The sequence below is a fragment of the Glycine max genome, chromosome 19 (genome assembly GCF_000004515.6).
Source record: "Glycine max cultivar Williams 82 chromosome 19, Glycine_max_v4.0, whole genome shotgun sequence".
In the NCBI taxonomy this organism is placed as follows: Eukaryota; Viridiplantae; Streptophyta; class Magnoliopsida; order Fabales; family Fabaceae; genus Glycine; species Glycine max.
Genome location: NC_038255.2, coordinates 41,251,309 through 41,356,142, shown reverse-complemented (window position 1 = coordinate 41,356,142; position 104,834 = coordinate 41,251,309). Strand labels below are relative to the sequence as shown.

Below are 104,834 nucleotides of genomic sequence, written 5' to 3'. Positions count from 1 at the left end.
TCTGTATTTGCTGAAAGGAATTGTGTTTTCTTGAAAGGATGTTTTTGAAAAAAGAAACAAAATTTAAATCACACATGGAGGTATAAATAGAAAATTTGGGGTTGATAATAACAACTACCTTAAGTCAATTTAGAATTTTGATTGCCCAGCCTTATTATTAATTTTTTTAATAAAATAATCAATTTTTTGTTTTTTTAATATGTTTGTCTAACTGGTTAATGCTTAAAAAGCATAATTATACTTTTTTCAGAAGCTAATCATATTTTTTTAGAGGCATGCATAATTCTACACTTTGTTTATAATTGTTTTTTTTATGTTTAAACTTCAAACAAAGAGACCCATATCGCACGGTAAAACAAGTGAATAAGAGTCATATCCATTGACACTATGCTATTTGAAATATTATTACGACGAGGAAGCTCTCACAATAATTTTCTTCTCTAAAATTTGAATTTGGATATTTCTTTCCCAATAAGGCAATAATGTTTTAACCTCAACAAGAGACGTGATTAATTAATTAACAAATTGGGTTTAAAGTGAATGTATTTTACATGTATTTCAAAAATCACTAGAAAAACTTTATAGTAAGGGGTAAAATAGAGAGTCAGAGAGTATGTATAAAGTTGTGGATGGGCGGGGAGTTAAAATATTTGTGATCGAATGAAAGTAATTATATATTAAAAAAGTGAGAAAATAATAATGTGAATTAAGATCCTGCTTTGTTATAATTATTAAAATATTGAGATTGTTATTTAATTGGTGTAAAAATATTAAGATAGTATTCAATTGCTTTATTTTATTCTTTTTTTAATGTAATGAATTGAGGGTCCATGTAAAAAAAGAAAAAGAATTGAGGGTGATTGACTAAGTGATATTCGTTGAGTGGATCTTCAAGGTGAGTTGGTCTTCGTGTATTCATGGTTTTTCCACACGCCATGTTCATAAGAGGTTGCATATCTGTAACGGGTTAACGTCTAAGTTAGACTTTAGCTGAGTAAGAACACTTATAGTTAGAAAATGTATCTTGTTGTAAATAGGATCTTACAACAACAAGAATCCATTTAGTGCGTGTTTAGATCTTTGTAAATGATAACTTCAACGAGTAAGAACACTTAGAGTTGCAACATAAAGTATAGGATAACTTCAACGTAGAAGCAACGAAGATGATACTTCTTGAAAACAGAAGTTGGATGCAAAGGGAAGATGAAATCGGCAATCCAAACACACTTATATATGATTGACAATAACTTTTATGTCGAGAATGGTGGGACGGTTGTTGGATTATGTGTCAAAATTGAGCTTGAGCTAGGTGTTCAGCTTTGTAATTTGTCTAGAACACATTTAATTTTCTATTTTTTTTAGTTTTTTTGTAATTTTTTATACAATTTAAATTTGAAATTAATTTTCGTTCCTAATACGAAACATAATACTCTACGGAAATACTTAATACGGATTTAAACATTTTATTAATGAACTTACTCAAATATACCAATAACTTAAATGATCCCAAAAAGAATATATTCTAAACTAGTACAAAAATGAAAATCTTTCTTTCAGCTTATTTTAAAAATAAAAAAAAATCACTTTTTTTTTATAAACTTTAGAATAACACTTTGAAAAAAGGAACTATTTTTCAGAAAATAATCTATACTCCGATATATCCTATATGAATTTTGGGGAGTGTTTTTAGTTCTCATGGTATATATGAAAGAGTGCTCGGTATTTGCTCTGGTACAAAAAGATTCTAAATCTGATCTTATATATATTTGCACCTTAAGCCAAATAAACACAAACATATTCATCATTATTTCACAAAATTTTCTGTAACCAAGAATTTTTCTCGCAAATAAACACTTCAATAATATTATAGTTTATGGCAACCGGTGATTGCTAGAACTAGAACGGTGGATATGAGTAAGGAAGAAGAGATAGAAAATTAGAAATAAAAAATCACATGACATTCGCAAAGGTGGAAGAAGGTTAATGTTACGGTTAAGGAGGGTCGGGGTCGCGGGCCCCACAGTTTCCCATCTTAAAAGTATAAACGATAATGCCACCACCCACTCCCTTCTCTTATCAATTTTCTCTCCCCTTTTTTCCTTTTTCTAAAATAAAAAATAAATTAATTAGTGTAATTTTGTAATGTAACGTTTTCTTCCACCCTCGTCGTACTCTGTCCCTTTCCCTTACTTTCTCTTCCACGGGCTACCGACCCGTCAGGTGCCCATCCTCACACGTGCCTCCTCCTCCCAAAACTCAATCGCACGTGCCGTCCCTCACCCATACAACTCCCTTTCTGTGGTGCAACAAATAAAAGTTAGAGAGAGAATAATAACTCATGGAAGCAATATATATGGAGCGCTATAGAGATAGAGATATATATAGAGAGAGTGTATGTATGCGTTTGTGTGTGTGAGATAGAAAGAGAGAGAGAGAGAGAGAGAGAAAGAGTTGTTGACAAAAGCATAATTTTTTTTTCTTGGTCTTTGGAGGGTCATGTAGATGTAGCAGCTCCAATAGATTGGTTTATTTGATACCCTTTCTTCTTCTCTATCTTATTTTTGTTTTGAAATCTGAAACCTTCAAAATCGGTTTTGGGTGTGAGTGAATCTCGTGAGTTGAGATTTTTTTTTTCTTTCTTTCTATCTTTGCACCGATGAGGATCCGGAAAAGGCCGGTGCTTTTCCCTTCTTGGCTCTCGCCGTTGCGTCTCTCAGATCCCCACCTGATCAACCGGTCACCGGTGGTGGTGCAACTAAGCGACGCTACTTCCACCGCACCGAAACTTTCTTCTTCTTCTGCTGCTGCAGTGTTCCCTCACCATGCTGCTTCCGCGCCTTCGTCGAGCTTGGATCGTTGCCAGCCGTCTGATCAGCCTCTCCCTTCGATCGGGAAACGAAGCAACGGCTCTGATGATCCCTCCGGCATCGGTGAAAGTGGGGCACACGGACAGCACAACAAGCAAGACCCTTTGGTAAGTAAAAACACACACAAACACTAATTGTTTAATTTTTATTTCCTCATCTTTCTTTCTTGTTTTTTTTTATAAAAAATCTTTGGTTTCACTATTTCCGTTTTTGTTTTTTCGAAATTTCATGATGTGGGCTTTTACAAGTGCACTTTTGTCCAATCTCTGGCGAGTGGTTGTTGCCCGTTGGTGTAAAATTCCTTGTTTATTCATTTTTTTAAAAAAGAATTTTTTTTTCGCACACCCAGAAAGGGGCACGCTTGGGACAAGAACAAGATGCTATGTATATTTTGGTGTGGTTGATTTTGCAGGACGAGGTTGTTAGAAGGGAAGGTGAGAGTGGAGAAGACTCGGGAGAGAAGGGTAATCATAGCAGGTAAGAACGAAAAAGAGAAATTTTTAAGTTTTTTCCTTCATGAGATCTCGTAGTAAAAAAGGTGAAAAACACGGAGACCCATATCTTGATTTTAAGTTTTTAACAAAAAAGAAAATAATATTATCATTATCATTATTTATATATAAAAAAAAGAATCAATAATATTAGTGGAAAATACTGTTGAAGTTGTTTTAAATAAGAGGTTTTTGTAGCCACCATACTCTCCCACATCTAACAAAAGTTCTTGTTTCTTTTATCAAAATTGGACAACAACGGTTTGCACTAGAGGTGCACAAGTAGCCAGCACTCAAATGCTGGTCCCCAACTACACTGTGTTTTGTTCTTTCGAAAAATTACACTCCTACTTTCACTTCAATTCGCATCCTTTGGCCGTAAATTTCATGTATTCACGTAAATGTATGTGCAAATGTATGTTATGGTTGTGGGTCTTTCTGGGTCTTGTTTGTTTGTAGAAAAGGACGCTCTTTTGGTTCGGAAAAAACACAAGCTGAGTTGTTGCCACCGTTAAGCCCTTCTTCTACTCAAGGTAATGGCAAAAGATTCAATGCATGTAACAAAGTCTTGCTAGCTGGTGCTTTTTTATAACTGTGTTGGTGTTGCATACGTTGTAGATGGGAGATGGTACGAGGGAGAGAAGGCGATTCCGCTGAAGAAAAGGAGAGGGAACTTCGAGGAGAATAATAACAATAATGCTGCTACTCATAGCAAGAAGATGAAGGCAAAGATGAAGACGAAGATGAACAAGAAATGTTCGACGCGCAACAAGGAGGATAGCATGGGAGAGGAATTAGACGAGGAAGATGAAGAAGAGAAGAAGGTAGAAGAAACAAAAGCGGAAGTGAATATTGTGAGTAAAAAGAGAGCAAGGGGTAGTGCACTCATGGAAGGTTCTAGGTGCAGTCGTGTGAATGGGAGAGGGTGGAGGTGCTGCCAACAAACGCTGGTTGGTTACTCGCTGTGTGAGCATCACTTGGGGAAGGGAAGGCTCAGAAGCATGACAAGTGTTAGAAGCCGTTCCATTGCTTCAACTGCACCAAAGGAGGTGCACGTGCACCACTTGCCTGACCCATCTTCTTCTTCTTCTTCTCCTCCTCCTTCTTTTTGTTCTCTTGATCATGAGAATCAAATTGAGTGTGTTGATAATGCTGAGCCCTTTGGGGATGAGGAGAAGAAGCCAGAGATAATAATGACGAAGAAGAGGATGAAGCTTGGCATGGTGAAAGCCCGTTCCATAAGCAGCTTGCTGGGGCAAACAAACACCCAGATTGCTGCTGTAGCTCATGAGAATAGCAAGTAAGGCCATAATAAGTACAAGTGCAGAAAACGGTTATTATTTCATGTACTAGAGGGTTGAAACTTGAAAGATATTTTTAATACTATAGTTTAATTGTCTTAATACTTGGTGCCACTGCATCTTGTTCAACTTGGTGGTGCTTTATCTTATATCGTAATTGTGTTTATATATTTTGCTACGTATTAATTTTGCAATGCTTTCGTTATGGTTTGTGGGATTATTTTTGAGCCATTGCACTGAAATGATCATATGTTATCCAACGGATATTTTGGCCTAGCAGTGGATTCGATCATGATATCTGTGTGTCCTTTGACCAAGGAAACAACTTGGACTCTATCGTACATACGAAAATTTGTTATTAACAGAAAAGGAATTTAACCGGATAATAGATTAAGATGCATGTAATTAAAGATTAATATGCTATTGGTGGTGATATTACCCCTGCATGCATGGTGCGTGTCAACAATTGCACCCTTTAGTTAACATGGAGAATTTCCGTACATCGATGTTAAGTAAAGCAAATTGTTCGCCTTTATATTGTGGAGGTTGTAACTTGTAAGACACTATTTTGCAGTTTCAGTGAGTACTTTGTTTGTGTTAATCCGCAGTTATGGGAAATCATTTGCGGCTGAGGTTGATATAATTAATCGCAGCCGAACACATATATACGTGGGCGATAGCATATTTTTAATAAAATAAATTGAAAGCAAATGGCATGATTTTGTCCATAAAGAGATTGAGGTAGAAAGAGTTTTGGTTGCTTCGCTTTCTGCAATCAAATTGCAACAGAAAATTTGAGAAAGTTGTATACATCGGAAACAATTTTGCAAAGAGTTTAATCATTTGCAATATTCTCATCAATGAATCTGGCTGGTCTTTTTGTTTCTGTACCTTGTGATATTATAATTTGTTTTCATTGGCTATGACGAGCATTTTATTTTGGGTTTGAGAGCTACATATAGGAAACAGCAACTTTTGATTCAGATGAATGGACCCTCAATTCTCTTTTTCTTCGAAGACATGGCCTACATATGGCAGGTCAAGTACCCGAAAAATTATTTGCTTGAAGATTATAAAAGGGAATTCCTCGCAGACCAAAAGAAAATAAAAAACATCAGAACCGTGCCTCAAATCATCTCCAATATGTTCTGAAAACCCGACTAAGTTAAAACTTATAATAAACACGGGCAAAAATAATGTTGCAGTCAACAGAAAAGAACAAAATACCATGCATATCTCATAATTATTATATTTATTTTTCTTGTCGGACTATATGTTATATAATTTATATTTGCCTCATGATTTCGGGCAATTCTACACAACCATTTGATGTTGTTTTGTCTAGTTTGCGTCGAAAACGAAAAATGTGGGATTTGTCGCATAAAACTATTACTTTCTTATTTATAGAAAAATATTTTAGAGATGAAAACAATTGACAATAGAACGTACAAGGAAGGAGATTCAGTCTATAAAGGTAAAGTTTTCCTTGCCTTAAGCTATTACTGAAAAGCATGAGAATGTAGACCCCGTGATATATGTGTATATATAGACGATGTCACATAACATGCCCAGTCACATATAACTACAATGAGGATAAGTTAGTTCATGAGTATGTACTTTTTATTACGAATTACTCAGTATTATGCGTTTTTTACTGTAATTTCTAAGAAAAAATGGCTTAATGGTTTGACATGTATATGAGTATTCCTGCATAATAACTTTTTGTATGCATGGTCAATGCTTTTTATGTCCTAATTGTAGTAGTATGGTAGTGTCCACTTTGTTAATATTATAATATATTTTTCATTCTAAGGCAGTGCTTTCTTTTTTCCTTTATCTTCTATTTAATTTCCGTGCCAATTCCTTGGAAAAGTTTATATCACAACCACGTCTAACTTATGTCTCGAGAAAAGTCTATGATTTTGCATAATAGTAGAGACGTGAAGGGGTGGGATTTTAGACGACAGCTACTGAAAAATTTGCTACCTTTTCGAGTGGCTATAGGTTAGCATATATGTGTACTCATGTATTTCGTTGACTTGTTGCACCAAGGTAGGGCTAAAAAGGCGTAATTATATATACTTGGTTTATTTTGGTTTCGTTTATAGGCCAACTAGCATAGTTAAGCTGTTCTTACTTCGGTTTTATTTATAAGATCAACTAATTTTAAGCTGTTCGATTAAGAAGCTCCTATTCTGTGTGTGTTATCTGTGTTTCAGAGCAAGAGAAGTACGCGTACGTGCATTGCATGTTGTATTGTTTTTTACTGTCCTTGCTAAAGGAAACTCGTATATATTATTATGTGCATGGAAAAACTTTGTAACAAGAAGCTTAATTTGAGGGAAAGGAAGGGTTATAGATGAACATATATATAGGAATAGATACAGACATGAGAAATGCACCCTATGGAAATGAGCGTGACACAGTTTTTATGCATTTTGTGTGTCTTGAAGTGTTGCATCGCATTAGATACACTCCTTTAAAGCCAAGTCATATATGTAGGATACCAACATATGTATTACTCCTTACTTAATTTGACGATAAATGGCTTGATAGTATTTCATATTTCTGTTGACTAAAATGACTTACACGCCTCCACTGTGCTTCTCAATTACTCATTTTTTTACTCTAACTGGCCATTTTTTTATGTTTAGTTTTATTAACACGCATTTAATGTCACACACATTTAAAATAAAATAAAATAAAAATATTACACTTTTATGTTTCTAATAAAATAAGATATATTTTTGAATTAAAACCTTTTATTTTTAATAACTTAAGTTGGAGTGATGTTAACAAAACTGTTTTTAATTTTATAAAAAGATGAGAGTATATTCTTTGCAGAAATTAAACATTAGGTAAATTACCACCCAATTGTTTTTTGTTTTCTGTGAGAAAAGTACAATATCAATATTTGTTTTCGTTTCTGTGCCTTAGCCAATAAATATGACAGAGAGATTCTTTTTGATGGAGACGGTTGAGATGGAGACCCTATACCAGCACTTCTCCACAAAACCACAAGAGTCATGCCCTCCACCCAATTGCCCGGGGAGTCTTAGCTAGAATAAACTATGAAATCATGAGGAAAACTTAAGAGCAATTAATATACAAGGTTCTGTTCTGGTTGCTGGTGTCACAGTTCCTAGACAAACTAATTGAGTCATGTTCCTCAACAAAAGTCCTTAAAGTTCTCGACTAATATACATGCATTAACAATGTAATTAGAGACATGTACGATATGAGTAAGGTTGGTACTAGTATATATATCATGAACTAGAGTGTTTAATTTAGAAAGTAAAAAAAGAGTTACCATTGAGTGTGTATGCATTTGTTACATGGAAAATAAAGCGAGAGAGAAAAACAAAGGATTGGCGCTATAATAATTTGTAAGACTTCCAATTTGTTAAAAATATGGCTTCTTGGGATATCATGTATATTGCGTGTTGCTTTAGGTCTTAAATTATGGCATTGATGGATCATCGCAATTCACATGCATTAACATGTTTGTTATTGGTCGAAATGGTTAAAGGTAAGTGGATCCTTTTGGGTATATATATGTGGATGCCACTTGTCAATAGAGAAAGGGGCAAATATGCCCTTAAGCTTGGTGAGATGAGATGAGAGGAGGGGGGCCCAAACAGCAAAGCAAATCTTGCAATAGGTAATAGCATCCTTTCACTTACCCCAGTGGGATAATGTATTCAACGGCATGTGGCTAGAAGGCCCACCAATGCCACACCAAACCAAACTACGGAGTTAAGGTAAATTAATTAACCAGATAATTAGATTTTTTGTTATCGACAAAGGTTCTTATCTAAAATTTATTTTCATGTTTAATGAAAGACAAAAAGATCCAACTTTTTAAATAAAATTTTGAACAAATTAATACTTGATATTTATGTCCAGTGATGGATCTATAGGAGGCTAGCGTAAGTTTCGGTGGTTTTGGTCTTTCTTTCTTTAATTCTGAAAATTAGGTGTAAGTTCCAATTTATATATAAAATTAAATTTTCAAGTCTTGTAGTTTTTAGTATAATTACGTATGTTTAAATTTATTTGCTACTCAGAAAAAAAGTCTAAATTTATTTGCTAGCTTTTGACTTGCTCCTTAAATTAATATTTTTCGGATCTATTTCTTTATTATGTTTCTTAAATTTATTTTCTCAATTAATGTCTTACATATTATTATTTTTCTCTAAAGTTGAGATTTTAAAGTTGAGATTTTTTAATTAGTTATCACATGCAAGATAAAATAGAAATCCTTTTACGACATTTTATTCCGTTGGATGTACGTTGACAGCTGGCAAGGTGAATTTGGGATGTTTTATGCTAAAGCATAAGCATCTTTAGTTCCTCACATTCGTCATATATATGGTATAAAAAAATCATGTCATTCCATTAAAGGAAAAGACAATCGACCACCACAAGCAGTTACAACTTACAAATAAATACTTTATTTGTCTCATATTATTTCTTTTAAAGTAAAATATAAATCAAAAATATTAATTACACAAATTAATTATAATAATATATATGATTTTTTAACAAAAATATCTTTGTGAAAAAATTTAAAATATTATTGTCAAATATCAAGGATATTAAAAGAAAAAATATATATTTTTAATCTTTACGTATATTTTTAGTCAAACATGATTAAGGTCTGTGAAGGTACTCTTGTATAAAAAGAATAATAATAAATGCACATCCCATTTGGGGTGGATTAGTGTGGATGAAAAAGAAAAAAAAAAGAAAAAGGAAATAGAAAATAATAAATATGATATGTGATGAAAAAGATAAATAATGAGAAAAATAAAATGAAAATATGTTATAAAAAGGTGAGTAAAATGAACATCGTCATTACTCCTTTATAAACATATAAATTTAATTCTTAATTGATTGTTTATATAAAAAATAAAACATAATAGAGATTAAATCTACATGTCTTTTTTTAAGTTTGAAAACTAATTAAATTCTTTGATATGAAAGTATAAGGATCTTAATTATGTTTAACCAAACGTATAAAGATTAAAAACACAATTTTCTCTATTAAAAGAATAATAAATATTTTGAGAACAAATAAAACACTGAAATAAATATGCTGTGTTTACCCTAATAGAGAATATTTGTTTACCAGCACCTCGTGACTAAGCTAGTAGGTGTAGCAGAAAGACAAAGTCAATAGGGTGAGCATTGAATTCTAGCAAGTTAATGATGGAAATCACAATCATTTGATAATTGATTCAACCGTAGCCACGGTTCAGTCCCTTAAAAGGGTTGTACTACATAGAAGAATTAATCGATGGATCCCTTTACGATTTCAATTTTTCTTTAAGCAGTGAGATCTGGTTGTCCGAGCACTTTGTGCTTCAAATGGGGGAATGTGAATTCAGAATTAACAGTGGGACTAGTTCTCCCCTAGCTAGGGCTGGCATGGGTATCTCTCTGATTCTGCAATGATGGCATATGTAATCTAATACTTGTGATCATCATCGTATCACATATACTACTAGCTTAGGTAGCAGAAAGTACGCTAGTTTCTTGTGATTACTGTTTCTTTCTAGTTTCTTGTGTACTTAACAAAACATATTGCGAAGATCAGAATAATCAGATCACTATGGTATATGGTATGATACCATCCATCGTCCCTGCATTGTGGTGGTGGTGAAAAAATTCGTTACTGGATTATTCTAATTTCTATTAATGTCATATTGTGTGTTAAATTTTGTCTCTATAAAAATGGCATGATAATTAATGAATAATAGTAATCATAATTTTTGGAATATAAATGTGCATGAGATAAGATTTCATGTCGGATAAAAATAAAAAAATTAAATAATATATAAATGAAAGAAAGACTCAAAATTAAATTAATTTTTTTTTTTGTTAAAATGTAATGTTAATAAGTGAAGGAGATATTGTTAAATCAATGATCAATAACTAACTAACACAAAAGCGGATCTGTCCATTTTGTTACTACGTAAATAACACAAAGTCATCTATAGTTCTTATATTAATTTGTTTGCCGAAGTAAACATGACGTGAAGTTGTAAGACTTGTGTGTCTAGCCATATTTATAGCTTTCTGTTCTCGTGAAATTTGCAGACCAACTTATTCACAGATTTCATATTCTGTGCTCCAAAAATCGTGTGTCTTCCACGTGCTTGTGCTAATTAAAGGCAGCAAGTTAGGAACTTCCTCCAACAAGAACAGCTGTATCTTTCCTGAAAGGATGATTAAAATATAGCATTGTTATGTATAAAATTAATTATAATTATTTAGTGTCATGATAATGAAAATGACCCCTTAGCTTGCTGTTTTCACCTGTCGGAAGGCAGATAAATTAAGACTAAGGAGACAGCATTTGTTAATCGATATTCTGAAACATTGGTTAATTAAAAACTTAAACTAAAAAGTTTTTATAAAAGATGTTGTTAATACATTTTTATCATGTATTGATAGTATATTATTTAACATATTATTTTTTATTATCTACTATTTGTTAAAAATTACAAAATTTTACAGTCTCATTAATTCCTTATTTATAACGAACATCAGTCATAATTTATAATTTTTTTAATAAATTTAACAAAAAAAAAAAAGAGTCCATCTTACCTTCATATATACCTTAGTTCTATGATTATTTATAAACCTTAAATATATACTAAAAAAAAAGACAAGTCTGTTAAAAAGTGTATTATTAGTACTCTCAAAGTAATTTTTTTTTTATCAACTTTTCTATTATGTTTCTTTCTCTTCACTTTTTTTTTTAAAACAAAAAATGAAGAGAGAAGTAAACTTATACACCCACCCTTCTTTGTCTTCTTTTTTAATCATGATCCAAATTTGTTTTTTCTTCTTATTTTTAACACTAATAATCTATTTCTTCCTATATATTTCTTTTTTAATTACTAAATTCAAATAATTTTCATTTCTCTCGTTTCTTATCTTTCTATTTACTTTACATTCTTTTTTTATAATCATTGTTTTCATATAATTATTTCATTATAATTTTATAATTTTTCATATTTGTTTTTTTTCTATTATTTTTAAATTCCTATTTTTTTACTTTACAAATTCTAAAAAGAGAGTAGGAAATATATTGATAAAATACCAAGTTAATTTTAATTTATGTCTTTATTTTTTTAAAAAAAATCGTTATATATATATATATATATATATATATATATATATATATATATATATATATATATATATATATATATATATATATATATATATAAAAGAAAAATTGATACATAAAAAGGATAGATTATTATATATGGATTGAATATGTGGAATGATTTTTGTCTTTTAGCTGAACAAATAAAAAAAAATAGAATGAAGCGATTCTAGCCAGATCTACCCAAAAGCTTGGCTGAAGAAAATAAAAGGCACTAGTTTAATTGAACTTACTGACTCTGATTTGGCAATTGTTTGATCTTGATCAACAGACCTTTTGGCAATGTTTTGGTTAGGATTTTTCTTGACGATTCTCTGGCTTGAAGTTGATTTCCCAAAATCAGTAGTTGGTCCTTCTTTGATGTAAAACGCTGCGTTGTTCACCTTATTCTGTTGCCCCACATGGTATGAATCGTTGAATGGCCAATAAACTAGACCGAATGGTTCTTCACGTTGTCCAGAATTGCTTACAATTACTCTCTCTGGCATAGTAACAGCTCGAATTATCTGGTCACTACCAACTTCTCTTGGTACCTGACTTCTACGTCCATGATGGGTTGAATATGACTTTGCCAAATCTATTGAAAAATATGAGTCACTATATTGGTTACTAAACGGTGTTTCCGAATGATCAGAAAGTGGAGTCAATTTATCCCGAAGTGGTGTTCTTTCTTCTAACTTCAATAAAAGTTCAGCAGGACTTAGTTCTTTTTCTTGTAATTCAAGTTCACTAATAATCTTCATCTTCCCACTCCCAGTTTTGTTATGCTTTTTCCTTGGACTACTGTATAATCTCTTGTCCCATCCAACGACTGCACCATCAGAATTTTCTCTGATTCCCCCACCAATTTGTTGTGCCACCAAACTCATGATCTCATACTCATACCCTTTGCAACTATCACCAACACTTGCACTAACCCTTTTGTGTTCCACTTGGTAACTCGTGAGTTGCCTTAACAAAGGGCTTGATTGAGGGAAAGACGGGTTTTGAAACAAGTGGGGCTCCAAGTTTTCAAAGGCACAAACTATATGAGTATCGAATTCACACATGTTGCACCTATATAGCCACCCATTATTGTAACTGGGTTTGTTGCACAAGTCACAGAAGAAATCATACGGTGGTGAAAACTCAAGCTTGATTTTGTGGGGGTGGAAGGTGATTTCGAGGGACAGGGGAAGTGCAAGACACAACGAGTGAAAGAAGATGCTGCATTCGGCACAGTGGTAGCAAAAGCCCGTGACATGGTTCCCACATGCCACGCAGTTGAGGGTGGCTTTGGTGTAAGGTGATGATGATGATAAAGGTATAGCAAGAAGGACTAGGTCGTGGCTTGGATGTGAAGGGTGGTTTGTGATCAAGGGCATCTTGTAGCACACATGGTGAAGAGAAAAAGCACATGTTTTGCACTGGTAATAGTCCTCACCATGCTTAACTTTTAGCTTGCATCCAAAGCAGCTTACAATATTATTGTTTTCTGTGGAGGGTGGGGTGGTACAGTCCAAAGGATGTGGATGGCTAAAGTGGAAAACATTTGGGTCCTTGTGCAATGATCCCATTTCTCTTTTTTGTGAAAGTACTTGAACAATTGAACTTGTCCATCTATATATTACTGAGTTGTGAGGTGTTTTTTTTCCTTATCTACTGTTTTCTTTCTTTGGTGGAATAATTGAAAGCTAGCTGTTACTGTTCTTGTTGTCTCTAGATGCTATGCTATTCGGAGTTATAGAAAATTCTAACGTGTGTTGGTTGGGGGCACGTGGCTGATTCTTGGTTGGGATTTCCGTAGTTTTGATGTTTTGGATTGTTCATCTGTCAAACCGAGGTAAAAAAAGGTTTCGGGTGAAGGGAGAAGTGCGGGATCAATTGGATAGCGTGGTGACCTAAGAAGAGTTATATTTAATTAGGTTAGGTTTCTACAAAGATTCCCACATTTTAGTCGCCGGACGCTCTTTTGTTCTTATGTACCATACGGTTATGGCCTTATATATGCTCACTGCATTTGTTTTCTTCTTGTAAAAAATTTATTAATCAAGTTTTTAATTTTTATGCATTTTATCCGATGTGTCACCATTTTTTTTAAGAAAATAAAACGAAATCATTTTATATTAATATAATCATGAAATATATAAATATATAAAATTTAAGTGATAAAATTTATAAAATAATAAGAGTTTAAATGATAAGATTTACAGAAATTTTTTTTTACAACGAAACCTTTCTTTTCTTCAAAACCTTCTGATCCACTAAAGAGAAAATAGTATATAAATATTTACTACACTTTCTTACAATCATAAATTATATATTTAGATAGTAATTAGTAAGTTGTTTGTTTTGCTAATAATTACTTTAAAATACAAATAAAATATAATTTCTGATCAGTTACATGTAAACATAGTGCATAATATTAAATTCATATAACATATTTTCTATAACCTTCTATTACTTTAAACAGAAGCAACTTCCTGAAACCAACATTATATAAGACTGGCGGTCAGAAGATAGGTTAAAATAGTTTGAATTGATCGAGCTGTATGAGTAATATATCACTAAGTTTGCTCTCCCTTTTACTCAGCGGCTAATATTAATATTCTTTCTTATTTGACTTATAATTGTATATTTTACACTCAACTAATTACTGTTTTGCCATTTTACTCCACACACACACAATGAGATAAAAATCCGTGTCCTCTTCTTACTCTACAATCTCTAAGTCATTTAACTTATTCAATTAATAGATAATTTTTTTAAAAAAATAAATCACTTGTAATATATCGAAGTCGAAGATTCTAATTTATAGTATATGAGTAAATATGCAATAACAATGTTCACAATTTAGTTCAATTTATAAATAAAAAGTACGTAATATGAACTATAAACATTTTAAAAAAAAGGCAGATAGAGAGAGATTGCATTAGATAACAGACTTCAAGAGAGATTCGTAATCATATGGTGAACAGAATGTCAACATGATGCACAACAAGCGCTAGAAAGGCAACTTAATTTAAAAGCATAGTTTCACTGCTAACTGTAACATTATGGATTGTTGAAAACAATAGGGCCCCTTACAATGTGACGTGGGCTTCTCCATATAAGGAACCTGATACAATTTTCTTACTTGCAGTAAATGTGGCTTTCACAATCACAACTACTTTGAACTTTGAAGCTCATCTTCTGCAGGTTTTTAGAAAAAATGAGGCTAGTAGGCTTCACTGTGATTTCCACTCCCTTCCGTGATCTAATGGTAGCACTGTAGATTGTTGGAGCAGGATCTACATTGGTCACTCTTCTTCTGAAAAATCGTACTCTTATGCCTTTGTTGCTTTCCAAGCCAAATTGCATTGCGGGGTAGTTATAGCATCGTGACCTGGAATTTATGAGAGAACAAACTAAAATTGCTAAAACTGGAACCATTTTCATTTGTAACCATCATGGCATAAGAACTAGATATAACCAAAGTCATCAACATCATAGGCCAAACCAGGGCTCACACTTCTTGGGTTCAATTGACCAGAACCATAGACAAATTCTGCCTCGTTGTTAACTCTCCTGCTCATAGGTTTGGCTTGGCTTAACAAAGGTTATATAAACAAATTGAATTCACCCATCTCAAAAAATCTCTAGTTGTGACCTATACTTGTGAATTGTCATGCAAGGCCTTCAGATTGAGCATATATACGACACAAACAAATCAACCAAGATGTCAATTCCAGGAGCTGCATTAAATAGATTATAAAACACCTTCAGTTACCCTCAGTTCTGAAATACCAACCTTTTGGTCACTAGTAAAAGCATAATAGAGAAGGACCACCAACAATAGGAAGGTTGAAAACTTGTAACTATTAATAGCTTGAGAAACATTTTGAAAATGTAGTAACAAATGGAGCTTGCCTTTGTATGTCATGGCTCTTGCATAATTGAACAAGAAATTCATGTAGAATTGATGGTATAAGATACTACGATCAAAAGATTTGTTTTGTAAGAAATATTTGGTTTAAGCAAGCTATAGAAAAAATAGTAAGTAGCTATTTATCAATCTCATAAGTGATTCAAAGATCAAACAAGAGCATGCTTTACCTTGTGGATTGCATGTATTTGGTAATAATGTTACTTGTGCCACTATTCACAATGATAGCAAGTGCCATGAAAATTTGAGCAACATCAGGATATTACTGACTTTCTATTAATACCAATGGCCCTAATTTCTTTCACAATAACTTCAATGTGGCTTAAAAGGATAATTTCAGAACTGAGGAGTCTTCATAGCAGAACAAACGGTTCTAATAAAAGTCAATGCCATGATCCTAATTCGCAGTAAACAAGCTTTGGCTTTAAGGAGTCTTCATAGCAGAATCTGTCTGCATCAAAATGTTCTTTGCTACTTATTGTTGAACAATTTATCAGGTGTTATTGACAAACAATGGAAAATTACCCAGCTTCTTCCTTGTCTTTTTTGGGTTTTTGGCTGCATCAATCCCATTGAGAAGGCGCTGTTTTCATTTTGAATTGAAACAGTTCACTCCTACCCCCTACATATCCTCAATTATTGGATGTACACTAGTAAATTCATGACAAAATTTCTCATCGAGACACAAATTAAACATTAGATTGGTTATTGATAGAACCGTTTAACTTCTCAAATGTTCGGCAAACTTTACTTTTATATTCCTAAAACTAATTATTTGGTCTTGCATTTTGTAAAATCCTTGCCACTCTCTCAAGGTATACTTATAAGGATAATTCTATAATGCCTCATGTTATTGACAAAATCTACACCAAATTGAAATTTCAGTTGTTACCAATTCCAGTGTCCCGTGTAAATTATTCATAGGTATACGCAAACCATGTTTATAAAATGAAATTTTGATTAATGGGGACCGGGGAGTAACAAAGAATCATGGTTGTCGTAATTAAACTATGGATAAAACTACTTCGGTCTCTCAGAATATTCGAATGGCAAAAGAATGAAACTTACAGTAACATTCTTGCCATTTCACAACTGTAAAATGCTCTTAAAAGCCCTTTCAATGCCACTAGTTGCTATTGTTACAATCCATGGCGCAGTATTTGTTACAGTTCCTATGTTTGGACCATCATTTCCAGCTAAGGCCACTGTGATTAAAACTTTTCCTCATTGCAAGAAATGCACCACGTAACATAGAGTCTTGAATCTTGAACATAATTAGGATTTCCTCCACCTATGAAAATGAATATGACATCTATATCTTCATGTATAGTAGCATCAAATGCAGCAACCATGTATGCACATCCACTTGATGACCAACAGATTTTGTAAAGCGCCAAAGTAGCTGATGGTGGAGCTGCGAATAAGAGACTTGCATTTGGGACCAGATTTCCTGCATCTGTTGATGTAGTGTGAGTGCCAAGTGTTCCCAAGACTGAGGCCGTGACAACAAGGCACCACAGACAGAACATAAAGGGAGGAGAAGTAAAGTGTGTTTGTTCAGTGTTTCTTAATAAAGCCCACATCGGCTAGTGTGTTGTGTGGAACTGAACTACGTATGATATAAAAAAAGACATTTTTCCTATTCAGAAGACATGGATCCATGCGATGAGCACAAAGCCAACTATTCTTTGGCCTTTTTCTTATGAATACCGTGTATTCGTCACCCACTAATGGAGACCCTGCAATAACTCTCTAATTTTGGTAAAGTTGTTTTCGAAAAGTTTTTCTTTTTGATGGAGATTCTGTAGTAAAGTAGTGTTTATTACTTGAAATTGTTGGAATGCTTTGTTGTTTAGTCTTGTTGTTAGAAACAATCACTAATTATGAATTCTACAGGCCATGATACATACAGATAGACTTCATTATGCATTCAATATGACACATTGTATTTTGAAATAACTAAATAATCAATTTGATAAATATTCAATTAAACTCCTACCAGTGCTTACCTAAGCTTTAAAACACTTGGGGTTTAAGTTGTTAGTAGTAATTGAGAAAGGGACTTTACAAATCTTCAGTTCATACCTCACGTAAAATACATATAAAAAATGGCACGTGGAAAATAGTGATTTGCTTTTCAGACATGTTGAACTTCTAGTTAGAAATAGCACGTTGCAGGTATTACTAAGCTGTCGAAAGATGTTATTATATTATATATAATATCATATTTATATTGTAATATTTTTATTGAAATTAAATTCTACATTAAATTTTAATATAAATATTATATTATATTATATGTAATATTAATATTTTAATTAATTTAATAAGCATTTAATCTAATAAAAAAATATTTATATAGATGATGATAATATATAATTATATAATAAAAATTTTATATGCTGACAATATATTTAAATTTAATGAATTGGTAAGTAATGACGTTAGATCCAAAAAATGTGGTGTCAGTCTATGATAAGAGTTATATATCCTCGGAAAACACAGCTATATCAGTGGATGACAATTTGAGATATCAATAATAATTGAATAATATACATAATACTATTATTATTATACGACAAATAAAAATAGTAATAAAATACTCGTATATGTTTTTCACGTGTTATACACACGTCATCTATTCATTAAGAATTCAAGATTAAGAATAGTAATTAGTAAATGAACGTAATGTATAGGCACTGATCAACAAAAGTTATATATATATATATATATATATATATATATATATATAACTCATATTTGGAACTAGTGGATATGGTGTGGACTCTGGATTCAATTGTGCCGGCTCCGTAAAAATTTATGATTATAAAGAGAAGAGATAAGCACCAAGCAAGCAAAATTAAAGCTTCTCCTATGGTCATCTTTGATCTGGGTGAGAGAAACGCGTATCGATGGATTGGGTTCAGTTCTGGTCTCACACGGTTTGTTCTAACAATTTGTACTGACTGTGTTTTGATCGATACGGGTCGCTCTCACCTAGGCCAGAGTTGCCCAAACTTTGATAACACCATTCATTCATCAAAAGCTCGTAAGTTCCTCATCAATTCCAGTTTCTCCAATTCTGCTTTTTTTTAATTTGTGAGTGTTCACTTCCTTAATTCACTTACCATTCTGTAGGATTAATATGATGTCATGTGTGTCTCTCCAATCTTTTATCCAAATTAAGTACTAAACAAGTACTGTATTAATTAGTTTCTAGTTCTGATCTCCATGATACATGATTCTTGCTTTAAATTTTATGTCTGCATGTAATGTTATGTTATGTTTGAATTAAAGTATGTATTTTGCTTTATTATTTAATTGAATTATTGTGCTATGTTTGTGAAATAAAGCACTGAATTTACATTTAGTGAAGTAAAAAAGGGGGGTGAATTCAGAATGGAAGCCCGAATTGGAGAAGAGTGGTGGATAACAAGAAGATTTGACTGAGAAGGCTGGGCTGACAAGTTCAAATAGGGAATTAGGTATGCATTACCCAATTCTACTTCATATTCCAACTGCAAAAGTCATGCCAATAGAAGTCCAAAAGCTTCAGCTATATATTTGAAATCATAATTCAACGATAATTGGATCTATATAATGCAAAACAATGTTTTGTTGATTCAATAATCGATCTGATCTAAGCTATGCTATTTATATCTATAAAGTCAGAGTTGAACATGAAAGTTGTAAAAGCACCCCCTACTCCTTAAGAAGACAAGTTTTGCTAGGCTGCAAATGCAAAGGCTGTCGTCTTTGGTCGAAACATGTGTTTGTATGTTGATTGTGGGTGTGCTACTCTACCGTGTAAGGGAGGGCACATGTATGACAAGCATTCTCTATGCATAAACTACTTAAATATGGCATTTGCAATGAGGATGTCTACAAAGCAATGGTTTTGTTACTTTGATGAGTGTGACTTTGCTGGATATTTTTACCAGACTATCCCAATTAATTTTTTTTATGCATCATACTGTTTCCCATCTCAAATTATTAATAAAATTAATCTTTGAAAATGTTCACCCACACCCTTTTACTTTGGTGGAAGAAACTAAGCAGAACACTCGTGAATGTGAAGCCTGTGGACTGCGGTGAATGCTGCTATTGTTGGACACTAGAATGTGTGGCCAATACAAATGCTACTTCCATCGAGAAGGGCAGTGATTATAGAAACAATTTTTTCCTTCCTCCTTTGTTTTAGGACATTGAGATCTAGAACGAGTGAAGCCAAAGATATGAAATTGGAAGTGATATGAAACATGAAGCATTCTTAGCAATGAGGGAAGAACGACACCACAAGGACGAGTCGAGTGTGCTTGTCTATGCTTCTTATTAAAGCCCACATCGTGTAGTGTACTGAGAGGAAGATAACTATTGATGGTATAAAAAAGAAAGCTTCTAGTCTCTCAAAATTACGGAGTCGTGTAATGGCTACAAAGCGAACTATTCTTTCGCCTTTTACTAAAGAATACCGTGTAGCCGTTACATAAAGCGACATACGCCTATTTTTGGAAGAGTTTCTCTGTATAGAGAAACTCTGTTATGAGTTTAACCTTTTTTGCATTCGTCATGCTTATTTTATATGTTAGACTGTTAATTTGTTTTCATTCTTGTAGATCTTACCTAAGAATCACTTATTTCTCCTTCAGTTCTTATTACTGATTTTATCTTACAAAATATGGTTAATTTAAAATTTCACCTGACTTTTACTTTTTTTACTGAATATATTATGTAATGCTAAAAATATATATTTGATTACTGTTAGTTAATCCTTATTTAATGATATTCATATCAATATAATGTAAAACGTTCTGATCTACAAATATTTTTTTCCAATAAAAATGTACCTAAAAGTATGTTTTCTTGACCTAAAAGAGGTATTTGTGCAATACGGTTTTTTTCTTCAAATTACTCAGAATCATATTTGAGTTATATATTCTTCAACCCACTGGGAAGTTTGTCGGAGTGAAATTAGACTAATCTTTTACTGAATCTTATATTTGAATATGTGAATGAAAAAACATAAATTAAAATATTAAAGATGGTGATATAGATTTTCAGATAAAAATTAATTATTTTAAAATTTTGATGAATACTTTGTACATAAATTTTTTTAAAAAAAAACTCTTTCTAGACATTAATATTTCAAGTCAAACTAAGCAATTTATTTTGTTAGTCACTCTCAAACTTTATCTCACTTATATATACGCTAATAAATTTGATTAATTTGAAGGCAACTTAAAATTCTTTTCTTTATGAATTTGGGAATCAACTTAAAAGTTATTGTGCCTTCGTTGATCTCCCCCAACCCATTCTTCCACTCCAAAATTATGCCTGAGTATTGCAGTTCCCCATGGGCAGATAAGTTCATAACATGTTTCAAGCTCAAACCAAGAATCACCACATATATTCTTATAAAAGAATATACAAATAAACATATTTGTGAAATGTACAATCCTAGTTCCGTGGTCAAACGAGAAGTCTTTCCTTCCTTTAGTAGGAAATTCCTTGTGTTTTTTCTTTGGTTAAACAAGAATAAGGCATATCCGTTTACATCATCTTTGATGTCTTACATGGGAAGCAAAGTTCACAGTATACTTAATCCCTAATCAACTGTATCCAAATACCCAAGCAAAAGTACTTAAATATCCAAAAACAAAAATCAGAAAACCACCCATAATTTCAAAACATGGAGAAGATGGAGCATTTCAGCCACATCCACCCTCTTCTGTTAAAGCAGGAAGACAGCAATTACAACAACCAAGTCCTTTGCTCAGGTTGTGAAAAACTAATTTCAGGTCCTGTCTTCTGCTGCGTCCAATGCAACTACGTCCTTCACAAAAAGTGCGCACAAATTGCACGCCATGTGAAACACCCATTTCACCCTCAACACCCCCTTGTTCTCCTTTCCACCACCCCTTATGAAGGACCATACATATGTGATTCCTGTAGAGGCCTCTTCATTAACTTCGTATACCATTGTTATCATTGCAACTATGACCTTGATGTCTCATGTGGTTCTCAGTTTAACCCTGATGATGGCCACAAGCATGAGTTTTTGTCTGTGACAAATCCACAATCTTTTGTTTGTTATGCTTGTGGCATGCATGCAAACGAGGGTCTTGCTTGCTTATGCACCATTTGTCAGATTTGGGTTCATTCTAGCTGCGCTGAATTGCCTCTTGCTATTAGAATAAAAGGTCATGACCACCCTTTGAAGCTCACTTATACCCTTCATGTTTATGGTTTCTGGGGTAACTTAACTTGTGGTGTTTGTAATGAAGCAATGAGTCCAGCTTTTGCGGGTTACTTTTGCTCAACATGCAAATTTGCCGTGCATTTGAAGTGCCCGCAACAATATTTAAGAGGAGAGTACGAAGATGAGGAATCATTCACAGGCTATGAAACTGAGGAATCTCAAGATATTGATTTTACTTTTAGTTTCTTTGGTCATGAACATTTGTTGAAGTTCACGGAGGAAGAGAGTGATGATGATGTGAAATATTTTGATAAACTCTGTGATGCGTGTGTCCGACCCATCATGCCACCTTTCTTTTCCTGTGAAGAAGAAAATTGTGGCTTCTTTTTGCACCAAAGTTGTGCCGAATTACCAAGAACGAAGCAACACCCGTTTCACACGCACCCTCTAACTCTTCAATCCAAGGCTCCTTATGATGGCATTTACAAGTGCGACGGATGCAGAAGATTGAGCAATGGTTTTGTTTACCGTTGTGATGTGTGTCAATTCGACCTTGATGTTTGTTGTGGTACCCTTGAAGAGAGAATTGAACATGAAAGTCACGTGCATCCCTTGTTCCTCAAGAAGACAAGCGTTTCTAGGCAGTGCAAAGGTTGTCATCTTTGGTCGAAGCTTGTGTATGTGTGTGATGTTTGTGAGGATTTTTCTGTTGATTGTGGATGTGCTACTCTACCGAGTAAGACTTGGCACATGTATGACAAGCATCCTCTAAGTCTAAACTATTTCGTGGAAGGGAGTTTGAGGGAACATGAATGTGGCATTTGCAATGAGAAAATGTCTCCGAAGCAATGGTTTTATTATTGTGATGATTGTGACTCTGGTGCTCACCCTTCTTGTGTTGTTGGCAAGTCTAGGCGTGTGAAGTTTGGAGGCAGTTTCAAATATGATGTTCACTCACACCCTCTTGCTTTGGTTGAAGAAACTGAGCAGAACAATGAATGCGGAGCCTGTGGTGAACGCTGCAATGGATGGACACTTGAATGTGGCCAATGCAAAGGCTACTTTCACCGGGAAGGACAGTGTTTTTGGAAAGAATTTAAAAAGAGTGCAAAGTATTTGGAGTTATCAGGAATGATGAGACACAGGTATGCAGCAAACGTGTTGGCCTCCACGCCCAATGCTACCACAAACTGAGGGCCTCACTATCCCTCCATAATTAAGAAAACTACACTATGTTACGTTATGTTATATGTGTAATTAAACTGATATAATATGTTAGGTAGTCTCCCTGATTCTCATCTTTATCTTTATATTATACAACACATTCCTTGTTCATATGCAAGACTAGTTCTTCTCATGAGTAATGCCAGTATAGGCACTGCCTATCGAAAACGTTTGTGCAAGTATTTTATTTTAGCTTTTGTTTGTTCTGGGACTTGTAGTCATGTATGTGTGTATTCACATGAGTATTGTCAAAATTGACTTTAGTTAAAATTAATTTTGAAGTAATATAATTTATATTTAGATATTTTTATTATGAAAATAAGTTAATAATAATATTTAACAATTTTTTGTATTCAATGTAAAAGTTATCAAAAATTACAATTCAACATCAATTCTGGACAAAGAATCAATTCTTTAGAATGAAACTAAACACATAAAAATTTAAAAAGCATTTTGTTCTAAATAAATTAATTCAAACATACTTCTAATATCTTAGTTTTTAAATAATACTATTTTTTTATCTTTGAACTGTTATTTAGAAAAAGAAAAACTAAAGAGCTATAATTAATGAGAGCACGACATATACAAGTTTGGAAGACATGATAATACTATCCCCCGAGCTTTTTTTTTACGAAATTTATTCAACAACCAAAGGATGGAAAATGAGTTTGGTTAAGCAGAGTTGTCCAAAAATAAAGAACTTAGAATGATTTTCTAAACCTATGCAGATATGAAGTTAGGGTTTGTTTATGAAAAAATAAAAAGAATATAAAGAATTAGTGAAAGAAATAGCGCTTCCAAATCAAATAAAAGGTACGCACGTACAATCTTCTCCCATAAATTTTTATTGTCAATCCTATATTTTAGTCAATTATTTTCCTCTAATACTAATTACTTACAGTCAAATATTACACAGATAATATCTAAATTTGTTTGGAATATTTCTCAAAATTGTCCATATATCCACGAAATTTTTCATACGTATTTATAAGCATCCAATTCTTATCTATCAGATACGCTTCTTAGTGTAAAGGGGCATATATAAACATTTACATAGTGACTAAAGTAAACTCGTTAATTTTGGCAGGAAAAACGATGCCGGTTAAAAATCAATAATCCTTTTTAAATGAGAAATCACGTTAACCATCTATTCCACCAGTAATAAACAATGACATTAATGCGTATACAATCCTTGGTAATAACTATTAGCATAAAAGTGTTAAGATAGTCTCATGCATCATCAGTTTGCACCGTGAGGTCCTGTACACCCAAATCATGGTATAGACCATGCACAAATTCTAGTATTGGCCGATCGTTCGTCCCTTTCTTTACCTGTCAGAATGACCCACTAAAAGTCAGTATCTAGATTAAAGCTACTAAATAAAAAGAAAAGGAAACATGCCGCACTAACATAATCAAAATTTGAAAATGAAATTAGGTCTCTATACAATAGATGAACAACATTTAACTTGGGTGCCCAATTGAACAAGACTAAGCGTTAGAGGGATGTGAATCCAGACAAATAACTAATCAAGTTTCAGTTTTTTGCTCCCACTAGTTAGCACCAGTATTGATAAAGGAAAGGAGAACACATCATAAATTACCTGTATTATAAGTGAACCAACCACATAACCAGGCACTAATTCCCAAAAACGAGCCTGGGAGACTTCCATTACATCTTCCCGAGCAGAAATCTGAACAGAATATATATTTAGAAGTGACACATTGACGTATCAAATTAAATAACAGACTAAAGTGAGCAAAATGCACCTATCACCCCCCAGCCCCAAGATTGGATCTGTGATAAAAACACCACTTCCCAAAAATAAATTTGAAACTAAACTATCCTTTATTTGATTAAACCGGAAATTTCAAAACAAATGTATATGTAAGTGGTGCAAAACACATTTTGACCAAGAAAAAGTAACAACCTGTCTCAAGCATTTGTTCAAAGCAGTAGTTGGGATGCTGGGAGGTGCCATTTGGAGCAAGATACCACCAGTTGCCCTAAAGAGAGGCAGAACAAGCATAAAAACTGCAACAGAAACAAGTCCTAAACACAAGACTTCTGCATTCTGAACCCTATAATGAAGGAAACATAAATAAGTCAAATTACAATATCTAAAGTGATAAGGTTAAGAAACAATCAATTGTTTTTCGCATGCTCTTATTTTTCATATCAATCTAGATTTCAGAAAATAAAATGATATTTACCCAATTGACAATAACCAGGATGCCAATATCAGACCTGCACTGAGAAACCATTGAAGTATGTAAGTTCAATATTAATTTATACAGAGGATAGGAAATGCATTAGCATTGATAGGGTGTTACTATCTTACACGTGCCCAACAACATACATAAATCCAAGTATATCTACCTGCGAATGGAATCTGCAAGAACATGCAGGAAAACAGAGTGGTGATTCATATCTTCTGCATTTCTGTAAGCTGCAAGACAAATTCCAGAAGAAACATTTCTGTAAGCTGCAGGTCAAGGCCCAAAAGAGGGAAGAGGTTAAATCAAGTGAATCTAAGAACATTCAAAAAATACTAACCAAGATTAATCCGAGCATAGTTTCTGAAGAACCATACACCAACAAGATTCACAAATAAATTGGTCACTGCAGAAACAATCAAGTAATGCCTACAAGAACATAGTCAGCATAAATAAAAATTAGAAAGAAATAAAAAACAAAATTGTTAGAATGAAAATGTCACAAATTAGACAAACAACCCCTTCCCATACTGAAAGAAACACAATTTATTACATACGTGATGAAGGCGACAGCAAAATCTAGAATTCATAATTTGGAAGGTCAACATATCTAAAAGTCACAAATTGTAATTTTTAGCCATTTATAATAGGCATCCTCAAGAAAGGTAATAATTTGGTTGTCTTGTATGGGCATTAGTTTTTTGTGGACTTTTCCAAAAGTTATTATTGCTATTTAAGTTCTCTTTATGTTTATTTGAAGAGGGTAATTTATTTTATCCTACTATTTGATCAAGTTTAAATAGTTCTACACAAGTGGCATGATAAGCCATCAGAAGAAGATATTGATTGAAGAAAATATTTTGTAAGTCATAAGCCATAAGCCTTCATTCATCTCTTTCTCTTGGGTACAATGCCAAGGAACCTTTATGTCTATGATCAACTCAACTGCTAACATGCTTTTACTCAATTGTGCCTTGGACCTTCATCAAAATATGGATAGCACCATATTACTAAAGACACCAATAGCAATCACCTTTGCAAGCATCAAATGAAACTCAGCTCATCCACAAAAATTAGACACAAATTTCAATTCTTACTATAAAAATCACTGCCTATCTCTTTGTTGCTGGATATGTAAAATACTTAATTGTAATTTGTAAGTAATTACATACTGACAGACAACAGTCATTGTGTGTACAAACTTACTTGTGCTCTGATTCATCTTGTATGAATGCATGAAGTGCCTCAACTGCTAGGGAGAATGACATAAACAAAAGAAATAGCTGTCTACACAAGCAGCAGAACAAGAAAATTCAAGATGTTAGCGCATATGATGTAATGTACCAAACAGGAGAAAATAATGAATTAAGTTTGCCATAGTTAATTCAAAACAATGTCATACAGAATTCTTTTAGCCTCATACAAGCAGTCATTTAAAGACTCAACATTGTAAAATTCAAACCAGAATGTCACGTATTATCCCTTCTTTAATAAACTAAATTGCCTTGGTAAAATATATATATCTTTGGGCAACTCAATACAGTTAAACATGCCAATTCAGAATTTTTTTACCAGTTATTATGCAATATCATTCAGCATTTTACAAGATTTTTATGAAAAATAGTTCTACATAAATATAAAAATTCTGTTTTGTGGATATTTACATCCGGGATAAAAATTACATGTCAAGTTGTCAAAAACCTCTCAAAAGGAATCAGACCTGATTTGTAATCAACTGTAACACTGATAATACAGCTTACTTTTACATGGTTACTAATTTTATTATAGAAGTATCATTCTAGTAACAGCATCAGGTAACCAATTCACTATGGTATACAGTAACAACAGTAGTAGTAAAGGAAATGAGGAATACTTACGGCATTTGTAAATGCAGACAAGACTTCTAGCCTTTTATACCTGAAATTAAATCATTAGTTAAAACTGCAGACAGGGTTGAAATGATTAATCAAACAGTAAATAGTAGTACTAAAAATACCTTTAGGAGTGCACACAACACAAGCATGCACGCACACAAGGTACAAAGTTTAGACATGTTTGCATCTAGCATTAAGTAGTGATTGTTGGACATTTTCATATTTTGAATACAATATGCAAACAATGGCATATAGACACATGGCAAAAAGTTATCTTTTAGTACATGAGATGCAAACTGCTACATATGGACACATGGATATGTGTGTTAGGTTCAAGCTAAAATACAAGTGTAACAATAGTGAAGCAATTAAGTCAAAAAAAAAAAATCCTCCACATGTCAGTTCAGCCCCATGCTCATTCAATAAACTCATCTATTCCCAGTTTAAAAAAAAGTCCATAACTCCATCCCTTAATCTTACATGAGAATCAAGAACTAGCCCTCGGTACAAAACTTAAGAGAATAACACCAAGCACAAAAGTTAGAAAAGGAACACATGAGCCAAATGTAGGTTCTTCAGCTTATAAAATCTAGCAATACCAGGTGGTAAAGAACTAACAAGTTCCCTTTAGCACGCGGGAAAAACAATCATGCTTTCTACAGAATGTAGTCAGTGCACCACTTTGTCATACATATTCACTCATACCTTATGAGTTCTACAATTTGATACATGACATAACTGTACAGAAAAATTCTCCAAAACTAATTATTACAATTATAACTATAATAGAAAAAGCAAAAGCAATTACAGGGTTATTTCCAGAAGAACTATCCAAGCAACCCCTCTCCTACAGTCCTACATACTTTAGGCATCAAAATTCAGTTACAGTACTTAAGTAGAAACCAAGAAATGAAGCATTGTTGACAGGTACTGACAATAAATAAGTAAATAAATCTCACCCATAAGTATACTCTCGATCGGCTTTCTTCCTAGACGCGGCCATAACAAATAACGAAAATGTAAGAAGACCACATCCAAAAGTCAAGTGAACCGCATCAGACACCAAACCTGAAAACGCCAAAAGCAGAGATTCAATATGAAATAGTTCATTTTAAACGAATCATCCAAAGCAAACAATTCTGAAAAGTAAAATTATCGTTGTAATGAAAATTGAGCGCTGAATCTGACCTACGCGACCGGTGAAGAGTCCAAAGAGCAATTCGGCGGTGGAGTACGCGACATTGAGCGAGATCAAGAGAAAGAGCCTCTTCATGTACCTGTGGCCGGACCTAACGTTTCGGAAAACGGAGAAAACGAAGGAGGACAGAGAGGATCTTTGGAGCGAGGCGGAGGAGGGTTTATCGTCACGCGCGGACCAGTAGTGGTGGCCGTGCGCCGGAATGTCTATCGGCGTGTGAGGCTGTTGGAAGGAGGCTTGGCGCGAAAACGCGAATCTGCGATCGGTGCCGCCGGCGAAGCCGAAATCGCCGTTGATGGAAGTCAGAGAATCCATTGAAGGAGGAGGAGAAGAGAAAAGAATGGATTTGATTGGCTGCGAACTGCGAAGGGAATGAAGGAGCTTTTATACTTTTATTATCACTCAAATTGAAACTTCCTCTTCTTGTTCAAGGAAGTGCCGCGATCCAAGTCAAAGTAAACTCTTCACTTAGTTTTCTTTTAAAATAAGTGTACCTAGACACTACCTAGAAATATTGAATATAAAATAGTTTTATTGTGTTCATGTTCAAACATATAAGTTAGCAAAGCATGCCTGGAAGCTAAATGAGGAATTTTATGTTTTTAATTTTGCTCCTAACTCTTTTGTTTCCCAACTTCGAGTTGATATAGCTTAATTTTTAGCCTCAATAATATTATTCATTCACCAAAAAGTTTAAATATGTTCATATTCAAACTTAAAATAATTTGTGTTAGAACAAAGGATAATAATGAAAGTTTGAAAAAAAAAAAACTTCAAGTATCATATCGCTCAAACATTTGAATAGTGTTTCACTCTTTACATAGAGAGTTCATTTCTTGAAAAAACATTTTCTCAACTTTTCTTTCTCCTTCCCATATTTCAGCCGATATATTTCCGACAAACTTCTTCATCTTTCTTTCGTTCTAAAATTTTGATTAGTTATAAGAGTGACTTTTTAAATCATATTTTTGGGTTGGTTATAAAAGTGATTTTTCAAGTCATATTTTTCGGTTGGTTATAATAGTAACTTTTCAAGTCATATTTTTCGGTTGACTATTAGAGTGACTTTTCAAGTCATATTTTCGGTTCGGTTGGCTGTTAGAGTGACTTTTCAAGTCATATGTAATTCTAGAAAAGGTTCCCTCTTATACAGTGATCGTCGTGGTTGATAGTTTGTTTGTACAATTTTTTGGCAGTGCCACGAAACGTCTTAAAAAAAGCAACATTGTCCGTGACTAAAAATTAATGGCGTGCTATAGAGCAAGTAGGACTTAGATTACCCTTCAAAAAAAGCTAGGGTTCATATTTGTAGCATGCACTAAAAAATTTAAAACTAATTATTATCTAATTTATTTTAATGTTAAAAAATAATGAATTTTTTATCATATTCCAATGCATCTAAAGACATAGAAGTTCGACATTAATTATGTTATTACATTGTTTTTTAATCTTATTTTAAAAAATAAGTCATACACCGATAATATAAAGTAAAATTATATTATTATTTTATCATAAACTATCAAATATGATAAATTAATATTCTTTTATAATAATTAACTTAAAAGTTATATTAACAATATCTTTTAATTGGTTGATAACAAAAAATATATTATTATATATAAAAATTACAAGAATGAAAATAAGTTAAGATTCTTATTCTCATTTGTATTGATAAGAAAAGAAAAACACGAATTTTCAATCTAGGTAGTTTATATGAAATTATAAATTAAAATCATAAAAAGAAAAAAAGTAAAATTATTTTAAAAAATTACGGGTCTTAGGAATGTAACATTTTTATATTTATTATTAGGAGTTTTAAAAAATCATTTATAGATTTTATATATGTTTGGAAAAATAATAACATCATACCTTGATTCATTTTTGTTCTTATAATGATTGTTGGGTGAAAAAGTTATATCCCCATTAAAATAAGAGAAATTATTATTTTTAAATAATTATAACTCTTGTTTACGCTCTTTTTTATTTTAATCATTTTCTAAAATTTATAAAAAAATTATGACTAGACATGTTTTAAAATTTATTCAAAAATAAAATTTATAATTATAATATTTCAGGAAAAATTATTCTTAAAACTATGATATTGTATCTTGAAATAAACGTGACCTTAATATATATATATATATATATATATATATATATATAAACACCAGCAAATAAAAATGTGGTAGATCAGTAGATGTCGTCGGCCTAATGGGCTTGAGAATATAAGTCTAATCTATGCCTTGCACGTCAAGGCGTCCTATTTCCATTAATTGAGGGCATTTTCCATTTAATATTTAGGTGAATTTGGGTTTTTTTTTTAGAGTCCAATTATTCCATCAAGATATTAAAATTTATTTAAGCTAATATCTTTTTCTCGTACGCACGGACTTAGAATCAAATTTCTAATTACATATGTAAAAGATAAGGTTATATATCAATTATATCACACCATATTAATATTGAAAATAAAAAATTATTAAAAAAGAAGAAAAATTAATTTAAAGGAGAAAAGAAAAGGAGATAATGAGCTCCACTTAAAAAAAAAAAATTGGTTCGCCATATACTAGAGGGAAAAGCTTTTGTATTCTTCCAGAATTGTTATGTTATTATTGAATCATCTTTTGTATATACAAAATATAATTAGAGGGGGAAAATGAAAGAGATTTGAAAAAGCTAATACTATGAACATTTTGTATTAGAATCCTCAAGCACAAATAAAAGGAAAGTGTCTGATGAATATTAAAGTAAAATAGTAATAATTATTTTTTATTTTATGATTGTGCAATTTAGTCCTCTAAAAAAATTTATTTACACATTCGACCTTCTATATTTTCAAAATTTAGCAATTTCATGCCATTGTTAATATGTCATTATTTTTTGACAAAAAATGTTGATACAACACATCAAGAATGACATAACATAAAAGTTAGGTAAGTCTAATAGAAAGTGAGATAAAGTAAAAATTAAGAAAAACTTTTTTATTTTAAAAAATAAAGTAATATGTGAGATTTTTTTAGTCAAAATTTGTAGTCCTTTTTACTTTAAAAAATTAATAACAAATGTGATAAACTTAAACCTCAAACTTTAGTTAGTTTATCCTTAAAATGATCTTGGTTAACATGGTAGATGATATGACAATTCAACATAATATTGATGTTACATGTTAGTATTTTAAACTTTTTTTTTATCTATGTACACGATACTGATAGTATCACATCAATATATACATTAAACTGTCAAATCATCTTTCATGTTAACATGTCAATGTCACATCATTATAGGATTTTTATTTCTTGGCTTTCTATATAAAACTAAATAAGAATACAAAATTTAAATATTATCATCATCCTAATCTTTTAAAAAAATAAACAAATCCCTAAAATAAGTTAAAATAAATTAATAAAATATTTGAATCTGAATAAAAGCCTAAAGATTTGAAACATTACAAATTCCTAAAAGAAGCTCCTTGAATTTTCACCAACTCTATTTATTTTGAAATTTTAACTGTTATTCAATATTTTGCACACTTTGAATTTGAATTGGTTGGCAGAAGAATACCTCTGAATCAATATCACTAGATCGTTTGATTTTGAGCTGAGGTTGTGATTTAGGAAGCAAAGAACTTTGGTTTTTTATTGGCATATTTAAAGTATGGGGATTTTGGATTATTTAAACCTATTATAAAATGGAATTTTGAGAAAGAGATCACCTGGATCTTGTGTTAGTCCCTAATTCTTGTTCATTGATGTTTTCCTCTATTTTTATGCCTGTAGAGTTCCCTTCAAGTATAATGCTTATATTATATTTGCTTTATTTTGTTCAGTGATCTTTCTTCTCAATGCATTGAACTTCTCTAAGGTTTTGTATTGTGATCCTATTTTGTAACATGCAGGGAAAAAGGGTTAATTGCGGGGGCATATAAAGCTTAATTTGATTGAGTTTTGGTAAAAGACCGTTCGGAGGGGCACACAGTCTAGGCATACAATTGGCTTCTACATTAGTGTTTATGTTCAATTGCATGACAATTACTTTTGGAGCTATCAGGGCTCCTAATCCAAGAGTCATTAAGGCTTATAATGCTATGAGGTCCATAGGAATTTCTGATGACGAGGTGAAACCGGTTTTCAAAAATTTGTTAGAATTGTATGGTAAAAACTGGGAACTTATTGGGGAAGAGAATAATCGTTCACTTATAGATGCATACTTTGAGTTAAAGGAAGATAAGGTTTGTCCAAACATCTTGTGGTAGTTTATATATTTAAACATTGATTTGAACAATTATCCTTTTAATTGAAAGTTTTTTATGTGCAATTTTGATCCCTCAAAATATTACATATTTGGTTTTTCAGGTTTTCAAAGTTTAGCAATTTTGGTCCATTGTTAGTATGTCATCATGTTTTAACAGTGAATTATTGAATTGACAACACACTAACGATAAATTAAAATTGTTAAATTTTGAAAACATGAGGAACCAAAACCAAATGTGCAATAAAATTTTAAGAAACCAAAATTGCACGATTATGAAATTATAAGAACCAAAAATGAATTTAAGCCAAAATACTTGGATTTTACATTTTCTCACCTTGGTTATCTGAGGTTTTACTTTGATGTATGATCCAACATGCTTCTCATGTTTTAAACCTTCTATTTTACTATTAAGTTGAATAGTATCTATTTGGAAAATAGATTGCTCCTAATAACAAATGCCATTGCCTGCACACTGAGTCTTGAACTGACCTCGGTATACAAGAGGATAAATGTGTGGTTAAGAGAAAAAAAACGAGTAAAAATCACCAAGTTCTACTAAAAATGGAGCTTTCTGAGTTGAAGATCGTGCCCATGTCTTGATTATGTTACCATATTGCATCAAACATGTTAACCAAAGTGCGTCAAGAGTCCCTGATTTTTGAAATGGGGAAAATTTTCAAAAAGAATTACATTTATCTCAATGAGTGTTTATGTTTACAATTCCAATGCAGATTGCAAAACAAGTCTCAATCTTTCTTTCTGCAACGCAACTACCTACCAATTTGATATGGTAGGTCCACAAGAGCAGCTGAGGAATTCGCAGGTAATGATGACCATTGGTCTAACATGCCCTTCTTGAATTAGAACACTGCTCATCTACCTTGGGACAATGTTGAATTTAAGCTTGTGACAAGCGTGAGTTCAAGCCAGTAACACGGAAATTCTTTGCAGAAGACATGCAATCTTCTGGCTGGCCGAAGAAAATTTTCAACTTACAATCTTCAGGCTGGCCGAAGAAAATTTTCAACTTACAATCTTCTGATACTCTATTGTAACATGCAAAATGTTGAGAAAATCATGATCATAGATGTATTATTGGCTAATCGGGATGGAAAATCAATAAGAATGCTGCAATGAGTTCTTTTGGATCTTCCAACAACTTCCTCTTAATAATCCTCTAAAAACCAAATACAGAAGTATTAAATAAAAAATATATGCATTTAATAGTTTTAAAATATATATAAAAAATAAATGCATTCAATATTTCTTTTACTTTAGGAGGATCATTAGGAAGAGATGTGAGATGATTAAGTAATATTTTGATGCAATGTTAGGGTGTTTTGTTAGGTCATTATGGGGTGATAATTGACAATTAAATGAATATGATGATATCTAATTTTCTGTTTTTTTCTCCTAAGATATATAAGGGGCTCACCTGCTTATCACGACTCATGAATGCATATGGTGATCCAGTGTATAGGCACGAATATCAGAAGGACTTGTACCCGGCCTAACGAAAAGCATCAAGAGAAAATTATACAGCATGAGTGAGAACAAAGGTCTAGGAAACTAAGCATCAGAAATATTGCAAAAAAACTCATTAATTTCATCAGTTTGCGTTTGTACAAAACATATACTCTCTTTTATAAGCAAAAAAAAAATTGATTTCACACTTATTAAGGAATTAGTTAATTTCATTAAATTGTGTTAATAATCCCAAACAAAAATAAGTTTTTTCCTAAACTATCTTTCATTGGAATTTGATATCAAACATAAAAAAAAAATTCTTTGGCCCTATTAAATAAAGGGCATTTTGAAGATAACCTCATTAAATAAAACAAAGTTAGTTAACTTTTGCTTATATTTGAGACCAAAAAATAGGACTTTTTTTCCCTTATAAAAGACAACAGAGGGAGAAACTGCAGTTGAAAACACACATAAAGAGTACCTTTTTGCGTCCTAATCAATTTATGTTAGGATATAAGGAGAAAGGAGAGTTAGTTTATATAGTCAGGCTACTAATGAGTTAGTTAGTTAGAGGGGTTTATTAGATATAAACAGAGGAAGAGGGATAGGAGAGGGGAATCTTATCATTTGTAGATTGAGCATTAGCGCTTTGTGAAAGGAGAAATCCTTTGTGAAGGGGAAACCCTTGGAGGAGAGTTTTCTCTCCTATTTTCTGTTCTTTTCTTATTATTCAATAAAATCTTTTCTTTTCTTATTTCAATTCTTGGTTCCTAACAATTTATGATACTAATTAAATCAACAGTAGAAACTTTTTATTAAAAACAATTATTAATGCACTCTCATCATGATTTCCTATGCACTCTCTGTAATTTCCAATAACATTTTCTATTTATTGATTTCTTAACCAGTACTCTTAAACACTCGTTAGCAAGACCCTTAACTTATCTTCCAAACATTTTGCTAGCATCCATCCCAGGACAGACTGGACCTGAACAATTATGAAACTAGTAGCCAACCCAACCAAACTAATTGAGATGTATGTGGTCAACCCAGTTTACAGATATCTGTCCTAACCGAAAACACAATTACTTTCACATCCAAAATAATTTCCTGCCCTCAAACCAGACAATACATTATATTTAGAGAAAATAACCTGCAAGTAGGAAGAAAATACCTTTTGTTAATGGTTCCATAATGGAATTTGAGCTTTCCAGCCTTAATATCCTCAACATACTGTGACCATGACAAATAACATGTTACAGTATGAGTAGGCGACAAAATAAAACCTAAAGCCAGCATGTTTAAATATCTGATTCTGAATCATACCAAACTTAAGGTAACCACCATTGATGAAAAGGATAAAGAATTGAAAGGTATATCATCAAGTGGAAAAAGTTGGCATGCCGATGATTCTGGACCAGGTGAAAAATGGTGCTTCTTCAGCTTTGCTAAGAATATCATGTAACTCTGCCTCAAACATTCCATAATCATGATCAAAATTCTCTACCTAATCAAGGAAATCAACAAAAAAGAAAAATAATAACAAAAATAATGAAGAAATAAATCAAAGCTTCTTTCTCACTTGGCCAATTAAAGGAATATCCAATTGGGCAAATGGAGAAATTACTTCTACGTCTGCATTTGCTTCCTCCCTTGTTTCCCTAATGGCACCTTCCACAGCAGACTCTCCAATTTCCAAATAACCAGCAGGAAGGGTCCTAATTGACTCCAAAATGTGAAATTAACATAGCTTGTTGATGAAAAGTAATGCATCATTTTTCATTATAAAAAAATTGTTAGCAATAGCATCATGGTTTTATAAATAGTTCTGGGGATAGGAAGATAACATTGTACATAACCGCAAACAACAAAAATAGGCAGTTCAATAAAAAAATCCATTCCTACCAAAGGCCATGAGATGGTTGAATACTCCTCTTGCAAAGAAGGACCTTGTTATCATGTTCAATGAGGCAGCCAACTACCTACTTTGCCATCCAAAATCATGTCATGTTCAGAACAAAGTAATTAGTCATGTATCAATTGAAGGAATGAAATAAATGCTATGACAAACAACATACAATCATTATACAATTCTTTTCCAGAAGACAAAGGTTAGAGAATCCTAAAAACACAGACATGACACATGACACAGAGATATGACAAATTTTAAACATTAATAAACACAAAAATTACTACAAAAATAATTCAACAACAAAGCCTGATAAAAATAGTATAAAAACATAAATCTTAAATCAAAAGAGAAAACTGATGTTTTGAAAGTTAGCATAAGTCATTGTAAACATAATGAAACATTAATTGTTTTTATCTAATTGTAATGGAATTATAAAAGTTCAAAAAACAGAAGTAAAAAAAAAAACATAAAATGCAGGAGTTTCTGAAGAGTCCGACATGCATACACATTTGATACAAGTACAGCTACTATTTAAAGTGACCATGCTTCCTTTTGGAGAACATCTAAACAAATGATACTCCTCCAAATCCTTATTTGTTTTTCATTTTCATTAACTATTATGTGAAAACAAAAATTACTTCAAAGAATGAAAATTATAGGCATAACATTTTAAAGCATGTTATATGCAGATACCTCCATATACATTTCAGTATCAAATTCATGCAGAGCATACCAAATCATATCTAATGCACAGAGCAACCTTCACACTTATTACGGAACATATGGTAGAAGTCCTAATCCAAATTTAAGAGTGAACAAAAACCACAAAATCAGCTGCAAGAATGAAAGAACAAGTAAAACAAATTTCTAATATACTTGTTGCACAACAGTCATCTTGCAAATCCATTGATACACATTCAAAGAAAATTACTTCAGAACACCCAAAAATACCCGTTATCACTTCACAACCACTAAACCAAATCAACCAGAAACTAACAGAGATATTTCTAGACAGTCACCATCTTCGGATTTTGATACGCGATCTTCCCGCAAACCGTACATATTGCTCTCAACCTTTCCTCCCCTTCAGGAATATCATGCTTCGTGGAACCACCACACCACTGACAGAACTTGATGTTTCGAACAATACCCTACAGTATCACAATTAATACCATTTCAGCGAACCGTTAAGGTCCACAAATTATAAAATTTCATCATATCTAATAATGCAGCTACGAAATTAACAGTAGGAACGGGCGAAGAGAACTCACGGCAGAAGGAAGCGGCGACGAGGAAGCGTGAAATGGCGCGAATCGAACCCTGCGAGCGACGGTGTTGGTGGGAAGCAGTTTGGAATAAGGGTTAGGGTATGGAATTGGGGAAAATGAGGAGAGGGATGAGACTGTGCGGGGTTTCCAACTCCATCGTTGACTAACCAATCCACATATCTGAAGATGGATTGGTTTCACCGTCATTTTTTCTTAATTTTTCTTATGCTTTGCGATTGGAATTTCGAATTTCGAACACAACTAAACCCTTTTTTACTGTGCCCGTGTCGAATTCAAATCATTCGATTTAACGAGCAAAAGAAAAGAACCACTCTCTTCCCTCACCTTTTCTTAATCCAAAATCTTCTAAGGATAAGACCAAGTTTATGTTTGGATTGAAGCGGAATGGATTAATGTTTTATTTTATTGTAAATAAAAAATTATCACCTACACAATGAAAAAATATACGATGGAAAGAATACGAATCAACAGTGTTAAATGTTAATGATTATGCATTTTATGCATGAAAAATTGAAAACGAGCAGATTCACACGCACGCATCTCTCTTTTATTACTTTACTTCATTTTCTTCCAATCCCAACCTAGCCATTTCGGATTTTGGTGAAACTATTAAGCCTACCAATTTTCTTCACCTTGTGAGCTTAGCATACAAAAATATAAAATAAAAAATACAGTTGAGGAAGTATGAAATTAAAAAAAAAAAGTATATATTATCTTGTCTTGAAAATAATAAATTTATATAAAATTTATTTTTAAAATAATTAAATATTTCTTAATATTCATAAAACTCTAGCTAACAAGAGTACAAGACCTCTTTAGTCTTTACCTTTTAGATTTTTTATTTTTCTTTTTTAAACTTTTTCAATTCGATTTTTGCAATTTAAATTGGACTTGTTTAGTTTACGAACACTCGTACTCAAATGTTGCAAAAAGGCAACTCTTACAATTTATTATTTGAACACCAATACGAGATTCTGAAATGAATCAGCTGAGATAATAAATGGTACAAATGCAATTGTAATTGTAAAATAGCATACATAATATTTCCATGATCATCTAATAAAATTACTTAAAACTACAAAAATACAATGAAAACAGGATTGTTGTGTTAAATAATTTAGCATGGTCAATCATCTGGTATGAGCTGGCTGGAGACTTCTAGAAAAGGATTAGCATAGGCCTTAAGGATCCTTAATCCAAGGCCAGCTTATCACATAAAGATTGATAAGCTGCACTGCAAAGCTTGAACTTCTCTTCTGCTATAGCCTATCAAGTATCAATGTACAGAATAAAAAATAGAGTTAGGAAGCTGTGCAAACTAATGATAGAACTCCTGAACAAGGAATAGAACAAGAAAGAAGGAGGAATATAATCAGTGGTTAGAGCTTGGCAGCACCTTCGAAGAGCCTTGATGACGATCTGGATGCCATTTTAGAGCACAGACCCGGTACCTGATGATATTAAAAGGTTAAAAATATCATAATAAAGAACTCTGGCATCCAAACATTTTGGTAACTAGATGACATAAAAAGGTTAAAAAAAATCATAGCAAAGAACTCTGGCATCCTAACATTTTGGTAAAGAGGGAGAGGGAGTAAAAGAAGAAGTAAGAACTCACGCATTTTTTACATCTTCAAGTTTCAGGGAACCTGAAGCACTCAATCCAAGGGCTAATCTATCAGAAACTAAATCTGAATCTAAACTATCAGACTCAGATGAAGAGTCATAATCATTTTCGTTTCGATATCTCCAGCTCCATGATTTCTCAAAATTAGAAAAGCGTTCAGACCTCCTCCACTGAGGATTTTCCTCATTGATGAAGGACCAATAGAAGAATCTATTCCCACCAAAGGCAGAACGGAGAATGGTTTCAACATCAAAATCATCTTCACAAAAAGAAGGATCTCCTGAAAGAAATCAAGTTTGTTAACTTACCATTAATACGTTTGACTCCAGAATATACTTTATAGGTATCTAGAAACTTCTATTTTTTGTTAAAAATAATAAAAACAATGTAAAAAACATGACAAATTTAAGAAAGCTTATGATGCAAGTTCAAATCAAATCCTATCTATGACCTCCGCAAGTTTAAATCTTCTGATCCTATTTGAGTAGACATGAAGTTCCAAACAAGATTAAGTTGGATGACTTCCTAGAGAGATACAACCACCAATCAAGAGAGCTAGTAGTACAAGATACATGATGTCATTTGTCATATATTCTGTTATGGCACAAATATTTTCAAGCATCCTTACTTCTGTACCGATGACTTGATCCTTTATTGCTATTCCGGTACCTTCCAGAGGCCCCATCAGAATATTGTTTTTTAAACCATGAGGTGCCTCGACTTGATGATGGGTCATCCCTATCAATACCTTGCTTCCAGCTCTAAAACATGCAGAAAAAGAGCAACCATAAGCATCGAAACATCTCAAGACAAACAAAATCACAGAAGACAAGGGGTTAAGTTTGTTTCTTAGTTAACTAGTTAACCAAGAATTTTATTTATTAATTTATTTTAAATTGAAATTGAACCCATCCTCGCCAATCACATGAACACCATATCTGCGGAAGTATATATAGTGAGGGTTATTTTTATATTGGAGGCTTAGAGCAAGAGGAGTAAAAACTGATCATACAACCATGCATAAACAGTCAAGATTAAAGACTACTTAAAAGTTGTATGACCACATGAAAACAAAATTAACATCACTTTTACGTTTTAATATTGAATATTCATGAAAAAATCTAATGGTCAGTATTTGTTCCTCTCACCCTCATGTAAAAAAAGGCTTTCTCGCTTGATATGTGTGTTAGCGTACACGCTATATATATGAAAGCTTCCCACTTGCATGGCAGCAATGAAATGCAGAACAATGTAGCTCACATCTTCTCCAAATGTTGCAGCTCCCAAGAGACATGGGATCCAAAAAAATTGGTAATAACAGGAATGGGTCTACTGTTTGTCTTTGGCAGTGACATTGATGCATTTTAGAACAAGTTTCTTGAGGGAGAGAGTAGGAAAAGCCCAATAGATGGGGTCTGATGCCTCAATCTTCTCAGTCTGAAAGTGGTCATCAGATACATGATTTATTAGTCCATAAGAAAAAATGACCAGCGCCTTGATAATTGCTGGATGTATTGGCAAGAGACCATTGAAGATTTTTGGTTCTGTAAAAAGGAGAAGAGGGAAACCAAAAAGGACGTTGGATAGGTACATTGTCCTTCTAGCATATGGACTAAACAAGCATGGGATCCATCAGCAATGAGGGGTTTAATGGCTTTCAGCACCAGTGTGGAAGCTCTTATACAGAAAGAGCTACAGGAAAATCACTCCATTTTGCAATCCCTACTCCATCATCGGTATGTGCTCCTTGTTATAGGCTATACAGTGGCCTAAGTACCAATTATTCCTTTTCTACTGCTTATTCAATTGCATAGTACTGCTCTCATACAGCTACTAATCACATTAGAAGAGAGGACAAGATATTATGCTGGGTGGTGGGACTGAAGCAGCAATTGTGCCAACTGCCTAGTGGTGTTGGAAGCTTCAATTGCCTGCAGCCTACAGGACTTTGTCTTAGAGGAACAAAGAGCCAAAAAGAGCTTCAAGACCATGAGACAATGGTAATGATGGTTTTCAATGGATGAAGGCTCTGATGTCTTGGTAGAACCCAAAACTGAAAATTTTCTTTTAAAGTATATCTATTACTAGCCATGCTAAGCAACCTAACAAGTTTTTGTTTTATTGACCTCTGTAAAACTCAATCCTAAATCCCACAATATACCTTTCTGGAGGAGGCAAGGAGCACAACCCAAACTTGTTACTTGACAATCTTCTCCAAATAGTTTCCAACCATTGCTACCTTCAGCAGATGTGTGAAATTCATCCGGAAATAACTCATTGAGGGGAATTTATGAAAACCAAATATGATATCACGAGTCATGACAGCTAAAAGCCTTTCCACATATCCCCTTTTTCTCACTTTATGAAATTCATGGAGCCAAATAGTCAATGTTAGGCTGTTAGCCCATAAAATATCTTCATTTTACACGCTTATTTATCATGTGTCACCAGATTTAACATAGAAATCCATCCTGACAATTCACAGTAGAGTTTTTATCCAGAACCATCTTACTCAAAAAACATTACACAAAGATTTAGCCCATCTAGACAGATTGCAGCAGGTCCTAAATGCTAAATACAAGGCTGTTCTGTTCATCACTTACCTATTTTCTATAAATAAACCAATGAAGCATAGATAATACATACATGATAAATGTGAAAATTTGTTTCAACTTGTAACAATTGGAAAGAAACCATGACAAAAACCATAGGACTACCAACCTCATTCAAGCAAAATAACAATACAAGAAACTGCACACACACACATACAAAAGTGAGACAGAGAAGAGGCATGATGAACCTGAAACAGGGATTCTGCATAATCATTGATACTGTTCATTACTCTGTGTTTCGCTTGCACCCTTCTAAACCTTCTCGAGGTATGGTTGCTCCCTCTCTGCAATTAAACAGTTCTCAGCAACAAAACATGTAAACAACACTTTCCACGTAACCAAACTACATCGAACCCCCACACCTTCTCATTAATTCAATAAAAATAACATTGTTGGGTTACACAAAAAGTTCCCAAATTGCAAAAAACGGATACAAAATCAGAAAGAAACACGGAATTGGGGTGGTGAGACCCACTAATTAAAAGAGACAAAGGTTTACACTTTACATTCTATTAATTAATTGATCAATTGATATAAATCAAGAGAAGTTGTTGAATGAAATGACAAAAAGATAAAGCGAAGGGAATTGAGAGAAACTAACGGAGTCCCAATGATTGCGGCGTTTACGTTGCAAGGGAGAGGTGGAATGGAAGAGTGCGGCCCTGAGAGAGGAATGGAGATTGTTGCTGTTTGAAGCTTTGAAGATGGCGCTGTTCATTTTCTCTGCAATTCCAGTTGTTTGCCCAACCTCGATCGATCGAACTTGTTTAACCAGAAATCAAAATTAGGATCATCTTAATAAGTTTGACCTAGCAAGGAATCAGAGTGGCTATTACATAACAAAAACTATTTTTAATGGTTGTTTATTAGGGAATAGACTCAATAGAATGCTATGAAAACATTCGAGAGAAAAAACCATGTTTATTCTCAAATATTAATACTATGTCTATTTAATATTTTTTAAGTAATAAAATTATATAGACCTAATTACCTTTTGTTTCTTCAAAATTGAAATTTGGGACAAATCAAGTCTTGATTTTCCAATTTTTTTAAATAAAATCTCAAAAATTATATTTTTAGTTCTTGCAAGTTAAAAATTCAGTCTTAAATTCTTAAATATTTCTCTTTAGAGGTGATATGGAAATCTATTTTATCATTTTTTAATAAATGGATATATGATGATAAGAAATGTTTGAAAATTTATTTTATTCAAATAATACTTAATTGTTGAATTCATAAATAAAATAAAATATGTAATTAAAATTAAAGTTTACATATTTAATAAGTCCAAGGATTAGTTAATTTTAAAGTAAGATAAAGTTACAAAGAAAAGTTATGAAGTTGTAGGAAAACAAAACAGATAAAAAATGTATTTCAACAACATAAGATGTGGCTGACAAACATAATTTTTTTTAAACAGCGACAATCATTAATCTTTGTATCGGTTCAGCCGGTAAAATTAAATGTTTTATACTAAGTTATGAATAAAAATACATTATTTGGCTCAAATATTAAATATCTCCTCAATGATTTTATTACTATTATTATTCTTCATGTAGTTAATACTACTTCTTCCATTAGAATTTGTGTGACTGAATGTTAATTAATCAAAACTCAACCATTAAAATAATAACTAACAACTCATGGGTTTAGTCTTAGGAACTTTGTTGCTGCAGCGGAGGTGGAACCTGAAGTAACAATGCTTATGTCTTATTATGCAAAGGAAAGAAGGATGATGTCAAGGCCTTTACTTCAATCGTCTCAGCTTGATGTTTTTATCTTCTCTTTGTTTCTTCACCTTTGGAAATGTGGTTTCTGACTTGTGGGTGTTTTTTTTATGGTACATTCTTGTGTGTGGTGTAACTACAAAACTTATTAGCAGCATGTTGCTTGTGGACTCCCTTATAGGTTTTAATGGTGAACATTAATCCAATTAACTTGGACAATGAATTGGCAGTTGCAAAGTACATTGATTATATCTACGAATATTAGGAAGAAATTTAAGTAATGTTCTATGTTTTGTTTTTTATTTATCCCCTTCCTTTTTCTATTAATTAATTGATATTATTTTTTTAATCCATAGAAATAAAAGACGGATATTAAAAAATTTACAACAATTATACATTTAATTTTATTTCAAAGGAAATGAAGTAATAAACACTGCAATGGTACATTTAAAAATTAATTTCAAAATAAATCAAAGAACACCTATATAATAACATGATAATTAAGTTTTATGAAAAAAATAGGATAAAATACAAAAGTGAAGAAAATTAAAATAAAAGAATCTCTTGATTTTATTATTTCTTCCGTCTTAAAATAATTCTTATCCTAAGTTATTTAATAATAAATAGATGAAAGAAAATAATAATTTTGTAATATTAATCTTGCATCATTGTTGATTTATTTCTAGATTTTGTAGTTCATCACTAATATATAAGGGATATGAATGGAAAAATAATAATTAATGTAACATTGAAAAATTAGAATGATAATTACTTTGAGATATTTTTTTTATACAACAAATATAATGAGACCAATAGAGTAATAAATAATTTGTGGAATTCATAATCTAAGTGGATAATACGATGAGAGATTAAATGCGGAGAGACGGTGAGATTAAGTTAGGAGTAAATAATAAGTCACATCAATCGTGAGCGGTTAAATGGATAATGAGAGATTATTAGAGAATAGTAAATAATCACAACGGTAATGACAATAAGACTGAAAGTTTAAATATTCTAACATCGAGTGTCTTCATGGTTTAGTATATCAAATTGTGGACTTAGTAGTTATTTGATCTAGGTAATGACAGTGAAAGGGTTGTTGACTTCCACAATGGATCTTGTACTCAAGTTAAGTTGTGCTTGACCAAGTAAAGAGTCTCTCTTAGAGAGCAAAGGTTTAGTCCTTCAATGTCATAATTTGGTCACTTTATTGTTTACTTACATCAATAATCAACTTTAGCTACTTAGTCTTGAGATTTATACCACTCACATTAATCTTGTTGGGTAGACTCTTTAAATTCATTAATATTTACTAAACAAGTATTGCATTGTTGTAAATGGTTGAATACATTAATGTTTTTGACAAACTTTTTTCTATAATGTTACTTACACACAAAGGTAGAAAAATGAGAATTTGTTGCCAACAAGAGTTGTTGATGTTGCATTTTAGGTATCGAGGCTAATATGTTTATTATTTTTGGGATAAATTGAAAATTAGCAATACATGTAAGGACAAACAAGTAAGATAAAACTACTAAAAATATATATTATAATCCATATCATATTATGATAACAACCTATGATAAGTGGTTTAGAAGATATATAGTGATAGAGAAAAAAGGGCTAATTTTATGTTGTATTTGGATTAATGTAATTGGTTGTATCTTCATGTAATTGTTACATTTATTTTTATTTAATGGAATATTATTATTGCTCTTTTTCTATGTCTAATGCTTATTTTTGGCTTAATCATCATTTTTCATGATTTTATTTAGTCAATTGTAATTGAGAGAAATTATTTTGAATTGGGAATTTGAGAGAACACCCAATAATTCTTATGCCTAGGAATAAGTAACAAGGATTAGACATCAATAAATCTTTTTTTCTAATGCAAATCATTTGATTGCACTAATTTAAGAGATTGATAATGTATAATCAAGAGATTTAGGTCTTTTCACTTAAAGAATTAAGATTGAGATACAATTGTAGGTTGATGATAGTATAATCTTAATTGGATTATTATGTAGTGACTGCATGTTAGGTAGTTCAATGAAGTTAAACTCTCATACTTTCATTCATTTGATATAAATCTCATTTTATGCATATACCAAATGTTCAACAAAATTCCTCGACCAATTTTCTCCTATTTTTCTCTTTTAATACTCATGCAATTGTCTATTAATTTTAGTTACTATAATTCTCAATTCTCATAGACTCATGGTCTATAATTATATTAATTACTCAATTATTACACAAGTTTTTGTGGAAATAATACTTATCACTATATTACTTGAGCAATTTGGTATTCTCACTAAAATGCCAACAAGTTTCTACTACCATTAACGAGGACTTGTGTTTCAATGATTGGACGAAATTCAAGTCTTTTTTGTGGATTTTAAATATTCTTTTATCCTTTCGCATTTTATTTTATTTTTATTCCTTTACCTAGTGCTAACTATCTTTATAGTTGCTCTAGTTATTTGTGATTTTGTGCATGCTAGGTTCTTTTGGTACAAGGAGCATAATTAATCATAGGGTCTTTTATTCATTCTTAAAATTAAGAAGACAGTGCCCAAACCAAGGAGGCAAATCAACTAGCTAAACAATTGATGCTAGACAAAAAGCTATTCCAATTCACCTAAAAAACAATGTTCCAATCCACCTTGAGAACATTCCTTTAGTTCAAAAGAGAAAGAGATAAATAAGACCTTTAATTCAGAGATGACAATTGATACTAAAGGAAAGCTCTTCTGACTCACCACATTTTTATTTATATTTGATTTAGATGATTTTTTTGTCTAAAAATCAAACTAAATTACATCGCGAACATTCCTAATTAGAATATCACATCAAATATTTTAATAATAAATAAATCAAATTGAATAAATTAAAAAAGACAAAGAATAGTTTAGGTAAAATATTTTTTGATGTACCAAACAAATTAGATCAAAAAATTTATTTAAACGATGGTATAAAAATCATTTGATATAATTATATTTTCTTTCTCTCACATTTTTTCTCAAACCAAATAAAAAAAAAGAAAATTACTTTTCCCTTTCAACTTAATATAAAAATTTATTTAAAACAATATTTTTATTTTTACAATATTAATAAACAATTTATTATACAAAAACAAAAATATTTATTTATTAATTATATTTCGTCACATTAAGAGAAAGCATTGGACAACCTTTAAAGGGGTGTGGTCAACGGGCGGGGGGAGACGGTGACTGTCCGAAGCGGGAAACCACGTTGTATGTTTGGTTGGTCGTTATCCGCTGCACGTCTTTGGCCATTGCAACGAGAACTATCAGTAACCGTTAGATTCGAAAGAGAATTTGAAGTTGTCAACGAAGGATCCAATCCTAGCGACGAAAATATAGGTGAGAGCAACAAGTGTTGGTGGATACGTCTGCATCTAAAAAAACACCCCGACATGATCTCTCGACAGTTGCGAACTGAACGCTGAGTTGGTAATGCTATGCCCTATCGCTTTTTGCACCGTCCCATGATCATTTCCCCCACACCACCCCATCAACCTCTAAAAAGTTAAGAGTGAAAATTACACACACCCGAGGAGAAGAAAAGCTGCTTCTTCTAAGCATCACAACCTAGTTACTTTACTTGTAGGGCCTTTTCCATTTCCCCTAAATTACCCCTCTTTTCATCATATGATAATAATATCCAGCTCAGACTATAGTATGATATTATGATGTCAGCATAATAGGTTGGCACTAAAGTCTTAAAGGGCATTGTACATGTTGCACCTGGCATTCAAATTCATAAATACTAACACTGTGAAATAGATTATAAATCCTCAAATAAATGTCACACGGTTGGGGTTCGAATCCACTCAAAAAGGCTAATGGGATGGGATTTAAGTGCCAAGGAATATACCATGGACTTTAACAGCAACACAATTTACAATCTAAAATGTATTACTTTTTTTTTTCAAAAAAGATATACAAAATAAGGTACCAAGAATAAAAGGAGTATTTAGAAACAGTGGCACCAATTTAATAAATTATTTATATAAAATGACACTTATTTAATTTATCAATGATAAAAGTAATATTGATTTATTCTCTGATTAACTGTTCAATTAATAGTGTTATTATCATAATCTGTCGCAAAAGTTATTTTTATCAACAACAATAATTGATACAAGTAGTATAAAATTAAGCCTCTTAGTTAATATAGACTACTTGATACTAAAACCATGTTACACCAAAAAGTAATTTTTATGTCACTTGTCTATATAATAATTACGACTAAATTAATAATTTTTAAAAATATTACTGAATCCATTAACCGAACTTTTATAATGAAAGTATTTTTATGCTTTAAAATCACAAACATTGAATAAACTAAAAATGATACCACGGAATTGGAACAAGAGACGTTCCACACAAAAGAAAAAAATATGTTGAATAATTGAAACGGTGACAAGAAAAGTGGAATAATAATACAAAGATGGCAGATGGGGTTATTGTTATTGGAGGAGATGAGTGAAATAATGAGTGAGGGGGGTGTAACTGGAAAGCAAGAAAAAGCGCAAGAGTGCCAGCTATTTCCAACAACAAACGTGGCCCGTGGGATGCGATATTCGTAACGAACGGCGAGGATGGAAGGACGTGCAATTTGCGCTTCATTTGAGGCGAATTTCATTTGGCCAGACCTTCCTTTTTTAAACCACAGGGCGGGTACCTCAGCCACACACACACAAATTCACACAAACATAAAAAAAAAAAAAAAAAACACACACACACTCTCATACACACGTTGTCGCGCACACATTCCTTCATTCCGCAGGTATCGCCACGTTCTCTCTTCCCTCTTTCATCCCCCCGATAAGAACAAGCACCCACCGTTTAACGCTAATTTTTGAGTGTTTTTGTTTTTTGCAGCAACAAACAAACATCTTTTACCTTAAACAACAATGGCCGATGCCGAGGATATTCAACCCCTCGTTTGCGATAATGGAACCGGAATGGTCAAGGTATCAATTTCCCATGGGATCATAGGTTTTCTTTTACCGATTTTGTCGATGACTAATCTTGGCGGCAAATTAAGTCTTTGTTTAAGGGATCTGAGTCCAGTTCCATCTAGATCAACATAATGTTGGTGACATTGGGGGGGGGGGGGGGGGGGGTGTTGGCATTTAGGATCTGTTACAATGTAAAATTATTCTTAATTCTTAATTAATAAAATGTTAATGTTGTTGGGTTTGTGTGATATAGGCTGGTTTTGCTGGAGATGATGCACCGAGGGCTGTGTTCCCTAGCATTGTGGGGCGTCCACGTCACACTGGGGTGATGGTTGGGATGGGGCAGAAGGATGCGTATGTTGGGGACGAGGCTCAATCCAAGAGGGGTATTTTGACTCTCAAATACCCAATTGAGCATGGAATTGTGAGCAATTGGGACGACATGGAGAAGATCTGGCATCACACTTTCTACAACGAGCTTCGTGTGGCTCCTGAGGAACACCCTGTGCTTCTCACCGAGGCACCTCTTAATCCTAAGGCTAATCGTGAGAAAATGACTCAGATCATGTTTGAGACCTTCAACACCCCTGCTATGTATGTCGCTATCCAGGCCGTGCTTTCCCTTTATGCTAGTGGCCGTACAACTGGTAATTGATCTCAACCCTGATCTCAACCCAGCCTCTTGATTTTTGTTTCTTTGGTGTGACTTGCATGTTGGGATTGTGAGGTTTGTAGATATGATGAAACTATTGATCTGTGTTTGTCGTTTAACTTGGTGATTTTGTGAGTTACAGATCATGTGTTTATCTCAATTTAAAAAGGATTGCATGAGCTTCAAACTAATCCAAATTGGGCCTATGTGTCTTTGTCTGTTAGTTTAAGCTTTTGGGATGGTTGGATCATGACATGGTACCAAATTGATCCATGTTGTTTCCATTAATAACAAACAATGTCTTATCCCACTAATTAAGATCGGCTACATGGATAACACGATGCCATTTATAGCTCGCTTAAAAACTAAAGCTTCAAGGAATCCTTGTTGTTTCCATTATTCTAATAAAAATAAAATAAAAATTTCAATACAGAGTAACCATTGTAGCCTATTGTTGGATGTTGGATGGTAGTAAGGAGAAATTCGTGAGAATATGTTAAAGTGAAACTTTTTGTTCAGTTTGTTATGTGTTTGTATCATGAATGTTATCTAGTAACCATTTAATGGCTTGGTATTGAGATGAGTTGATGTGGTTTTTCTATGGTGTTTGTTGTAGGTATTGTTCTGGACTCTGGAGATGGTGTCAGTCACACGGTTCCTATCTACGAAGGTTATGCCCTCCCACATGCAATCCTGCGTTTGGACCTTGCAGGGCGTGATCTCACTGATGCCCTCATGAAAATCTTGACTGAGCGTGGTTACACTTTCACCACATCTGCGGAACGGGAAATTGTGAGGGACATGAAGGAGAAACTGGCCTACATTGCTCTGGATTATGAGCAGGAGTTGGAAACTGCCAAGACCAGTTCAGCTGTTGAAAAGAGCTATGAGCTACCTGATGGGCAGGTGATCACGATTGGCGCTGAACGATTCCGATGCCCTGAAGTTCTGTTCCAGCCATCCATGATTGGGATGGAATCTCCTGGTATCCATGAGACAACATATAACTCTATCATGAAGTGTGATGTCGACATTAGGAAGGATCTCTATGGTAACATTGTCTTGAGTGGTGGTTCCACAATGTTCCCTGGCATTGCTGATAGGATGAGCAAGGAGATTACAGCATTGGCACCAAGTAGCATGAAAATTAAGGTTGTAGCACCACCAGAGAGGAAGTACAGTGTCTGGATTGGAGGCTCCATCTTGGCTTCCCTCAGCACCTTCCAACAGGTAAACTGCATGACTATAATTACATATTCCTGAAGCAGTTGAATTTTGGAATGTTAACGCAGCAAATAACTTCGGAAATTATATTTCAATAATGAGTAAAACCTTTAATCAAATAAACATTATAACAAAATAGGAGGAAATAACAAACATAATACTCAGCTAGATCAAGAGAATGAACTAGTCTAAAATATATCCTTCTTTTGCTGTGCTTGATGGGCGACAGAGTAAGTACTTGCTGTTAACGATTGATGGTAACAATGTAGTTACTGAAGCTCCTTTTTTATGTTTTCTTTCCCTTGTGTAGATGTGGATTGCGAAGGCAGAGTATGATGAATCTGGACCATCAATCGTACACAGGAAATGCTTCTAAGTTATAATCATGGAGTGTGAAAGCTGGACCAGGGAAATTACTATTTATACAAATACTACAAAAATACCATCTAGTGGTTGAGGAACTTTCATTTCCTACTCTTTACCATCCTTTTATCTATCTTGTTTTTGTGTTTTCCTTTCTTTGGTATGTTGAGATAAGAGCATGAAGGCTAGCAAGATATGTAAGATTCTTTTTTTTTTCTCCCGTTCTGTTGTAGAAGAGATGTGAATTGTTACCTATTTGGTTTGGTTGAATTAACAAATTCTTTTCATGAAGTATTCTGATTAACATAGTGGTACGGTACGTGCTTGATTTATAATTCTCTGCAACGAAAAAGTTATTTTTGATCAGTCCAATCTTTATCTCGATAATTTTGATGTTTATCTTACAATTCATATGCCAATTTGCCAACTTGGTATGATCCATATTTGCTAGTGAGAGTTTCACCTGAGTATAAAAGTTATCCTGGTGTATTTTATTTTTGTAGTAGTGTCAGAAGAAACAATTAAACTTTGATTAAACCATGTTCTTTTTCGATCAATATGGAGAAAACATTCAATTCAACCAATCCTTTTTTCTTTCATGGTTATGGCCATTAAATTCCTCTCAAATACTCTCCTCACTTCATCCTACTTTTGCTCTTTGTCCAAACCATTCTCAGACTTGCTTCTCAAGCGGAAGACATCATTTAGAAGCATGTGCTTAGAAAGTGCGGAATCAGTTGCGAAACATGGCCTAGCCATGCATGATCACGTGAAAATGTTTCATCTCGGGTGTCTTTTCTGCGTTAGTTTTTCTTTGTGCTTCTGTTGTCCTTGGCTTTTTTGCTCGTTTATCCGAAAAATATAGGAATCAAAAGGGGGAGAGACCTTAAAATTACCGCTTGTATTTGGTATAACCTTGATTTTCACTTTCCTAATTTTGACATTTGTTTTGGGTCACTATTAAGTCGATTTGACACACAATTCTTCGGTTTAAGCCCAATGTTCTTCCACACTAGAGAATCTCTTGACATTGTACAAGGGTTCATATAGGCACGAAATATTGGAATATGACCTAAAAGGAGCCATATAAGTGTGCCTAGCAAGCATAAGGTACACACTCGAATTGTTCATCATTTTTTATTGTAAGTGGTGACTCCGAGTATTGAAGTCCTTGTAGGTAGATCACATTAGAGCTTGACTCGTAGAATTTTTTCATAGATTTTTTTATGGTGAAACTGCAAGGAGGATCCAAGAGCTGAGATCGATCTCGTAACCGGTAAGGACTCCATTGATCAAGTAGACAAGAGAGATGGTGAGAAAAAATGAGGGTTAGATTCGTACATGTAAGTTGAATATGCCTTAAATACTCAGGTATTGAGAACATTATAATTTATAAAGGCATTACACACAAGTTGTTGACATATGATAATTGTACTAAATGTGAGTACTGTAGATAGGTGCCATATGGTAAATTCTAGCATGGACCGAAGATTCAGGTCGTCCACCAGTGCATAAAAAATTTTCAGCCATTGGATATGAATTGTTCTGAATTGGAGAAACATGGACCGTCCAGATGAGAAAAACGTATGGCTCGTACGGAATTTGCTATGAATTTGTGAATAGCGTGTCATGAATTTGTTTTTAGTGGAAATGACATTTTTGTCCTATCATAGAAGAAGGTCTTGTTTGGAGTGTAATTCGTTGTTGAAGTGGTGTCAAAATGTTGGACCAAAAGGGAGCAGATCCAGTACAATTAGCGGTCCCAAGATATTGGACTAAAACGGAGTAGAAAGGGCTGATCCATGTAATTCTTATAGGTAGCAACGAATTTGTACAACATTGGGTCAAAGGATTGCTACTAGGGAATTACTTGGGGCACCCAGCAATTTTCCAAAATGTCTAAGGTATTTTCGGTTACAAATAGCAGCAGGATTTTTTCATTTCTGTAGCGTTATTTTTTTTTTTTCGCAAAAATTCCTTCACTTAGTGTAATTTGCTTCTTTTAAGGGCAATTTCGCAAAAATTCCTTCACTTAGTGTAACTTGCTTCTTTTAAGGGCAATTTGGAAGCATATTTGGTCTCCGGTGGTATACATGCGTTTGTGAGGAGTATACAAAAAAAATGGTATGCACATACAGATCAGCAATCCGTATTGATCATACGGATTACCGTATTTTTTATTTTTGTTTCAAAAATATAATTTACGATTTAATTTAAAATTAATGATCTAAGAATGGATCAAACTTGTGTCACTTGCATTATTAATAGAACACTCAAACCAACTGAGCTAATATATAACACTAGAATTTCTAATTTATATTTAATGTATATGTAAATTTACATAATAAATTTTGTGAAGACTATTTTTTATATAATAATTAATTTGTTTATATATATAAATTATAAATAAAAATGATAGGTTTAATAAGCATTTACAGATGTAAAAAAAATATCAAATTTATTTAATTATCAATTGCTATAAAAAACATCTAAATACATCATTCAATTAAATATCGTATTTATTTAATTTTTAATCATTATAATAAACATATAAATACATGATTTAATTAAATATCAAATTTTTTTAATTATCAAATTTTGTAAATAAATTAAATGAATTTTTTTTTCTAAAAAAATAATTTTAAAAAAATTAAAACATATGAATTAATAAATATATTTTAAATCTTAAATTTTGGTTTCAATATTTTTTATAACTACCAAATTTAATATATTTTTAAATTTGATTTCAATCATTATCTTACACTAACAATCTTATAATATTTTAAATTTTAAATTTTGGTTCCAATATTTTTTATAACTATAAAATCAAATATATTTTTAAATTTAATTTCAATCATTACCTTAAACTAACAATCTTATCATATTTTAAATTTTGGTTTCCATATTTCTTATAACTAATAAATTTAATATATTTTTAAATTTGATTTCAATTATTGTCTTAAACTAACAAGCTTATCATATTTTAAATTTTAAATTTTGGTTTCAATATTTTTTATAACTACTAAATCAAATATATTTTTAAATTTGATTTCAATGATTATCTTAAACTAATAATCTTATCATATTTTAAATTTTAAATTTTGGTTTCAATATTTTTTATAACTACTAAATCAAATATATTTTTAAATTTGATTTCAATGATTATCTTAAACTAATAATCTTATCATATTTTAAATTTTAAATTTTGGTTTCAATATTTTTTATAACTACTAAATCAAATATATTTTTAAATTTGATTTCAATCATTATCTTAACCTATAAATCTTATCATATTTTAAATTTTGGTTTCATAATTTTTATAACTAACATATTTATTGTACAATTAAAAATTATGTTTCAATATTTTTCATAAGTAAAAAATTCAATATCTTTTAAATATTTGTTTCAATTTTTTTTAAAAGTTTGACAAATATAATATAACAATATTGAAAATTAATTGTTTCACCAATCTAATCTAATCTTAGTAATAACTAATATATATTTTTATAAATAAAATCAATATTTAGCATATAAATAATTTTTTTTTATAAAATTTCACTAATATTACAAAACAACATCACACTACGAAACAATTTAAATAATAATTGACAAATAAAAAATTTCCAAAAAAAAAACAAATTTAGAAGAAGAAAAATTGAAAAAAAAATATTCAACAAAAAAACAAAAAAAATTCATACGGATCGACAATCTGTATGTGTCATATGGATATCCATATGACACATACAGATTACCAATCCATATGACACATACAGATTGTCGATCTGTATGAGCCATACTGATTGATGATCCGTATAGGGTTTTTTTAGAAAAAATGCCATTTTTTGTTGGAGAGGAAGATGAATAATCACAACAGTACGAGAAGTGGAGGAAGAAGAAGAATTGCAAGGAACAACCACGAACGATGACAGGAAGAAGAAGCACAGTAGGAAGAGGAAGACGAACAAGAAGCGCCATAGGAAGAGGAAGATGAACCGCCGTAGGAAGAGGAAGAGGAAGGGCCGTAGGAACAGGAATAAAAAGAAGAAGGTCGTAGGAAGATGAAGAAGAAGGATGCGCGCACCGTACGGACGAAACTATAGCTTTATTTATATTATTAGGGTGAAAGACATTTTTGCCATTCCATCCTATGTGTTGGGTGCACCAAGTAACACTCTTGCTACTATGATATTTAAATGCTCACCATGGTAGCCCAACCATAGAAAAACATATAAATGAAATATGATTGTGGGGTTACTATTGGCCCCAATAAATTGCTCTTGTCCCCTTCTAGCAAGAGCAATTACCAAACTACCCTTCTCCACCTCCCATATCTTCATTCTCTTCTCCCTTTTTTCCTTTCTTCATTCATTTTTCCTCTTTTCTATTTCCCTTTGTTCCCGCTCTTCACTCTTTGCACTCACACTGCCAAGTATTTTCATTTTATTTTCATGGTCAAAAGGAATCAGGATTCCATTGTAAAATTTCGCACAACGGAATCAGGATTCCATTATTTTCGATGTTGTTGTTGCACTACAAAATCACGATTCTATTGTGCAATAGGTTCTGTTGTGCATTTTTTTTAGAAATAACTATACTTTTGTACTGATTATGTAGGTCAATAAATTGGAATACGTTTATATCTTGATGAGGTTATAATGTTAGTTGGAGGGAGAAATATGGATAATGGAAGCCAATTCCTTTACCGGTCTGACCTTTTTTGTGGAGCCGAGCCTAATGATGGTATGTGGATAATAATGATGAAAATATGGGTGATGATGACATTGATATGCAGGCGCAACCTAGCTATCTTGACTTTTCTAGTTATTTCATTAGACTTTTATTTGCATGTGTGTTTTGTTTTGTTATTGAATAATTTTTCAATTCTTTTAGATTTTTCAAGAGCGGGATAATTTGTTAAATTGGACTCGATGTGTGGGAAAGGAGCACATGTTTGTGATTAACATTCATAAGTCATAAATAAGTATAAAAAAATATGTTATACTAGATTGTGAAAAGGGGGGAGAGGGGAAGAATTATAAACAATACATAGACAAATTAGTGAACAAGTCCATTGGAATTGGAAAATATGGGTGTCCTTTTATTGATCCACTTATCTAAGCTGCAGAGTTGGACCTTCTTTTCACTTAGGGTTCGTGTGCCAGCAAAGTCTCGTCTCATTTCCATTTGATTTGTCAATGGAAATCACTTTATGCAGGTATTTAATATCTACTAAACATACCATTTACCTTTGTAATCTAATATTGATTTTTTTTTCCCGATAACTTCATCTTTTGTATGTATGATATGGTAATGAAGTTTTTTTTTTTTTAAGGATCATTGTCCAATGCTTATTGTTGTACCACAATGAAGAACTTACTGCACACCCGAAGCCTGCTCATGACAAAGGCCTTACAATTAACGCATACAAGCTTTCAACTCAATATAATTTTAGTCAATTAGAGGATCTAAATATGTGGTATATTTTTCTAAAGATTGATATATGTAATATTAATATGTAGTAGACCTTTCTTCAAATATGTAGTAGATATTTTGTTCATGGCAAACATTGAATGTGTATTCCATTTTTTTTATGGATGTGAACCTCAATATGTAATTAATATTTCTATGAAATTATATGCAATACATGCCATTTTTGTAGAATTTTAAAAATTCAAAAAAAAAATTACAATGGAAGTGGAATTATACTATAAACAATGTATAATAAAATCACACTTTTATTGTACATTTTTTCTCCAAAAAAACAAAATTCTAAATGGAAGTGTGATTCCGTTGTATATTTTTTTGTTCCAGGAACAACATTGAAACAAAAGTGTGATTCCATTACATATCATACAACGGAATCACACTTCCGTAGTACTGTCATGTTTTAACCCCCCCCTGCATAATGAAATCATGATTTAATTATGTATTTTCTACACCCCGAAAAGCATTACAACATCATGATTCCATTACACAAAAGAGGGTGTGGAATTTTTGCATAACGGAATTTTCACACCCCTTACTGTGTAACGGAATCAGGATGTTGTAATGCTTTTCAGGGAGGGATAATCTTGGAATTTTGAGGGATTGTAGGGACCAACATCAAAACCTACTGGGGTCAATAACAACTCATTGTGATTGTTTACTTGAATATCTTTTAAACCAGCCATGTGTTGTATTCAAGCCCATGGTTTGTCTCTTATTAGTGATATTGATTTCCATGCCTAATTTGTTGGTAACATAATCTCTCTTGTCTGAAAAAAGAAAACAATTTACGATAATATAGAAAGTTAGTTAAGCACATTTTAATTGCATCAATTTCAATTAAAAAATAATTTTTCCCAACTTAGCCTTCATTAAAACTTGTTATTTATTAGGAGTAAAAATAAGTCATTGAACCTATCATTTCAATTAAATAGATGATATTTTAAAGATAGTAGCATTAATTAAGTTAAAAGTAATAATATTTTCCTATATTTGATACCAAGAAATAGGTTTTTTCCGTATATTTAAGACCGGATGGAATATAGTTCCTTTGTCCCAAAAAAGTGTCATATTAGGTTTTCAATTTGTAAAAAAAAATTGAGGAGAAAATAAGTGGCATGCTAGGTTTGCATTGTTTTTGGAAAAAAAAATTGTCCTAAAAAGTGTGATTTATGTTTTTAATTTAATACTACCTACGTTCCAATATATTTAAGAAAAAAATAAAAACATTATTTTGTTCCTAAATATAAAAAATATATGACTACTTTTAAATGCATTAAATGGTAATTTCTTTCTATACTCTTATTTATTGTAAAGACTATTAATGAGATAGGTCATACTCATTGATGGAAAAAGCTATCACTTGAAAAATGAGTAATATCATTAAATACAACCATCACTTAAACCAAGTAATTAATATGTATTATTGGAATAAAATTTGAAGTTATGATATCATTAATTAAAAATAACTAACTTAACCATTTTTATTTGTCTTCACAAATTAGTTATTTTTTTTCTTTTAAATAAGAAGAGGTAGTATTACTTTAGTATTAAAGTATGGTGTTAGGTTCAATCATGTGATGTGATTCTAGTCCATCGGTATAAATTTTCTTGATGCTTAACCTCCGTTGGATTTTCCAACAACTATCAATTGATTCGACGTGGTAATTGACTCAAACAAGTAAGATGGTGGTGCTGGATCCATAGACATGGGGATTTGTTGTATCCATAGTCTTGTTGACAGATGAGTCAATGCATGAAGGGTTAGGCATCTTGTCCCGAGAAAGATAAACAACAAGTCCAACTAATAGTTTCCTGAGTTGTACTGTTGTTATGTTTAGCACTTAGCAACATTCAACAAGTCCAACCAATGGTTGGACTTGTTAGTTATGACCATTTTGATTAACATATTAACAACATACTTTAAAGGGTGGACCTTACTGAGCAAAATATAAAGAGATGTCATCAAGTTCTTAATCTTGTGGATCCTCACATCAATATGGTTTATTCTAGCATGCTAGACCTAATTTGTTACCAAATTGATAAAATTTTAACTATAAGAATTATAATGAACTCCTTGTTACTCAATGGCCAAGTCCTTTAGTATCCCCGCTAACCACACGGCTTTCTTGGAGTTGTTTGTTACCATGATGTACTCAATTTGAGTTGTTGACATTGGCACAATAGACTAAACAATAGGAGGTATGATTTGTGAGAGGAGTGGAATTTTTTTTATATATAAAAATCAGTTTTTTTCTTCACATATTTTACTTTTTTCTATCACAAAGTAAATTATGTATTAGTTTTATATAATATAAATCTTTTTATATTAAAATATTATTTTCCTTATTTATTTGTCTAAGTAACCAGAGTAAAAAGAAAAGCTAACCTTTTATACTTTTATTTTCCCCTTAATTTGAACATTTTAAAAATATAATTTATTTTTACTTATTCTCTCTTAACTCTTGCTGTTCTCCAACCCAAAGCCTGGAAGTCCAGGATCGTCTGCATTTCCTTATCATTACACGATACCATACTATATATATATATATATATACACAGACACATACATATTTTACAATCTCTTTTTAAGTGATATTGAGTTGGTCTTATCCAAAATGACTTCACTGAAATGAACGCCGACACTAATTTTTGCTTTAGTGTGTTTGAGTATTTGAAAGTGGGTATCAAAGCACGCGAGAAAAACGGTTTATTCGAACCTATCATTTTTACTTTCTTCTTGATTCTACACCGTGCTTTTCATACTTTAATTTGACTTTAACTTAAACTTTGTTATTTTTTTTTTAACTTTATTACTTTTATACAGCTTTAGTGTGCTTGATACTTGAAAACAGAGTGGTTATTGTATGTGACTGTTTCAAAATATCTTTCTAGTGGAACCAATGAAAATTTATTTTTCAGACTGCAATGCTACATGACTACAATTCCACTAATATTATAAGAAAACCCCTTTTTAGACAACTCGTTTACAAGACTATAATTCCATTAATATTATAGGGTTTAATTAAAATTTTAGTAAAAAAAATTGGTAATTTTTCTCATTTGTTACTTCATTTTTATTTTTCTTTTAAATAAGTTACTTCATAAAATATTTTTTTTATTATTATTTGATTCTTTTTTTTTTCAATTCAACCCCTCTAAATATTACAAGTTTTCCATTCAGTCCCTCTAAAAGGAATTTTTTTTAAAAAAACTAATAGTATCTAGGATCAAAAGTAAAACTCATAATATTTAAAAAGCAAAAAAGAAAACCCATAGTATTTAAAGAAACCAAATAAGACATGAAAATTAAACATACGAAAAATTATTTAAAAAACTAAAAACGAAACCAAATAAAAAAAAATGAGTTTTTAAGAAATTAAAAACTTAATCAAGCCATTATAGCTTCTTTGTGCTTAAGTTTGACTTCTAACCATCCTCCACTACTAAAATTTCAATTTCAGTGACAGCCATACAACATTAGGAAATTTATAAGCCAAGCAAAAAGAGAACATTTATGGTACACAAAAGATATCATGGGTGATAATAAAAGAATTTATTGTTTCTAAAAGAATTAAAAAAGCACTTTAATAAGCTAAACAATAGTGCATTGTTATTTTTATCATTAACTTCCACCCACTTTTCTTTTATCTTCTTTAAATGTACCCAAACCGTGAGTTGAGAGTAGACCATAGTTGATTCCAAAACTGTAAATACCAGTGTTCCTAATATTTCTCTCAATACTGCATGATCAAAAGGGAATAAAGTCTCTGATCCGCGCAACTTTTAGTGATTGGAGTTAAACCACTCCTCAACCTCTTTAAATCATACAAGTTATGCCACCAAAAAAAAGAAAAAGCCTTCCAAATCCAATTACACCTTTTAGTTATCACCAGCAAATGAGTTTCTAAAACATAAAGTATACTTTTAAAGTGAAGCTAAACTAGCTAAAAATAGGAGAACTTTGATAGATGCCAAGAAATGCTCAAAATAGAGACAATAACAGTATGCTGCAAAGCTGTGTGCAAGTGAAATGTTATAGATTCTTGTTTTCCTTTTTAACCAAAATTAGGCAGAGCCAACCAACTTTATTTGCTATAGTTCTAGAAAAAATAATTCCTTGTATCACATAAACTCCTGGACACTTTTAAAATTTGACGGTCCAGCCGAGTCAATGAACCCTCTGATGGACAACTCTGGCACAGTAATTTTCTTCCCGAGCAACTCATGGTCTATGAAGACAACAATCACAGTGATATCATCATGAAAAATCCTTCTGTTTCCTTTCTCAATCTTCTGAAGCTCTTTATATTTCATTTTCCTTTTATTAGCTGCCTCCTTTAGAGCAGCCTTAACAAGTTTTCTTGCAACCCCCTGGAGTATTTTTTTTAACAAATGCATAGCATAGCATAAGAAAAAAATTTGAGCATTTTCATATATACAAGGGCAAAGATAATAGAAGAAACATAGAAGAAAGGATAAGTACAAAAAGCATACATTTCGTGGGTTCTTCTGAACAATCTCGGCTGCTTGCTGATTTGTCATGTATTCCCAAAGTCCATCAGACGCAAATATAAGAAATTTGTCATGGGGCTGCAAAACTCTTGAACATAGAGATGGTTCTGCTGTTAGCACAGGTTGGGTTATAGGTTCAGGCATGTGGAAACGTGGGAATGATGGATCGAGAGAGAACTGCGGCCACTTCAAATATGCATCTCCTATGGATCTCGATACCTGAGAGCAGTTGTCAGTGAACAAGAAAACCGTTAAGTTAATACAGTGCACAAACAATATCAATCAGCCTAGAAGGAAGTATCACGTTAATAATTGAAAAGCTAATTACAGAAAAAAAATACAGTGAGTAGTTTAGAAGTGAACAGAAATGAAATGCAGCATAAAAAATATGGCTTGCATTAATAGAAAGTCCTGAAAATTTAAGCATATCATAGAAGTAGAGACACCTAGCTAGCAAAGTCTTATAAAGCTAAGCAGTGTACACATAAAGAATAATTAGTTATAATTGCCATAAACTTGAAGGAGTCAAAAGATCATCATCTGATAATTATAGTGAGTTGTAACAAAACCTATTACATTTGATATAGAATTAAGAGGAATGCATCAAATATAAACATATACATTTAACATTTAATGGTTTTGCAACATGCATGGTGAATTATCATGTAATAGAGGAGGATGTCCACAAAAGATGGAGAGGAATGCCACCAATCACAACCGGTCCACCCATCAAATGATGAGGTAATATGCACTACAAAAAATGAGACAAATAGTTCCTAGTCACACATGGAGACTACAGGAAAAATCATTGTGCAATGCTTGGATTCTTTATAATAACAAGAAAAATATGAAAAAGGATCCATAAAGAATCCAATGTAACAGTGTAGGTTATTTTGGGAAAGAGGAAGAGGCAACAAAAACTACTAAGAAACTCTTTCTAAAGGTAAAGAGCAAAACAAAACCTGGATGATGCCTTTGACACGCCATGTTCCACGATTCATTACTACAATTTGTGAATCTTGTGGATGCAAAGACCTAAGTTCTTGTCTAATCTCCTCCCTACAAGCATTGTGCTCTCTAGTCAGCTGCTCGGCAATGATCTTGTTAGATCTACCTAAAGAACCAACAACGGCACGGGAGTCTCCAAGATTGGCGATATATAGAGTCCCTTTCCAGATAACACCAACCAGACAACAGGAACCAATTGATGCAATCAAAGGCTTTATCATATAACTCCTATGAACAAGTTTCATAAACCCATCCTCTGTAGCAGTAACAGCACCTCTGAGAATTTCTTCAGAGATATTTCCATTATCCTGAGCAATCCCTGTAATCAGGTTCCACATAAACTTCCATAATTTCTTAAACCAATGCAGTACCAACTCCGCACATGATAAAATAGCATTAGGAAAAATGAAAAAAAGAACCAAGTTTATGCAAACATATTGCAGGTCAGACAAGCATATTTATGTTGTTATGCATGTTAACTCACAGAGTTATGAACCAATCAAATTAGCTCCAGAAACTAAAATCAATTAACTCGCAAATTTAAGAATAAGAAAACGAACTATGGAAATTCATAGACCACGCCAGTCCTAAATTGACAGATAAATCAATTTGTGGCATGTGTCTTAGATCACACAATATGTATGCCAATTTTTTTATCATCTTAAATGGATAAGTTGCTTTTTCCATTTCACACACACACACACACACATACAATTATAAAAACATTAGCATGCAATCCTTTGGATATACAATCAAAATTTGGTTCCTTTGAATTTCAGGTTCATGTTTCCGTTCCATCCCTCACTCTTTCCAAATAAACAAAAAATACCATTCAAAGAATCAAAAGAAAAAAGCATCAGAAGGCAAACTGAACTTTAACTAATCAGTTTCTTGCAGCCGCAATAACAAGCAATAAAAACAAAGCAACGATAAAACCAAAACCAGCCAGGGCCAAGACCATATAAGCCAAAAGACCACTCCAAATAACAACAACAAGGCACAATCTACACGATTATAAAAATAATAAATAACAACACACACACACACACACACAAAAAAAAGGCCAAAAACAAATAAACAAATTTAGAAACCAGGAACAACCAAAGAAACTAAAAAAGACTCACTCATTAGGTGCTGGAAGAGGTGATCTCTGACGAACCGTGAAGCTTCAGGACCACCATGGCCATCATAAACCCCAACAAAGATGGCGTCAGAGCCAATCTCGACCTGACTATGATCCTCAATAACTTCATTGGCCTGAACCACAGCAAAGGAGAATTCACCACAAGAATGTTTCAAAAGGTCTCTACGCCACAGAAGAGAGTCTTCAACTGATGAAGTAGACTCATCAACACCATCATCATCATCATCACCATCTTTGCTCATGCGGGCATAGCGCCTCACAGGCCTCAAGCACGACGAAACTAGTCTTGCAAGCCACGAAAACATCCCACATTGGCTGTTTTCTTGGAAGGAAAAAGATTAAAGGGGTGCTGAAAAGATCCAAACTTTGGTTTCGTGGGGTTGGAGGCAAGAATTGGAGGCAAGAATTGGAGGGCAAACAAGGGTGTGAGAAAAGATTAAAACTTGTGCTTGGGCAAGGAAAAGTGTGGAAAAAATTGTAATTTTTAGAGTTGGAAGAGAGACAAAGAAGAACGAAAGATTAAGGAATTGCAATTGCAAATTCTGAAGATTTTAAAGCTCTCCTTGAAGTATTTAAAACAGATGTATATTCAGAACTAGAATTCGAATTGTTAAACCTCGTAATGGTTGAAGAGAGAGAGAGAGAGAGAGAGAGTTTGTTATTGGAATTGGGATTCCAAAGCAAACATAAAGATCTGGTATTTGGGAGTGAATAGAATGATCTTGTGACTAGTGTTGTTGAAAGAGAATGGCCAAATGATGCATCTTGATTCTTGAGGGGTAATGCTGAATTTAAGCTTAAGCAATGGATTCTTATAGAAGAAACCGCTATGGTTTCTCTGCTTTTGTAAAGAAAGTGCAGATTGGAGAATGGTGAGTGTGAGTGAGGAAGGAAAGTTGACGGAAGCTTAGGTTGACTTTGAAACGAACAAGAGCGTATCAGTTTTGTTGTTATGCATTTTTTCCTTTCTCCAATTTTCTAATGCCCATTTGCCATTTTTAGTTTTATATTTATTTTTGGTGTTATCTCTTGGACCTCAAGTTTTTCTTTTTTAAAAAGGTTCTGGATCTCTCAACTTGACAACGACTTATTTACATATTTGCCACTAATTTGGGTGGACCCAGCTCCAAATTACACCACCCATCAAAAGCCAACCCAAGTCCACATTTTTAAGTAGGCAATTAATATAAGAAATTAAATTTATTTATATAACTTTTTTATAGAAGTGATGTCTATTTTTTTTTTTGGAAAATGTGTTTTTTAGTTTTTATATATTAATATTACTTTTCTCCAATTTTTTTAATGTGCATTTTCTATTTTATTTCATATAAAAAATATGTTTTTAGATAACTTTTCTCTCCAATTTTCTATTTTTTTTGGGGAAAAATGTGTTTTTTTTATAATTTTTCTTCCATTTTCTAATGCCCATTTTCCAATTTTGGTTATACTTTTTTTTAGCATATTCTGTTTTTAGTTTTTAATTCTTATACTTTTGTTAAACATGATTTAAGTCTTCATGAATTTAGTCATTAATCTTTATATATTAATCTTTCATTTTAAAGAATTTATCATTTTTTTAAGTTAGAAATGATTAAATTCACCTGATTTTAAAGTTTGAAGGCTAAATCCATCAAGTACAAAGACCTCGATGGTGCTTGACCAAAAGTATAGAAGTAAAAATAAGTTTTTTCTTTTTCCTACAATAATTTATCTTGGAGGTAATTTTATTTAAGTCATGGTCTCACAATAAGTGTGAACATCTCTCTTAAGAAAGTTTTAAAGAATCTACTCAAATAGCTATGAACATCTCTTCTAACAAAAAGTTAAATTCGAGTTTGTTACAATATTAAAGACTAGTTTCTCCACTAAAGACAACCTTTTTTGGTTTTTATAAAAATAACATTGTAAAAGTGTTATAAAAAATAATGTATTAATACAGTATCTTGACACAATTTATGTAATATCCAATTTCCCTATTATTTCATTTCATTAAAAAAAATTATGATTATATTCTTGTAACATATATTTATTTATTAGTAAGTAATCTTAATATATATTTATTTAATAGTTAGTAATCTTAATTTGATAATTTTTTTTTTATCTAAACGAACACTTAAAATAAGGTATAAAAACAACTATTTATATGACATGTCATAATTTTAATGAAAGGAATGCATATTCTTGAAACAATGAAAGCTAAAATCCAAATGGAACATGCCATGCGCTTTCTTTATTATTAGTCTTTCAGATCTAATGAATTATTTTGTTTTATTTATATTTTAAGTAAAATATACATAAAGAAGTGATAAGCATTCATTATTAAAAAATATCAATACCCTAAAAGAATTTTTTTTATTATTGAAAAAAGTAAGAGGGCAGAAATCTCCATAAAATGAATATTGGCCATATTTATATATCAGATTCACGGATTCACCCAATGCATTCAAACGGCTAAAAGGGTAGAAAGTATTCTGTGTATAATATTAGCCATATTCAGTATGTGCGGCTTATAATTTGTGCAACATTAAGTCCTAAGATTCTTAGATGTGGTAGAAGGTATTTTGCCTTCCAGAACTAAAAGAAAAAGTTTTAAACACAGGTTGTAATAAAAAAGAGTCTTAAACACAAGTCGCATGTGAAATGCCTCTTTTCTGAATCTGTTATTGCATTTAATTATTTGGTTTATCTTGGCTAAGTTTTTTAATTTTAAAAAATTGCTCCAATCTAATCTGACCTAATTTAATCTAATAAAATTCCTGTTACATATGCATTAAATAATCGTGGTTGCTACATAGGAAGCCAATTAATATGATCGCAATGATTCCTTTTCTTTCTCTCTCTCTCTTTTGGTTCATTGTGACAAATTGGACGATGTACGTGAGATAATAGGAGAGAATCATCGCTATGCCATTATTCCCATTTCCTTTTTCCAGCCACCTAATTTTATGTGCTTAATGTTTCACCTAGCAGACTTTAGATGAAACAGTTGTTAGAGAGAGAGAGAGAGTTTAGATTATTGTAATGAAGCTTTTGATTAACATAAACACAGATTTATAATTCTCATATTCTTCCTGTTTCAGATATGACATATTGTAAACCAAATGGATATTGGATGAACGAATAAATTTTATTAGTTGAAAGCGAAAGAATAAACAAAGAGTAAAAGTGAAATACATAGAATCAGTAATTGAATTAAATTTTAATGGGGCAATATACATAAAGAGTGAGCTTTTGCATTTTGCTTCTGACCGGGTATTAGCTCATATACTTGTAATAGACTTTTCATCAGAGCCTAAACAATATCATTGATCAAACGCTTATGGCGATGATAATGCTTTTCCAGGAAAACTCTGGAGGCACTTTCCACGGTTATACGCCATGTCTACAATGATGAAAAAAATAAAATAAGGATGGCTAATTTGTTATCTCAATCTTCATGGTAAAGAAAAAAAAAAAAATCTTTACCCGGAGTACTATATTTAAAAAAATAATTAAGAGACAAATATACATCCAGATAAGATTACTGATCAAAATTAATAAAATTACCCGGAGTACTATAATTCTTTATTTTTTTTGGGTTACAAAGTTTGAAGCTTCAAGCTAAGCCATCTTCAGGCTTAAAACATTCCCCCTCTAAAAAAATTGTATAAATATAACTTTTCCTACATTATTATTCTATCCCCATGTTTAGGGATTTTAGCCATAAAAGTAAGCTGGGATTCATAAAATTAATCACCGTATAGTTAGTTAAATTGTATAAAGCAATTCTAATTCTCAAATTGACAAATTACTTCCCCTCCAGAAACTCCCAGAAAACGAACTGATTCTAATGAATTGACCATCATAATTTTATATTGTTTGTTTTGAAGCTTCAATTTAAGGACAACAACCCAAGCATGGTTCGAATCCGGAAACAGTCCTAGCTTTAGTGACTTGTTGGTCATGGGTTCAAATCCGGAAACAGCCAAAGAGTCGCTGGGCAATGGAGTACGAAGTTTTTAACCCAAGCATGGTTATTTAAAACAAAACTTAAATCTAGTTTCCTAAATATTTTTAATGTTGTTTTCTTTATTAAAATTAGAATTTCATTTCATTAATTAATACACCAATAAAAGTTGGCATTAAATCATTAAGGTAAAATCCTAATCCTAATTGAAAAATAACTTCAAAAACACCTAGACATCTATTCTTTTCTCAAACACATTTAACAATTTTCATACAACAAAAGTTACATTACAATCCCAAGTTAAAAAAAAAATAAAATCTTCGAACCTAAAATACAATTTATTTGAATTCTTTTGTTTTAATTTGGTATGTAAGTTTAGAAATTTTTACTTAATTTCTCTTTAAAGCGTCTGCTAATTATTAGACCAAATTAATTCTTCTATCAATACTTGTTATAACTGAATTAATTTTGGTTGACAGCACAGATTTATATATTGTGACATCTTTCACATAATTTATCTCATGTTACCAAATTGAAGTTAACATAATAAATTAACAAAAAAAGTCCAATTAATAGTATAATAGAAAGATTTCATTCGCACCAATATCACAATTAAAAAAATACTTTAAAATACCAGAATAAAACAAACATTTTATACTTATAAAACTAAATTAAAATCAAAAGTACTCAAATGAGGACTTTAGTTACCATATATGAACCAATAGCATGCTTTGTTTGAAGAATATGAACTGAATTGGGCACACTCACCTTATGAATGGTTCCAAAGAGTGACGACTTGTTTCTGACATCCCTCACCCTCAGCTGCCGGAGCAACACCGACCTCCGCGTCACTTTCGGCGGCAGAAGAGATCTCCTTTCCACCACGGCGGCGCCACCATTCATAGGGCTGTCACAATCACATTCACTTTCCCTCTTCTTCTTCTTCCTCCGTTTGTTTTTTCCGGCCTCGTTGGAACCCGCTTCGGCGAACTTCCTCAGAAGCTCATCGGAAGATTTCCTGGTGACATGCTGAACCTTAGCTTCAGTAGCAATAGCAGTGTCCATTGCAAGTGAAACTGGTATAATATTCTATATGATATATGCACTATTTATGTAATGTAAGAAAATAGTAATAATAATATGATTATATATATGTGGTTTTAGAAGGGTGCTACAGTATATGGAGGGGGTGGTGAGGACCGTTATGGAAGGAATATTGCAGAAGCAAGCAAAAGTGGTAACCAATAGTGAGTGATTTATTGTTGAATAATGAATGAGAGAGGGAAGGAAATATAGCCGTTGGGTGGGGATAATAAATTGTGATTGGTTTAATTTTCATAAGGTTTTATTTCTTATCTCTGTTTTCTTTTTGGCTGTTTCTGTATATTCTGTATACGCGTATGTTTATGTTTAAGCTTGGCATGTGAATTTTCTGATGGCAACAATACAATACTAAAGAATTGAGAGGACCCACAATTGCGCTCTCCTTCTTCAGTTTCAGTGCTACCTTGTTTCAGTGTTGGCCTAATAAAAAAAAGTGTTTTATATTAGTCAGCCTAATAATGATTATGCCGTAATTAATAATAAACCTATGCTAAGGCCTAAGAGGAGCTGTAAAAGTTGGATCTGGATCGGGGGTGTCGCCAAAGCAGCAATATTCAATATTGAGGATTGATAACAACATACTTTTCCTAAATGTTAATATCTTATTGATTAAAAGGTATTCAAAACTAAACATTACAAATAAAATTGGTTATATATGAAACCTGCCTCAATTAAGTCCATTTTATCATTTCTGTTTCAGATTAGTACGTTACAACATAAAACCTGCCTCACTTTATATTATAAACACCAAAACAAGGTGATCCATCAGTCCATCACCAGTACTCTCCCTTCTCCGCATTCATTCTCATCATTTATAAAATATATTTTTGGTCTTGTATTTTTGGTAAAAATTAGTATTAATTTTTGTTTTAACTTTAATCAATTTAGTTTGAGGTTTGAAAAAAAGTAGTTTTTGCTGTGAGGATGAATGACCAAATTGATCAAAGTTAAAATTTGGAGACTAAAACTAAGTTCAAACAAAAGTACGAAAATATATCTTTTCCTATAATAATATATTGAATACTTTATTTTCTTAATGAACTAATATATTAAGCCCACTAGAAGTTGTAAAACAATTACAATAATAAAGTTGCATTTATAGAAAAAGAAACTTTTAGGAAGCGTTTGTTTTAAAATATTACTAGTTTTAGGAGAGAGCAAGCTTAAAAATAAGACATTCGCATATTTAATACGAATTTTGCTATAAAAAAAATAAGAATATAAAGGATACTTCTCTGTTGCTAAAAGGGTCTACACTTGAGAGCATTTTGGATACATTTCTTCAATGCCATGAGATTGTGCAGATTAACAATAAAACATCCAAAACTTGGTTGCATAATATTCTCCTTCCCTAAAACGATAAATAAGTGCAACTTATTTGTGCTTGTAGGTGTATATCTAAGATGGAGTGTTTAGTTATGAATTAATGTGCAATATAATTTAGCTGAGCAGATTCAAATTATTAATAATCGAATATATATAGCTGGTTGTATTTGCACATTAGTAAGCTTCGGCATGGGTGATCCACAAATGGTTGTGAAATCAGTAATCCATGTTAATAATTATTAGCGAATCAACAAACTTATAACTGACGTATAATAAAATTTAAAAATCAATGTATAAATGGCATGGGAGTTTAAAGCCACGTTAGAGTAGATCTGTAGAAAAACCTGAAACTGAGAAGGGGGGTAATTTAACCAAAAACGGTTAGTTTGAAATCTCACAGGTTCATCCAGATAGAGACGGAAGAAATATGTCCAAGATAAATAACATTCTTTTTCACTACCTTAGGAGCATACATATTTTTATCAATTGGGGACATTAAATTAAAAAATGACATTTTCGTTAAGTGTGAAAATAATAATCAACAGCAATTCAACTTGACACTGATAATACACAAGAGGAAGCCCCCCAAAAAGAAAACTTTTTTTGGACTTGAGTTCTATTTTCTTCCCTTTCTTGCATGCCATAAGCTTCAGCCTTCCTTGCCTGGTAAATTCTCCACCTCTTTTTTCTTGTATCTTGGAAATTTTCTTTAACCTGGCAAAGTTTATTGACTTTCCCAAGGATTGAAAACTGAGAATATTTCTAGAATTGGATCAGAACCAAAACTCTTGTCCATTAATCTTTGAGCAAATTATACTTATCTCCCCAGTTTAAGACTTATTACACTCACACTCACTCATTGTTAAGACTTATTACACTCACTCACTCATTGTTGAACCCCTACACAAAATCCCCTTAAGTTTTCAATTCCAGTACACATCTACCCCTGTTCCATTTATTTTAGCACATCATGTGTTGTGCACAAGTGATTTAATGAAATTTTTGTTCCAAAATACCCTCATCATCTTCTTAGACATTTGCTTTCAATAACACCATTACAAGAACACACCTCAAACAGTTTCTGAAATTTCAAAACACAAAAAAGAAAATTCTTTCAAGAACACTTCAAGACTACTAAACAATCATAAAAAACATGACCTTCAACACTAACAATCCATAGAAATTTCTCCCTGGGAAAAAACATAAAACAAGATCCAAGAGAACCTCATCAAAACAAAATCACTATCTTATAAACTATCAAAAACAGTACAAAAACAGTAAAAAGATGAGAACTTGAGAATCAAATTTAACAAAAATAAAAATAAAAATTTCAGATCCTTCTTAGAACATACACTTGCCGATGCCACCACTCTGGCACTGCCATGCCATGCCATAATCGCACGAGGTACCTCTTCAAATCTTCACTTCTGCAGTAGATTCGAGGGGGAAAGGGCAATTTTTGGGTCAAATCTTCACTCATCGCAAGTCACCTTCATCTTATTGGGCTAGTGTTGGGCGCTTCACTTGAGGGTTGTGATGTTTGGTGGAGTGGTGGTTATGGAGGTGAGGAAGATAGGTTGGGATAGTTTTGCGGCAAAAAGAGAAAGGAGGTTGGCGTCATGCGTCCTGTACCAAGTTGGACAGTATGAAAAGGATTAAAATTTAAAAGAAATAATTTTCCCGTTTTAATCATGAAGATACTAGACATATCAGTACTCAGTAAACAACATTTGTTAAGAAAAATTTCTCGAGCTCCTATTTCTTCAGGGTTGATGATATACCTCAGCCCTTTGGCGCTCGCGTTTCATGGAACATTCTTTTGCAGCTTCAAGGTCCATGTTAAGCTACTAAACAGAAATGCAAAAAGATAAAAGAAGCAAAAGATGAATGAAGATAACTTTTTCTCATATATTTTCATCCCATTGCATAATCATTATTTATAGAGGAACCTAGACACATAGGGCTGCTACTAAACATGGACCAACTGCCCCAACGCGCAATCACAGAGAGAAAGAATAACATAATTCACATATTTTTGTTATAACTCAATTCTCCCACCTGGTTAAACATAGTCACTGAGGAGGGGGCTGGCCTCTTAGGACTCCTTTTGGGTTTGGCCAACCAAACTCATTCTGGTGTGATGGGCGAGTTTGGCCCCAGAAGATACCACGTGGGAGAATTGAGATAGTTTACGGGATTCTTATAACCTTGAGGACAAGGTTGTTTTCCCAGATGGGGGAGTTGTTAGAAATATCAGTATGTTGCCCACTAGCAGACCCAAAAGGAACACTAAGAGGCCAACCCACCTCAGTGACTATGTTTAACCATGTGGGGAAAGGACAAACAGCAGCATATTCCCATTGTCTTATCCACTAATTTCATTATCACCAAATCAGATTCTGTTATAACAAAAATATACGAATCATGCTATTCCTTCTCTCTGTGATTGCACGCGGGCAGCTGATCCATGTTTAGTAGCAACCCTATGAGCCTAGGTTCCTCTATAAATAATGATTATGCAATGAGAATGAAAATATATGAGAAAAAGTTATCTTTATTCTTCTTTTGTTTCTTTTATCTTTCTGCATTTCTGTTTAGTAGCTTAACATGTAAATTTTAGCAATGGTGTGCAATGGAGTGGGTCGGAGGAAGGGAGTGAGGTTCGTGGAAAAGCTCATCGAATTGGATGAGGAGGGAGGTGGTGGCTGGGGGTGTGTTTTGGTCTGTGGGGGGTTGTAGGGAAGAGGAAGGTTGGGCTAGGGCCGGAACTGGCGATAAGTGAAACAAAGCGAAAATGCTCAGGGTCTAGGCAAACCGCTTAAGCTGTTGGTTTGAAGCAGTGGAAAGGGAGAAAGGGACATCTGCGAAAAGGTTGATGGGCTAGCCCAAATACAAAAATGACACGGTGAGGTTGGTGTAGTCCATGGTGACTGAGCCTAGTAACTTTAGCCATTGAACCCCCAAAACTATGTCTGCACTGCTGAGGGGAAGGTGATAAAGGTTGAGGGTGAATGTGTGACCTTGAACGGTAATGGATACCTAAGGGGAAGTGGTGTTGCAGTCGAGAATACTATCGTTATCCACCATCACCTGGAGTGCAGTTGTTGGCAACGACAACAGATTGAGGAACTTGGCCATTCGCGACTGGATGAAGTTGTATGTGCTGCCTCCGTCAACCAAAATCACGACACTGTGGTGGTGGATGGAGCCATATATGCAAAAATTCTCTGGTGCCAGCATCCCTGCTAGTGCGTTGAGACTTATCTGAGGAAAAGAATTGGGTTCATGATCGAGGGGTGCTAAGTTGTCAGAAGAAGTGTCCCCTGAGGGAAATCCTGAACACTGGGTTCCAAGTTTGCAATGAACAGGTGGAGACGTAGCTTGCATTTGTGATCAAGAATCCATTTCTCGTCACAGTGATAGCATATACCTTTGTCTCTGCAAACAACCATTTCCTCTAGTGTTAATCGTTGAAGGGAATCTTGGAGCTGGACGGAGTTGAAGATCCTGCGGTAGTTGGTGTCGGCGATGGCGGATTCTGGGAGGAAAATGAAGTTGCAGGCCGAGGTCCGCGGCGCCTGTCGTTGAATTTGTCTTCCTGGAGTTTGGCTAAGGCAACTGCCTGAGGAAGAGACAATGGCTGGAGGCCTGTACCTCCCAACGGAGTTCCAGGGTCAAACCGGAAATGAAACAGCTCAATAGGAATGGAGGGCCGAGGCCCACGATCTGGTTTGCTAGACGTTCAAATTCCGTCAGGTAGTCATTGGCGGTGCCTCGCTGTTGCAATTTGAACAAGGCATCCTACGGATTGTCGTAAAATGAGGGGGCGAAACGGGACCCCAAGGCCCAAAGCATCGCCGGCCACGAAGTGAGGAACCCGTTTTGAGACATCCACTGGTACTAGCATAATGCCAGTCCCTCCATGTAGAACGACGCCACCGTGAGTCTCTCGTGATCCGGTAAACCTTGATAATCGAAGAACTGAGAAATTTGAAAGATTTATCCCATAGGATCCTGTCCGTCAAACCATGGCGCCTCTAATTTCATGTGAGGTCAAGAAGGTGGGGGTGGAGATGGGGTTGGTGGTGATTTCAGAGATGTGGGAGTGGTAGTGATTGCTACCAGACATTCGAGGATTGAATCAATTTTAATATTCACTACGGACTAAGCTTGGGATAATGCAGCATGGTTTTGGGCCACAGTGGTCTGTCCCTAGGTAAGGCGATTGACAGCCTCTTCCAGGTGGTCAGTGGTTGTTTGTCTGGTATTATGTTCGGGCATGATGGAAAGTGGTGGCTGCCAGGTCGAACCAGTTGTGAAGCTACTAAACAGAAATGCAAAAAGATAAAATAAGCAAAAGAAGAATGAAGATAACTTTTTCTCATATATTTTCATTCCCATTGCATGATCATTATTTATAGAGGAACCTAGGCACATAAGGCTGCTGCTAAACATGGACTAGCTGCCCCAACACACAATCACAGAAAGAAGGAATAACAGAATTCATCATCTTCCTTTTGTTATTCTCTGCATTGTGATTAAAATTTATAAGCCTATCATATCATGGTTCTGAAAACACAATAGAAAGAGCAACAACAGCAGGATTCTGTCTGGGAACCATTCATGTATAAAAACTGCTTTGGCATTCCTCCCACATATCGCCAAAATTATATATATATAAAGGATCAATTGACACTGAATGTCAAACTTGACAAATTGAGATCTTCTATAACTTTTAAAAAATGTTAAACTTTATCAATCCAACTTTTACATAGAAAGTTCTCATGGGAAAGATCAAGTGTGTAATTTCATATAATTTCAAAATTGATATTTCATCACATCACTTTATTTTAACATATTATCTATTATTAAAAATATAATTAAATTCTACTAATAGATTGCAAATCTATGAATGACTAAATTATTTAAAATTTGGTATAGATGATCATTAGTATAATATCATATAATTCAACAGTTGCATTGTTAAAATATAACATTTGTATGAAGCTATTAAATGTGTCATGTTAGACACTATAAAGAAAGATTAAAAATTTGTTCATATGCATCTCTAATAACTAATTCTGTTCTCCAATATATACAGAAGAAAATTGACAGAGTGCCTCTAAGTTCTAACTTCTAGCATAAATAATGAGTAACACAAAAGTTTAACAGCAATTTTCTTACCTTGAAAAGCCTCACTTGGCATGCTAGTAATTGCTTGTAGCATCCTTGTGTGCCTTCCATCATCTTCCTCTCCAGAATCGTCACTAAGAGCATTTTCATTCGAGTAATCATCATCCTCACTTTCAACATCAGATTACGCATTCTCATCCTCAAATTGATGAGAAAGGTCATCCTGGACGACAAAACCAGGGTTGTAACGCTTATTCTTGGTGGACACCTCCTCAGCTCGTTCTTCCTTGTACTCGTGTACATCATTGTCATTGTAGTCGTCAGAATCAATGCTGTCAAAGGAAGTGGTAGGGTTTAAACAGTCAAGCTGTTTTTGCAAAGATGAGGGCAAACAAGGGCCCCTCTCCTTCTGTTGAGTGTTTGGCCGCTTCTTCTTCGACTTCGGTCTTTGGCGGTTGCCTTCATTCCTCTCCTTCCGCTTCTTGTCTGCCATTGTCTGCAGCTGGCTGCTTCAGAACAACAACAATTATAATATCAATCTACTGTTCTTAAACATCGATTAACTTAACGGAGACAGTTTATTTAGCTAGCATTGCATCAATGACAATGGTTCTAAATTGCGGTTCGCGACCACAATTTCTCACAATGTCAAGGATCGCGACAAAACTGCAACCGCAATTTAGAACCATTTCACAGCCATACATAACGTATCAATGCTTGCTTTGTTACTACAAATATTAAAAGCAATCGAAAAGAACAAAACAAAATAGTTTTGGAAAATTGTCCTCTATAAAACTTGACCTAAATTATTGATTCAAAGAATCCAAACTTTGCTGCAATGGAACACTAGAGTTTAGAAAACTCAAAATAACAACTCAGCGCACAACTAGAAAATAAATAATATTCAAAGAAAATAAAACAAAATCAAATGTACTCACTGAACTGAAGGAAGAACCGAAGCAGAGTCGCAGAGAGAGGGGCTCTCGTTCCAACAGAAGTAAGTAGTGCGCGATAGTACTGATAGTGATCTTACTAGTTACCAAATACCCAAATTTGTAAAGAAAGTGCCACGTATTAGTCCCCATTGTTACACGTTATGGTCTTTTTGTCATATATTTAAACAATAATTTTACACTTAAAGTTATATTTTTAAGAGTTTGTTTCACATTAAATTATTAAGTTTAGAGATAAAACTGTCTATCAGATTATTTTTATAATTTTTTTTATTAAATTTAAATTTTTTTTATTTTTATAGGGACCAATTTATCAATATTTCACGTCTTCATGAACAAATTTTACTATTTAATTATTATAAATTATATTTTGAATTTATAATTAATAATTTAAATTGTAATATAAGACTATATTTAACTATTGAAAATTTATTTTAAAGACTAGTTTGAAATGGGAGAAGAGTAAATTTTAAAATAATTGTAAAAATAATGTGTGTAAAAGAGAAAAGAAAATATGTAAAAAAAAATTAACTTCGAGTAGTTTATAATTTTATTATACCAAAATAAAGTAGTTTATAATTTTTACCGATAATATGGCTATGCAGTTAAAAAAATCATTTTACTCTAACAGATATTTTTATCTCATATAAAATTATTCATATGCCTATTGGTTATTTCGCCATGGGAGATTTATGTAAAAAAATTGTTAAAGTAAAATCTATAAAAAAAAATATATTTAATCTTCATATATAATTAGTACAAAGATTTTTATACTATTAATCAATTAAAACTTATCTTAGATATATCTTTTAAGTAATTTTTATAAAAACTAACAATTTTTATCATATATTATTATGTATAAACGTATATGCCAATGTAAAAAAAATACTTATCAATATATTTTAATTTTTTAAAGGCTATCAATATATTTTAACTAAATTAAAAAATATAATTTATAAATAATTTTACTATTTAAACATCAAATAAATAAATTATCTTTAATATTATAGATAATTATTTTCTCACTTACGTTTAATCTTTTTAGTATACACACGTCTCAAAATATAATTTCTAATTTAAAAGTCACAAACAGAAGTTTTACTACTTAAAAGGTCCAATATCTCACTTTAGCGACATTATACCCGGCCGTTCAGTTGAGAAACTTGGTTTCTCGTAAATTTATCTGCAAGATGAGTTTGACCCAGTAAGAGAATGAGATAAAAGAAAGAAAAAGTGATATGACAGTGAAAATATAAATAAAAATTAATGAAATATTTGAAATAGAAAAATGTTCACCTTTTTAAAGGTAAGAAAATGTTCTTTAAAATTACTCCAACGGATGTTCCTATTATCACAAGATCATTGGCAATTTTTCTCCTTGTGGATTGTGGTTTCTTCTTCACCCTGCCGCGTGAAAATTACATTTTTTTTCCTTATTTGCTTGGGTAAATAATCAAGTTAGAACCTAAAACCTTTTATAAGCTAGTCAAATTCTCCGCTATCAAGTGGATCCTAATAGATTGTAGTAGTAACATTAGTAGCAAAGCTAGACATGCCCATTGCTTGTAAGGAAAAATTGATCAAAGTAGCTTTATTCCTTTTGACTTTCAACACATTGAAGCATTATTTTATTTTCCCTATTAGAAGAACGAAATTGTTTAAGCTACAACATCAGTAAGGAATATTAGGCCACCTTCAAAGGAGGTAGAACTAAGCTTTAAGAAGAAAACTAACCCACGAGGGAAGGTCGTAGACAACACATCAGCACGTCTTACATAAAGAAAAACCGGAACTGAATAAAAAACAATCTATCTACTAAGGAAAGACCATGCTTGGATAAAGCATCAGCTACTTATTCCAAGAAAGAACAGATTTGACTAGAGGCGCACTCAGGTGGGTGTCTAAGCAGCCATCCTTGATCATCTTAATGGCTAAAAGAGTCAGATTCTACCATCAGATGATTGATTCCTCTTGAACCAGCCAAGTTAAGACCAAACCAATAATATTGACTTCCATCCTAGTGCAAACCGATTATCAACTAATGTATAAATACTATGTTACATTGAAAACTAATAAGAAAAATAAACATAGAAGTCAATATATATCAATATTACAAAAATATATTGCACTAAAGAAACGCAGATAGCCTTCCTCAACTGTCAGCTTCAATTTTCAGTTCTTGGCTGATGTCCCAAGATACACCAATAACAGCACCATGAACAAACTTCCAAAACCTGTATTATGAGATTACTATAAGAAACTGTTCCTATTTGTCGTGCCTGGATGTAAATGTGAATCATATGTGTACATATACACTGGATGGCACATTCAAACTTCAAGTCTATTCAAGGGAGAAAAAGAAAATGGCATTAGCCATCGAAATCAAATTAATTTAGGTAAATTATATCTGTAATTATTATAGTGGGGAAACCACACTGTTTCTCGATGCTCCCAGACAAACAAAAAAAAAAGTTTCAATTATGAAACCTACATGTTCAGATTAACTACCAAAACCATTTGAGATTAAACTTGACACACTAGACTTAGAAATCAGATGAATTTAAGTAAGTTGTATCTGTATTTATAATTGTGGAGAAGCCACACTAACTACTAATTTAAGAGCAGTTTTTACATGAGAATGTTCCTATGAGCAGTTTTTACAAGATACATTTTCTCAGTTTAGAGAAGCTATAATTGTATAAACACTACGCTCATGCTAGAACTGTTCAAAATTTAGAAGCTTACAAATTTAAATACCACAACAACTTCATTCTGCATTCTTATGAGCTGAATTGAGTTCCAAAACTGAGAGCATAACAATCAAGGTCCCTCAGATTTAGCTGCAAATAAAAAAAAAAAATTCACAAGTCAGCAAGAAGAATTACATCAGAAGAAACCAGCTATTATATCACAACCAAACATTAAGCAAGGAAAACAACCCCTCCGCAGTCATAATCCTACCACTAATATTTCTATTGACTACATTTTTATCAAATATGGATGATTCTAGAACTGCATCAGTGGCAACCAAGTAGGATTGAACTAAAACTTCTACCTTCTTGGAGGAGAAAGCAAGAGATAACTGATTAGATCAGTGAAGTTCATGGCATATTAACAAAGTAAATAACACAAGCTTAAAAGTTTGCAGCATGGACTTATTACTTGATTCATTGATAGTTAAAAATTACATATTTACAAGTATCACCTTCAACCCAACTGGGAACAATATCAGCCATCTTATAGCTGAGGCTTGGAGGACTTTCAGGCAACATCACTGCTTTCCATTATAGTAGGGAAAGAAAAGACAATCTACATACCAAAACCTATTGGTCTCATGCCCAATCCATAACCAAAATAATTGGATGTGCCCAATTAACCAATCTTTGTCTCATACCAAAACCTTCCATGATTTTCTCCAAAGAGAACCCTTTATGTATGGAAGATTTGAACAAAAGAATAAAAACATAGTTTTTGGATGTGCTTTCTTTTAATTGAGCTTTTAAAAATTGCTTTATTATATAATAGAAGGGAGAAAAGCAGCAAGAAAGATAGCATTGAAATTCTAGCCAAGAACCATATTTTCAGGCAGTTAATCATTTACAGAAACCTGTTTTAGTTGAGTACAAAGAAATGCCTAAAGTGAATCTCATTAGTACATTCAACTAATGGAGTAATATGTTACCTTAAACACCTGACCAGAGACATGTTACTGACATGCTAATGGAGTAATATATTTGTGCATGTATTAAAGGCCACATTTATACAAGTATAAAAGGCCATCCTAGAAGACACCGGACCATATCTAAGTTAACATTAAGTGTGTGAGATTTGGAGCTCACCATAACAGCAACTCCAGTTTCACTGAATTTAGGAACACATACGAGTCTCACCAACTGCCCTTCTGATCCTGCAATCAACATGAAAAATTGATTAAAGTTTTAGGGAAGGGATATTATAGTAAATGCAAATCAGAAACGAAGTAACTTTCATTTCTGCAATGTAGATTTTAGAATGAAAATACCCTTTATGACACGAGTTTCAAATTTATCTTGATTTCCAATAAAGTAAACATGAGGACAGCTCTCAATGAAGAAAGGATCCTTATCAGTATAAGGATAGCATCCTGGAAGACAACAGTCACAATCAGAAGTCAGAATAACTAAATATTCATTTTTTTTAAGAAGTTGAGACTTCTTCAGAAATAGCAGGTAATCTAATTAATGTTCAAACTTCAAGAAAAATTGGCTGACCTAAGCGAAAAATGACAGATTATTGATAACCAAGGAAGTGTAAAAGCATTGAGGCATATATAATGTACATACCAAGAGTATTAGGTGCAGTGGGTGCCAAATGCCTCCATCTTAATGTCCTTTCCATGAATTCAAGTTTATCTTTTGCCTCTGAATACTTCTCAAGATCATCTACATTTTGGCCGGATGTCCCAAGAAACCTGGAAGCAGTGTGGGGATCATGTTCGAGGTATAGTAGATTTAACATCAAAGAGAGTAATATTGAGAATAACCTATTTACCTGACATTATCAAGCTCAAAACAATGAGGATTTGTACAAGATCTAAAAGTATTATACGTTGACGACCCAGGGAAAAGGCATCTATGCAATGACTGAAAGTGATAATTTTAGTAATAATGTCAAACAACACGTGTTAATATGCCATATATAACCCTTAAAGGATAACATAAGGACCTGCTGTGGTAATGAGAAATTAGCAGGGTCACTGGGTCCTGGCATGATATCCAAAGGCAAACCAGCAGCTATCTGAAAAGCAAGTAAAAGTTAAGCAAATTATTTAGAAAAACAAGAACTAAAATATAAGAACCAAGCTAATGAAATGAACCTGACTCAACAGAATATCTAGCTCCTTTATTGGCTCAGCCATTCTTGAGAGATCCTTTGAAGCCAAATTCTGCAAATATTGATGAAAAGGCCCATAAATGAAGTTAGGAACTAGCGATTAAATTCCAGAAAACTGCTTGTATTATTTACTGAAATCAGCTCCATGATGAGCTGTTATAAGCGAAAGGAGACTGATATGTAAAAGAAAAGGATGTCAGTTAGTTAGTCAGCTACTGTTATTTCTTAGTTGTCGGGTAGCTGCCTATAAATAAAGTAGGGCTGTTGCATTTTAGACAGGCTGGAATAATAATAACAGAAGTGCAGTGCACAGCTTCTTTGATCTCTCTGTTCTTCTCTGTTCCCCTTCCTTTCTGTATTTCTGTTTATTTGTCTTTCCCACTTAAATTTTACATAAGAGACTCCAGAGCAGAATGCTACTCAAAGAAACAAGCTTGTCTGCTCACAACCCGTGCCAAAAGCAATAGTAAAAAATAACTAACTCCCTTCACTCCAAAACTCAACTCCCTATAACCTCCCACCCAGATTTCAGAATTTATGCCAATACACAACTAATTCTTCCAATTCAGCAAAACGAACTAAGAATCAGGACCAACTTTTCTCTTCCTAACATAAATCTTTCAGATCTAGGCCTTTTTGGGTCCAAGTCCAATGTGGTGCAGGTTTGGATTGTTTGGGCCATCAACCCTATAAATTCCACACTTTAGAAATATCAAATGACAACCTATGAATTCAAAATTTTCACTAGTTTGTATGTATAACCAGGATTAGTGCCAATAAACTATATAGAAAATTGGAAGACATAAATGTGCAATGTGTGTTGTCTAGCACCAAGATATCAATCAAGACATGAGATAATCAACCAGAGTGTCTAAATCTAAAATGCAACTCTAATAAGTTAAGAAGTAGCTGGACAACTTAGTTCCTCTCATCTAATTATTCTTTAGAACATGTATCAGATTATTATATTATATTCCTCTACAAATGTGCATTACTATAGAAATCTAATCACATAAGAGAAAGCAAGTGTAATCAAGGAATTCAGATACCAGAGAAAGTTAAATGGTGATGATACAACACAAATTACAACAGAGAGAAGAGTCGGTGATATTTTCTTAATGCATGAAATGAAGGTGTTTACTTTATTACAATACTTATGTTGAGTGCATTGTTTAAACTTGTTAAAGAAAAAAATATTAGCATAGGAAACCAAATAGTAGAAATTAAATGCATTATCATTAAAGAAACTCATGTTGAATTCGTTGAGATATTAGTGCTGGTTATTAGTCTATTATATTACTTTTGTACTACGCATTGTCACATATTTGTACTATTCTTTCCCTACAATTAGATCTGTCCTTACACTGTAAAGCTCTGGCAAGTAGTAAATGACATATGCAGAAGTAAAGGTTTCTCTCTGTAATCCTTTTATTTTCCTCTCTCTCTCTCTCCCTATACAGTAACATAAATACCTGTCCATTAAGAAGTCTGTGAGGTATCTCAATTAAATTTCCAGCAAAGACAACTTGAGCAATTTGTGATGCAATACTTTGCTCCTGTTTAATTTGTCACTTTTGATTAGTTAAAACTTTGAAATGTTACATAATTATCAACATGAGAAAGTTGAGAGAAAAGAAGAATAAACCTTCTCATCTCCTAAATGCCCTGTAATATGATCAATGAGAAGCTGAAACTGAAGAGGATTAGAGCTGCTGCTCCCAACACTTAACCCTGACACAAGAACAACATATTTGTCTTCCCCTGTTGAATCCAAATAAAAGAAAATTTTAAGCCAATATTTTTAATAAAAATGGAAATGTTAATAACAAATAATGAAGTATGGAGCATCAAAGATGCACAGTTAAAAGAACAAAATGGCAAGGCTATTGCACATCATCCGTGCATTAACACAAGCAGGAGGAAATGAAGCATACAGCAAGCAACATATTTGAATTATGATGCTGGATAACTTTTTAAAGTTTGACTATATAAAGAGAAAGATAAGAAACTAGTTTCTTTAACTCCAGAAAATACAATTAAAATCATATGCAATCAAATGGAAAGAGACTATGCTAAAGAAGGGAAACAGAAGGCTATTTATGCTTGCTGACTATGAATAATAAAATTTTCAAACACCACAAGTTCTGAAAAAATATTATATAGATAACAAAAACAACACTTCATGCAGGAAAGTGGGTGTGGGATGCTAATTCACCACATATTCATGCATCCTCAAATGGGAAATCATAGTCTACCATTTGTGGCTAAGATCTGGGCAAAAAAATCCCATAATGATGCCATGTGTGTGCGTTAGTGGGTTATAACATGTAAAAGATAAAGAAGAGGTACTTGATTTAAGGGGAAATTCTATCTGTGGTGGTAAGCCAGCTTGTAGGACATCCTGAACCAAAAAGTCGCCTGCCCCCGTTTCCTTTCCAAGTAAAGCAACCACAATTCCTGTCAAGACAATGTTAGCATAAAATGATCATGTCCAAGATGACAGTCATTCGTATGGCAGACAAGTTGCAATTCCTATGAGAATGAATATCATTAAGCTACATGTTTTATTTCTAGATAGCTCAGATAAATATTAAACAAATCTGAAAACAAATAAATACAATATTGTTTGAATCACCCGTTCACACCCACATCAAAAAAAAAAAAAATGAAGGAAGGAAAAAATTGAGGATACCAAACCTTGCCTTCTTATCACAAAATCTATTTTAGTGAATTAAGATAAATTGTTCATCATATAGACCTGTTACATATTCAGATGGCGAAATGATATACCCACTGAGCTTAACCCGCCCACTTTCATCTTCCAAAACTAGGTGATCATCCGGGTGTATGAAGTTATGTGGCTTGACGAGTGGAACCACTGATCTCTGTACATTATTGGCAGAAAAATAGTGAAATACAACACCATGGCACATTATTATCAATTTTCATACAAAGAAAGCATAAAATCACCCATATATAACAAATTCAAGTCCTCACTCTGGAGAGTAGAATGACCCACGTCTACGTGCATACTCTCCTCACATAGTCCCATGGCACAAGAGCTTTTGCATTAAATCAAGTCAATATTTTTCCTCTTTAATTAGTATTCACCCAAAAAACATTTTTGCTTTTCTTATCAAATACTCAAATTTCTACAAGTAACACTAACATAATGATATGTTTGCAAATCATCGTCAACACAAACTAACTAAATTTTAAGATTTTCCAAAACTGAATGTTTCAAATGCCAGTATTTTAATAATTTTATCATCGCTAAAATAATTTTCAATCAATTAAACTAATCTTTGAGTTTAATTTCTATATTTACATTGTCAACCAATCAGAAACCAATGTTGATACGACTTTTAAGGTAGTCAGTATAAAAGTCAACAACTTATCATACATGCCAATTTGTTATGGGATAAACCGTAAACATGTAAGAATGCTTTTACATTGTTAGCGCATTTATTATTTACTCTTAATCTTCTTTAAAATATATTTTTTTACAGTTTACTAATAAAGTTATAATATGTACAAGTACTCATGCAATATAATTGGAGATAGTAATAAAGTAGAACCGAGAGTTTACCTCCTTAGAATACTCATCAAGAATGCAAGGTTTGAGCTTCATGTGTTTATAGAGGGTTCCAACAATGACACACTCCTTGCCCTCTTCCAATCCCAGCACCGTGCACACTGTAGAAAACAGAAACCGGAAAATAACTAATTGAAGCCTCAAAGCAACGAAAACCACACCACACACAAACATGATGTTAACCTAAGTGGGAGATAGTAGAAAAAGGTGGTGAATTTGAGAAAAAGGGAGGGTAGGGTACCGGGAGAATTGGGTTTCCAATGAGGAATGAGGGAATACAAGAGTGTTCGCATCAAATGAAGGCGCGCGAAGTAAATCTGGCTGTATTGCTGACCCTGATACGTCTCTTTCCCTATTTCGAACGCTTCGTCCTGCGTCATAGAAAATCAAATTAGCACATTCATCAACAAATCACAATGCAGAGAGAGAGAGAGAGAGATGAACCAGAGAGGCATAGGCACACTGCACTCGCTCCATTCCCATGGCGGGAACACTTGCCTCGCTCCAATTGTTTGTTTCTTTCGACTTGGCAAGAACTACATCATATAAATATTCAACTTAAGTTATTAATTTGTTATTATATTAAGTTAAGCTGAAAGTATCAACGGGGATGTAGCTCAAATGGTAGAGCGCTCGCTTTGCATGCGAGAGGCACGGGGTTCGATCCCCCGCATCTCCATTGTATATTTTAATTATGTTTGCAATTTTTTTTTTTGTTATGATAATAATAATGCTCATTGGTTTTTAGCAAAGGACAAAATTGACCTACAATTTCTCTTTGTAGCAATACTGTCATTCTCCGGTCATCCTCTCTTTGTGGCATCAATGCATGTACCACCATTGTCTTCAATTTCTGAATTTATTCCAATTCAGGACCTTAGCTCCACTTTTTCCAATTTGTGAAATCCTTTTCTAGAAACCCTTAATCCATAATCAAGGGTAGTAGTGCAAAGCAACGAACTTGAGAAGAATCATTGGTGATCCCGCATCTAAGTTGCAGAGCACATGAAGTGGTGAGACCTGCATAATCGTCCCGAAACGTTTCATTGGGGTCACCGCTCTTAACTGCATAATATGGTCGGCGCCGGTAGGGGTGGCGACGCCGCCGCTAACAAAGTGGGCAACGTGTGCCAACCTCGCCCTTGATGCATATCATTGTGGCGCTAGCGTGGATGCAGAATATGGCCTCACTGAGGTTGCCACATCTGACATGAAGGAATGCAAAGGTTGTTTGGCAAATGTGATCCCATCAAAAGAAAACAGCTTGCGGTGTTAAGACTCAGTTTTGATGACATGGAAAAAATAGTATACGTGTTCTAATATAATTAGACAACAGTAAAAACAGTACCTAATAGTTATCTCCTCTTACGTTAAGGATTTGAATGTTTTGAAGTTAGAAAAACCATCTTCACAATTTTAAATACAAAAAAAGTGTTTTATAAGTATGTACTTTTAAATTACATTAACGATTTAACATTATTTTCATTAACCGTTTATTTGAAATCACAGATTCAGTATTTTTAGATTAATAATTAATAATATAAAAATAACTTTAGCATTATTTAAATAAATAAAAAAATGTAAGTCATAAAAAATACATCCAATATCATATTAATTATTGAACGTGTTGGAAAATCGTTATAGTAGTTTTATAAGCTACTTTAACCTTTTTTTTTTGGTGATAAAATAGCTTGGCTTGGAATTGGTAAATGGAACACCGTCCACATATTGGACAGGAGACTTGGGATTCAATCAAACCCGGACCTACTGAGGCGCAACGTGTTCACAGAATACAAACTAATTTTAAAAACGTCAAACGTTGAAGCTACATATATGCCCCCACAACATTAAAAAAAACAAGTTCAATAATTAATAATCTGCACCCTAAATTTGAAATGTAAATCATTTGCGAGTAATGACTTCAAACGATCGTGAGAAAGAAGCAGAAAGGGTTAAAGATTCTGAGTCAATAACAGAATATGATAACAACTTGGATTCAAGAACTGGAACAAGAATAAGCATCCCCACAATCTTGAGAAACTTAGTCGACATGCACTGATTGCAAAACATGGTGCAATAATCAAACTGTTCAGAGATGCTATATCTTATTCTGCAAACAAAAACGCTATGCTACTTTCTAGATACTACTACCAACATCAGGGTTCAACAAAATTATTCCCAATAAGCAAGCATGATACTAAACAGTCACAAAGGAAAGTTCAAACCATCCCACCTGACGGACAAGAAGCCCCCGGCTACATTAATCATCACAACTTATTGTTGTACCAAAATACACCTTTGCTCTGAGTACTTTGATCTGGCTCCACATAAATACACTCTCTTGCCTCTCTCCACATTGCCTTGACAAATGGAGTCCCATCAAACCGATAATACTCTCCCAAGATGGGCTTTATTGCCTTTGTCGCCTCCATTGCATGATAATGTGGCATTGTGGAGAACAAGTGATGAGCTACATGAGTGTCTGTAATATTATGGAAGACCTTGTTCAGGATTCCATAATCTCTATCCACTGTTGCTAAAGCTCCTCTCAACCAGTCCCACTCAGAGGAAGTGTAGTGTGGCAATGCAGGGTGAGTGTGCTGCAAAAATGTAATCAACACCAAAAATCCATTGACCACAAGCAATGGAACTCCATAAACACACACCACCCAGGCAAGCCCTTTTGCCATGGCAAGACAGAAAAGGCCATAGCATACTGCAAGTACTCCTGCATCTGATATATATATTTGAAGTCGTTCTCGGTCAGAGTAAATGGGACCATAAGGGTCATAGTGGCAAGCAAATCTATCATAAGGCCTTCCAGAAACATTAAAAGCCAAGTACAAGGGCCAACCAAGCGTGAGGGTGACGGCAAGAGTGAGGACTCTGCCTGGTGGATTGTTAAGGTATTTAGAGTACCACATGATACTGGACTTCTGCTTTGGCACAAATACTTCATCTCGCTCAAGAGAACCTGTGTTGGAGTGGTGACGGCGATGGCTGTATTTCCATGAAAAGTACGGGACTAGGAGAGCGGAGTGGAGGATAAGGCCAACAATATCATCAAGCAGCTGGTAGTCACTGAATGCATGGTGACCACACTCATGGGCAATGACCCAAACACCAGTAAGGATGCAACCCTGGACAGCCCAATAGATTGGCCATGCCACGAAAGAGAGAGGACCGGGAAGGAGGTGGAAGTAATGGGTGGCAACATAATAGAGGCAGAAGGCTATGGTGAGGTCATAAACAACATAGGAGAATGAGCGGAGAACAGAGCGCTGGAAACAGTGAGGTGGAATGGCCTTCTTAATCTGGCTGAGACTAAACTGAGGTTTTTCAAATGGTACCCGCTTCAAAGGGTCAGCCTCTGACTTCCTGTTGGCAGGAGGAACAGCAGTTCGGCCACCAGCCCCCATCTTCACACAATCTGCACATGACACATCAGTGCATTTTATTACCAACACTTCAAATGAACATGAACAAGACTGAAATCTTAAATCAAGGATTATCAGCAATAGTTTCTAAACTCACAGAATCAGAATGTTTCTCATCAAAGCGAAAAATTACATTAATTGAAATATAGTGCATCATACTCAAGTGCCTGGTGTAAACGTTTCAACAATAGTAGCGAAATGTTCTTCTCACTATGGTTTACTAGTTCGTTACTTTTCATCTCAATCGTGGCATAATTAGCAGGTTATCGTGACCAATGAAGAATAAGAGAACAATAGAAACATGCTATCGTTACCCACATACGAATAGAGATCTGCTATACCCTGTTATATTTTTATTTTCGTCCTAGAATGGACTTGAGCAAGGACCAATTTCTCTTGCCCAAACCAAGTTAGTATAGATTTACATCAAGATCACAAAAGCCAAAACGAATTAGATTCGGGTGATGCTCTAAAAGCTTCTTCGTAATTAAAAAATTAATCCCATAACCAAAAACAAAACAAAAAATGCAAAGAAATAACCATTCACAGTTGAGAAAAATAAGCATGCAACCTTATCCAGATCTGTAAACAAAGGGAAGGCTTTTTCCAATAAGCAAAAATGGCTAGATATGACACTACACTAACTTCTATAACCTTCCCTATATCTACCACGAGTCAGAGTCTTTGCAGAAAGTGCAAATATGTCAATAAATAAAGAAAATGATAAAGAAACTCAAAATTGATTTGTCGATTATGCTATATTGTGTGTTTAAAATTGTCATTTGATTCACTGCGTAGAATAAATTTGTTTTCAGAATAAGTAAAATAAAAACAATTTTAACTAAAAAACAAAAGTTGAATTAAATTAAATTATAAAATACAGCTTGCAAACTAATCAATCAATCAATTAAACAAACAATATATGTTGATCCTTGTTCCACAGATTTTTTTTTGTATTTTTTGCAACAAACACCTAATCCTAAGCGGACCCACAAGAATATGTGATGTTACAAATAAATAAACAATAATGATGAGAGGGATGGCCAATATTGGCAATATCAAATATGTTGAACGAAGCATCTCTAGTGATCGGTCCGCATCTCATATTAAATTAATTGAGTCGTTTTCCGTATCTAGTAATCAATGATCGGTGCATGCAATAGGCCGGCTTTTCGTCTACAAGATTTTCTTAACATGACCCGGAAATTTACAAATTTCAAATAAGAAACTTTTTTTTTTGTTACAGAAATTAGGAACAGCTAAGCACGAGTTACATTATCGTAAACTTTTATCATATACTTTTTCAAACAAAAATATTTTTACCAAGTTCTTAAGTAACTTTTAAGATAATAATTATTAAATATAATTTATTTGCTGAATATAACTGTGTACGACTTACGGAATATAGTTATTTATTTATTTTTAAATATCAGGAAATCATAATTTTGTGGAAAAAACTGATAAAAACCAATTTATGCACGAACTCTTACTCAAGTATTTACAAATTATAATTGGTTCTTCACTTCGTTACTCAACCAGAAGGAGTTTAGATTATTTGCACGTTCTCAAGTTCAAAACCCATTACGTGTCGTAAACCGTTAGAAAAAACGAAAACAATTTTATTGTGAAGAAAATATTAAAAAATTATTGCGGTTAGTTGTAGTAGTCTGCACGCCTAATAATAAACATATTAAAAAAACTACTAATTCTTTTAAATAAAACATACTGTATTATCTTTAAAACCGGGGATTGAATCTTTCAAAACATAAAACACAAACATATACTCCTTCTGCATCGGCGGAGAAAGCGTAACAAGCAAAAGAAAAAGTTACTCAGACGACAAAATATGTTCTTGGCTCAGTTATAGTACTGTATTTTATATAGTTATATGCTTTCATTGTTTTTTAAACAAATGAGATAATAGGCAGTGTTATTTTATTTTCTTCCATTTTCTCTTTATCTAAATAATAAGGGAGAAATTATCTTTAACTTCTCTGCTAGTTTTTAATATTTTCTTCCTTGTTTTCTCACTTCACCCAAGCAAATATAATGATTAAGTTAAACGCCTTGTAGGATGGGTTGACAAAATTAATTTTGATGGTTAAAATAATTTTTGAAAATTATTTTGATGGCTCAAAATTGATAATAAAAAATATAAAATTTTATTCTTCGTTCTAAAATACTAAAATCAGGACAAAATATAGATCAGAGATATCAATAACATGTTCAAGATTAATTAATGGCAAGAAAAAAATATTGACAAACATTCATAAGTATTCATCAATTTAAAAATAATCACAATATAACTTATTATATTCATAAAGTATATATTTCAAAACAAATGATGCAAAACGTGTAATTTGAAAAGGAAGGAAGAAAGAGTAATTTTCTCTAAACAATAAAAAACATATCCTCGTGGAGTTGCAGAGATTTTTTAACCCAACTTGTGGTAGAGAATACGAATATTCATAACTCACCAACCAACCAAATAGTCCACTAACTATTTGTAAAGAATATCATTAAATAGGCTTAGTAAGCAAAAAAAAACATCAAAGAGGAACAGTGAATGAGATCTGAAAGAGAATAGTAGAAGACGCAAGTTACGTCACGCAAAATCGCTTCCAGATTCACAACACAAACACTTAATACAGCAAAGAAGAACACAATGCAGCCATTTTCTGAAGTATTAGCACAGAACAATAAATACAACAAATGACACGGAGGAAAAAGGAGATTCCTCCTTAGATCCGATAGAGATGCGTCACGGAAATATGCAGATAGCGCTAAACAGCCAGGTTCATTTATGCACAAGAGTTATATCGAGGAGAAAAGTTTGAAAATCAACCACTACATGTAAGGAATGGCCGCAAATAAAAAATAGCCAAAATCACGCGAAATCTATGAAATGAATGAACAGAGAATCGTAGATTTACTCAGTCATTCGAAGCACGAAGAGCGGAAAAGGTTAGATCGAACGAGAATAGGGAAATTGGAAAATAAGAAGGTGCGATTGAAGCGGTGAGAAGAGAAGCATAGCATTCATATTTAATCGAGAATAAAATACATTAAAATAAAGAGATAATGAGAGAGAGAGAGAGAGACCTGAAAGTGTGAACGAGAGGGATTGTTGGAGAGAGCTAAGAAAATGTGTGAAGAGGAGGGAGTGAGAAAGGGGGCAAAGATTAGGGGAACGTAGAGGGGGCTGTATTTAAAAGCGAGTGTGTGAGCGATGAGCAGTGACACCAATGGAGGTGGGGCCCACGGGGTATATTTTGACACGTTGTTTGGCGAATGGAAAGCCTCTCTTTCCCATCCCACTTGTGCTCCATCACACTCACCTCTTTCCTCTCTAGTGTCCAAGGCCCAGTGACCATACATCTATTATTTTCAAGTTCAGTGACCATGCATCTACTATTAGCTGCATTATAGAAAAAATTTAAATGAGTTGGCTTTCGGAGTTTATTAGGACTAGGGTAGAAGACTTCAAAACTCTTACAGAGATACCATCATTTGTTAAAAGAAGTGGGACTAATACACATTTTAATATTTTTTTATTGTTAGTTAAAATTTATTAAACATTATAATTATAAAATCATGAGAAAAGCTTATTAAATAAGGGGTAAATGACATTTTAGTCATTAAATTAAATACCTAAATCGGTGATAATTTAGTATTTAAAATAATCAAAATTCTTATTTAGTTTTTAAGTGTGCAAAAAGTATAATAATTTTGTTTTGATGTTAAGTTTGTTAAACTATTTTATTATTAAGTGATAATGTTTAACAATCTTTGATATTTTATTGTATTTTTTAAAGATAAATTTGATATTAAATTAAAAAGTTTATGAATCAATTTGATATTAAAGTTATACCCAGGTCATCATTATCGCAATTTTTACATATTCATAGATCAAACATTATTTTAGAGATTAAATTATCATTAATTTACATAATTAAGAATCAAAGTTGTCATTTGTTGTTGGAGATCCCACATCCATTAATGATACAATTAAAATATAGTATATAAGTTGGTGTAAACTTCAACTTACAGGTTGAATTTATAAAATTAAATTTAAACTCACCTTCTAAATATTTATCCTTAAATAAAAGATGAAATTCACTTTTTTTTATAAAAATTCTTGGAACATGATCTTTAAATACACTTTTTTATTGATTGAAAATTATAAAATCAAGTCAATTATTGATTGAATATAATGTGTGACTTATAAAATTTTGTGTCTTTTAATAAAATTCAACCAACAAAAATATGTACAAAATGGTATGTTAGAAAATGTATTTTTAATTTTTTTTAAAATTCTAATAAATTTAGACCAATAAAAAACTTGTTGAAAAATGTGTTACTAGTCTCCCTACAAAATGTCTCACTAGTATTTATCAAGGTCCTTATGAACTCATATTGTTGTAAGATAAGTTTGATCATTACGCATTACACCAACATTTGTCGAAGGTTCAAATATCTGCACTAAAAAACCAAACGACTAACCATAATAATGTTTGCATCTATAATTTATTAAAAGTCTTTTTATTATATCTCATTAAATATAATATTAAAATATTAAACCCATTTCATTAAATGTTTTAAATTGATTTAATTTGTACTAATACTTTTCTTTAAGGAATGCTTTCATACTACTTTATTGGAATCAAAGTTTTACTTTTTAACTTTTATGATGTACTGTGTAGATTGTAGAGAGACGCTGAGTCAATAAATATTTTCTTTATTTAATACGTTTAATTAACTCCGTCCTCTCTTTCATATCAATATCAACTACTGTTCTGCATGCTTATTCTCAACCGCATATCCAAAATATCTGCGACTCTCACGTGACAACCCTTTCTGGTCATGGACATCTCGATTAAACAATCTCTTATTGTTTAGGACCCACAATTTTATATGACATCATACATGACATGCAGAGACCCGTGTATATTTTTTACGTCAGTCTATTATAGTAACGCATAAGTTTAATCCTTAAAACTTGGATTTTCAACAAACAAATAGGATATCTTTAATCTAATTACTATTATTAAATATTAAATTATTTATAATATTACATTATTTACGAGATATAAATATCTTTTATCTTTTTCTTTAATTTAAATATTTATCTTTAACATTATCATTATCTTTAAATGACCGATTATTATTTATAAATCAAAAATAATCTACAAGGCTAACAACAATATCTATAAACAAGGACTACCATCCTCGCTCATCTACTATAAATAGAGGTTTTATCAAATCCATTTACGTAACTTGCTCTCGCACACGCTTCCCATACTATAACTATAACCTATGTTTTTCTTTTTCTCGTTCCGTCATACAAGTTATTTACAACATTACTTGTTTTACTCTTCTTACATACGTTCTTATTTGTCAAGATTCCAAATTTTGATAAGAACAAAAATGAATTCGGAATCTTGGCCTTGATTTTTTTATGTCGTGAGAGGATATATCTAAAAAGCCCAATATAATAACTATCAACCACAGTATTTAGAACTCTATGGTCTAAGGATTTTCTTAAACCGCTTTATTAATTATTATTAAGGAGGCTGCCGAGACAAGTTGTAATTATTTTGTGCTAAACTTGTTCCAAAGTCTCTGATTGGAGCAGAGAAATGGTCGCGATTTTGAAATAATTGTAACAAATAAAAGGAACAAATCTATGTAAGATTATAAGTGGCCATGGAACTGAAATTGTGATTTTTTTTTTATAAAAAAAAATACAGGAGACTCGGTATTCTTATCTTAAAATAGGAAATTAAAATTATATTTAAACCAAAATATACGTGGATCAAAAGAAAAAAATAACATATTTATACACACAAACAAATATTTAAATCTTAATCTAATTTAAAATTAATATTAAATAAAATATTGAAAAACAAAAACAAGATCTTAAAAAACAATAATTTTCGTTGGTTCAAACGCCTTACTCACTAACCTAGACTTTAAGACTTTTATTAGAACTCATCGCTCAGGTCAACAATCAACGGTGCATGAAAATAAAATTAAAGATGTCTTCCTACTATTATTTCATACAAAACCTCCAAAAGAATAAAAAGTTCTAAATAAATAAAAAAAAATGCATGTTTGTTTGTTGGCCTGTCAAGCATACTGGGTTGTCTTTTCAAAACATGAACGTCGGATTTTTTACTTAAAAGCTTTCTATAAAAAGCCAAAATTAGACTTTTAATAAATAGGTTCAATCAAGCTAGACATTATGTTAACTAGGTTGTAAGCTTTCTGATACTTTATTTGGCTTATTTATCTCTTTTTCTTTCTCTATATTTTTTCTAGACATTGTTTGTAAGGCTTTAACGTATTTGACCTCGAGTGCACGAGTCGAAAGATGTCGTTGTGTAAATCTTGAAAAGCAAATCAGATTTTGGGTTTCACCAGAGGTCCATTAATGAAAAAATTTGCTTTTAGGGCAATCGTTCTTGTCACAACACATTTTTTCTTAAGCAATTAATTTGTCATTCAAGTTGCATTTGAGTAAATAATTTTATTAAATACTTACGCAATACCAACTTGAGTACAACAATGTCATGGGTAGTTAAAACATAAAGATAATTTATTGCAATTGATATCGATATTGAAATAAAGTTACTTTGATAAGTATAACCCTAAAGCTTAATTAATAAAATAAATAAACTAACAAAAACATATAAAAGGCCACAAATCACTTTCTAAACACGTTCCTTTTAAAAAAAAAAAAGGACCACCACCACCCTTGCCCTTCTTCTTTACAAGGAGGTTAATTAAGGTGCATGGACTAGACTGCGATTTGATAAATAAAGCAGCTCTAGTCTGTTCAGTTGTCACAGCCACAGGAACTTATGGCGAGCTTTATCTTATTAGTCTGTTCATAATTTTTTTGTATTTTCTTAACACCGAATCCGAAACGGACCCATAAGAACATGTCAAGTTAAAATAAATAAATAAATAATAGTGATGAGAGGGATGGCCAATTTATAATATGTTGGACGAAACATCAGATTAAATTAATTACGTCGTTTTCCACACGAAGTTATTAATGATCGGTGCATGCAAAATCTCGCCAAACTTTAGGCTTCGTCAATACTACAATTTTTTCTTAACATGACCTAGAATATTTCAAATAAGATCATACAACTTACGTTATCGTAAACTTTTTTCAACCAAAGAAATAAATTTATCGGAAGTTTTTTAAGAAAACAATTTTTTTTACCAAGTTTGATCTTAAGAAAACTTTAAAATGACAAATATTTAAAATCTAAATTAAAATAAACAACAACTTACGCTTCATTAAAATTGCTCAAAAACAAAATCTTAAGAAAATCTAAAATAAATATTTTATTTTATAAAATAGAATTAATATATATTTATAAATTTTAAATTAAAACACAAATATTTACCAACAATTACTGCACCACAAACATCAGGATTAATTTGACAAAATTATTCCCAATAAGCAAGAATCAAGCATTCATCCTAAACCGTCACAAAGGAAAATTCAAAACTTCCCACGTGATCGAGAAGAAGCCTCAAGAACACTAACCATCACAACTTATTGTTGTACCAAAATACACCTTTGTTCTCAGTATCTGGTTCCACATAAATACACTCTCTTGCCTCTCTCCACATTGCCTTGACAAATGGGGTCTCGTCAAACCGATAATACTCTCCCAAAATGGGCTTTATTGCCTTTGTAGCGTCCATTGCATGATAATGTGGCATTGTGGAGAACAAGTGATGCACCACATGTGTGCCTGTAATATTATGGAGAACCTTATTCAGGATTCCATAATCTCTATCCACTACTGTTGCTAAAGCTCCTCTGAGCCAGTCCCACTCAGAGAAATTGTAGTGCGGCAATGCAGCGTGAGTGTGCTGCAAGATTGTGACCAACACCCATTGACCACAAGCATTGGAAATCCATAAACATAAACCACCCAGGCAAGCCCTTTTGCCTGACAAGACGAAAAAGTCCATAGCATACTACAAGAAACATTGAAAGTTAGGTACATGGGCCAACCGAGTGTGATGGTAACAGCAAGTGTGAAAACTCTCCCTGGTGGATTGTTTAGGTATTTAGATAGCCACTTGATACTAGACTTCTGCTTTGGTACAAACACTTCATCTCGCTCAAGAGAACCTGTGTTGGAGTGGTGACGGCGATGGCTGTATTTCCATGAAAAGTATGGGACTAATAGAGCAGAGTGGAGAACAAGGCCAACGTTATCATCAAGAAGTTGGTAATCTCTGAATGCATGGTGGCCACAGTCATGTGCAATGACCCAAAGACCAGCTAGGGTGAATCCTTGCACAGCCCAATAGATTGGCCATGCCAAGAAAGTGAGAGGATGAGGAAGGTTGTGGAAGTAATCGGTGGCAATGTAATAGAGGCAGAAGGCTATGGTAAGGTCATAAATGAGATATGAGAATGAGCGCAGAACAGAACGCTGGAAAAAGTGTGGTGGAATAGCCTTCTTGATTTGGCTGAGAGTAAATGGAGGTTTTTCAATTGGCACCCGTTTCATAGTGTCACCCATCTTTACACAACCTGCATTTTATTAACACCATGCACTTTTCATGAACACATGAACAAGACTATAATTGACCTTAAATCAAGGATTATGATCAGTAATAGCTAGTTACCTAATTAACCTTATTCATTCTAAAGCATACAGGTATCAGAATTAGAATGAACCGTGTGTGTGCACTTCAAAGCAAAAATTGCATTCATTAAAAAATAATGTATAATATATACTCACGTGTCTGGAATAAATTAACATTTCATAAATATATAGTAGCTGAGAGGTTCTTCTCATTATCGTTTTCTAGCTAGTTCATTAATTTTCATTTCCACACTCCTGAGGATAAAGGGAAAGATAACCCTACTCGTCATTATAATTAACACACAGATTAATTATTTAATCGTGGCAAAAAGAATTAGTTGGTTTTCGTGACCGAGGAGGAATGAGAAAACAATAGACACACGCTATCAGGGATATGCTTTACCCTGTTATATTTTTATTTTCGTCCTAGAATGACTTAAGCATAGGGACCATTTCTCTTGCCCAAACCAACTTAGTTAGATTTTACACCATGATCAGAAACTAAAATGAATTGGACAAGGGTGATGTTCCGAAAGCTTAATTTGTCTTATCTAAATTAAAAATAAATCCCCGTGCACAAAAAAGAAAATTTACAATTGAGAAGAATAAACATGCAACATTATCCAGATCTGTAAACAAAATTGATCAACTCTTTTAAACGTCACTTTTAAAACGCTTCCAAATAATAAATATACATTAATTTATTTATCTAATTCTTCTAAAATCAAAATTTTAACACCAATACTTTTAAAATAAATTCATTCAAAATTGTTATGAAAGGTGTAACACGGTTTTTTGTTGGTTAAAATTTATTAAAAATTATAAAATTAAGAGGATCTCACATAATTTTTAATAATTCTCTTACTTGATTTTATAGTTTTTAATATATTTTAACCAATAAGAGAGTGTATATGAAAAACTGGGTTACTAGTACTCAATAATTTAATTAAGTACTTGGACAACACCAACTTACAACATCGTCGTACATAAAACATAATGTGGCATTATTGTAATTGTAATTGATATTGAAATAAAGTAATTTTTATATATAATAATAATCCTAAAGCTTAATGAAATAAGTTAACAAAATAATTATAAAAAAGCCATATATATCACTTTCTAAACACATTGCGTTTAAAAAACCCGGACCACCATGATTATTGTCGTCTCTTTTCTTTCAAAGAAAGTTAAGTCATCTCCAATGAAAGATGCTTGATGAGTTTCTTAGGAGAAAAAAGTAATTTTTTATTTTCTTTTGTTGTTGGATAAATCCAGTTAAGCATTGTGAATTAAGCATGGTGGATTTCTTCAGTTTTGACTTGAGTATCTTAATAAACAACTCATCTCTAAAATTTCTTAAAAATAAAAATAATTTAATATACTCTAAAGATAATAAAAATAGATATCTTTAAGTTTTGATCATTAAAGATGTTATTTCTAAAAAAAAAATACTGTTTGGTGCTAAAAACTATTCGAAAATTAATTCGATTTTGTAACATGTTGATTACCTTTTAAAAGAAAGTTTGTGCATTAAAGTTTTTCCTGAAACTGAGTTTTATATATAAAAGATTTGGGTTCTTTCTACAAATTCAATTTGCAAATTTAAATTTAATCCAAACTTATGAATGAAAATTTTAATATGCACTAAATGTGTCACAGCCACAGCCACAGCCACAGGAACTTATGGCGAGAATTATCTCCCTAGTGAACAGCAATTTTGATTGCATGTACGTTGCATGTTTGTGGTCCAATTAACAGCGCAGCACAACATTTTCGTGTAAATAAATGCATAGGCGTACCCAACTGCAAGATGTCCTATGTGGGACAAACTTAAAAATGAAACTTATTTTCCTTATTCTCTTGTGAGTATAGATTTTTTACATTCTCTTCCTTCCTTTAGAGAGAAGCATTCACTCACGCATCACTTAAAATATGTTTTGACGTGTTGTTGGGCAAAATATATATATTAAAAAGAGGAGATATAATGTGTGTGTGTGTGAGAGAGAGAGGTACCTGAAAGTGTGACGGAATAGTATTGTTGGAGCGATCAGAAAATGTGTGAAGAGGAGGGAGTGACAAATGGGGACGCTGAGGGGCTGTATTTAAGCCAGCTAGTGTGTGAGCAATCAGCACTGAGCAGTGGTAACGCGTCTTCCGTCGAATGAAGGTGGGACCCACCGGGTATTGACCCTACCAACCAATTATTTCTGTCAAATAGTGATTAGACACTTCTTTGTGACAAGGGGTTCTTTGTTTTTATCTGTCTTCTGTGAGTAAAATTTGTCCCAAGGAATCTTAATAAAAAATACCTTGACACTTAAATAAGATTTCCACTTTGAATAAATATTAAAATAGTAAAAATGCATAAAAATGAGCATAATTTTTACCTAGATCTTATCTTATTTATACAAACCTTTTAAACGTTTAGAGAACCTAAATGTTCAACTTAATATAATCATTTGTTAATCTTGTGGTAACGAGGAGGTGAGGTTTGGGAGGATATTTGGCTCACACTCCACAGGATCGGGACTATTCCCATAATGGCTGAATACTCCCCAGGATGCCTTATGCCTCAGGGACTTAGGTTTGTTGTTCTCCTTTAATCGAATATTTATTCAATATATCAATCATGTCACACACAATATGTTAGATTGCTAGTGGCATTTATCTTTTAAAATACAAAGTTAAATATGCTATAATTTTTACAACTATTACATATATTTAAAATTTCTTTTCAACAAAATTATCTAAATAAAAATTGATTTTAATTACAATTAATTATAATAACCGTAAATTATACATATATCAATTATTGAAATAATCTATTTTAATTTTTTTCATTTTTAACTTCTTAACCAATTTTTACTTTCTAATTTTCATCAAGTATCTACAGAGATCCAATAAATATTTCATTTTATAATTATCATATTTGTATGTTAAAATCAAACTAGTTATTTTATACTATAAAGTAAACATTTTATAATTATTATCCACGGTCACCATTTAAATAGAATTGAGTTAAATCTATTAAGAAAAGTCTGAATTTAATTTAATTTAATTTTTTGGAATAAATCATTGACACAAGATTAACTTTAAGTAAAATTAGTAGATCCTTCGAATTTATAACATAATTAATAAAAAAATTAACTTTAAGTAAAATCGTTATATTTTACACAAGATTCTTAATAAAATTGATTTAATATTCTATCCATTATTTGTATTTTTTCTTCTTAAATCCTTGAACTACTCTTCTTTTTTAAAAAAAAAAAAATTCTTTGTGCTTATGTCGGATCTTCACAATGTGTTTAACTTTTTGTATTATTACTTTAAAAATATCTAAAATGATTTTTAATTAATTAACAAATGTAAAATATTTTAGACTGCAATATATGTACGAAGGCAAAGAGTTAAACTTTGTTATTCTGTCGATCTCTATTTTAAATGCGTTCTTGCATCTAATGATTAAAAAGTGTATACATCTACAAAATCCTGATTCGTTGGCTTCATATATATGTACGAAGGCAGCTAATTAAACTTTGTTACTCTCTATTTCAAGATTATCTCTCTTTTATTTTCGATTCATCCTCGACATTTGAGAAGGCTTAAACTTGTCCCCTTTCTGGCAATTTTTTCTTCTTCTGAAAAACAATATTTTAAAGATATATGTAGGAAGGCAAAGAGTTAAACTTTGTTATTCTATCTCTATTTCAAGTTCATCCTTGGTATCTCTCTCTCCCTCTTTTTTCTTTTCAATTCACCCTTCACAATTCTTTCAACTGAGAAAGGAATAACTTGTCCGTCTAAAGCCGCGAAACATTGAATGGTTCAACTACATGCGATAGGCTCACAATGTTCACTCCAACTTTAGTATAAATAAATGATCATATTCTTGTATCAATTAACAAAGAATTTTTTTTTTTTTCATGTTTTTCTCAACCTCTAACTACTGGTAAGTGGTATTAGAGCTAGAGTTCCAGAGAATTAAGAAAAACATTTGAGAGTTGAGAGATGGTTAGCAATTACTACACGAGTGGTTGTTTGCCACGTGTCCCTAAAATCCGAAACCCTCACACTGTTCAAGCTCGTTGCGACAGACACGCGGCAACTACGTGTAAGACGATTAGTCCAATTATCCTCAGAAACTTGCCACGCGTACTGCATTGACACGTGTGAAAAAGATAGCGTAGGACCTAAATCTATTTATTTGGTACCATGCTCTGTGCTGCTGACAGATACCGAGCTGAAGAAAACCTAAGCTTAGAATTAGAAACAAAGAAAAGAAGAAAGGAAAGAATTGATCGTTGAAAATGCAGGGAGGAAAGAAAGCGGGAGAGTCCATTAAGGAAACAGCTACAAACATTGGTGCTTCTGCCAAGGCTGGCATGGAGAAGACCAAGGCCACTGTCCAAGAGAAGGTACGTATCTCCTTTCTAATGTCTATATAATTCTATAGAAGAATTATCTTTTTATATCATTAAGAAATAATTACGTAAAAAATTAGTGATTTTCAAATAGTGATATAACAACACATTGGTCTTGTTGGCCTCCACAGTCATAACGATGAATTGTTGTCATGCGACATGTCTCATGAAGCTAAATAGAGTAATTCAAGTATATCATTGTGAGACATTTTTAGATACTTTTAATTTAATTTTAGAAAAAAATACATATGCTTCTTTTATAGCCAATTAAATGAAGATTTTATTAAAAGATCATAAGGAGTGTACAAATTAGCAAGCATAAGTTACATGTGTAAAAAATACAAATGATATTAATGTATAGCATTTTAACTATTAAAAATATTAGCAATTAATTAGTCCTATGGTATATGCTAGAGGAAGAGAATAAAGATTTTTATCTATGTATGGTTTTACTTTGATGGATCACTTCATTTATGTTGTTTAGCGTTTACACTTGCACCATGTTATGCAACAAATAAATGTGTTTTGTGCATTAACCAGGCAGAAAGAATGACAGCACGTGATCCGGTGCAAAAGGAGTTGGCAACCCAAAAGAAAGAGGCAAAGATGAACCAGGCGGAGCTGGACAAGCAGGCGGCGCGTCAGCATAACACGGCGGCCAAACAGTCCGCCACCACGGCTGGGCACATGGGACATGGCCACCACACCACCGGAACCGGGACTGGAACCGCCACGTATTCCACCACCGGGGAATATGGTCAGCCCATGGGGGCCCACCAGACGTCGGCAATGCCTGGCCATGGAACCGGGCAGCCCACGGGCCATGTCACCGAAGGAGTGGTGGGCTCACATCCCATTGGAACCAACAGAGGGCCGGGTGGGACCGCTACAGCTCATAATACCCGTGCGGGTGGAAAGCCGAATGATTATGGGTATGGGACTGGGGGTACTTAATTAATGATGATTATATCATCAAGGTTTATTGGCAATAGTTTAATAATAAGGTTTATTAAATGTAGTTAGTTTGGGGTATGGCTTTTGTACTTGTTTGTTTGGTTATCTTTGTTTGTCTGCTTTTCTCTCCACTTGTTATGGAGAGACTTGGGTGTGGTTATGACAGTGTTTTCACTACGTGGAAACGTTATATGTGGTAAACTTGTACTTGTATCATTTCGTGATAATAATTAAATAAAATAGTGGTTGTGTAAAAATAAGGATTTTTCTAATTAATCTTCATTAGAAATGGAATTAAACAATTCCATCCTATCCTATACGATACAGTAAAATTAAAATAATATAATTGTATTAAAAGTTATACTTAAATTAAAAAATTAAATTAATTTTTTCTTTAATTTTTTAAATCTATTTAATTTTGTGTTTTTCTAAATAATAAGAATTATGTTTTGTAACGGTTTATATTTTTCAAAATAATAAATTAATTTTAAAAATTGAAAGATGAAATTAAAAAATTGAACCTAAAAAAATTATTGATCAAATTAAAATTAAATTTAAATAATAAGTTAGACAAAAAAAAACTAATTTACTCTTTTTTTTTATGCACAAAATTTTGAAATCTGAGATTTTTGGTTTCCGTAATTGTTTTTGTATCATCTCTTATAAGAAACTGACCTAGATCCAATTTTTTCATCTAATCTTTGCATCAGTTGGAGAAACGTCTTCCCAGACACATTCATTGAATTTTAGTTTGTGAGATTTGAAGATAAAGAATTGACAGTATTATTTTCAAACAAAGATTTGTAATAATCTTCTGAAAAGCTGATATAAAACGATAAATTATGGTCGTGGTGTTGGTCATTCATGTAACCTGAAAGGATTTTTGGGAATGAACCAGTCTTTGTTTTTGAATATTTGAAATCTACTATAAGTAGGCACATCCCGTTGATTTCATGTAATTAGCATCGTAAATCCCATTACATTAGTTGTATATGATTTCTTAATTCGGATGAAAGGTTAGGAAGTTAAAGGTGGAAATATGTAATTCCTAAAAAAATAATAAGAAGAGTATATAATTAGTCAAAAATTTATTGGACCAGTTATTTAACTTCATTTCTACTTGAGATCATTTAAACAACTCCGTAAAATTAAATAACAATTTCACTTTCTTTTATTTTACGTAAACTATTATATCAATATGATTTTTTTATTCATGAGTGATTTGAAAAAATAGATCAAATTCAAACCCCATTTGTGATTTGTAAATCCTTAATTTTGTTTGAGTATAATGGCGTAGATATCTATATTATTATTAATTTATTTCTTACATCTTTTAATAAAGAATTGATTTTTCATGAGATGAGATTTGCAATATTCTTTTTCTGTGATTATATTTTAATTTGACAGTGTTCCTTAGGGTGGGTTTTGTATGTAGATTAGACGAATAATACTAATAAAAGGGTTTGTCCGGTATAAACTTGCACAAACTTACAAAGTTAAGCCTAATTAATTATTTTTTTAACTAATTTTTTACGGGTCCTACTAACGGTAATATTGATTAAGAAATTAAAAAAATATTTATTATGAAAATCATTAAAAAAAACATAAAAAATCATTAGCAGTTCAATTTTATACATTTCAATAGAAATATTTCTTCTTTTAATTTTTTAACAAATATTCCAAAGAGAATATTTATCATTTTTTAATTACTACCTAATTGATGATGCCTTCTTAAAAAAAACAATAATATCTTTCCTTTTCTATTTATTTCACATATTTGTTTTTTTATAATTTTCTTTCCTCCGAGAAAATACTCGCACCTCTACATGTCTAAAAAAAAGATTAGCTCACTAAAACAAACATTGTTTTTCATCGGTCGGTGTGTTTTACACTTTTTATATATCATTTTTTATTTTCCTTTAATGATGCATTTGATAAGGTATAACATACAGAGAAGAACACAAGACAAATTTTTCAGTTACAAAGCAAAGTTTTTATTTTGTACCTTTTTGATGGATAGTGAACAATACAATTAAAAAAAGTATAAAATTTGTTATAATGTCATTTTTATTATTATTGATTACTTTAATATAATTCATAATATTATTATTATTATTATTATTATTATATACATTATAAAATAATATATTATTAAATATTTTAATATGTATTTTAAATATTATTTGATGTACATAATAAATAAATAATATATATATATATATAGACCAATGTAACGTTATAAAACATAAAGTATAATAAAAGTTTGTAAAACTTGAGAAATTTGCAATCGTAAAGATTTTCAGAGAAAAAAAAGTAACCGTCAGAACTCAGAAGACATGGAAGATCTTGTCCCGTGCCATTCGTGTGTTCTGTTCTATAACAAATTTTACAACAAACATAGTGTAAAAAAATTTGTGTTGTCTTGTCCTTCATTTTTTGCGAATCGAAAGGACCTTAAAAGAGTGTGTTTTATTGCTTGAATTAAAAAAAAAAATTGTATGAATTGTGATTTGTGAGAAACAATAGTGTGTTTTATTGCTTGAAAAAAGAGAGAGTATGAATTATATGTATAGCTTAATATTTTGATCATAAACACTCTCTAATACGACTCTCTCCAATATAACATCAACATAAATAAACATTTCGTAATATTTTGATCATAAACACTCTCTAATGTGACTCTCTCTTTCTAATATCTATAGGTTAAATAGCAACCCCAGCCCAACCCACAACCTGACACCGGAGCACGTACATGCACATGCGACTAAGGTACGCAGGCAAATACTCAAATCTATTTTGCATCACTCACAAAAGCAGTTTAGGCAAACACAAGTGAGCTAATTATATTGAGAACAATGAGAAGTTTGCAGATGAAATGGTCAAGACTGAGAGTTGTAATCGTGATGGGGAAAAACTCAGAGTCACAAGTTCCTCCTTGGACTAATTCATGGTAGCATTGGTGATGATGGTGACGGCGAGAGCTGGCTTGGAAACAGAGGGGGAAGGCTTTGTGGTGGGGTTGGAATGAGCCTCCGGGTCCCTAAGGCGTGATTCTTGGAGTCGATAGAACAAGCACAAATACCAAAATCATCTTCATCTTCATTGTGAGCATTTGAGTTAGTGTAGAAACTAGGAAGCAAGGTTACATATAAAAAGAGAAACACTTCATGCATCACCATATTGGCTAAATGTAGACGAGGAATCGGTGTTTATTTTTGTGATTATATTTTAATTTGACAAGTGGTTAATATGTGTTCCTTAGGGTGGATTTTGTAGGCTTTTTTTTTTTTTATAGCAAAATTGGTTAAAAATAAAAGTTAATTACCATAATGAATTAGTCAACGAAATATTTATTAAAATAAGCTATGTTTAACATGTAAAAATGTAGAAAATGCTATAGTAATATCTTATATTTTTTGTTTTTAGGTATTTAGCTTCGGTAAAGCTCATCCTAAATACATGCTGACTAGATTTATTGATACATTTTCACTTAATTAAGTGTTGGCCTAGCTGACGCAAAATAAAAAAAATTAAAATTTTGATTATAACAATATTTTAATTATTGTTTAACCTTTCAGTATATCATTATATTTCATTGTAAATTTTATAATTATAATATACTCTTCTTTTTTTTACTTATATTTTATAATCTTAACTAAAAATTAACAAAGTAAAACAGAATATAGGTGAGTTTATTTTTTTTAAAGTGTTTTTTTAATAAAATAAGTCACATGTTTTATAATCTAAAATAG

General features: G+C 32.6%; 14 protein-coding genes and 3 non-coding genes across 38 annotated transcripts; 7 read left to right on the top strand and 10 right to left on the bottom strand.

Moving 5' to 3' along the window:
* The first annotated feature begins 2,316 nt into the window (after positions 1 to 2,316).
* On the top strand, positions 2,317 to 4,761 carry LOC100810559 (uncharacterized). The gene is made up of 4 exons (XM_003554167.5): positions 2,317 to 2,974; positions 3,280 to 3,344; positions 3,818 to 3,891; positions 3,977 to 4,761. The coding sequence occupies exons 1-4, from the start codon at positions 2,657 to 2,659 to the stop codon at positions 4,660 to 4,662; spliced, it is 1,143 nt and encodes a 380-aa protein (XP_003554215.2). The 5' UTR covers positions 2,317 to 2,656; the 3' UTR covers positions 4,663 to 4,761.
* Positions 4,762 to 10,436: 5,675 nt separating this feature from the next.
* LOC102661734 (uncharacterized) lies at positions 10,437 to 13,884 on the bottom strand. The gene is made up of 2 exons (XM_006604326.4): positions 12,073 to 13,884; positions 10,437 to 10,880 (listed from the first exon to the last, which is right to left on the bottom strand). The coding sequence occupies exons 1-2, from the start codon at positions 13,393 to 13,395 to the stop codon at positions 10,830 to 10,832; spliced, it is 1,374 nt and encodes a 457-aa protein (XP_006604389.2). The 5' UTR covers positions 13,396 to 13,884; the 3' UTR covers positions 10,437 to 10,829.
* A 4,627-nt stretch (positions 13,885 to 18,511) lies between these two features.
* Positions 18,512 to 23,416, top strand: LOC121174110 (uncharacterized). Of its 8 annotated transcripts, none has more exons than XM_041012556.1 (3): positions 18,512 to 18,792; positions 19,120 to 19,228; positions 19,792 to 23,416. In XM_041012556.1, the coding sequence occupies exon 3, from the start codon at positions 21,433 to 21,435 to the stop codon at positions 23,134 to 23,136; it is 1,704 nt and encodes a 567-aa protein (XP_040868490.1). In that variant the 5' UTR covers positions 18,512 to 18,792; positions 19,120 to 19,228; positions 19,792 to 21,432; the 3' UTR covers positions 23,137 to 23,416. The 8 variants fall into 8 exon arrangements, with proteins under 8 accessions (XP_040868490.1, XP_040868485.1, XP_040868487.1 ...); XM_041012551.1 differs by having other exon boundaries at positions 19,115 to 19,228; XM_041012553.1 differs by having other exon boundaries at positions 19,097 to 19,228.
* MIR4416A (microRNA MIR4416a) lies at positions 18,626 to 18,755 on the top strand. The gene has a single exon (NR_048764.1). It is a non-coding gene; the product is annotated as a microRNA MIR4416a (primary transcript).
* On the top strand, positions 20,162 to 20,279 carry LOC113000643 (U5 spliceosomal RNA). The gene has a single exon (XR_003265968.1). It is a non-coding gene; the product is annotated as a U5 spliceosomal RNA (small nuclear RNA).
* Positions 23,417 to 24,268: 852 nt separating the features above from the next.
* Positions 24,269 to 28,955, bottom strand: LOC100809496 (metal tolerance protein C2). The gene is made up of 10 exons (XM_003554165.5): positions 28,446 to 28,955; positions 28,217 to 28,325; positions 27,261 to 27,300; positions 26,590 to 26,666; positions 25,724 to 25,812; positions 25,547 to 25,616; positions 25,381 to 25,419; positions 25,098 to 25,248; positions 24,771 to 24,860; positions 24,269 to 24,498 (listed from the first exon to the last, which is right to left on the bottom strand). Exons 1-10 carry the CDS (start codon positions 28,768 to 28,770, stop codon positions 24,397 to 24,399), a joined length of 1,092 nt encoding a protein of 363 aa, XP_003554213.1. The 5' UTR covers positions 28,771 to 28,955; the 3' UTR covers positions 24,269 to 24,396.
* Positions 28,956 to 33,154: 4,199 nt separating this feature from the next.
* LOC100808417 (nudix hydrolase 23, chloroplastic) lies at positions 33,155 to 37,947 on the bottom strand. Of its 4 annotated transcripts, none has more exons than XM_041012548.1 (8): positions 37,357 to 37,947; positions 37,105 to 37,236; positions 36,079 to 36,155; positions 35,756 to 35,891; positions 35,500 to 35,640; positions 35,348 to 35,406; positions 34,142 to 34,216; positions 33,155 to 33,357 (listed from the first exon to the last, which is right to left on the bottom strand). In XM_041012548.1, the coding sequence occupies exons 1-7, from the start codon at positions 37,558 to 37,560 to the stop codon at positions 34,156 to 34,158; spliced, it is 810 nt and encodes a 269-aa protein (XP_040868482.1). In that variant the 5' UTR covers positions 37,561 to 37,947; the 3' UTR covers positions 33,155 to 33,357; positions 34,142 to 34,155. The 4 variants fall into 4 exon arrangements, with proteins under 4 accessions (XP_040868482.1, NP_001402740.1, NP_001402741.1 ...); NM_001415811.1 differs by lacking the exon at positions 33,155 to 33,357 and adding an exon at positions 33,363 to 33,752 and having other exon boundaries at positions 37,357 to 37,943; NM_001415812.1 differs by lacking the exon at positions 33,155 to 33,357 and adding an exon at positions 33,367 to 33,883 and having other exon boundaries at positions 37,357 to 37,943.
* Positions 37,948 to 38,289: 342 nt separating this feature from the next.
* LOC100807880 (uncharacterized) lies at positions 38,290 to 42,528 on the bottom strand. Its single transcript, NM_001254407.3, has 6 exons — positions 42,215 to 42,528; positions 41,802 to 41,897; positions 39,630 to 39,762; positions 38,993 to 39,281; positions 38,771 to 38,825; positions 38,290 to 38,640 (listed from the first exon to the last, which is right to left on the bottom strand). Exons 1-6 carry the CDS (start codon positions 42,329 to 42,331, stop codon positions 38,566 to 38,568), a joined length of 765 nt encoding a protein of 254 aa, NP_001241336.1. The 5' UTR covers positions 42,332 to 42,528; the 3' UTR covers positions 38,290 to 38,565.
* Positions 42,529 to 48,054: 5,526 nt separating this feature from the next.
* LOC100807341 (actin) lies at positions 48,055 to 50,885 on the top strand. Its single transcript, NM_001254249.2, has 5 exons — positions 48,055 to 48,152; positions 48,248 to 48,339; positions 48,581 to 48,974; positions 49,596 to 50,209; positions 50,514 to 50,885. Exons 2-5 carry the CDS (start codon positions 48,280 to 48,282, stop codon positions 50,577 to 50,579), a joined length of 1,134 nt encoding a protein of 377 aa, NP_001241178.1. The 5' UTR covers positions 48,055 to 48,152; positions 48,248 to 48,279; the 3' UTR covers positions 50,580 to 50,885.
* Positions 50,886 to 59,898: 9,013 nt separating this feature from the next.
* Positions 59,899 to 63,700, bottom strand: LOC100806476 (probable protein phosphatase 2C 25). Its single transcript, XM_003554159.5, has 4 exons — positions 62,698 to 63,700; positions 61,528 to 61,892; positions 60,548 to 60,784; positions 59,899 to 60,424 (listed from the first exon to the last, which is right to left on the bottom strand). Exons 1-4 carry the CDS (start codon positions 63,020 to 63,022, stop codon positions 60,176 to 60,178), a joined length of 1,176 nt encoding a protein of 391 aa, XP_003554207.1. The 5' UTR covers positions 63,023 to 63,700; the 3' UTR covers positions 59,899 to 60,175.
* A 2,129-nt stretch (positions 63,701 to 65,829) lies between these two features.
* On the bottom strand, positions 65,830 to 67,783 carry LOC100305935 (uncharacterized). The gene is given in 2 exon segments (NM_001248253.2): positions 65,830 to 66,099; positions 67,432 to 67,783. Coding segments are annotated over 2 exon segments (387 nt in total). The 5' UTR covers positions 67,729 to 67,783; the 3' UTR covers positions 65,830 to 66,009.
* Positions 67,784 to 69,593: 1,810 nt separating this feature from the next.
* LOC102660761 (uncharacterized) lies at positions 69,594 to 75,376 on the bottom strand. 8 transcript variants are annotated; one of them, XR_005889897.1, is made up of 4 exons: positions 75,165 to 75,376; positions 74,278 to 74,732; positions 70,875 to 73,417; positions 69,594 to 70,719 (listed from the first exon to the last, which is right to left on the bottom strand). XR_005889897.1 is itself a non-coding variant. In XM_041012546.1 (4 exons), the coding sequence occupies exons 2-4, from the start codon at positions 74,536 to 74,538 to the stop codon at positions 70,711 to 70,713; spliced, it is 333 nt and encodes a 110-aa protein (XP_040868480.1). In that variant the 5' UTR covers positions 74,539 to 74,735; positions 75,165 to 75,358; the 3' UTR covers positions 69,594 to 70,710. The 8 variants fall into 8 exon arrangements, 2 of the variants coding, with proteins under 2 accessions (XP_040868480.1, XP_006604387.1); XR_005889901.1 differs by having other exon boundaries at positions 70,875 to 73,414; XR_005889900.1 differs by having other exon boundaries at positions 70,875 to 70,940; positions 74,278 to 74,735; positions 75,165 to 75,356.
* A 1,401-nt stretch (positions 75,377 to 76,777) lies between these two features.
* On the bottom strand, positions 76,778 to 84,851 carry LOC100805951 (DNA polymerase delta small subunit). Of its 3 annotated transcripts, none has more exons than XM_041012545.1 (16): positions 84,416 to 84,851; positions 84,091 to 84,182; positions 83,888 to 84,017; positions 83,641 to 83,747; positions 82,846 to 82,936; positions 82,401 to 82,508; positions 81,697 to 81,812; positions 81,524 to 81,607; positions 80,035 to 80,103; positions 79,884 to 79,955; positions 79,710 to 79,801; positions 79,502 to 79,629; positions 79,201 to 79,302; positions 79,019 to 79,086; positions 77,925 to 78,019; positions 76,778 to 77,413 (listed from the first exon to the last, which is right to left on the bottom strand). In XM_041012545.1, exons 2-15 carry the CDS (start codon positions 84,127 to 84,129, stop codon positions 77,960 to 77,962), a joined length of 1,266 nt encoding a protein of 421 aa, XP_040868479.1. In that variant the 5' UTR covers positions 84,130 to 84,182; positions 84,416 to 84,851; the 3' UTR covers positions 76,778 to 77,413; positions 77,925 to 77,959. The 3 variants fall into 3 exon arrangements, with proteins under 3 accessions (XP_040868479.1, XP_003554206.1, XP_014627261.1); XM_003554158.4 differs by having other exon boundaries at positions 77,937 to 78,019; positions 82,810 to 82,936; positions 84,416 to 84,847; XM_014771775.2 differs by having other exon boundaries at positions 82,810 to 82,936; positions 84,416 to 84,434.
* TRNAA-UGC (transfer RNA alanine (anticodon UGC)) lies at positions 84,253 to 84,325 on the top strand. Its single transcript has one exon. It is a non-coding gene; the product is annotated as a tRNA-Ala (tRNA).
* A 754-nt stretch (positions 84,852 to 85,605) lies between the features above and the next one.
* FAD2-2B (fatty acid desaturase-2) lies at positions 85,606 to 90,267 on the bottom strand. 3 transcript variants are annotated; one of them, NM_001360081.1, is made up of 2 exons: positions 90,186 to 90,267; positions 85,606 to 87,076 (listed from the first exon to the last, which is right to left on the bottom strand). In NM_001360081.1, exon 2 carries the CDS (start codon positions 87,063 to 87,065, stop codon positions 85,914 to 85,916), a length of 1,152 nt encoding a protein of 383 aa, NP_001347010.1. In that variant the 5' UTR covers positions 87,066 to 87,076; positions 90,186 to 90,267; the 3' UTR covers positions 85,606 to 85,913. The 3 variants fall into 3 exon arrangements, with proteins under 3 accessions (NP_001347010.1, XP_014627262.1, XP_040868344.1); XM_014771776.3 differs by lacking the exon at positions 90,186 to 90,267 and adding an exon at positions 90,017 to 90,155 and having other exon boundaries at positions 85,617 to 87,076; XM_041012410.1 differs by lacking the exon at positions 90,186 to 90,267 and adding an exon at positions 87,655 to 87,676 and having other exon boundaries at positions 85,617 to 87,076.
* A 4,300-nt stretch (positions 90,268 to 94,567) lies between these two features.
* FAD2-2A (fatty acid desaturase-2) lies at positions 94,568 to 95,629 on the bottom strand. Its single transcript, XM_006605157.4, is given in 2 exon segments — positions 94,568 to 94,999; positions 95,002 to 95,629. Coding segments are annotated over 2 exon segments (978 nt in total). The 3' UTR covers positions 94,568 to 94,649.
* Positions 95,630 to 99,952: 4,323 nt separating this feature from the next.
* Positions 99,953 to 101,334, top strand: PM1 (late embryogenesis abundant group 4 protein PM1). Its single transcript, NM_001251633.1, has 2 exons — positions 99,953 to 100,122; positions 100,669 to 101,334. Exons 1-2 carry the CDS (start codon positions 100,015 to 100,017, stop codon positions 101,080 to 101,082), a joined length of 522 nt encoding a protein of 173 aa, NP_001238562.1. The 5' UTR covers positions 99,953 to 100,014; the 3' UTR covers positions 101,083 to 101,334.
* Positions 101,335 to 104,834: the final 3,500 nt, after the last annotated feature.

What these genes read in the sequence shown, in the direction of transcription:
- LOC100810559 (XM_003554167.5), top strand. Translation starts at nt 2,657, where the DNA reads ATGAGGATCCGGAAAAGGCCGGTGCTTTTCCCTTCTTGGCTCTCGCCG. An exon ending in ACAACAAGCAAGACCCTTTG is followed by an intron (nt 2,975 to 3,279) that starts GTAAGTAAAAAC and finishes TTGATTTTGCAG; the next exon opens with GACGAGGTTGTTAGAAGGGA. An exon ending in GAGAAGGGTAATCATAGCAG is followed by an intron (nt 3,345 to 3,817) that starts GTAAGAACGAAA and finishes GTTTGTTTGTAG; the next exon opens with AAAAGGACGCTCTTTTGGTT.
- LOC102661734 (XM_006604326.4), bottom strand. Translation starts at nt 13,395, where the DNA reads ATGGGATCATTGCACAAGGACCCAAATGTTTTCCACTTTAGCCATCCA. An exon ending in CAATTGCCAAATCAGAGTCA is followed by an intron (nt 10,881 to 12,072) that starts GTAAGTTCAATT and finishes TCATCCTTTCAG; the next exon opens with GAAAGATACAGCTGTTCTTG.
- LOC121174110 (XM_041012556.1), top strand. Translation starts at nt 21,433, where the DNA reads ATGGAGAAGATGGAGCATTTCAGCCACATCCACCCTCTTCTGTTAAAG.
- LOC100809496 (XM_003554165.5), bottom strand. Translation starts at nt 28,770, where the DNA reads ATGGATTCTCTGACTTCCATCAACGGCGATTTCGGCTTCGCCGGCGGC. An exon ending in CAAGATGAATCAGAGCACAA is followed by an intron (nt 25,813 to 26,589) that starts GTAAGTTTGTAC and finishes ATGTTCTTGTAG; the next exon opens with GCATTACTTGATTGTTTCTG. An exon ending in CTTGCAGATTCCATTCGCAG is followed by an intron (nt 25,420 to 25,546) that starts GTAGATATACTT and finishes ATGGTTTCTCAG; the next exon opens with TGCAGGTCTGATATTGGCAT.
- LOC100808417 (XM_041012548.1), bottom strand. Translation starts at nt 37,560, where the DNA reads ATGACGGTGAAACCAATCCATCTTCAGATATGTGGATTGGTTAGTCAA. An exon ending in CGTATCAAAATCCGAAGATG is followed by an intron (nt 36,156 to 37,104) that starts GTGACTGTCTAG and finishes ATGGCAAAGTAG; the next exon opens with GTAGTTGGCTGCCTCATTGA. An exon ending in CAACCATCTCATGGCCTTTG is followed by an intron (nt 35,892 to 36,078) that starts GTAGGAATGGAT and finishes GGAGTCAATTAG; the next exon opens with GACCCTTCCTGCTGGTTATT.
- LOC100807880 (NM_001254407.3), bottom strand. Translation starts at nt 42,331, where the DNA reads ATGAACAGCGCCATCTTCAAAGCTTCAAACAGCAACAATCTCCATTCC. An exon ending in ATGCAGAATCCCTGTTTCAG is followed by an intron (nt 39,763 to 41,801) that starts GTTCATCATGCC and finishes TGCATGTTTTAG; the next exon opens with AGCTGGAAGCAAGGTATTGA. An exon ending in GTCATCAAGGCTCTTCGAAG is followed by an intron (nt 38,641 to 38,770) that starts GTGCTGCCAAGC and finishes GATACTTGATAG; the next exon opens with GCTATAGCAGAAGAGAAGTT.
- LOC100807341 (NM_001254249.2), top strand. Translation starts at nt 48,280, where the DNA reads ATGGCCGATGCCGAGGATATTCAACCCCTCGTTTGCGATAATGGAACC. An exon ending in ATGGAACCGGAATGGTCAAG is followed by an intron (nt 48,340 to 48,580) that starts GTATCAATTTCC and finishes TGTGTGATATAG; the next exon opens with GCTGGTTTTGCTGGAGATGA. An exon ending in TGCTAGTGGCCGTACAACTG is followed by an intron (nt 48,975 to 49,595) that starts GTAATTGATCTC and finishes TGTTTGTTGTAG; the next exon opens with GTATTGTTCTGGACTCTGGA.
- LOC100806476 (XM_003554159.5), bottom strand. Translation starts at nt 63,022, where the DNA reads ATGTTTTCGTGGCTTGCAAGACTAGTTTCGTCGTGCTTGAGGCCTGTG. An exon ending in CCTCTTCCAGCACCTAATGA is followed by an intron (nt 61,893 to 62,697) that starts GTGAGTCTTTTT and finishes ACCTGATTACAG; the next exon opens with GGATTGCTCAGGATAATGGA. An exon ending in GTGTCAAAGGCATCATCCAG is followed by an intron (nt 60,785 to 61,527) that starts GTTTTGTTTTGC and finishes AACTGCTCTCAG; the next exon opens with GTATCGAGATCCATAGGAGA.
- LOC102660761 (XM_041012546.1), bottom strand. Translation starts at nt 74,538, where the DNA reads ATGACAATGATGTACACGAGTACAAGGAAGAACGAGCTGAGGAGGTGT. An exon ending in GCCAAGTGAGGCTTTTCAAG is followed by an intron (nt 70,938 to 74,277) that starts GTAAGAAAATTG and finishes TCTGTTTAGTAG; the next exon opens with CTTAACATGGACCTTGAAGC.
- LOC100805951 (XM_003554158.4), bottom strand. Translation starts at nt 84,129, where the DNA reads ATGGGAATGGAGCGAGTGCAGTGTGCCTATGCCTCTCTG. An exon ending in AGTGTGCCTATGCCTCTCTG is followed by an intron (nt 84,018 to 84,090) that starts GTTCATCTCTCT and finishes TCTATGACGCAG; the next exon opens with GACGAAGCGTTCGAAATAGG. An exon ending in TAGATATTCTGTTGAGTCAG is followed by an intron (nt 79,956 to 80,034) that starts GTTCATTTCATT and finishes CTTGCTTTTCAG; the next exon opens with ATAGCTGCTGGTTTGCCTTT.
- FAD2-2B (NM_001360081.1), bottom strand. Translation starts at nt 87,065, where the DNA reads ATGGGGGCTGGTGGCCGAACTGCTGTTCCTCCTGCCAACAGGAAGTCA.
- PM1 (NM_001251633.1), top strand. Translation starts at nt 100,015, where the DNA reads ATGCAGGGAGGAAAGAAAGCGGGAGAGTCCATTAAGGAAACAGCTACA. An exon ending in AGGCCACTGTCCAAGAGAAG is followed by an intron (nt 100,123 to 100,668) that starts GTACGTATCTCC and finishes TGCATTAACCAG; the next exon opens with GCAGAAAGAATGACAGCACG.